This window comes from Periophthalmus magnuspinnatus, chromosome 19 (genome assembly GCF_009829125.3).
Source record: "Periophthalmus magnuspinnatus isolate fPerMag1 chromosome 19, fPerMag1.2.pri, whole genome shotgun sequence".
Taxonomy (NCBI): Eukaryota; Metazoa; Chordata; class Actinopteri; order Gobiiformes; family Gobiidae; genus Periophthalmus; species Periophthalmus magnuspinnatus.
In genome coordinates, this window is record NC_047144.1 from 26,298,757 (window position 1) to 26,442,935 (window position 144,179).

Below are 144,179 nucleotides of genomic sequence, written 5' to 3' on the forward strand. Positions count from 1 at the left end.
GTGGGTGTCTGGTGTATGACCCATCACTTCAGACTCCATGTACACAAACACAGAGCACACGAGACTATGCACACGCTAAAGCTATTTTAGTGGAAGGTGCTGCCAGGCAGTCAGCTCACAGGTATTTTGAGACCATGACACATACATTATACAATAAGAATATTTTGGGTCATGAAAAAGAATAATGCAGAAGTTATTCAAGTTAGTTGTCAAGTATCAGGTACCTAATAGTAAAATCATGTTTTGTGCATAAAAGGTATAATAACTACACCTCACTTAGCCTTAAAGGTCCTACATTATGCAAAATTGACTCATGTGAGCATCAAGCCATGTTATAATGCTGTTACCTCATCAAAAACAGACATGGAGTTGTGTTTTGTTTCATTTACACATGTTTGAGTAACACTTAGTAACACTTATTAGTTGATAATGAAACAATATTATAACAGATCAGTAAAATAGTAAAATATGGAGCCTTTAATAAGTGTGACATGACAGCGTGAACAAAGACTTAAATCGTAATCTTAATTGTTTATTAAGAATAAGTTAAGCTTAGTAAGTATTTAATTACTAAGTGAGTAGTTACTAAGCCTGAATTTGTTCAGTCTTTGTTCATGCTTTAATAAATGACACATATTATGTATTATTGTGGCTTTATTTCCCTTTTAAACATGATTTTGTTCACCTTGGGATTAGTATTTCACATCTACCTTAAAGAAAACATGCTTGAGACTGCTACGTTATACTGTAGCAATAATAGTTATAATGTATGACATCTGGGGATCATTATGTCATCATTTTGACATTTGAAAGTGCAATATTCATTTAAAATGGCATCACAGAAGTCCTCTGATTTCTGTGTTTGAAAACTGCAGTGCCCAATGGGAGCTGATGTTGTCTTAAACATGATCACAACAAAGGACTGTTGGCAACTCCTATGTATAGCTGCACATGATGCTGGCGAGCCGCAGATTTTTTTTGTGGCTACACATGACACCTATGTGTATCACCAATTAAGAAATTAACATTGGAGAATTAACTATGTACAGAGAAGTAGGGAATATAAATATGACTCAAACATGCACAAATCACTCTAAATAGGTGCTATTAGAAGTGTAGTTATGATAAAGCATTATCTTAACTTTTACTGCTTGTACATATTTAATGCTCTTAACAAGTTCATCATCTGTAGCTTTCCAACAACAGTTCAGTTTCACATTTTTGTTTTTCATGGCAACAACCACATGCCATGTTTACTTGTTATTTTAGTCTTGTCATTGTATCCCAACCACTTTTAGACAAATTAAACTTTTCATCCCCATCGCCAGTCTCAGTAATTATAATTTACTTTAAAACGGGTGACTACACGTGATGCACTGAACCAAAATAGATGCAACACCTACTGTACATGGAAGACTGCACATATGAAAAGGCTTGATAATTAGAATGCATGCTACTTTTAGGTCATTATTTTTACAGTAACTAAAATAAGTGGTTTGGTTAAAAAAAAATAAAAAAAATCTCTCTCTCTCTCTCTCTCTCTCTCTCTCTCTATATATATATATATATATATATATATATATATATATATATATATATATATATATATATATATATATATATATATATATATATTTATATATATATTTATATATATTTATATATTAAAGGCCCTGTACCTAATTTTTCCCTATGTGTCTGAGCAAAATGCCTCTTGTCTCAGTACAAATATATTGTATATGCAGCTCTAGAGGTCAAAGTAAGTCTGCTGCGTGCTGCATCTAATTATAAAGTGTTTCAGGAAGTATCAGGAAGTGCCTGTTAGCATGCTGGTTGTTGTTGGCATTACTGTGAAGCAAAACTCACTTATAAACTCATGGTGAATAATTAGGATGCTCAGAGTGCATACAGTAACTGAGGGACAACTTTGGATTGCTGCAAACCGTTTAAAATGAACTAGCTCTGTTTTTCATTTCACTTTTAGAACTGTCAAAATCAGGTACAGCGCCTTTAAGTGAGCTACTTCTTTTTAATTGTTCAAGTGTGTAAGGTAATCACAGGCAGTGTAAGCAATCAACAATAATAATACCATATTTTCCGCACTATAAGTCACACCAGCGAAAAAATTTGTGACTGAAGGAAATAACATATATAAGTTGCACTGGACTATAAGTAGCACTTTTTAGGGAAATTTATTTTACAATATCTGAGACCAAGAACAGACATTTTATCTTTAAAGGCAAGTTATAATAATAACAACAATAAAATAGCGAACAACAGGCTGAATATCAGTACAGCACGCTAACGTAACACATTTATATTTATTCAGCTACATGAAGCATAGACAGAACTGAACATGTGTCTGGTTTGTTAACTTAAGATAATAACAGTTAATCAGATAAATAAAGCATAAAAAACAAGCAACAAGTTTACTCTGGATCTCACTCCAAATCACTAATTCTCTAAGAATGCTTTTATATTATTGTTGTTTGGAGGGCCTCCTGCTGCTTGTTTCCATAGAAATGCTTTTGACTATAATGGAGCTCAACAGTGACTGTCCGCTCCAATCTCGGAAGTTCATTTTCGATTCATTTTTTTCATAGACTTTTCAAAAATCCAGAGTCCAGAATTCAAAGACATGGCAGAGATTAACTAGCCATGTGGTAACTAATGTCCATAACATTTTTTTTTTAAGTCCGAAAAGCACATTTACAACACAAGATTCTGCAAAATGTTTTAATAACTTAGCAGTTCACAACATTTCAAAAGCAGATTTTAAATAAAATTATAGAGGTTGTGGTCATTGCCCATTGCTCTGTATCAAATTTGTTCTTTAATTTAATTTTTTAAATCAATGATATGCATAGGATTCTACAGCATCGTGTAGTCATTTTGGTACAAATAAAAAAAATCCCCTGCTCACCACCGTGATCTGCAGATATCCATAGGGGGCGGTGACAGCTACACGACTCTCTGTTGTGAAGTTTACAGTGATGTCAGCTCCCAATGGAAACCACAGTTTTCTTATGTGTGAAGGACGTAAACGTCATTGCTCATAATATTAAAGATTAGACTAAAAGGAGGTTTAGGACTTTCATGCAACACTGCACAAAACACACTCCATTCTTGCCCTATCGCATAGAAAAGAACGTACTGTGACATCTGTGGCCGTCATCTCTCATTCCAGTCTAATTCTCAGCCCCAAACCCAACTATACATACCTCTCCTTTGAAAGCCTCACACTCTCCATTACGTGCCCCAATTGGAAAAACCAGAAAGCTGTTATATTTATAATAATTTATCGACCTCCTGGTCCATATGCTGACTTCCTGACAGAGTTTTCTGATTTCATTTCAAGTTTAGTCTTGAATTGGGAAAGGATTGTTATAGTTGGAGATTTTAACATACATGTAGATAACGGCAGTGATTGCCTCAGTAATGCTTTTGGCGCGCTCCTGGATGGGATCGGTTTCACCCAGAGTGTGAATAAGCTGACTCACTGTCACAATCACACTCTAGATCTCGTTCTAACCTACGGTATTGAGATTAATGATCTAATTGTCCTTCCTCAAAACCCTATACTCTCTGACCATTTCTTAATTACCTTTCAATTTACACTAAAAGACTATCCCTGTTCTAAAGTAGCCTGTGTTGTTCCACAAGGATCTGTGCTTGGTCCAATCCTATTTACTCTGTATATGTTGCCATTCGGTAACATTATCAGAAAACATGGCATTAATTTTCACTGCTATGCTGATGACACTCAGCTGTACTTATCAATGAAACCAAATCAGACTGATCAAATAGATAAACTCAGTGCCTGTGTGAAGGACATCAAAACCTGGATGACCTTGAATTACCTGCTCTTAAATCCTGAAAAAACAGAGGTTATTGTCGTTGGTCCCAAAGGTCAAAGAGATTCTCTGTCGGACCAGATAATCTCACTTGACAATGTAAGTATAGCTTCTAGCTCTACTGTAAAAAATCCCTATTTGATCAAAATCTCTCATTCACAGCCCATATAAACATGGCTTGTAAAACCGCATACTTTCACCTGCGAAATATAACTAAAATTAGAAATATTTTACCTAAAAACGATGCTGAAAAACTCATCCATGCATTTGTTACTTCCAGACTTGATTACTGTAATTCTCTGCTCGCCGCCTGTCCCAAAAGTACTATAAGGAGCCTCCAGTTGGTCCAAAATGCAGCGGCCAGAGTCCTAACAGGAACTAAAAGAAGAGACCACGGCCGTGTCCCAATTCGCCAAATGCACCTTTTGAAGGGTCCCTTCGAAGTACTGTTCAAAGTGTAGTTTGAAGGTTCCGGTCGAGAATCTGCCCTCCTCAGTGTAGCCGCCATCTTGCTGAAGTGGGACAGGCCTACACCATGGACCGCACTTCCACCGCTGTCTTTGAGCGTACGATACATACATTACGTACGTTATTTTTAATGATTTATTATTTAATAGAAGAAAGGTCAAGATGTCGTCGTCACAGCCGTTTCTTTCTGTTTAGATTGAATATCAATAGGCAAATATAACGTTTGAGGTGATTTTTTTACTCAATTGTAGCTACTTCATAACTTTAACAAAATATACCTTGTGAAAACGTAGTAACAGAGATAGAGGTAACAATATAATTTTTACATTCATAGTCTATAAACCAGAGAACACTGATTATTTGTACATATAGTGGGATATTGCAGTTTAATGGTTCGGTATTTTGGCCAGTGGCTACACCACTTTAATAACAGTAGAGGGCACTGTTTCCCTTCTATGCCGTGCCAGTTCTTTTCATCTGATTATTATAAGGTATTTTCTAGCAGTGCAGCACTACATCAAGCTAGTATCTTGATTTACTAACACGAAGGTAAATAACACGTGCCCACTAGGGGGTGCAGACCTATGGAATGTACGGAACTCATAAAGATTTTGTGCACGTGTCAGGACTCTCTTCTGTCCTTTCCTCAGAGTCCGTTGCTTCATTGTTCACATTACCTGTGTAGAACTCATTAAACCCTTCTGACTTTACGTTTCAGTCTCTTGGTCTTTGATGCTTACAATAGAAATGAGCATTCTTACATTATTCTTATTGCAATAATAATTTCTCATGATAATAATATCTCTTATTGTCTAGCAATAACTGCACATTCTTTTATTCCATGTAACTCTCCTCCTTTTTAATCATCAAACACACGGCCTGTACTTATCTTTATTCAGATTTAAAAGTTTCATGTCACACTGTTGTAGATGAGGTAAACCAGTACGAACATTTGAACGTGTATTGCGCAGTGGACTCCATTTTCTTCTCTTTTTTGCGCAGCCGCGGTTGATGATGGGATATAGAAGTGCGTGAAGTGTGCATGGATGCACGCTTTGGTTACGTCCGATCTCCATAGAAACGGTGCAAAGGGAAGGGCAGGTTTTCGACCGCATTCAGTAGGGTGGGTTGAAATGGGACAGCCCTTGTCGCACCGGAAATTACGTAACTGCCCTTCGAATCGCCCTTCCAATGGTGATATCTGCACTGGCTTCCTGTCGAGCTTAGAATCAAATTTAAAGTCCTCCTCCTGAAATACAAAACCCTAAATGGTATGGCCCCATCCTATCTGCAAGATGCTATTGTCCCGTACCAGCCAAACAGAGCACTCCGCTCTCAGAATGCAGGACTATTAGTGGTTCCTAGAGTGTCCAAAAGTACAGTGGGAGGGAGAGCATTCAGTTACCAAGCTCCTGTGCTATGGAATCAACTCCCTGCTGATGTTAAACAGGCCCCCACAGTCTCTGTATTTAAGACCAGGCTTTAAACCTTCCTCTTCGGTGTAGCGTATGACCAGGGTTAGGGACATTAAAACCCGGGATAAGATAGGCTGCAGTAGGAGATAACTAGCTAGGGGAAGTATGGCAACCTGAGCACTATCCTCTGCTTTGTCCTATTTTCTCATCAGCAATGCTATTCATATGTTGTCCCTTGTCCCACTCCCCCTGTGGAGTGTAACTCTTTCAGATGCCCCAATGACAGCTGGACCCTCTCCTCCTCCCCGCCTGGCCCTCCTCCTCGCCTGGCTCTCATCCTCCTCGCCCAGCTCTCCTCCTCCTCGTCTGGTCTTCCTCCTCCTCGCCCCTACGATTTTTCTTGTTTTGTCTGATTTTTCCTGTTGTTTTGTTTTTGTGTGTAGGCAGCACGGTGGCTGAGTGGCAACACTCATGCCTCACAGCAAGAGGTTTTGGTTTGATCCCCGGGTCACCCAGGCCTTTCTGTGTGGAGTTTTTCATGTTTCTCCCCGTGTCTGGATGGGTTTCCTCCAGGTACTCTGGTTTCCCCCATCAACCAAAACATGAACGCCCTTCGAGACAACTGTTGTTGTGATTTTGGGCGTTACAAAAATAAATGAATTGAATTGACAATAGATAGATTGTGTAGCATGTCCTCCCAGATCAAGCTGTTACAGATAACGCTGCACCAGTGGGGCGCCTGGAGGGTAGAGGAGTGCCAGAAGGAAGAAGAAGATGTCCACACCCAGCTACTGAATATTCATGATTTATGTTTAAATGTGGCGTTCAGGGTCAGGCACTCAGATCAAAACGGGACCGCCCCTGAGATCTCCGTGCACGTACTAGGGACAGCATCACGCCTGACTTGTATTAGATTGGATGTATAGGGAACAATAAAACTCGAGTGATTCTACTCTCTGGTCTCCAGTGGTTCTTCTGATCGGATAAAAGGAACATGCTTACATGTGGAAGTCAGCAGACTTGTTTCTTTTATTAAGTTGTTTTAGATTAATATTGTGATTTAAAATGTCCAAATTATAACACGATCCACAGGTGTCATAGGTTATAACTATATAAAAGACACAAGCACAGTAGGCCTTCTTTAAAGCCAAAGTATTGTCATCGGTAACGGAACTGAAAAACCTGGATCGGTGCATCCCTGAAAAAAGGGAAACCACTAGCCCAAGCTCAAAGGTCAAACATTATGGCATATTATCTAATTAGCCGTACGGTACAAAAAGTCCACACCTAACCAGCCTATTGTATACATGCACAGACTTAATGAAATTATAAAATAACGTCTTTTAGTGTGAATACAGCAGTCTATGACGCATCTCTGTGCTGCTCTCAAGGTATAAGATATGGTACACAATTCATGGCTTATGATACCAGCAATAACTCAATGTTACAAAAGGCTAAAGACACTGTACCGATTTGTCTTAAAATGTGAAAAACAGGACTAGTTCATTTTAAAAGGTAGTTCAGAACATAAAGTAACCTTATGTATTCCAAACTATTACTGACAGCAAATTATATTATTATATACACTGCCAAAAAAAGGCTCCAGCTGGATTTAACTAAGCAAACAGATCCGAGCCTGCTGCAGTTGGTCAGTTCTATGTTCAGCAACAGTCTGTGCTCAAAGAATGAGGTCAGCAGACTACTTGAATATACTGAATGACCATCAGGTTATTCCATCAATGGATTTTTTCTTCCCTGATGGCAGGGGCATATTCCAAGATGACAATGCCAGGATTCATCAGGCTCAAATTGTGACAGAGTGGTTCAGGAGCATGAGACATCATTTTCACACATGAATTGTCCACCACAGAGTCCAGACTTTAACCCCATTGAGAATCTTTGGGATGTGGTGGAGAAGGCTTTGTGCAGCGGTCAGACTCGACCATCATCAATGCAAGATAGTGGTGAAAAATTAATGCAACACTGAATGGAAATAAATCTTGTGACATTGCACAAACGAAATCAAAACAATGCCACAGCAAATGTGTGCTGTAATCAACGCTAAAGGCGGAACAACCAAATATTAGAGTGTGTTATTTTTATTGTTGGCGACTTTTTTTTGGCCAGGCAGTGTATCTGTACTGAGGCAAGACAAACTTTGATCAAGTACATGGAAAAGCAATTGGGTAGGCCCCTTTAAATACAGTTGTTTTAATACAACTGCATTTAACACAAACTGCATTAAATCAATTATAAACAAAAGTAAAATAAATCCACCTCAATAAGTAAAATAAGTTGGCAAAACTCCACACTGGCCTCTGAAAGTTGTGAAAAGATTATAAACTGCGGTGAATAATAAGGATGCTTGCCAGGCAAAGAAATATCCTCCAGCTTGCATCTATTGCACAGCTGGCTGTGTTGTGGTACAGAGCAACCCTGACAGCCACATGGCTCTGGGGCAGTCAGATGGTCTGTCAGCGAAACAGCTTATGTCTGCAGACTGAGGACGGCACTGTGGATGTATTTATGGGAAATGTCTCCTCTGTATATATAGATGGATATATACCCGCTACCTACAAATACAACGTGAACATGGCTGTGACTTGGCTCAATTGCTCTCCATGATCCTAGTGTTTTTATTTCACTATTTCATCTGTAAATCAAGATATGAACACTAATAGCAGATTAATTAGGTACCTTCTTTGCCCAAGGTCGCACCCACTTTAGCAACAGATTTGATTGACAGTGTCGCTAAACCAGCAGTCCAGGCGAAAAGGGGCGTGTACCTTCAACAACCTCACTCCTGACTGGTTGTTGAAGGTACACGCTCCTCAACCAAATTTTCAAATACAGAACTTGGCTCCAAACTGGCAGCTATAACTGCCTCGACTGCCTTGATTTGGCTGGAGTCGAATGCTACGGGTGATGTCACACACTCTCAGTATACCTATATTATACCTATATATAAATCTAGACAGTTGTGGTGCTGAAGAGGATGAGACAGAGAGGGTGAGGAGGGTATTGTTTCTGTTGCTGTGGCTGTACAGATGGCGCAGAGGCAGGCTGCGGTTGAAACTGAAAAATGAGCGGGAAAGAAGGCAGGAAATGCAGTCATCCTGGTTCAATTTACACTTCAAATCACTGAAATGGAATAACACCTGCTATGTCTATCTACCGTACTCTCTGATTAGATGGTTCATTTCACCATTTATAGCGACACAGTGAATATTAGTTTTGACACACTAGCTTAACTTATCATACCTGTGTGCCAGTCAAGGGAGGGACTTACAGTCATTTCTATTGTCGGCAAGAGCACTGATTCAAAGCAAAAACATCTTTAAAGGGACAAGCAGGTTGCACGCGCTCGTTCAGAAGAGTTACACAGTACACCATTAAATGCTAATAATAAAATAATATTTTATGCCAATTAGTTTTGTCACAATAATTGTAAAAAAACATTATTGTGACAGAACTAAACACATTCAACCAGTCACCATAGCCACTATCACTCGAAAAGGGAAAGATTTTCAACAAAACTGACACACTTCAAGTAACAGCCACTCAAATCAAAACTATTTACATACAATCTTGTATTAGTGTTTTTCATTTTGTCTACACACTGCATTCATCAAAAATGAATTACACAATTTCTAAGAATTTTAAAATCATATGAGAATTTTTATTTTCTAATATAGTCTTCAGTCTTATGTGTCCTAACTATATAATAATACATTATACTATGCTATGCTATACTATACTATACTATGCTATACTATACTATACTATGCTATGCTATGCTATGCTATGCTATGCTATGCTATGCTATGCAATGCTATGCTATACTATACTATACTATACTATATTACACTACACTACACTACACTACGCTATATTACACTACACTACACTACACTACACTGCACTACACTACACTATACTATACTACACTATACTATATAATTAAATATATAATAATAATAATATACTATAATTTGCTAATACAAACTTTTCACAATGATTAAATTACTCCATCAAGTACCAGATATATTTGCCCAACATTTTTGTATTGCATATTCATCAACACAGAATCAAAATATATGTATACACTACAAAAGTTTGGACATGCTTTTTAATGTAATTTTTTTTCTCATGACTTTTTTCTCATGACTACATTGCAAATTCTCATTGAAGGCATCAAAATTATGAATGAGCACATGTGGACTCTAGTAAAGAAAACAGTGAAATACCTCAAAACATGTTTTATAGTTTAGATTCTTCAACACAGTCAACTTTTGTTTTGATCACTGTTTCAAACACACTTAGCATTCTAGTAATGAACCCTGATGAGGCACTGCAGTGAAGTGAAAATCATTTCAGAAGACTAAAGATCATTGAGAGAAGTGCAAGGCTTTGCGACACTGTCCACAAAGCAAAGAGTGGCTACTTTGAGGATTCAAATTTGAACATGTTTAGTTGTTTAAAAATGCACTATGTAACTTTTGAGGTGCAGGGGCAGCTATCTGCTTGATCTTGCTTGATCTGACCTGTAATTTGGTCTGACAGTGTCACTGGCTTTTTTCATAGAGATTTGTAAAGTAGTAAAGTAAACATACAAAAACATATCTATCTTGGACAATTTCTAGGTTTAGGTTTAAGCTTTCCTTTAAAATATTATAATAATATTAAGCTTTTCTTTAAAATATATGTAATATGTCTTTTCCTATGCTGTGTTGCCTCTACTACTTCACGCACAGTCTTATACTTCCCTCTTATGGTCAAAAAATGTACGACAGCTATTCCTTGCCATGTCTACTACTTCACGCACAGTCTTATACTTCCCTCTTATGGTCAAAAAATGTACGACAGCTATTCCTTGCCATGCGCCTCACTCCATCTAGACTCATCTACTCAGAGAATGCCTTGGACTTTCTATTGTGCAGAAGTTGTCTCGCCATGAGCAGCAGTGTTTTAGTAGCACAGACTGTAGTAGCACACCTGCCTTATATCTGTGTACACTGTACCAGGACTCTGGAATTGCCTCCCTGTCCAGCTGAGAGCCATACAGAGCCTGGACTTTTTAAAAGCTAATCTAAAGACCTTTTTTTTTTTTATTTATTTATTTAGAAAAGCATATTGTTGATGTTTTTTGTGCATTTAGCAATTTGAACTGGTTTAAAGTTCTTGGTTTATTGTAGCACTCTGAGATTCTATGAAATGTGCACTATAAATAAAATGTATTATTATTATTATTATTATTATTATTATTATTATTATTATTATTATTATTATTATTATTATTATTATTATTATTAGGTAAGTGTTGTGTGATGAGTGAAATTCAATATTGCATTATTTTATTGTATTTTATGTGTCTTTGCTGTGCTAAGTGTTAGCTCTGGCCTACTTTTACATTGACCCTCACATTACATTTACAGTGTTAAGTTCGTACCATGTCTTGTTTACCATGTCTTGTTTTTGTGCAAGTTACACACTGCGTGCATCTTAATTAGGCCGAGCCTGGGACTCCGTCCCGGCGAGGGACTCATTAAAACCGCGTCCGGAGCGTGGAAAATGGCAAAAATCAAGTAGTAAACACGCCCCGACATGGCAGTGAGTGGTGTCAAAAATTAGAACTCGACGAGCTCTAATTGTCACAAAAGACCCCGAGAAAAAATAACGAAAGACGACTCGGTAGCGCCACCTCAAACTTTGATTTTCATGGGGCCAATGGGAGCCCGACTCGGAAAAAAGTCGACGTAAAAATCCGAAACTCACATCAAAAAATAGAACATGTCGGGACATGACAAAAATGATATTATGGCCCCGCCCTAAAATGTACAGGACGTCGGCCATATTGGATCAAACCCGGGAACGACAAAAGTGCACACCCTCACATTCAGGACATTTTCTCGCACAGTTTTCATCACAAACACTTCAAATTTGGCCAAATCCCACTAAACCCATGTGTGATTAAAGATTATCAATTACATTTTGATTATGACTTTGGGTGTGGTCAGGGTGAATTTTCAACAAAATCGCAAATTTTGGAATATTTCAAAAAAATATTTCTCTTTCACACATTTTTTGTTGGGAAAACGCTAATACAGCGTTTATGCACATTTGTGAGCTGAACGCAATGATATGCAAATCAAGGCACTCTCTCACAAAATGGCTCTCTAGCGCCCTCTTCAAATTTCATTTTCAAAAATTCGTAAAAGACAAACACTTTGACGTGGACGTGTGAAAAAAATCACACGGGCCTTATTTGTGATGGGGCACAATGTGAGAAAGTCACATGACTGTAGCTGTTATGGTTTAGGAGAAAAATAATGGGTGGAAAATGCGTTTCCATTATTATTATTATTATTAAAAAAATTTATTATGAGCCCACCCTAAACCCTACAGGAAGTCGGCCATTATGCCGTGGATTTTCATTCAAGAAACTTGCAAAATGGTCACAATTTACTAGACCCATGTGGGATTATAGGGAACTCTTTTGGAATTTTCTAAATTATAAAATGTGGGTGTTGCCAGCCTGCAAAGAAAAAAGGCATTTTTTGAAGTTTTAAATGTCCCGTAGCTCAAACATGCAGTTTCCTATTTTCCGGCATTAACATACATTTTGTTCAAAATCTTCATCTGAGTGCATAGATATGCAATTTACACATATCAAATATTACATTGCTCCACAGCGCCCCCTTGAAATTTTTAAATAGCACGTAAAAAAAATTACTTTGTCACAAACATTTGAAATTTGGCATGGACATTCCTATTCCGATACTGAACAAAAAAGTCAATGGCATCATACCTCTTTTTTTAAAGGTGTTGCCATGCCAACGTCTGACATTTCTCATTGAAATACATAGGTTTTGGTCTACAAGGATGAAAAATATTTACTGTGTCATAGACTATTGAAATTTGGTACACATATTCCTCTCATCATAATGAACAAAAAAGCCAATGAAAACATAATAATAATAATAATAATAATACATTTTATTTGTTAGGCGCCTTTCAAGGCTCTCAAGGTCGCCATACACATATACACACATACACAATACAAATAGAACAATGTAAAATGATTAAAAATACATTTAAAAACAAATATAGATTAAAAGACAGAGCATTTATGGTCAGAGTGGTCAGGATGAGAAGGCCTTTCTAAACAGATAAATTAACATGATAACATGCCTCTATTTCCAACCGTTCAGGCGTGACAATGTCATAAATGGTCTCATTGGAATGAAAAAAATTTTTTTTACCTCTCACCTTTGAATTTTTTACGCCTCGAATTTTCATTTGAGAAACATGAAAATTGGTCAAAATTAACTACACCCATGTGGGATTATAAGCAACTCTTTTGGAATTTTTTAAGTTATAAAATGTGGGCGTGGCCAGCCTGCAAAGAAAAAAGACGTTTTTTACAGGTTTTAAATGCGTGTAACTCACAGTTAGTGTCCTATGTCCCGGCAGGAATATACTTTTTTATTCAAACTGTTGATCTGAACACATAGATATACAATTTACACAGGTCAGACAATAAGTTGCTCCACAGCGCCCCCTTGAACGTTTGAATTGGACCAAAAAAATTACTTTGACATAAACATTTGAAATTTGGCATGGACATCCCTATTGCTATACTAAACAAAAAAGTCAAAGACACCATACCTCTATTTTCAAAGGTGTTGCCATGGCAACGTCTGATATTTCTCATTGAAATACATGGGTTTTGGATAACTGGGATGAAAAATTCTTACTTTGTCGTAGACCATTGAAATTTGGTACACATATTCCTCTCATCATACTGAACAAAAAAGCCTATGAGAACATACCTCTATTTTCAACTATGTTACCGTGGTAACATAATAAATGTGTCATTGAGATGAATGGGGTTCAGAGTACTGGACTTTGTTGTAGACTAAATAGATGCTCTACACTCATCAAACTATGGCCTGAAATTTAAGATTAGCAAAAAAGTTTGTATTTTGATGTTCAAAAAAATTAACGTATCAAAATGACTCAATAGCGCCACCTCAAAATTTGAAATACATTGCGGCAATGAGAGACCTTTTTTATCGTAGGCAAATGACATTTGGTACAAACATAGAACATGTCAAGACAAATAAAAAAATTATATTATGACCCCACCCTAAACCCTACTACAGGAAGTCGGCCATTTTGGGCGGAACCTCATTTTTTCAAAATTTTACCTCTCACATTTGGATTTTTTGCGCCGTGGATTTTCATTTAAGAAACTTGCAAATTGGTCAAAATGAACTGGCCCCAGTTGGGATTATAGGGAGCTGTCTTTGATTTTTCTACATCATAAAATGTGGGTGTGGCCAGCAATCAAAGAAAAAAAACATTTTTTGAAGTGTTAAAATGCGCATAACTCACACATGCAGTGTCCTATTTCCCGGCATTAATATACATTTTGTTTAAATTCGTGATCTACACGAAATGACATACAATTTACACGTGTCAGAATTTTTTCCGCTCCACAGCGCCCCCTTGAACTTTTGAATTGGACCAAAAAAATTACTTTCACATAAACATTTGAAATTCGGCATGGACATGTGGCTTGGCAAACTGAACAAAAAAGCCAATAAGAACATACCTCTGTCTGCAACTATGTTGCCGTGGTAACATCATAAATGTGTCATTGAAATGAATGGGGTTCAGAGTACTTTGTTGTAGACTAAATAGATGCTCTACACTCACCAAACTATGGTCTAAAATTCAAGATTGGCAAAAAAAAATGTGTATTTTGATGTTCAAAAAAATTACCGTATCAAAATGACACAATAGCGCCACCTCAAAATTTGAAATACATTACGGCAATGAGAGACCTTTTTCATCGTAGACAAATGAAATTTGGTACAAACATAGAACATGTCAAGACAAGTAAAAAATTATATTATGACCCCACCCTAAACCCTACAGGAAGTCGGCCATTGTGGGCAGAACTCCATTTTTCCAAAATTTTACCTCTCACATTTGAATTTTTCGTGCCTTGGATTTTCTTCCAAGAAACTTACAAATTGGTAAAAATAAACTAGACCCATGTGGGATTATAGGGAACTCTCTTATATTTTCCTAAATCATAAAATGTGGGTGTGGCCAGCATGCAAAGAAAAAATATGTTTTTTGAAGTTTTAAATGGCCCGTAACTCAAACATGCAGTGTCCTAATTCCCGGCATTAATATACGTTTTGTTCAAAATTTTCATCTGAGTGCATAGACATGCAATTCACATATGTCAAATATTACATTGCTCCACAGCGCCCCCTTGGAATTTTAAATGGTACACAAAAAATATTACTTTGTCACAAACATTTGAAATTTGGCATGGACATCCCTATTCTGATACTGAACAAAAAAGTCAATGACACTATATCTCTATTTTTAAAGGTGTTGCCATGGCAACGTCTGACATTTCTCATTGAAATACATGGGTTTTGGTTAAATAGGATGAAAAATATTTACTGTGTCATAGACCATTGAAATTTGGTACACATATTCCTCTCATAATACTGAAAAAAAAAGCCAATGAAGCCAAACTTCTCTTTCCAACCGTTCAAGCGTGACAATGTGATAAATGGTCTCATTGGAATGAATGGAGTAGTATTACTCAGTCGCTGATTTTGGGGGGAGGAGCGATGTAAGCGGGAATGAAAGGCGGGATCTCCGCGGTGGCGTGTACCCCGCGGTCGCAAGGGGTGGCGAGGGCCTTTATCACTGCTTGCAGTTTTAATTGGTTGTAGGCCCCACAGCACATCACGTGGCTCAAGGGCTCCAGCGGCCTTTGTTATTACTGTTTGTGGCCAAGAGAGGGAGCCATTTATGTAATTATTTTCACAACCACCAGATGGCGCTATTTCATATGAACGGCCTGCCTTTGGGCAAAAGCTGACATTACCAAATATAGAGGCTTTTATTTAATTTGATTGAATGTCAGTTTTACCAGTTTGTTACCGTTTAATCATAGTTTATCATTGTGAATTATTTCTTGTAATCATACTGTGTGTTATTTGTACGTTTACATGTATTCATTACCTCCTGAGACCCGGGCTTTTGTCTGGTGTGCATTTTATATTTCTTATTGCTATTTTGGATAAGTAGGACCTAATAAATATAATACCTAAAGTGCGATTTTGTACAGGAAGTAGTTTTTGCAAAAAAAACATGTCCTTGTATGAGGACAGTGGGTCTATCATAACCTTTAGAAACATTCTTTGCTCTTTGAGACCAGAAGGTCCTAATTAGTTTAAATTCAAAATTTCAGCTTAATACTATATGTAGTTCTCTCAAAAAGGAATGTCCTCATACGAGTACAGTGGGTCGACCTTACTATATGACACAAATAAACTCCATTGGTCAAAAAAGTATACAACAGTTTATTTGAAAAAGTAAACATCACATGTATACATAAAATGTAAACAGCTCTTTTTTACAAGCCTGAAACATGGCTTTACAGAAATTAAATTGCAAAGTACTGTGTAAACAGTTTATTTCAAGCCCTAAACATGGCTGAATAAATTAATAAATAACAGAGCAAATAATGCCAAATATTATTTGTGTTTGTTTGTTTTTTGTAACGGTAACAGTCCAAAAACAATAGATTTCCTTTGAACTATGGCTAGCTCCTCTCTCTGTCTGTCTGCCTGTTTGGAAAAGACCTATTGGCCAGTGTGAAATGCTTCAAAGCAGTTGCGTTCACTTTGCAAGCACAGGTAAACATTGCATGTCATGCATCGCACACAGGATTTTCCAGTGCAGTCTTGTGCTCTGCAACGCATGGGGCTTTTCAAGGCTACCATCTCCGGGAGATGAGCAGTGCTGAAACGGACTGAGAGGTGGGGGATTGGAACAACCCGAGATTTTTTGCCTGGTGGTGGAAGGTGCCTGTTTTCATTCTCTTCTTCTGCGACATGAGCTTGTTCACGAAGAACATCACATTTGCTGAGGAAAACCTGAGCCACTACCATGCGAAACTCAAGAAACTTCATGATGGGTTTCTTTGGGGTGCCATTTTCCTGGTTATCTCTGCGATACAACAGCCAGCTGTTTACAAGAGCAAGATCTGTGAAGTGCATCATCATGCGAATAGTCCACTTCTTCGTCCGCACACACATTCGGTAGTAGCTCATCATCCTATCTGACATGTCAACTCCTCCCATCTTTGAGTTGTACTCATGCACAATGTTTGGTCGTGTGATGGTCACATACTTTTTTTCCTTCTTGGACCACCGCTCACAAGTGTCTTCTGGCTGCTGTGAGTGAACAGTGGAGAGTATCACAACTGGCTTGTTGTCATACCACTTGACCACACATAGTTTCCCATCTGCCCTGGTTACTGTGGCGAAGGCACCTCTTCCTTGGTGTTTCAGGGTTTTGTCATCAGGTAACCTTTTCATTGCCTGTTTGACTCTACCCTTCATCACTGTACCAGTAAGATATATCTCATCCTTCAGCATATGGTCAACAGCAGATATGGTGGTAAAGAAGCGATCACAATACACTTTTGTGCCAGCAGTGAGGGTTTCAGACAGACGTTTGATGACCAGTGTTCCTAGACCCAATCCATCTGAGTTCTGAACCTTCGAAGCCAGTGTCTTTGAACCTTGATAGACTTCAAAGTTTAGCACAAGTCCATCCACGGATGCCAGTACAAAGTTCTTCATTCCCACTGGATTTGGCTTTAGTGGCACATATTGTCTGAATGGACAGGCCCCAGTAAAAGGGATCATCTGCTCGTCTATTGAGACGCATTCTGGATGAGCCTGAAGGCAGCAGCCGGTAAGTATGCGGTCCATATAAGGCCTCACCTTCCAAAATTTGTCGATTTTCCTCTCGTCTTCTGAAACATCATCATCAATGACTACTTTCAGATGGCTCCGCAGTTTGAAGAAGCGATCACGTGACATTGTGTCACTAATGGCAGGGATTCGTAGGCCATTGGCCCAGTACATCCTTGTTTGTGGATAAGGTATGCAAGACATCAAGATTGCTGCTCCAAAAAAGTGATAAATCTGACTGAAGTTTTGAGAGATCTCCCACTGTTAGCCAGGGACATGGCATTTGTACAGTCAGCAATGAGTTTCATCAGCTTCAAGTCAATGTATTGCTCCACATAATCCATTGGCTGCCAACTTGATCGCTCATCTTTCAGGTCATCATCATTTCCAACCTGAAACTGGACTAAGTTTGGGCTAAATGGAACAGACCTCCATCGCTCTCCACGTCCAGCATTCCTGGGTTCTGGTCTGGGCTCTCCATGTCCTTGCTTATCCTCATCCAGCTCTAAAAATAAAACCATAATAGATTTTATTGTAATGCACTCAACATTTTGAAACCAACAGAGCTAGAGTAAAAAACAGACTTAGGTGGTGAGACAGGGAGAGTGTGGGAGCAGAAGCTGACTGACAGGTATGAGATGGTGATACACTTTTATAAAACCAGAATAATACATATTTTTATTTCTGTAAGAGTCTATGATGAGAAACACTGGTACTGGCTCACCATCATTCTCAACACGATGTTGCTTACGTCCACGTCTGTGCACTTGTGGATGATGTGGCTGACTCTCATTCTCAGAGTCGCTATCTTCAGCTGCATCAGGTGGTGTGTATTCTTCATCTAAATCATCTCCTGATGAATCAGGTGGTGAAGAATCAGGTTGCTCATCCATGAGATCAACATTTTGTGGAATGACTTGAACCAAAGTAGGATGATAATCTTCCTCATCTGAAAAGTCATCTACCTCAGAGTTGTCTGCAATTGCCATGAGCAATTGTTCTGCTCTGCTCAATGAAAGTTTCCCTGCAATGTGAAAAAATAACATCAAAATCTACAGTATATCAAAGACACATGGCTATCATAGAGGCTAGCTGTATCATTTATGACTGAGCAAATATACAACTTAGTATTTTAGTATGCTATTTACAACTGTAAACCACATGACTAAGCAAATATATGATTGAATATATGATATGATATGAAAATAGCTCATCTAAATCTTCCAAAGTTTAGCTAACCACATGGTAGAATCAATAGCGGTACATTGTCCCAGTGTCCTCAAATGAGTGCTTCACTTTTACTGATGTCCTAGTCTGCTACTACTACTAAAATGTGTCAAATTTTAAACTCCATATGAAGCTAGAGACATTATTGTACATAAATACATTGGTTTCTTTCATAAAATTTGCATAGAATTTTTACCTGGGTCATTTTTCTTCCAAGAACGCATTTTGCATTTTGAAGTCTTTTGCTGAAATTCCCGCAATTGTTTTCCTACTGACATTGGTGTAATTCTGTAATATCACCACAAGATGGCGGGGGCAGCTCCTCTAAATGTGGCCAACAGGTCAAAGATTTAAAAACTTTAGTATCATTGTGCCAAGAGGCAAACAAGTAATGTCCTCGTATGAGGTCGCAGGGGCTCAGGAGGTTAAATCTTTCTTGTTGTTTCAGAACCACACACATACACTCAATCAGACAGCCTGTATGGTTCTTAATAAACATTATTCAATCAAGTAAAGCATCACAGTGATTCTGACCGATCACCTACTGTGGGTTCCACCTTAGTGATCCAGTATATTAATATAGCAAGGAAAGCCATCCTTCCTCACAGATATAATGATAATATCATTATATCTGTGAGGAAGGATGGCAATTGGAGGGTGTCTTTGGTGTCATTTTCGTTTACTGTCCAGAATGGCTCTCTAGTCATCATCCCAGGAGAGGAAATGTCTCTGTGGACTGTGAGACAGGAGGAAAGGGGAAGAACTCGGCCATCTGGTGAACAGGGAATACTGGGTGAAGAACTTGTCCAACCGTGAGCTCACCCAGACAGAGAAAGAGGTACTTTACAAAGGACTGAGCTTCTCTGTAACATCTAACCAGATGCCCACAGCGAACTACATTGCAGCAGCAGAAACTGCCATTAGAAAACAATAAGCTTACAGAAACAAAAGCTGGAGACCTTACACTGAAAGTAACAGCTGTACTGAGCAGCGCCAAACCTCCTCCCTCCAACATAACATCAGAGAAAAGGAAGGCTCTCACTGCTCTAGAAAAGGACCACAGCATCAACATTTTGCCAGCTGACACAGGGAGATGCACTGTGATCCTGAACTCAGCCAATTACGAGCCTAAAGTGAACAGCCTCCTCAGTGACACCACCACCTATGAACTGCTGAAACGAGACCCTACTGGTGGGAACAAGAAGAAAATCAGGGACTGCTTACAGAAGCTGGAGAAGGAAGAAGTCATTGATAGACAGCTGTATTACAGACTCTACCCTGGAGACTCCATTCCTTGCATCTATGGTTTCCCAAAAATCCAAAAAGAAGGAGTACACCTCAGACCTACTGATCGACCACATACAATGAGGCCAAACATCTGAAGACCATCCTGGCTCCTCTGGTGGGCAACATGGAGCACCATATTGAGAACACAGCAGAATTTGTGAGCAAAGTCAAGTATCTCCAATTTGTTTCAGATGAGACCATGGTTTCATTCGAACACACTTTAAAATCCTCATAATAACAGTGTGTCGTGTCTGTTGCACACTTTAAAGTCGCCATAATAACAGTGTGTTGTGTCCGTTGCACACTTTAAAGTCACCATAATAACAGTGTGTCGTGTCCGTTGCACACTTTAAAGTCCCCATAATAACAGTGTGTTGTGTCTGTTGCACACATTAAAGTCGCCATAATAACAGTGTGTTGTGTCCATTGCACACTTTAAAGTCCTCATAATAACAGTGGATAAAACTTGTGGATAAACCTGAGAACTGTGACATTACTATTCAACTGTACTTTTAAGAGTACTTTCTCACTCATGTCTCATACTTTCAACTAAGTACAGTCTTGGTTACTCTCTATGCACTTGCAGTACTGTTAGCTGCTCCGTAATACAAACCAATGGAAGAGGATCAAAGTGTCTAAGTTTAAAGTAGCACTATGTAACTTTTTTGGAGAAATCTGTCACCTGCTTATCTCCATGGAGATGTTATTGCTTTGCCTGAAAGGTTCCACGGTATGGCATATAACCTATCTAGCTTGCATTCATTCAGTTACATGTGTTTTATTGCTAACAATGTACTGAAAAGGCTTGCATTCTTACTGTGAGTGGGCTTGCCTCTCAACAGATCTGACCTGTAACTTGACATAAGTATTTCTAATGATTGTGTCAGATCTGCTGAAAAGGCTGAGGGTTTATTTTTAACACGTTCATAATTTGAACAAACAAAAATATACAAATAATTCAGCTCAAATCTTTATAAAAATCACCAGCTTTATTAGATCTGAAAATCTGAAACAAATACTTTTTGCTCTTTAAGTACATTTTTTAAATGAGCACTTTAATGCTTTTACATAAGTAGATTTATTCATGTGATATACTACTACTTTTACTACTATTACTACTACTACTACATGACTTGTGTTTCCAGTTTGTCTTTGAGAGGAAATAAAACATTATAAAATAAATCTTTTGTCAAATGAAGTCAAAATAAAATCAACATTTACAAAGTGATTTTTCTACAGATTTGACTGTTGTGTTTTACACAGAGGAGGGTGAGTCTGTCGGAGCACACAGAGACACTGAGGAGCCAGAATAGAGCCTAAACCCAGGGAGCAGAGTCTAAGTGAATGTGGTGTTGAAGGTGTGGAGGTGGGTCAGTTGGTCAGAGGAGACTGTGTAGAAGGACAGAGAGCCAGCAGGACAGTCCACAAACACTGCAACTCTCCCAGAAGAGGAGACCAAGGGCTGACGGAGGCTGGTGTGTTTGTTATTATGCCAAACAGCGAAACCACCTTTAGAACAGACCAGACTGATCATTGGCTCCAAACTCAGTGTCATCACTGTCTTCAAATGTCATGAGTATATAACCGTCTTCTTTCCTCCCGATTCCACAGTAACACACTGATATCTCAACCCCTTCACTCCACTGGACCTCCCAGTAACAGCAACCAGTCAGAGTAGTGGTACACAGAATCTGAGGGATGTAGTCAAATCTGTCCTGATGATCTGGATAAGGCTGTTTCTTTCTCACATGTGTCACCTTCTTGTTGTTGTCAGACAGTTTGAGATAACTCTGAGCTGTGTTTGGATCCAGAGTGAGATCACAGAAATCTGATGGAGAGAAGACACAACACAGCAGCAGTTAGTCCCATGTGGAGACACAGAGTTAATTATAGTTTAATATGGGTCAATCTATTCATGAAAGATGGATTTAAAGGCTTTCAATTATTTATGATCTATATCTATCTATTTTTATTATTATGTTTTTATTTCTGAATCATTGCAGTCTTATATTTGGCTAATGTTTCTTTTGCATCAGCTCCACATTCCCTTTAGTTTCAGAGCCTCACACATATCTATTTCAGATTATTTTCAGTGTAAAACTTGAGATTGTTGCTACATTGATGAAGTGCAGCTCCAGTCTCTGATGTCTCTGACGTCACTCCACACATTCCTACACTCCTCTGTGCTGTGCTCCATGACACAGACTTTCTACTTTAAAATGTCTCTATATGAATCCACAGTCACTTGTGCTTATGTGTAGACAGTCCAACAGCTGTGCCTGTGTCAGTGTGGCTCCACGGCTCCTCCTTTGCTCCTCCTTTCCTCCTCCTTTGCTCCAGACATGTGGCTCTGTGTTTCAGGAGCTTGTTCACAGCTTCTGTTCTTTTGCCAGTGTTTGTGTGATATCTGTTGTTCTAGTGATGAGGAGGACTGGCAGCACAGGCACAGCTTAGAGGAGAACAGGGGATTGGTTTAAATCCACTGTCTCCAGAAGTAGAATGAAGATCATTGTTGTAAATGTTTGAGCTGAAACATGAGCGCAGTTACACAACTTCAGACTGGACTCTTCAGGAAGAACTCTGGATTCAGTCATGGACACAGCTGTGGACCTCACAGTGTGAGGTTTCTCACACAACAATATATATTCTGTGAGGGCTCCTTGGACCATTCAATTCAATTTCAATTCATTTATTTTTGTAACGCCCAAAATCACAACAACAGTTGTCTCGAAGGGCGTTCATGTTTTGGTTGATGGGGAAACCGGAGTACCCGGAGGAAACCCATCCAGACACGGGGAGAAACATGCAAAACTCCACACAGAAAGGCCTGGGCGACCCGGGGATCGAACCAAACCCTCTTGCTGTGAGGCATGAGTGTTGCCACTCAGCCACCGTGCTGCCACGCTGCCATTGTATCCATGTAAATAAGTGTCTGGTTCAAATGAAGTTATCTAAACACTTACACTTTCTGAGTCCTGGTGTTAATCACTCAGCTCCATCATACTCCAGTCTGAAACACGTGACATCAGACTGAAACACATGATATCACACACACACACATTAGTCTCTCTCTCTCAAGGTTTACAATGTTTATTTACACTAAGTGATAAATTGAACAATAATGAAGGCAGATCTGGCGATGAGCGGTGGGCGAGGTGAAGGCCAGGGTCCCAGGGCGGAACGTGGAGTGGGAAGGAGACGACGATGCGGGCAGTACAGGAGCAGGGAGCAGAGTGCGAGCCAGGGTCCAGGTTCGTGGAGTGCAGTACTTACTACTACTACTTCCTATACACACTACTTACTATACAAAATGTTGACAAGTCGAAGAGAAGGATTTGTTGATATTTAACTCTAAGCCTGGTTCATTGTTGTTTTAACATTAGCAACAAAAATGTGCCAAAATTTGAATTTTTACATACTTTTTTAGATTTTTCTTACTAAATAAGTTAACGAAAATTGAACTTGTAAATTGTTTTTGGATCTTTGTCAACAAAATGCAGGAAGAATTTTAAACCTGGCTCCTAAATCTATCCATTTTACAGATTCAAATGTCCCAAATTTGTGATTTTTTTCCAGTTTTTACACATAAAAGGACTTATTTATAATTCAACTACAGAAGAAGTTTCCATAATGGTAGTTGGCCTGCAGTGTCTCGTCCTAATAGTGTTGATCTATTTATCTATCAGTCCATGTTATGTTCATGTCATATCTTTCTTCCTCCCTTAGGCCTCCTGAAGTCATTCCGCCCTTTCAGTGAGGCTGTGGATGTGTGGACCTGGGGACCATGACGGCCAGATTACTGTTAGGGTTCCCCTTATTCCCTGACATCTTTGCATATGGAACCGTAAGTCACTAGGGCCAAATGTAGACATACAGGTGGGCCATATTAACAAAAATGAATACCTTGATTTTTATTTTTATTTTTTTTGCATTATGTCGATCACAATGTTCAGAAAATATTTTAACAATAGATCGGGATGGTGGTAAAATGTGCCTGTAAATGTCTTGGTTGAGATATATAATATTTTATGAAGATGTGACTCTGGTCACAGGTGAATCTTCCTGTTTTCAAATGGGAGTGATTGACAGGTGGATTAGCCAATCAGGGGATATGCATGACATGTCCGTATTGGAAAAGATAAAGAAAACATTTTTATAGGGGGCTGAAAAACATGGTGGACTTCAGCAGAATCAATGAACGAAGCACTAAACTCTGTTCATCTGAGGTGATTTTATTTGCAAAGCATGTAACCAGTGAGCTCCTTCATTTCACATGTGTCACTAAACAAAACAAAACAAATCTGATTAAATGATCACGTTTGACTGGGCTTGAGACGCCACAGAGGACATGGGGACCAGACTGATACCACTCTCTATTTATACCCTTGTTTGGGAGAGTACACTACACGTTTTTGTCTCTTTTTGGGGTCATTTTTAATACTTTAAATCATAAATGATACATATTGTAACTTTGCATATCTCCAAAGCAAAAGTTTTGATATGACTTATTTTTGGAAATATCTCCCACCTCTATGCCGACAGTAAATTATGTAATATTAATGTTTATAAGCCTAACATGTCTCTTTCTCTTATAAAGATGAAAATCATTATCAAACTCCTCAGCAGACCTTGAGCTGGGGATGAAGACCAGCCAGTATTTTAGTTACGCTGGACATTCTTGGACATAAAAGTAACTAACATTTCTTCTTGTTAGACCTAAAAATAGAATCACATCATCACATGTAAAACAATATCTTTTGACATAACTTAACTTTCAAAATCTTTTTAGACTGATGAACAAGTAAACGGATCCGAGTCAGAGGAGTACATCACTGAGTGGTTTTCTTCACTTCATGAGATTGTGAAGGTATGTCATAAAATGTAACCTGCAAATGAACCTGTAAATATCAACACTAATCTATTGATGACTTGTTTCTAGACCCACTATAAGTTGTGTGATGAGGAGGACAAAGAGTTACACGCAGCCACATTTCTCCTTCAGATGCTGGAACCTACTACACACAGAAGAATTACTCCAGCCGAAATCCTCCAAGATCCATTTTTCTGTGGCCAAAGGTGAGTTCATAAAGTCAAAGGAAACACCTTCAAATAACTACATCTTAAGAGCACAGGCAAGGCAAGTTTATTTGTACAGCACAATTCATACACAAAGTAATTCAAATAGCTTTACAGAATAAGAAATACATTACAATCACAATAAAAGCAAATGAAAATATAAATAATGAACATAAAATGAACATTAAAAGAGAAAGAGGCAGAATAAAACGCTTTCAGTCATATGCAGCCAAACAGAACCGTTTGAGCCTGGATTTAAACATTGTCAAAGTAGAGGCCTGTTTCACATCGCTGGCTAGCACACTGTGTCTCAGAGCTAAGTTTTACTCACTTTCACTTTTATTAAACAGAAAACATTAAATAAATAACCTATTAAATTCTCCTATACTCCTAATTCTCCTAATCCTATTCAAATTAATTAAAAAAGACTACCCAATTTTTTTTATTTTTTATTATTTATCAAATACTTCAGATTGTGGTGTTGTTTTAATATTTATGATGCATCAAAATTAGCATTAGCGTTAGCATTGAGACACAAATATGTCTTTTTCTAAACACAGAAGTGTCTCTGGTGAAGTATTCATTTTATTTGTGTAGTGTTTAACATGTTATCAGTGAAATCCACCTGCAGCTCCCTGTCCACTGTCTGACCCTAACCCCCCTAACCTCTGACCTCTGACCCAAAACCCACCTGCAGCTCCCTGTCCACTGTCTGACCCTAACCCCTGAACCTCTGACCCCTAACCCACCTGCAGTTCCCTTCCACTGTCTGACCCTAACCCTGTTAACCTCTGACCCCTCACCCCTAACCCACCTGCAGCTCCCTGTCCACTGTCTGACTCTAACCCCCTAACCCCTGACCCACCTGCAGCTCCCTGTCCACTGTTTGACCCTAACCCCCTAACCTCTGACTACTGACCCCTGACCCACCTGTAGGTCCCTGTCCACTGTCTGACCCTAACCCTCCTAACCTCTGACCCCTGACCCCTAACCCACCTGCAGCTCCCTGTCCACTGTCTGACCCGAAACCCACGAACCTCTGACCCCTAACCCACCTGCAGCTTCCTGTCCACTGTCTGACTCTAACCCCTAACCTCTGACCCCTGACCCACCTGCAGCTCCCTGTCCTCTGTCTGACCCTAACCCCCCTAACCCACCTGCAGCTCCCTGTCCACTGTCTGACTCTAACCCCCTAACCTCTGACCCACTTGCAGCTCCCTGTCCACTGTCTGACCCTAAGCCCCTAACCTCTGACTACTGACCCCTGACCCACCTGCAGCTCCCTGTCCACTGTCTGACCCTAACCCTCCTAACCTTTGACCCCTAACCCACCTGCAGCTCCCTGTCCACTGTCTGACCCTAACCCTGCGAACCGCTGACCCCTAACCCACCTGCAGCTCCCTGTCAACTGTCTGACCTTAACCCCCTAACCTCTGACCCCTAACCCCTAACCCACCTGCAGCTTTCTGTCCACTGTCTGACCCTAACCCCCTAACCTCTGACCCCTGACCCCTAACCCACCTTCAGCTCCCTGTCTACTATCTGACTCTAACCCCCTAACCTCTGACCCCTAACCCACCTGCAGCTCCCTATCCACTGTCTGACCCTAACCCCCTAACCTCTGACCACTAACCCACCTGCAGCTCCCTGTCACTGCCTCATCTTTAAATAGAAATTAAAAAAATATCTGACAGGAAGTAGTGACGCTCACAGTGAGGTTGCTGAGAGTTAATTAGCCTTAATATAGCATGAACAGAGACTTAATTCATAATGAACAAATTGTTTATTAAGACTGATGCAAGTTTAGTAACTACTTAATTAAAGGAATAAACATAGTATACCAAAATACAGTGCAAAGAAAACCATATGTAACTGTATATTTTTGTTCTTTGCAGTATGGAGAGTGAAACGAGACGACCAGTGCAGGAGGAAGAGTTTCAAAGTTTTAGTTTTATGCAGCTAAAACCTGAAACAGTCTTCCTGAAGATGTGAGACAGGCCTCTACTTTGACAATGTTTAAATCCAGGCTCAAAACAGTTCTCTTTATCTGTGCATACGACTGAAAGGTTTTTATTCTGCACTCTTCTGTTTTAATGTTAGTTTTATAATGATTATTTGTGATTATTTATGTTTTGATTTGTGTGATTTTAATGTCTTTCTTATTCTGTAAAGCACTTTGAATTACTTTGTGTACTAATTATGCTATACAAATAAACTTGCCTTTCCTATTTAAACTATACACATTTTGTAACCAACTGATTGAACCGTTTGATACTGAATAATTAAAATAAAACATTTAATTAAATAAATATCAAATTAATAAATTAAAACTAAATGACTACTTAATTGGAATCCCAATTATTAGCACTTGTGCTAACAGGTTTCTCTAATTAAGGTGTTAATTAAGTAGTTACTAAGTCTGAATCATTCTTAATAAATTATTTGATCACTATGACTCAAATCTTTGTTCATCTTTGAATAAAAATTATTTCCTCAAAAATATCTGTGTTGTTGTTAATGTAACTGCTTTTGTTTTTGATTCTTGGATGCTACACCGATGCTCCTCCTGAGTCCTGAAGACAGTTGCGACTACAGAGCTGTAGTCAGGCCATCACCCTGGTGAACAGCTCTGGCCAATGACATTGAAGGACAGGTTCATCGTACCTATCATCACAAATTTGATGGAGTGTATAATGGACCTTGATACACTATAAGACCCAAGTAAAAATCCAACCTGACCCCAAAATTTTGAAACCTGACCTGACCCTAAGCCCATGCACATTAAAGTAAGGTGTTATAATCAGGCTTTGTTTTACCCTCAGAAGCACCATTTAGGACTCATTAGAAATTGCTTGCGTACTCACAGGATATGATGGCGATAGAAGGTTTTGGTACTACAGCACCTGGGTCATACAGGAGCCTATTTGATGCAGCATGAACGTGCTCTGGATGTGTCTATCCAGGTGAGAAGCTTTGTCTTTGCACCTGTATGATCCATGACTTGCTGTAGCATCATGTAGTTTCTAAGCGTAGCTGTCACTATGTTGAAAATGTGTCTGCTTCATCCAAACAAACACCACAGGTAAAGACATGCAAATACACAAGTCCTGTGTCCTTGTTTGTTCATCAGAGCTTCCTTTAGTTGAGGTCTCCTCACTTTGACCAGGGGGAGGCATTGGAAATGGTGAGAGCGATCTGGGGTAGACACAGCACTGACACTGGAGATGCACCACCCATCCAGATGAGACCACACAGCTGCAAATGTCTTAATAAAGGACTTGTCATTTTTCTACACAAGAGTCCCTTGGATTTTTTTTGTTTCACTTCTGTTCACATCCACGTCAGTATGTATTAAGATAAATCTCTGTTATTTCATGATCAGTGGCCTTATCCTTGAAGAACACCTGTGTCTTACATCCTTCTATCCAACTCACTAGAGCCCCTCCAAAGCACTCACCTTAGCTCCTTTTTTACTGTTTAATCGTGACCACCAGGACCATAGTTGCTGTGAGTTGCTCCGTTCTACCTTGAACATTTTTGGGCCTGATCATGTCACAGCCAACAATACGTTTTTTCACACCATTAAATGGTTCGTATTATTGTAAAGGATTCTTTGTTCATGGATAACTCCAGTACCTCTGCACTTTTCACATTTTTAACTCAAAAAAAAAAAAAATATATATATATCACACTGTTCAACTATTGGTGGTAAGGTGTCAATCCCATGAGGACTCCGTATAAACAAATTCCTATCTTTTGGAAGAGACAATCTAGTGTTCAAACAAAAATGGTAATCCATCTTAAATAAATACTTTGATCTGATGCTATGTCTGATAGATGAAGCTTAAGGTCAGCGAGAGGAACAACTTTAGCAGATACCAGAAGCAAAACAAAAACTATCACAAGCTTAAAGCTAATGCAACCCCAGAACATCTGGAATGAGAGGAAACAGCTGAATAGAAGTTGAACGAGGGCCTCCTAGAGCTGATTAAAACATTAACACGGACGAAAGTTGTCAAATTCCAACAGGACAACCAAGATTATAGTGAAGGAACTGATTATCAGTTTACCCTCGAGGCCCACCGGGACAGTCTCATTTAGCCTACCCAGCAGTGACACAACCAGTGAGGATGAAGAAGTTGCTGTTTAAGGCCAGACCATACCTTCCTTCAAACCGTCCCTCAGCCACATCCACATAAGAGACGAGGCAGACGGAGGGGGGAGGCGCCCCCCGCCATACTTGATCATTCGTACTAAGTACATGGTACATTTAGTCAAGTACTATGTGTACAACAGTCTACACTGCAGGACACTTGGCCTTTGGCTTCCACACAAACCTCAATGCTGCACTGTGACACCCAATTAACCTTAAAGTGAAGCACGCCAAGATTGAGTCTTGTGAGTTTGTGAACTCACAAATATAACAAGACTCCATTTTGCTGTGCAAGGTTACACAAGAGTCAGTTTTGCCTAATATGGGGCCATTTCTTGCATAGATATGATTTAGTTTGTGTAATTTGTGTGTCTATCCTTTGAAAATATCAGAGAATGTGCTTTATTTAATTTTATGTTCTTCCACTTATAGTAACTTCAAATTATACAAAAGAAGTCCTGGCAGTTACTCTTTAAGCTACTCTTACTTGAGTAGTAGTTTTCCCAAGTACATGGGGGTTTTTTTACCATTTTTTTTTTTTTTTTTTTTTTTTTGTAATTTATTGGACCACTACTTTGTACTTCTACTTAAGTAATATTATTTTGAAGTAACATACTCTTACTTGAGTGCAGCTTTTTGGATACTTTATCCATCTCTGTGAATGTGCAGTATTTAGTTTTTTGCATTCAAAAAATATGACAATGATGACGACAATGACTCTGAATCAATGGTGTCCATGTTTACTGCTGTCCCTTTGATACAATAAAACATACAGGAGAAAAAATGTGTTTTGTAATTATAATATAAATTGTAATGGAAATCATTGTATGACTTAGGTCAAACAGGAAATAAATGTCTCATTTAAATTTTTCAGTCACGCCATATGTTGTCACTAGAGGGAGACAGGACACCAAGTAGACTGAACTTTATCAATCAAACAAAATGACTTTTGTTCACCCCAAGAGTAAAATATGTGATTACATTTAAAATTTCCCAAAAAATCTGGTCTAGTTCTGTGTAGTTTTAGAATTTTGGTGAAGTTTATAATTTTACTCCCTGGTTGGACAAGGGCAGCAGATATGAGATGAGAGCCTTTATTTGTCCCACAATGGGGAAATTCCAATGTTGCAATACATAGTTTAAAAAGAACAAGAGAATATAAATGGGTTCTCAAAAATCAAGATAAATAAATATTAGCAAATAAATGTAAACATAACACTGTACAGTTATAATTATATGAAATCAAATAAAGGGCTACAGTACTATAATGTAAAACAATACCATAATGTAAACAAATACACTGGTTACAAGGTTAAAACTGTTTGAAAAATATTCATCACAGGTACTATCCCTCCAAAGAAAGTTATAATTAGAAAAACATGAAAACCTGTCATATGGACTTTAACTCAAACAAGGTTTAATGAAAATAAATAAATAAATAATAATTTTTACTGGAGCTAGGGGCACCTCTCCCCAAATCTGACCTCTAATTTGCTTGTCACCTTCTTGCAGCTGTTGTGATAAAATAATGGCATTCTGTGGAATATTTTAGGCAGAGCATTGACATCTCCTTAGTAAAAAGTGACACAACTCAAATCTATGTTGAGGTGATGTGTGTGTGACGGAGAGCAGGTCAGAGCGTGACGTCAGACTGATCACAGAGAAGGTCACTACGCCACAGAAGCAAAAAATGTGATTAAAGAGGACTATTTATGACAACGTGTTCTGTCCGATCTCTTGTCTGCGCCTACACTGTGTAATATAGAGCTGACATTTAGTCCTTTAGCAGAGGTGGGTAGTACTGAGTTACATTTACTTGAGAAACTAAAAAAAACACAAAAAACTTTTCAGAGTACTTTTCCAGCAGCATACTCACTCCTGCATTATAATTTTATTTTAACAGTTGTCTTATTTGAGTAAAAGTTGTGATTCTTCTTCACTGTGAGTAAATCTACAAGTGACAAAAGCTTTAGGTTGACGATATGAAACAGTTTGAACGTTTATGTTTCTTGCACCGCTTCATAAATTTCTTTTTACTCTTTCTTGGACACTGCTTTGCACTTGTACTTGAGTAATATTATTTTGAAGTAGCATACAATTGTAAATTGTACCTTTACTTGAGTACACTTTTTGGCTAGTTTAATCACCTCTGTTCTTTAGATACATTCAAATATCAAATATTTTTAGGCAGTCCTGAAGAGATATTGAAAATGTGTTGCACAAGAAAAAGTACAGTTACTAATAGTAAGTATTGTACTGTATTGCATTGTATTGTAAAGTATTGGATTTATATGGAACCTTGCTTTAGATACTATAGTAGTCACAGCTGTCATGGGCCAGACTGACAGAAGTGAGTCTGCCAATCTGTGCCATTGACACTTCCAACCACCACCAACATTCACACCACATTTACACTAGGCATTTTGAGTGTGAAGTCTTTTATACAAAACGTGATCAATTAAACAATTTAAAGAAGACCTATTGTACTTGAGTCTGCTGTACAATCTCTGAAACCATGGATCATTATGTTATAATTTAGACATTTTAAATCGCAACTTTCATCTAAAACAACTTAATAAAATAACAAACCTTGAAAATTAAATGAAAATGACTATGAAATCTGCATTCGAAAATTGCGGTGCCAAATGGGATCTGACATCACCATAAACTTCATCACTACAAAACTGTTGGCCCTTCCTATGGACAGCTGCTCATCACACTAGAGAGCAGCAGATTTTTAAAAAACTTGTACCATAATGACACTATGACACTCCCAAATATAAAATTGGAAAACAAAGTAAGTAGAGAACAGTGGGCGAGTCTACAAATGGCAGAAGCTTTATTTTGACAATATAAAATGATTTGAGCATTTGTGTTTCTTGCACCGCTCCTTCAGATCTGATTTGTTTCACAAATTTTTGCATCAGTCCTGTGAAAATACCACATTTTGCATTTTATTTAATATGTTCTTCTCTTCAGATGCTACGTCCCAACATTTACTCTTTAAGCTACTCTTACTTGACTAGTACAAATAGTTTTTTACACTTACTTGAACAATATTTCTTGAACCACTCCTTTGTACTTGAGTAATATTATCTTGAAGTAACATTACTCTTACTTGAGTGCAGTATTCTACCAACCTCTGCATGTCCTCTCCAAAATGTATATATCTCTGACATGTTAATAAACCTATTTGACCCCTTTGTCTTCACAGGCATGAGGTGCAGCTGTGTGATGTCTGACAGCTTCTAGTCTGAAATGATAAATGTTGTAGGTGTGTGTTGGGGGAGTGGTTTATGCTGTCATAGCTCCACCCATATCCCTATAACCCCGCCTATCACACGTCCATCAGAAAGCTCATTTCCAAAATGGGCCTTCAGTAGATCTAAGAGAACTAAAAAACATGACAACAGAGAATCAGAACTCAGAAGAAGAGGTGCAACTATTCCATGCACAGCGGGTGTCTGAAAAACTTCAGAGGATTTTCAGACAGCATGAAATTCTGATTTATTTCAAACCCAAAAACACTTTAAGACAGAAACTGAGTAATGTGGTCTACTCCATTCAGTGTAGTGAAGACTAGAGTGAGCATTATATTGGATAAACATCTCTATAAAAGAATATGCCAACAAGAGCACCTCGGGACACCAGTCAGCCATATATTTCAAACACTAACCACTCCTTTGAAGAAAGTGAGCAACAAATCTTAGCCAAAGAATAGAAATGGTTTGGGAGAGGAGGTAATAGAATTTTTAACTTTGTCTTTTGCTTTGGATCAGACGACTGAGGGATTACACAGACAGTTTTTGTTAGGAAAGACAATCTATCTTTGAACAGGAATGGGGGCCTTAGACATTATCTATCCTCCATTCATAACTCCATCCTCAGACCTAATTAAAACAAAGAAAACAATAGGGCTAGCCAGTATGCTAATAGGTGTGAGAGTACCCATTAGGGGCCTGAATGATTATGCAATATATGACTCAAGTACAGTTCACACTTAGCATAGTTCAAAAGACCTAGCTAATAAACAGAAATTGTAAACATGTTAGTTTCAGTGTAGTTAGCCCCTCCCTTCAAACAGATATGAGGCAGTGTCCAGCAGTAATCTGACCAGAACTGAAGAAACCGCTGGGATGAGCAGCTAACATATGCTATTTTCTGATCTGTGTTCATAAAAAAGATACTTGGAGTTGTGTTTTGTTTCATTCACACAGGTAGACCTCAGTATGTCAGGCTGTGAACTGTGTCTCAGAGACAGTTGTTAGTAGCACAGGGGCTCCTCAAAGTACTGTTCTTGTCCATTCCTCTTCACGTTATACACTACTGATTTTAATTATACCTCTGAGTCCTGCCACATGTAAAAATACTCTGATGACACAGCGATAGTGGCTTGAATTTAAAATGGACAAGGAGAGGAATACAGGAGTCTTTTATAAGAGAGAACTTTTATAGATGGAGCCAACAAAAAAAAAACCCAAAAAATTGTCTCATTCTAAACACCTTCAAAACGAAAGAGATGGTCATTGACTTTAGGTATGACACACCCCCAAGATACCTAGATATGAAGATACCTACTCTATTCATTTTACATAACACTCACACCTCACAGCAACAAGTTTCCTGATTTGACTTCTGGGCTGCCTTGACCTTTCAGTGTGGAGTTTGCATGTTCTCTCTGTGTCTGGATTTCCCCTATCAACCTAAAACATCCACAATAGGTCAAATTCTCCAGCTGAAGTAGTCCTGCCTAAGACTAGCTCAAGATCTGGAGATGGGTCCAATGCACCTGACAGGTTGCCCCAGCACAGTGACAATGAACAATGTGTCAAATGCAGAGGAGGGATCTGCCACATATTAGTAGAGACATATTACCTACGCCCCAACCCTCTCCACTCCTGGCCCCTCCCCTTTGACCATGACCATGAGCCCACTGTACTATAGAGGGTTGTGAGGAGAGAGAGTGTAATCTAGACTGGGGTGGATGTGGCTTACAGTCATATAACCACACCCCTTTATCAACGCCCCGCCCCTCTCCGGTCCAGGCCCATCCCACACATACCTTTGCAGCTCTGGAGCCTACTGCACTGTAGACATGGGGCCGTGAGGATGGACAAGAGGGTATGTGTGATCCAAACCAACTTTCACCAGTACAGAGGGAGGCTGCGCACTTCAGCACACTTGGTAAGAACGTTAATGCTAATATGCTAATAATGTTAATATTTACCATTTGCACAAACATATCTGATAATAAATGCTATTCTGCTTATAAATTAATCAGCTCTGCTATTTCACAACCACTGCATTGTTGTCTCCATGGAGATGTTATCGGCAGTATGGTATTAAAGGTGCATTGTGTAACTTTTCTACTGGGGTTTCTACAACCTACTTGTCTCCATGGCGGTATTCTTGCTTTGCCTGGAAATTCCACAGTATGACATCAAAGTTATGTATCTTGTATTTATTGAACTAGATGCTTTTGCTTGAATTATTATGGACTTTTGCTGCTGATGTCATCAATATTCCCAGGGGCCCTGATGCTAACTGAAAGCACTCTCTGTCTGAGGCTTTGTTCAGAGCTTTATTTTAACACAACCTAACCAGAAAGAGCTGACTTAGCTGGAACTACAGCAGGTGAGCTGATTTTTATCAGCTCACCAGAACCCCGACTTAGGACCACATCACCCCATCCGTTGTCAACTCCACTGGCTTCTTATGAAAAGCCCTTCACACTGTTGCACCGTCTTACATATCCAAACCGCCCCACTATTACACTCTCTCACACTTATCTTCTGCCAACTTCATGTCTGCCTCTCCTCCACGTCCTCTATCGGGGCCATCTGTAACATACACTCCCTCTTCAAACCGGCCTGTGAGACCTGAATCACCTGGACCCATCCACTGGCTGTCTGAAGGAGTGCTGCAAAAAACACAATCGCTCAAATCATTTCAGATTGTCAACATAAAGCTTTTGTCACTTGCAGAATTACTCACAGTGGGAAGAGTCACCAAAACTTTTCAAGTTAAGTAAGAGAACTGTTACTTCAATCAAAATATTACTCAATCACGAGTAAAAGCATGCTGCTAGAAAAGTACTCTGAAACGTAACATTTCTTTAAAAAACACAATGGTACAGTGACGTGTATGATTCAGATAATGGTTTATAGGATAGATCTGTTTATTTGACCTTCTCACAGCAGATGGAACTCATATCTCTTGATTTGACATAGGAATGTAAACGTAGACACACTCCACTGAGAACTTCATACGTGACCAAGTAAAATATACTGTTGGTCTGCAGCTATAACATATAGAGTAAGTTATTGGGTTGGTACTGATCCTATATTGCACAAAATTGACTTTGTGAGTTTTAAGCCATGTTATACTGTTGTTCTCTCCTAAAAAACAGACCTGGAGTTGTATTGTGTTTCATTCACACATGTCTGAGTAACCCTGCGTTATTAGTCTATCTACATCTCCAAAGCTCAAAATGCTCTGTTCCACCTTGTGATGTCAAGAAGTTGCAGTTTTCAAGTTACAACCACTGTTAACCTTTTGGACAGTAAACATGGGAAATTCCAGAGCATAAATTATCTAAATGATTCTAGTGAAGGTGTATGGACTTTAAAACCACAGTGGAGCAGTTCATGTTTTACCACATGATGACATCACAAGGTGGAATAGCCTAAATATGCATTAAACATGCATGAATGAAAGAAAACACAACATCATGTTCCATTTTTGATAAGGAAAGAATATTAATAACATAGATCAGAAAGTAGCACAATATGGGGCCTTTCAAAGTGCACTATGTAACACTATGGCATAAGATACATTTAATGCCACACTATGGCATTAAATGTATCTTTATTTATGGAGACAGAAAGTGACAACACCAGGCCAAGTCACAGGTCAGATCTGTGGAGAGGCATAGCCACGTGCTTATGGTTTACTTTAGCGATAAAACAGCTGTGACTGAATATACAATAACAAGAACCTCTTCATGGGAATAGAAAAGTTACATAGAGCACCTTTAAATAATTCAGAAACATTGTCTATACAGGTCCTCAGGTTTTGAAGTGAGAATATTGCAATTATAGCAGCATTTACACAAAGTAGAGATAGTTAATCACATGTTTTTGTTTTGGTTCTCAAGCCGAGTATCCAATCAGAAACATGAATGAGCTCCTTACTTTGAGCTGCCAGATTCAACTGAAACTACCACTGATGGAAAGAGTATTGCATATTTGTATTTAAGGAAATGTGGAGGTAGCTAAAATGTACTCAGATACAAGTACAAGTATAACTTCCAAAAGTATATGTAAGTAAAAATAAAAAGTACACTAGTTACTTCTTACTTTTTAACAGATTTTAGCAGCATTTTAAATCAGTATTTATTTAATACAAATTTAATACAAATTGAACAGAGCAGGTGATACTGTGCTGTTTGTGCTGTACTCAGTGCTCATATGATTTTAAATGTAACTAACTACAATTACATGGCTAGAATTTTTTTTTTATTATTATTATATAATTATTATTATTAATGTGAGTAATCCCTGAAAACTATTTTGTGATAAACCCAATTGTGCCCTGTATGAAATGAGTGTGGATTGTGTATAGAGTATAAAGTTGATAAAAGCAATGCCCAGATACTAAACCAAACTAAGCAATAATAAGAAAAACGTATAAACCAGCCAATGCACTTTTAATACATTTTTCTTGTTTTTCCACATCCATTGATATCTGTTATTTAGTACTTCCCATATGTCGTACGTTCTGAACACCTGAATGGTTCAAGAAGTGATTGTCTACCCTCTGATCTTGTGTACGTGTATGGGTTGAGCTGCACGGTGTAGAATGTCGGCAGAGATTGGCTGATAACTCCATATCTTGGCTGTCCCGGTCACCACCATCACGGCTCTGTAATCTCATCCTGGTTAATTGTCCTGCTGTTTCCCAAATATGCCAAGTATTCCAGTGTTAGGCCAGGGCAGTCGTGTTTCTGCTGTGGGCAAACAATAGACCTTAGATATGAATGGTAGTATTATTGTACACACCCAAGCCAAGAACTTCCACAAGTTCACGTTTTAAAATGTGAGTTTTTCGGGTGGTCCTAGAGTTGTTGTTAGTTTGCACTTACTTTGCAATTGCTTGTCTGCATTTAGATGGTATTGTTATGACTGTAATGTTCCAATGTTCGCAATGGCAATAAACCTTTCTATTTCTATGGAAATGACATCAGTGTGACACCAAAAGGCTAAGTTACCAATCATATCTGTGTAGAAGCAACCCCGCTCACAGGAAAAAATCTTTTTGAGCATTAATAACACTGGAAATTAAATTAGTGCTAGACAGATAAATTGAATGCTTTCCAAGCAAAGCAATAGCATCTCCATGCACACAAGCAAGTTACATAGTGCACCTTTGTTGTTATTCTATTATATTTCAGTAATCTTTTTTTGTATGTATTTATTTTTTTTTTTACCTAATTAACTCATAGTTTAACTGTATGTACATTTAATTGTTTTGTGTGAGGCCTAATAAAAGTGCACTACGTAACTTGGAGAGACTACCACCTGCTTGTTTCCATAGAGATGTGATTACTTTGCCTGGAATGTTTCATAGTATGGCATGACTCCTCATTTAGACTGCACCTGGTCCAGCAGCGACTCTTCTTTTGGATCTTGATTTTGTTGTGGCGTGACTCTCACACTCAGTCCTCTGCTCTGTGTTGTGTCTTTGAAGCTGCACGTGCCAGATCATGTGTTCACACTATAACTATCCTTTTATGAAGAGAAAAGTCTTCACACCATAACCAACCAGAAAGACCTGAGGTCTGGAGAACTACAGCACCTCCACCTGCACCACCGGACTACAGAGGTCTGAGCTCTTCTTGTCATTTTGAATTATTTGAAATTTTTGAGGGCCCTGTACAGCACCTGCACCGTGTGCAGTCTGAGTCTGGGGTTCAACTTCTTCGTCTTCCATTTATTCTGCAGAAATTACAACAAAATGTGTCTGTAGCACATCGCTCATGTCCGAAACAGCAGCACAACTTTCTTCTGCTAAACTCAGACAAGACTGAAGTCATCATCTTTGGCCCACAGAAACATAGAGAATATGTCAGCAGTCACCTCCAGTCTCTCTCTCTAAAACCTTCAAATCAGGCTAGAAATCTAGGGGTAATAATGGACACAAACTTGAACTTTAACAGCCACAAATCAATAACATCTGCAGCTTTTTACCACCTAAAAAACATTGCAAAAATCAAAGGTTTACTGTCAAAACCAGACTTAGAGAGACTTATCCATGCATTTGTCTCCAGTAGGTTCGACTACTGTAACGGCCTGCTCACTGGCCTCTCCAAACGAGCCTTAACACAGCTGCAGTACATCCAGAACGCTGCTGCTCGGGTCCTGACTAGAACCAGGAAGTACGAGCACATAAGTCCTGTGCTCAGGTCTGTGCACTGGCTTCCTGTAGCTCAAAGAATAGACTTTAAAGCAGCTCTGCTTGTGTATAAGTCTCTCCATGGCCTAGGTCCAAAGTATATCTCCGACATGTTAGTGCCATATGAACCATCTCGCAATTTGAGGACTTCAGGGACCGGTCTCCTGCTGGTGCCCAGAGTCAGGACTAAACATGGGGAATCAGCGTTTCAGTTTTATGCAGCTAAAACTTGGGACAGTCTTCCTGAAGGTGTGAGACAGGCCTCTACTTTGACAATATTTAAATCCAGGCTCAAAACGGTTCTGTTTAGCTGTGCATACGACTGAAAGGTTTTTATTCTGCACTCTTCTCCTTTAATGGTAATTTTATGATGACAAAAAAAAAAACATGGACTGATAGACTTTTATTAGACATAGTAAAGTGACAGGAAAGTATTTGAGAAGTGACAGGAAAGTTTTTTGTAAAGTAATGGGAAAGTTCTTAAACTGAGCAAGACAGTGTTTAAGAGAGTGTGAGAGAGAGTTTTTAAAGGGTGCAAACGAATGGGTGAGAGAGTTGCAGATTGGGTGATTATTTATGTTTTGATTTGTGTGATTTTAATGTCTTTCTTATTCTGTAAAGCACTTTGAATTACCTTGTGTACGAATTGTGCTATACAAATAAACTTGCCTTGCCTTGCCTTGCCACTAATAAATAGTGACCTAAGTGCATTTTCACACATCCATAAGAGCACATAAGTGTCTTGTGAAATACTCTGTGCAGACATGTGTTAAATGAGTGCAGACAGCAGGACAGACAGTACATGGTGTCGGATCATGGAAGTCTGCTCCTGTGCTCACAGTCCGGGAATGTCAGGAATTAGGATCAAATCTGGGTTCCTGGGGTTTTAAACAAAGACATATTTATAGTTACTATCTAATATTTACTAATATTTACAAAGCATTCCATATTAAAGTAATGTCTGAGTGAACGAATGAATGTACTTCATCTGATTGTTCATTAAAAAAAAAAAATAATAATAATAAAAATTAAAAAAAAGGAAATTTACTCCCTGCATTGACCTTTCAGGTCAAGAATAGCGAGCAACCACAGTATAGCTTAAAAGTCCTGTACCTGATTTTCACAGAGTTGAAAACGTGAAAAACAGAACAGTTTGCAAGGATTATCTCTCACTTACCTTATGCATTCAGAGCATCCTAATTATTCACCACAATGAGCTTATAAGTGCTTTTCATACCTTTCAGAGACAAGTGAAAAGTTTTGTTATGATGGCAAAGCTAACACAATCACAAAAGATCACAATCACAAAACTAAAACCCTACGTACCTGTGCCAAGCCACCATAGTCTCCAGAGTTTCTGCCCACTGCAGGGCGTTCACAGGCACACAACATTTCAGCACAGAACTATAAGCACACCTGGTTACATAGTTATAGTCTATGACAACAATGGATCATTATCACATATTTTGCTATTTTAACTCAGAATACTGATCACAAATGATTTAATAAAAGAAATAAGTCCACTGACTTCTGCATTAGAAAAGGCACTGTAAATGCCATTACAACAAAAGAGCCCTGAAGTTGCCTGCACCTCTAATTCACATCACGCTGCTGATTTCCTACATGTATCACCAATTTAAAAAAAAAATAATAATAATAGTAATTTTTCCAAGCAAACATGCATGACTCAAATACAACTTCAGAGGGTAAATGAGAAGGGGAAAAGCGATACCATGGGTGAAACCTTTGAAAAGTCTATTTTGCGGAATAGGTCTGCTTTAAGGCACATGTCCAGACCTGAATCACAAAGGAAATCACTTGTTAGTTCTGGATCCAGTGTCTTCATGTCAGAACGTGCGCAAACTGTCTTTGTATGTTTCCTTGCTGGAGGATATACTGTATGTCCTTCTATAGAGCAGCACTATTTGATAAGTGCTTGCCCTCTGACCGGTGTAGTGACACTGGTTCCACTTTCATCTGAGGCACACGTGGTTGTTGTGTTGCTGAGTAAAGAAAAGGCATCTGGCCAAATCGCAGTGACTAAAAAATTTAACAGAAACATAGAGCAGGTTCAATTTAATAGGTGTTACAATCACAACTGAACCTGTGTTGCCAGTGGCTTAACTTGCAGATAAAGGATACATAAAAGCTTTTCTCATTTTTAGTATATAGACAGACCATGCCTCATGTGAAAGCTCAGAACCTCCAGAATTCACTCACTGAGCTGCAGAGGCCGCACTAGCACTGATTCATGATTGGCTGCAAGTTCTGGGGTTTAGGACGTGATCAGAGAAAGTAATTTTAGGTTTAAACCAACTGGATTTCAGCATTGAAACTGGCAAGTCAAATAGGAGACTCATTTGAGGCTCATTCTGCTTTCTGATTGGATAATCGTCTTGAGAACCAAAACACCAAATTACAACAACGATTATAATGACTTGTCCATCATGTCCAATGTTTTTGTAACAAAGAATAAATCAGCATTACAGTTGTTACCAGTAATAGCTATTATATTTGAACATGTCTACCTCGTATCTGAGAACACAGTTGGGTCATGTTTATGAAACTGAAAATCAAAATCTAACATACATGGCCTGGATCAGTGCAAGGACATCTTTAATAGAGATTATGCATGGATCACTCTAAATACATCTTTGAGAGAGTAAATGAGAAGGGAAACAATTATAGCATGGCTCTCAAAAGTCAGTTTTGCATAATAGGCCTGCTTTAAGACCACACGCACTCCCCCAGATTATCCATGCTAACTTTCCCTGCTGGAGGGACTGTCAGGAACTATAAGCTCCTGTGTGATTTATTGGTGCTGGTACAGTTCCAATCAGAGCTCAGGTTCAGAGCTGAGAAGTATAGTGGTGTGTCCCATTGGGCTTCACGTAGTTCCCTTGCAGACATGTTAAGAGCTCCATCTGACAGTCTGAAACTGAAAGGATTTAGTGCTGATAGACACAGGAAATTCAGGTGTGCTGGCTGATATTCTAAACACAACAACCCAATTATCCTGCCAATGTATACTTCCAACTTGTCACATCTTTATCTAGTGTTTAATAGCTGCTTATTTTAGTTTTGTTGGCTGTGACTCTTTGTGGAATCTGTTGAAGCCTTTGTCTGGAAAGAGATAAAGACTTTTGAAAACATTTTTGGAAAGTGGGTTCACTGCATTTGACCCAACTCAAGAGCAGTGGGTGACCAAGGTGAAGCACCCCCATACCTTTAATCAAGATTTAGTCAGGAGTACCCAGCTGGACGTTTAGCTTATTGTGCATTCTAAGTTGATGTGGGACCCAGAGTACCAAAAAGAACCCATGTGGACACTAGGGAATGTGTCTGAGAACACGGTTAAGAAATTTGACATTTGTTTACATGACATGTAAACAAAAAAATCATCTGACTTATTTCTGATCATGGTCCCTATGGGTACTCACATCATATTTTGCTGTTTACATATCATACATATTTATGTCATCTTAAAGGTACAGAAATCCACTGGTCATTATTACAACAAATTGTTCGTTTCGTTACTAATCCACAGTTACCATAATTTACATAGTAACTATAGATTTATGATCTATAAGTTGTGATAACCTGCTTACGATGAACACACAACAGCTGATTGTGCAGTCGCAGGGATATCACGTGAAATTAAATCGCACAGTGAGAGTTTGACAATAATTTGAAATATTTTAAAATAGTAGAAAATCCCACAGGGTAAGCCCTGTTTAACGGATGCCATAGCATTTGGCTCCAACCATTTGAAGCCAATCAAGGGTAGCAGTTAAAGCAGCTAATTTCCATATTTGGAAATTTTGAGTTTTGAGCATTTTCTTGGCAGCCAAAGAGCCAATCAGAAGTGAAGATGTTGAAGGTGCAGATCCCTTGTGGATCGCACTGCTGCTTTGGCAGGGAGGCGGATGCTTAGCCAAGGTGTGCTATCTGTCAACCAAACTGGTTGCTAACCATATTTTGGTTAATTTTCTACCTACTTTGAATGCCCACTGGTGTTTTTTTTAGAAGAACAAAGACTTTACATTAGAAATGGTTGAAAGTATAAATTTAGTCATGATAACTATACCTGGATACAAAAATGGAGCATAAATGAGCCTGAAAACGTTTTGGTCACCATCTAGAAACAATCAGTACTGAAGCAACTGCTGACAAATCCATAGTACAATGGATGTATTAAGTTGATCAATCAGTTCATCAGCTAAAACAAATATCGAAATTGGCAAAAAAAAAAAAGTCGAAGTTGAACCCTGCTCCTCAGAAACTACAGTTACTACAGGGTTAATTTTCCATATCTACTCGTGCAATATTTCCACATGGACAGGTACTTCAGTACAGGTGGTTTCACTGGCTCTTCTCCTGGAGCAGTGTGTGAAAGTGAAGAGACTGTAAACTGTTCAGACGCAGCACTAATGACAGATGTGACACTTTAAGACCTCCTAAATGGAAAACGCGGACAGCTGTTTCCTCAGTTTTGTCTGTACAATAAAACCAACCAGACCTGTGCAGTCATGTTAGCTCACAGCTCCAACGGCCACTCTAAGTCACTACTCTCTGGGTTAATGCCAATAGAAACTGTATGTCAAAACTTTTTTTTTTTTTTTTTTTTTTTTTTTTTTTTTTTTTTTTTTACAAAAGAGTAATTTTTTTCAAGAACAGAAAACTGGTGTGGATTTAAACATTAATCCCTTTTTATGGTCTAGACGTTGATCTATACTGCTAGTGGCTAAGGTCTTCAGCTGGTCATACCATGGCTTAGGTGTCCTGCACTCCTACTCTCTGCATCCTACTCTTTTTATCCTGCTCTCTGAATCCTGCTATCCAAAACCTGCTCTCGGTATTATTCTCTCTGAAAAATGCTGTCGGAATACTGCTATTGGTATCCTCCTCTCTCAATCCTACTGTCCTTATCCTGCCTTCTAAATCCTGCTCTCTGATTCCTACTCCCCTTATCCTACTATGCAAATCATTTTTTCTGAATCCTGCTCTCTGAATCCTACTCCCCTTACGCTCGTCTCGATATACTGCTCTCTGAGTGTTGCTCTCCTTATTCTGCTCTCGGAATCCTGTTCTCTGAATCCTAATCCTCTTATCCTCCTCTTGGTATACTGCTCTCTAAACCCTGCTTTGTTTATCCTACTCTCTGAGGCTTGTTTTCCTTATCATGATGTCTGAATCCTGCTTTCTGCATCCTGCCTAATACTGCCCTCTGTTTCATCAGTCTCAATCCTGCTCTCTGAATCCTACTCTCCTTATCCTCCTCTCAGTTTGATGCTCTTAATCTTTCTCTGAATGCTACTCTTGGAATCCTGTTTTCCTTATGCTCTGCTCTGAATTCTACTCTTTTCATCCTGCATCCTTCTACTTTTGGTAACCTACTCAGCTTATCCTGCTCGCCGGATCCAACTGTTCTCAGTATCCATCTCTTGATGTCCTGCTTTTGATATCCTGATCTCGATACTCTTCAGTACAACACACTTAATATATTTGACCATTTCATCCTAGTTGTTGTAGCATTGTCCTTGTAAGGAAATATTGTTTTAATTCTATTCATTTCAACTATATTTTGGACTTTTGCTTCCTACTTGACAAACAAGAAATTACACTGTAGTCAATTGGACTTATTGGAATATTTACAATATACTGAAATGTAGGGGCGCTTTACTGACTAATGTAGCATACAGAAAAAACAGATATATTTTCCTGTATCCCCTTCTCTGGAATGCAGACAGATTTTTTCCTCTCTCATGGGTGTCTCTGGTGTTTGTCTTTGTGTGGCTTTGTGACTGCAGCACTCTGATTTACTGACTGAGCACTGAACGCACCACAACCTGCCTGTTACCATAACAACCCCAGCAGCTGACCCTTAAAATTATTTGAATGACTTTGTTTAGGAATTATCTGAAACAGACAGAGCATTGTTTACCAGTGGGAAAGAAAGAGAAAGTGTATTTATTCAAGTAACTTTTAAAATAAATTGTACTTCTATAAGTAGTTTTCAGACACCATACTTTTACTCTTACTTGAGTCACATACTGACTTAGTTTGAAGTGACGCGACTCTTACTTGACTAAAAATGTTTTTCACTGTGAGTCTACAAGCGACAAAATCTTTTTTTTTTTTTACAATATGAAATGTTTTGAACATTTGTGTTTCTCCTTCAGATATGATTTTTTTTCCCCAAAAAAAATACTAGATTTTGGGAAATGTTTATTGTACTGTCTTTCATTAGAGGGGACATATCATTTCTATGGAGTATTAACTGCTAACACATTACATATTTAGAACACCATGTTACCTTTTATTGTTATGAAAATGATATGTTCACTGAAAACAACACACAACAGGATTATGAAGTTATAGTGTATATTTATGAAAAGGGGAATTTTAAACCATGGTAGAAAGCTCAAAAGATATTTTTTTTCATAAATGCATAATTGAGTTCATATTATTAATTAGAGTAGTAGTTTCTCCAATACTTAAAAAATAAAATTCTTTACTTGAGCAAAAGACGGTGAGATTACTGCTGGGCACTGCCTTATTTCAGGCAGAATCCAGGGTCCCAGAACCAGACCTGGTCCAAACCAGTCCCACAGCTGGAGGGAGATAATGCAGAGCAGAACAACAGTGCAAGCTGGATTTAAGGTACAATTTTAACTTGAAACTTTTTTTTTAACAGTCTATTGTCTATTGTATGTATGTATGTATATATATATGGCTATTGTAAATATTCCAATAAGTCCATATATATATATATATATATATATATATATATATATATATATATATATATATATATATATATATATATACTTCTAGACTTTCTTCTGGTATAATTGGGGTAAAGATTAGTAAATAGATTCTGTAATTTCTCTGCATTTATGTTGCTTTGATGGTGGCAAAGTAACTGAGTGATAAGTGCTCTTTCGTCACAAGAAGAATGTCCTGGATAGAAGAATGTCCTGGATTAAATTCTCAGTTTGGAGTTTGCATGTTCTCCTAACTCCAACAACACAACCTTCTTAAACAGAGCATAAGCAGTGCAATATTACACTGCCTATGCTCTATTTGGAATCCCCTGTTTTGACTGGAGGTCTGGGCACAGAGATAGAACACAACACAACACAGACAATCCCGTAGTGTAGTTAAAACTGAATTTTGTTTAACGAGTCATTTGCTGCTGAAATGGTGTATGGTGTATTTTCCTGGTGATGAATTTACATTAGCACAGCTTGTATTTAGTGAGAGTAAAGTCATTGGAGGGCCCCCTGTGGTGTGTGGGCCCCCGGGGGCTTGTGTGATGGACAGGTTTACAGCACTCAAACATGTTCTGCAGTCACAGATGTTATCAGGCTTTATGGAGACACAGCACAGTGACAGCAGACAATATTCCACTGATAAGGACTTCATATCACTACAGGACTATTGTGTCTTCCACTAATTGTATGTTGGCTGTGGTTCACGTGTGTAAAGCGTTCACCTAGAAAGCATAAAAGTGCCAGTAAGATTCCAGTGCCTGAACGTGTATACTGTCAAACTCCAACCAAGACACTACATCCACCTGGCCCATGGACAGGTATTTGTCACATTGTGGAGACTAAAATCTGTGTACACACTCTCATCGTGGGGACGTGCCTAAGTGGGGTTTGGGGACCTGTGGAGGTTATGTTGGTGACATGAGATAACATTGTAATATCATTACTTGAATACACAATTTCTTACAGTGTGCAATCCCAAACATATTATGATTTTGACGCAAAGAACGACACCAATAAAATAAGGACTATGAGAGTCATCTTTCATACAAAGTTGATTAGAAACATTTGTAAAGTTTTGTCAAAGCGTGTGTTCTGGCCACAGTACAAACAGCCTGGCAACCCAAAGTAGTTCATTTTGCTTTTTGATTAGATAAAACACAAAATGCAAACAGGACAGATTCATTGCTGTGTCTCGTGACACACAAACTTTATTGGCCCCTCGCCACTCACGAAGTGATGGCGAGGGGCATTGTTCTTCCTGGGTTTCTTTTTCTTATTATTATTTTTTTTCCGCCAAAAGGATCGCAATTTTCACCCCCTGAACGTCGACGAAAAGTCCCACATATAGGTATAGAATCGACCGGCTCGGCAAAAAATTTCATAAAATAATAGGGAGGCCCGACTCAGATTTTGACGAAATTCGTACCAGTGATAGAGCTCATAAAGAGAAGCCAAAAATATAATTATAGCGCTGCTCTATAACAGACAGGAAGTCGGCCATTTTGGATCAAAAATTCCCCACATCATTCGCAGCGTGTTTTCAAAACGCTACTAGTCTCAGGGTTTGGTCCAAATGAGCTCAGATTTCACATGCCACATCCAGACACATAGGTTTTCATAAAATATCCACGTTTTCTCCGAATTCCACACGGTTCGCCCGTACGCCGCCCCGCCAAAAAACGCCTTTGTTTCCTGTTTTTTCAATGTCCTCTCGCGAACACAGGCATTGCCCTACAGACCTCACATTCACATCACATATGCGTGATTGGGGCATGAATGGAATGCAATATTAATTTTTATCAAAATGAACACTATAGCGCCCCCTACCATAGGGGTGAAATGCAAACATTATCGGATTGCTACAAAATTTGGGGAATAAATTGGGGGCATGACGTGGACCAAAAAATAATATTAGGGGCATAGGTTATTTTTCACACTTGGCCAACAGGGGTGCAAACACTCCTAATAAAATCATTGAAAAATGTCTGACACGCACATGCATTGGTCTACACAGCTCAAATTCACATCACACGTGTGATATGAGGGTATTAATAAAATGAATTATTAATTGTAATAAAAATGAACACTATAGCACCCCCTACCATAGGGGTGAAATGCCAACATTATCGGATTCCTACGAAATTCGGGAAATAAATCAGTGGCATCAGAAGAAACAAAAAATTACATTATGGCCATGAGTCATTTTCCACGGTTGGCCACCAGGGGCGCAAATAGTAAAAAAAAAAAATCATTAAAAAATGTCTTACACGCACATACATGGTTCTAGACAGCTGAAATTCTCATCACACATGTGATATCAGGGTATTAATAGAATGCACTATTAATTGTTATCTAAATGAACACTATAGCGCCCCCTACAGTATTGGTAAAATACTCAACTTTGTCCGATTGGCATGAAACTTGGGGAGATAATTGTGGGCATTAAAAGGGGCAAAAAAGTCAATTACACCATACCTGTATTATGTACGTGGTTGCCGGTGCAAAGCCACGGACCCCTCTCATATGGAGTCAGGGCCACACAGCCCAGGGCCACACTGTGTATTAACATTGTTCTTCGTTTTTCCGCCAAAACAATCGCATTTTTCACCCCCTGAACATTCACGAAAAGTCTCACATGGGGGTATAGAATCGACCGGCTCGGTGAAACATTTCATAAAATTGGTGTCGGGAAAATGTCCCATGCCCCCTGACTCGACGGCGCCACCTAAAATTTCACCCCTATGGGAGAGGAGCCTGGTTTATTTTGGAAAACACACACAAAAATCAGAACAGTGATAGAGAATGGGTGGATAAGCATAAATATGAATTGAAGCACTGCTCTATGACAGACAGGCCATTCGCAGCGTGTTTTCAAAACACTACTAGTCTCAGGTTTTTGGTCCAAATGAGCTCAGATTTCACATGCAACATCTAGACACATGGGTTTTCATAAAATATCCACGTTTTCTCCGAATTCCACACGGTTTGCCCGTACGCCGCCGCCGAAAATGCCTTTGTTTCCTGTTTTTTCGATGTCCTCTCACGACCACAGGCATTGCCCTACAGAGCTTCACATCACATATGCGTGATTGGGGCATGAATGGAATGCAATATTAATTTTAATCAAAATGAACACTATAGCGCCCCCTACCATAGAGGTGAAACGCCAACATTATCCAATTCCTCTGAAATTTGGGGAATCAATTCATGGTCTCAGAAGAAACAAAAAATTACATTATGGCCATGGGTTATTTTCCAAATTGGCACTTGGCACTTTGACTTGCATGTCTATGAATTATATCTACTCCTAGGTTTTTCATCCGAATTACATCAAACTCCACATACAGCGTGTACATATGTCGATTGTCAATAATCATCCACATTTTGGGGATATTCTTTATGGTTCTTTATGGTGAGGGTAGGATGCCCTCAAAATATGACTTCATCATTGGATTTAAATTCCTACACGACTTTTCCTTAGTGCAAATGAAACCTATCTAGTCCTAGGTTTTTCATCCAAATTACCTCAAACTCCACATACAGCATGTACACATGATTATTGTCAATAATCATCCACGCTTTGGGGATATTCTTTCTGGTTTATGCACAGCACACAGTCAAAATATGACTGCTTTCCTGCATATTTGATTCCCTCTCACAGACACATGGATCAGCCTAAAAAGCTCAAATTCTAATCACTGATGCGGATTAAAACTGTGAATAGAGAACCATAATAAACATGTGGCTAGTGACCTCCATAGCGCCCCCTACTGTACAGGTAAAAAACACAACTTTGTCCGATTGGCATGAAAGTTGGTGAGATCATTGTGGACCTCAAAAGAGGCAAAAAAGTCCATTACACCATACCTGTATTGTGCGAGTGTGAGGTTGCCGGTTCAACGCCGTGGACCTCCATTATAATGTGTTGGTCACACATATTTATATAGAAACTGAGTGAAGGGGGGTGGATTGCGGGCGTGGGGTGGCCAGACGGGGAAAATGGTGCGTGGGGGCGGTCGCGCGGGGGGCGAGGGCCATCATCGCCACTTGCGGCTTTAATTTTATTTAGTACTGCAGTAAGCAGTTAACATAAACCAGAACAAAACCAGGTCTGCAATAGGATTTAACCAAAACTGATTTAGGATGACCCCACCTTGAGAATGCCTGAGGTTATCAGCTCTCTGATTCCGAAGCTAAGTAGGGTTAGGGCTGGTTCATACTTGGATGGAACACTGCTGGAATTACCAGACATTACCATTACCCACATTGGGGCAGCAGTGGATAAGCTGTTAGACCACTTGCCTAGCAACCTATGAAGGTTAGCTGAGTGATTGGTGGTGGTCTGAGGGGCCATGGCACAGACTGGCAGACTCACTTCTGAGGCATTAAAGAAGACAAATTGTGCTTGTGTCTGCTATATAGTAATAATCTAGGACACTTATGATCATTATAGTGATCATTACAGTATTACAGTATCGTTACAGTATTACAGTATCATTACAAACGTCATCACAACAAAGAGTCGTGCATCTGTCGGCATGTCTGATGGATAGCTGCAGATCAAGCTAACGAGTAGCGGATATTTTTTCATTTGTACCAAAATGACTCTGCATTGCTGCGGAATTGTATGCGTATAACCGTTTAAGACAATAATATAATAATAAATGAGTAATTTGCTAATTGTGAATAAAGTCTTTGTTCATGCGTTATTAAGGTTAATTTATTATATCTTAACATCATATCCTTCATTTCAGATTTTTCCTTTACCCTCCAAACTTGAAATGTAAATTATTACCTTTCTCAAAACTGTATTATTGGTTGCTGTAATTGGTGTTTTTCAGATTTCAGAATGTGATGATGTCATAGGGGAAAAGCCAGATTTCCCTGTTGATTACATTGTACTTTGCTCCGAAATGAAGTGCCAGTAAGATTCCAGTGCCTGAAAAGGTAAATGTACAAATATTGAACCTGATCATTTCTATTACTGACTAGATCCAAACCGATAGAATGTGTCCTTATCTTTTGTTGCTGCTTGATGATCCTCAAACCACCCTCTTTCCCTAGCTTGACAAATTAACCACTGCCTTTGGGTAACTTGAAAGATGCTATATATACCAAGGCTTTATTAAAAAGGTCTTGCACCACCACATTTATACCTAAAGAGTTCTTGCACCCCAGTTTGAGAACTCAGTTGTGATGACATTGGCATGTTGGAGTGGGCAGCAGTCAGGTTTGGTGAAACTTCCATGAGCAAAGTTGGGTCCAACCTCAGACCACACAATCCAGACGAAGCCATGTGGATACGGGAGGCCCAGATCTTGTGGTAGTTTTTTGGGCCATTTTGAGAAATAGAGGAATTCAGTGTGATTCTTATTGGGTTTGGAGCAGATGTTATGTTTTATTCATAGCCACTTCTCATGCACTGATATGAATAGCATTTTGACTTTTCTCAACTGACTAAATATTCACTATATTTCATCCGGAGAGGTGCTTACTACTCATTTTATCAGTAAAATTGTACTTGTGGTTTTCAGACACCATACTTTATGACAAATTAGAAAAGCTTTATGCTGACCATATATTTAATTATTCTAATATTTGTGTGTCTTGCACTGTTCCTTCAAACATGATTTACTTAAATTTAGTCTAATTTTTGTGGTCTATTGTTCTATATTAGATTTTGTACCTTGTTTAATGGTCTGTCCTTGAAATTACATTGCATGCTGTACACTTAGAACTAGCCTACACTTACTTGAGTAGAAATATTCACAAATACTTTGGTAGACTGCTATTGCGTTCTACTTTCACTTGGCTGGAGTAATATTATTTTTAAGTAACTTCTGTTCCTTGAATACAGTTTTTATCTACTCTACCCTCCTCAGCGTTTAGTTATTCTTGAATGGGACATTACATTTAAAGTCCTTGTACATGATTTTTTCCCCCATATATATGAGCAAAATGTGTCTTGAGTATATGCAGCTCTTAAGGTCGAAGTAACTCAGCTATGTACTGTCTGCATGTAAATAATAACTTTATTATTTACATAGCCTTGGTATCAAGGCTATGTAAATAATAAAGTGCTTTATTGTCTGATAAGCAGGAAGTGTGGGGTTTGCATGCTAGTTGTTATTAAATTTACCATGATGGCAAAATGCTCCTCTGAAAGTTGTGAAAAATGCTTATAAATCCATTGCAGTGAATAATTAGGATGGTCAGAATGTATAAGGTAAGTGAGGCATAACTTTGGATCACTGCAAACAGTTTAAGCTAGTTCTGTTTTTTGAGTTTTTGCCCTAGTGGTGTAGTAAACTCAAACATATTCTGAACTGATGAACTTTGACAATTCTTGCTGTAAAATCATCTGTCAACTCTACTGACATTAGCTTGTGATAAATGCTAATCTGACCTTTGCTAGTTTCCATGGCTTCATTCAGGAAAAACTCCAAGTGTCCAAAACACAATTCGACTCTTGTTCTTAGACAGGCCCATTCCGCTGCGGTGCGGGCGTACAAGACATTTATGGTGATTACAACTCTCTGGACAGAAAAATGAAACTTCTGAAAGACCGCATTTGCTTTTTCTGCAATGGTACGTTAACAGCTATTCTTTTGAGGAGTTGAGATCAACCTGTTTTTAAAACAACAGAGGCAAGAATCTTTGGCTGTGAGAAGAATTTGCTTGAAGTTGAGTAGCATGTGTGAGCATATTGTTTTATCCTATGTACAACAAATGGAGATTTTATGACACTAAATACAAGTCTTACATTATATAATTGTGAATGTATTTACCAGTAGTGACCAGCTTATGAGGCTGTTCCATGGCTCTGTTATTTTTTTAAATTGTTTTGGCAGTGCATATTGGATGTTTCGTTGCTAATGTGTTTTCTTTTTTTGCTTGAAATTGCCAAGTTCCATAAGACAGTAGTTATTGAATAGAATTCAATGTGAATATAAAGGTTTACATATTGACAAACGTAAGAGATTGTGTGGATAGGCTTATCTTGTTTTAGCATTACGTAGTTACTGCTAATGCCATCGAAGCAGAACTGGATATTTATTATAAAAATGCTGAAAGAGGATTGTAGCTAACGTTAGCACTAACAGTGACTGAATGACTATAGTTACTGTGCTTGAACCCACCTGGCAAACAGCTGCACATAGATTGAAGACACGTGAGGGAGAAGAGGAGCCATTAGCGACGCAGTTGAGCAGGTGAAAAGAGGAGATGAACAGGATTAACATGACTTCTGTAAAATGGAATCAAAAGAAACCATCATGCCGTGATGGAGAATCTGAAGAAGCTAACATAAAGCAGGCTAATTGTGAACCTGAGGCTGAGGAGCTGGACTGGGACGGATACAGCGCCACACTGCAGCAGAGGGTTGCCACTGTGGGTAACTCTCTATAATCAATATTTACATTTGAGTTTCTTATACATTAACTATGCTAACATGAGCGATATGCGAACCTGATTAACTGATGGGATAAAAAGCATGATGTTGGCAAAAGGAATACAATTTCGGTGAGCTGAGTAGGGAAAAAAAAAATTTATTTAGATATATCAGTGTGAAATGTTTTCTATCTACTTACATAAATGTAAGAATAACTGTATTACAAGTTTTTTTTTGTTATGTATTCATTAAAAATAAGGCATTTTAAGTGTAAAAAAGCCTGATTTTTGGTACATATGGATCTCAAAGACAGATCGATCCATGTTTAAATGTATTGCTTCTTTTTGTTGATATACAGTAATAGCTACTAAAAAAAATTTACAGATTCTGATATTAGGCAGTGTGACTCTCTAGAGCACAAACTCTGTTGTAATTAGATCCTCTGTGTTTTGTAGTATACAGTTGTTGTAACGGTGCGGGTCAGGACCAAAGTATGCGGACTCAGAGCAGGTTGACAGTGTTTATTTACAAGGCTGTGAATCAAAGTCTTAAATAGTTCAAATGACACACACGAGGAACCAGGAAGCAGGAGGCAGGCAGGACAGATGGAGAGCGGGTCGGGAACGGGAAGCCGGGGCTGGAGTGAAGACGGGAGTGGGGACGAGACCAGGACAGACAGGGCCGGTGTAGTCCAAGGAGTGGGACCCAGGGTAAGAAGCAGGCGGGACGCCGGAGACCAAGACAGGCAATGCGGAGTGAGATGACTGTACCGGAGGGTAGAGGCAGGAGCAGGAGTGGGCGAGGGCAGGAGTCTGGAAAGGTGGCAAATCCAAAACGAGAACAAGCAGGCGGGTAACAGGAATGCAAAAACAGAGCTGGAACATTCACGTTTTACACGCGGACGGTCTGGCTCTGAGTGTAGTCTGCTGAGTCTTCTTATACGCCACCACAGGTGAGGGTGATTGCTCTAATGCGCTCCAGGTGCGTGCAGCAGGAGTCAGAGACTCCGCCCAGCTCCAGACAGACAGGTGAGGGAAGGGGAGAGAGGGTACAGGAGGACAGCAACAAACAGGCATCATGACAACAGTGGTCCCTTGTTTATGGTGGGGGTTACATAAAAAAAAAAATAACCTGTAATAGGGAAATCCATGAAGTAGTCAGTTATTTATTACAATTATGATATATATTTTAAGGCTGTAAAACCCCTCACCACACATTTTATACACTTTTCTCAGACAGACATTAACATTTTTTTCACATTTCTCTCTTGTTTAATTAATTAATAGGGACTCACGTGTATTTCACAGTTCCTCTGACCATGCCTCTTCATCCTGGTGCTGCTCTGCTGTAGTGTTGATCCAGCATTTATGCAAATTTGGCTGAACGCATTCTGTACTGTGCGGGAGATGGTGGTCTGCAGTCCCTTGGTCTGTCGGGATGCAGAACACAATGCACGTTCATACACTGTAAAAAGCATGTAGAATTGCACTGGAAAAATCCGCAAAACAGCAAGACCGCAAAGGGTGAGGCACAACTGTATAGCATATAGTATATAGGAGGTTTCAATGTGGTTTATAGATACACATTGGTATTGGTATTGGAATGGCATCACACCTTGTAGTACTTTGCATCCGATCGGAACAAACATCGCTAGTGCCAATGGACTGCTCTCCAAACTATCAGAACTCGGTCATAAGTACCCAGCAGAGGGTTAGTTTGATCAGATAAACCAAAAGAATTCCCCTCACTGACTCTGGGAGATCATGCAAACTGCACACAGAATTGAACTTAGCAAAACAAAATTCCTCTGCGATGTCCCTCATGCCACCCGCTACTTCCATCTTTCTTTGTGAGGTAATGGCAAAAGAAGTTGTCAGTGCGAGGATGGGCAGTTCCACGCCTGCAGGTCTTCTCTGTTCTGTAAACATGGTCACATTTTGGTCACATTTTTCTATAGCACTTTTCTACCTTCAAGGCACTCAAAGCGCTTTACAACAAGGAACCACTCACCCATTCACACACACATTCACACACCAGTGTATGCAGTGTACACTGAGGGCAAGGTGGGTTAAGTGTCTTGCTCAAGGACACAACGACAGCATTCATCTGTGTGAGTTAGTTATCGCACCGCCAACCTTCGGATCAGTGGACAAACACTCTACCAACTGAGCTACTGTCGCCCCCGACATGCTGCGTTCTCAAACCTTTGTCTCCTATTCTGCTGTATTAAAGGATTTAGATGCTATCAATGCTCTGGAATGCCACAAGAATGCACTGCCCTCACATCACTGTAAAAACCTGACTGCTGAAAGTGGAGAGATTCATTGGAGAAATTATCTACCAGACGTGAAACTCCTAACATTCTGAGACACGCCATACTTATTCGATAAAGTTCCTGAGTAATAGTTAGGCTAATATGTCCAGAAAGGAGGAGGCAGCAAGACGAAACATGCCTGGAAGTTCTGTTGACTTAAGGATTTGACAGAGAAAGGAGTAGGGTACTTCTTTTGTCTCAAAGATTAGCGGGAAATGCTTGCTTTGTAAATGGAGAAGGATTCAAGATTCTTGACAAATTTCTTAAAAAAGACTTGACCTCATATGACCCTTATGATTGGTTTAACATTTTTGTACAAAGCATACATGGTAACAAACATTCAAAAGTATTTTAAACAGTGGTGATATTTACTACTAGAACTACTGGAGACAAATGTTGTCACTATATAAACATTTCACACTCGATTTTGATACTAAGGAACATACTTGATACGCAGTATCGACTCCGATACCATGATGACATAAAAAAAATAAAATAAAACACCCTTTCATTAGACAATACATTTAAACATTAAATCATAATACTTTTCTTTATATATAGTGTATGTGTCTTATACTTGTTCTGATACAGCTCAAGATCATTCTAAAACTATTCAGGAAAGGTTTTTGTCTGTCTTTATTTAGTATTGATACTTGCTCAAATGAGTTTCGATACAAGCTTTAGATATCAATTAGTATCTGACAGAGGTGGGACCAAGTCCCTGTTGTGCAAGTCTCAAGTAAGTCTCAAGTCCCTGGCCTCAAGTCCAAGTCAAGTCTCAAGTTAAAGACAAGCAAGTCCGGGCCAAATCCGAGTCAGTGGCTCACAAATCCAAGTTGAGTCTGAGCCCTCGACTTAAAGTTTTTAAACCAAAGTACTGAGTACAGATAGTATTTTTGTAATTTATATGATCAAGCGTATTGTAAGGGCCTGCTGAGAGCCTTCTGTCAGAGGGGCCTTCAACTCACACCTTCGGGAGAACTTCTCCCTGATCCCAAGGGAGGTTGGAGACATGGACTCCGAGTGGGCCATGTTCTCCAACTCTATTGTCAATGCGGCCGCTCGTAGCTGTGGTCGTAAGGTCTGCGGTCCTTGTCGCGGCGGCAATTGCCAAACCCGGTGGTGGACACCGGAAATAAGGGATGCCGTCAAGCCGAAGAAGGAGTCCTATTGAGCCTTGCTGGCTCGTGGGACTCCTGAGGCAGCCGATGAGTACAGGCAGGCCAAGCGTCCTGCGGCTCGTGCGGTTGCAGAGGCAAAAACTCGGGGTTGGGAGGAGTTCGGGGAGGCCATGGAGGAGGACTATCGGTCGTGGAACACTGGACCAGCTCCATACTCTCCATCGGGTCCTCGAGGGTTCATGGGAGTATGCCCAACCAGTCCACGTGTGTTTTGTGGATCTGGAGAAGGCATTCGACCATGTCCCTCGTGGTGTCCTTTGGGGGGGTGCTCCGGGAGTATGGGATCCGGGGCCGTTTGCTAAGGGCTATCCGGTCCCTGTATGACCGGAGCAGGAGCTGTGTTCACATTGCCGGCAGTAAGTCAGACCTGTTCCCGGTGCATGTTGGACTCCGCCAGGGCTGCCCTTTGTCACTGGTTCTGTTCATTATATTTATGGACAGAATTTCTAGGCACAGCCAGGGGCCGGAGGGGGTCTGGTTCGGGATCCACAGGATTTCATCTCTCCTATTTGTCCTGATGGCTTCATCAAGCCAGGACCTGCAGCAGGCACTGGGGCGGTTTGCAGCCGAGTGTGAAGCGGCTGGGATGAGAATCAGCTCCTCCAAATCCGAGGCCATGGTTCTCGACTGGAAAAAGGTGGTTTGCCCTTTCCGGGTGGGTGGTGAGTCTCTGCCCCAAATGGAGGAGTTCAAGTATCTCGGGGTCTTGTTCACGAGTGAGGGAAGGATGGAGCGTGAGATTGACAGGCGGATCGGTGCAGCATCTGCAGTGATGCGGTCGCTGTATCGGTCCGTTGTGGTGAAGAAGGAGCTGAGCCGGAAGGTGAAGCTCTCGATTTACCGGTCAATCTACGTTCCTACCCTCACCTATGGTCATGAGCTCTGGGTAATGACCGAAAGGACAAGATCGCGGATACAAGCGGCCAAAATGGGTTTCCTCCGCAGAGTGGCTGGGCGCACCCTTAGGGATAGGGTGAGGAGCTCAGTCACACGGGAGGAGCTCGGAGTAGAGCCGCTGCTCCTACACGTTGAGAGGAACCAGTTGAGGTGGCTCGGGCATCTGCTCAGCATGCCTCCTGGATGCCTCCCTAGGGAGGTGATCTGGACATGTCCCACCGGGAGGAGGCCCTGGGGAAGACCCAGGACACGCTGGAGGGACTATGTCTCTCAGCTGGCCTTGGAACGCCTTGGGATCCCACCGGAGGAGCTGGAGGACATGTCTGGGGTGAGGGAAGTTTGGGAGTCCCTGCTTAGACTGCTGCCCCCGCGACCCGGCCCCGGATAAGCGGAAGAAAATGGATGGATGGATGATTTTTCAACAAAATTGTACTACTGAAAACATCATGATGTAATAATATTCAAATCTCATGGTACGACATTATTGCAATATTTTGGAGGCTGGAGAGGAAAATAAAATTGTAGATATGCTACTTTTTCCTTTTTAAATGCTTCCACAAGAACTTAGTGCAAATCATTACTGTCATAATCCAAAGAATTCAAATTTAAATATATTTTTTAGCTATTTCTGCAACAAAGTAAATTGTTCAAGCAATGCAGCTTGTAATCCAATTTATTGTGACAACCCCCAGTGTTATTGTATGACATTTGACAATATGACATTGCAGCAATTCAGTTATTGTCACATCTCTTGTACCAAACAGAGAAAATTAAGCACAGAATGTATTAAAAATATTTTCTAAAAACATTATTATTATTATTATTATTTTTTTTTTTTTTTTTGAGGAGCATCAAGTCAACGAGCCAAGCCCCGAGTCATTGGCTTTCAAGTCCAAGTTGAGTCCTAAGTCTCAAGTCCTTAAAATTGTAACTCAAATCTGACTTGAGTCCAAGTCACGACTTGCAAGTCCCCACCTCCGGTATTTAATTTTCAATACTTTTGACAACCTTAGCACAGACTGTAGTGCAGACTTTTCTTTTATAATGAAAGCAAATGGTGCTTTGAAGTGTATTGACTGCTCTGGATCTGTCATACATGTGTCATTCAGATATTTCTACTATACAGTGAAACAGACCCAATGGCGTGTGTGAACATCACATCTATTTTATGTTTATTTCAGACGAACGAGAGTGAGGTGCGGCAGCTGTTGCAGACATTGGATTACAGAGAAGAGGAACTGAGGAAGCTTCAAGAGGAGCGAGAACATCTGCTAGAACTCAGCCAGGTTTGAACTCTTACACTCTGCTCACAGGGACATCAACAAGGGCAGCACAACAGATCTAAGGACCGTGGTGTGGAAGTGTGAACCAAGGGGACTATATTTGGTCTACTAGTGGGGGTGGAGATTTGTAAAGGGTAACTACAGCTACTTTGACTCAGTTTTATAATTATGTTCAGGAGACAATGTCAGTTTGTCCTCTTAAAAGTGGTTGAGCCAAATTAGTTCATACTCCAGTGCAGATATATTGTACTGTAAGCAAAGCTCTTAAGGTAGAAATGAGACTGCTGTATCTGCATATAATTATTAAATGTTTATTCATCTGAAAATCAGGAAGTGCACTGTTAGCATGCTAGTTGTTTCTGGCATTACCAGACCCTGATGTTTTTGATTTAGTACCAAGTGGGAGACACCCCACTATTGCTAACACTACTTTAGAGGGGTCCCTACTACCCCTTACACAGCACCCCTGCTGATCATGAATAATTATCAATAAACAATTCCATAGTACATCCATAGTACTGACACTTAATATCCTGCTACTTTTTCATTGTACCTCTTAAAAAGTCTAAAAGCACTATCACGGTAATTAAGAATGATGTCAATTGTAGTTCTAACTGTGCGGGTAACACTTAGCCCGATGGAGTAGAAATATCAGCCCCTAAACAGAAGCACATGTGATGAATGAGCTCCTGACAGCTAGCACCATGTGCTAATGAACAGCACCTGCTTCTAATGTTAACAAGTGGTAACCTCCAAACAGGTTAACTTAGCACACACTTAGTATTAGTCACCATTACCATATTTCTGATGCCCCACTTTGAGACAGATTTGAATTTGCATCAAAATTTGATGTGACAACACGCACAGATAAACTACCGGTACATCTAATATGCTATGAACTTGTTTTACTCTTTAAGCATATTTATTTGATGTTAAAAATGTGCCCAATGTTTGCAAAAACATAATATCTAACTGCTAATAAACTTAAGACACTCTTGACTTTAAACGTGTGTAAGTGTGTTTAAAATGTTTTGTGATTACTGCAAGTTTCCAATAAAGGTTTTGAAATTGTCTTTGCAAACTCTAGCTAACTTAAATGAATTGCAAAAAAAGGTTTCTGGTGAGTAAAATGTTGAAAATATAGTCAAGCTAACAACTAGCATGATTGATGCAAATATGGTAAATAACTAAAATTGAGGATTGACAAGGCTAAGCCTGATAGAAATACTTAGCATTAGCACCCATTACAGAGGATAGTTTGATGACAGTTCAACAGCAAAATGGAAGACAATTTGGTAAAGAAGCTTGGTGCTTGGTAAATACTTAATGGAGATTAGGGGTGTCCAATTAATGTTTAAATTAACATTTATTTAATTCAAATAATTACTAATCACCGTGGGTCTGGGACCTCAGCCTACTGTACATCTCCATCTCAAAGACACTAACCACTCCTTTGAAGATAGTGAGGTTTAGATCTGAGCCAGAGAAAAGAAATGGTTTGAAAGGGGAGTTAAAGAAGCTATTTTTGTTAGGAAAGACAATCCTTCCTTGAATAGGAATGAGGGCCTCAGACATCATCTATCCCTCATTTATAACTCCATCCTCAGACCCAGACCAAAGACAACAATAGAGCTAGCTAGATGTTAATAGGTGTGAAATCACTCAATAGGGGCTTGAATAACTATGCTAAGTAGAACTCACAGTGCACACTTAGGGTAGCACAGTAGACCTAGCCTACAAACAGAAACTATAAACAATAGGTGTTTTGAGGTTCAGTGTAGTTAGCTCCTCCCCTCAGAAAGATATAAGGCAGTGTCCAGCAATAATCTGACCAGAACTGAAGAATGACAAAACTGGATGACAAAACCTCTTCACTTCTACAACAATTTGTTTTAGAGCACAGTTCAATTGGAACAAAATTGCATTAATACAATTTTCTCATTAATTAAATTGCACTGATTAAAAAGTCTGTCCTGCTTATATTAATGAGATTAAAATAAATATTATATACTAATTATTATACTGATTCATGACTGGCTAAAGGTGCTGGGGTTTAGGCAGTGACCATTCAGATCAGAGAGAGAGTCTTTTTAGGCCTTTTGGACTTTTATTTAATTTAAACATGTCAACATCATACCTGGGGACACAGGTAGGCCTGTCACGATAACAAAGTTTGAAGTACGATATAGTGCTGCAGAAAAATATCCCAATAAACAATAATATTGAAACTATTTATAAAACTGCCACAATGATCATAAAGTAGCATTATCCCAGTCTTTAAAGTGTTATAGTGTCAACAACAAAAAAATAAGAAAAAAAAAAATCTCTAGCGCAAAGAAAAAGCCTGAAAACATATTGTTCTTTCTATATTGAAGGATAAGTCAATATAATAGTTATCATGACAGGCCTGCACACAGGCCAAATTTATGAAATTAAAAATCTAAATCTTACATACAGTTTGTTAAAATAACATTCATACAGTAGAATACATATATTTTTTATCAGTGCCATATGACAGATGATTGATGTTTTGGGAGTGACCAAAACTGTTGCAACTTTAATGCACAACAGTCATGACAGCCTGTTCAAATGATTGATCATGAGATGGACATGTGGTCTCCAGCCGTGGTCTCATGAGCTGTTCCTCCACCAGCAGGCCATTGAGGACCTCCAGAGTGAGGAGGAGAAGGTAGAGACTCTCACCAAACAAAGGAGCCAGCTGCAGATGCACGCTCAAGACGTGAGTATACACCTGACATACTGACACTCTACTGTTGACCTTCATTTTGGAGGTTATTCACACCCATTTACATGTACTCTTGTTGTATAGATGCACTATGTAACTTTTCTGGTGGGGAGTTTGCCATGGATATGTTATTGTCTGTAATGTTTCATAGTCACATAAATGTTTTGCATTTATTCAGTTGCATGTGTTTATATTGCTAAAAAAAAAAAAAAAAAAAAAAACACCATGAAAAACATGTACCCATAAATTGAGTGGGCTGTGGAGACAGATAAGTTGTTTACTATTAAGTGCAACTTTAAAGAAGACCTGTTGTGCTTGTGTCTGCTATAGTTATAATCCATGACACCCGTGGATAATTATGTTGTAATTTGGACAGTTTAAATCGCAATATTGGGGTGCCTAATGGTGTACAAAAACTGTAGACAACACAAAGCTGATGCAATGTGCAGTATTTTCTCTAGCAGGATACATTGTGCTGTGATAGAGCTCTGAAGGGGGGGTGACTTAATGTCGAGAGCAAAGGGAGGGGAGACTCAAAACTAAAGTGAAACAAGTTAACATGGTGATCTAAATATGTCATGGTAATATTTTACATAGAAGTAAAATACCCCTTCTTTAAGACCATGGATAAGCTACTTCCTCATTTCATAGTTTTAAAATCTACTCCTCTCTTTAGTAGTCCATAGGCAGCCGAGAGCAGCAATAAGCATTATTACAGTTTTACACAAATCACCATAGCTGTACAATCCATAATATCTAAAACAAATTCAGTAACAGCTATAATTATTGAATAGGTAATTTCACATAACATGGCTACAAAAATCTACTATTAGATTTAGCATAATACCCTTTTTAAAATGCTGTGAATACCAGACCTATTCTATACAGTAAAAGGAGCTCCCTGGTTCATTTCCTTCATTGTAATTCTCTACTCTATAGGCCTTGTACATTGCTCTGTTTGAAGTCCTGCGCCTCATAAATGTCTAAGAATGATTGATCACCAGCGCAACTCTAGCACTTGGCTTTTGTAGCCTGGAGTGTGCCTTTTCTTTTATGACCAGATGTTTTATGATTTCTTAGTTTTTTGTTTTTGTTGTTGTTGTAGTTGGAGTACCAGTTGGATGAAGAGCGTCAGCTGCGTTTGGAGCTGGAGAAGAACTATAGACCTCAGACTAAGAACGGACCAGGAACCATGGAGCAGAGGAACGGGCTGGAGGAGCACTTCAAATGGTCGTCTAACGTGCAACCTCACACAAATTTGTAGACCAATATTTAGAACCAGACCTGTGGCCAATGCAAAGGACAGGTAGTAGGAAGTAGTAATTGGATGATCGTAGCCATATCACACCCATCCAATGTTGACTATTTGACAGAATGGCATTCCACAAGCTAGTACTGTTCCATACTTTAGCTCCAGTGCATTTTCAATAGGAGAGTTAGCCTCCAAACATCACAAACTATGGAAAACAAGTGCTGTTTTTGCAACTGACAATGATTCGACCACACATGAGTAACACCGGAACCGACAGAAACCGCAGGTACCACTGTTTTATGGACATTAGCATTAACGATTAGCACTGAAATTACGACCACATTATAAACATTTCTTAATACGCATACATTAGTTGAGCTAGAAGTTTGATATTGACTAATATTGCTTGTTGGCATATGTAACATATCAACAACCATTTGTCTGCACTATCTACAAACATCAAAATTGATGGGGTTTTTTTTATGTTTTCTTTTTTTTTTCTATTAAAATGGATGGGATAGTACCAGGAGCATCACTCCTGTAATGTTCTAAAGGTGCAGCAACTGACCATACTATTCACTCATCCATCATACTGCATTTACCATTTACTTACTGTCATATGATTGGACCTTCATTGTCACTGCTATTGAGATGTACGTTTTATGTAATCGGTGCACAAACCCATTGCCATACATTGACTGCTGGTATTCTGAATATAAACACAATATATTTTTTTCACATTCATCTGGTAGTTTATTACAGGAGTCCATGGTCTGTGTGATCACTATGTCAACACACAAAGCCTGATCTCACCTGATCCCAGAACTTGAGCAGGGTTGAGTCTAGTTAATACTTGGATGGGAGACCCTTGTCGATACCAGGTGCAACAGTGGAGCACCAGCAGTGGCTTTAGTGGAGACTGTTGTTGCTCTTCGACAAAATAGTTCAACCAGCTTGTGTAGTGTGGTAATGTGGTGTGCAAGTGAGTGATTGCTCACCAATACAAGCACCAATACACCAATACAAAACAATATACACTTCCTGGCCAAAGAAAAAAAATATCGCCACCTGGATTTAACTAAGCAAATAGATACGAGCCTCCTGCAGTTGGTCAGGTCTAGGTTCAGCAACAGTCTGTGCTCAAAGAATGATGTCAGCTGATGACCTGAATATACTGAATGATCAGGTTATTCCATCAATGGATTTATTCTTCCCTGATGGCACGGCCATATTCCAAGATGACAATGCCAGGATTCATCGGGCTCAAATTGTGGAAGAGTGGTTCAGGGAGCATGAGACATCATTTTCGCACATGGATTGTCCACCACAGAGTCCAGACCTTAACCCCCATTGAGATGTGCTGGAGAAGTCTTTGTGCAGTGGTCAGACTCTACCATCATCAATGCAAGATCTTGCTGAAAGATTAATGCAACACTGGATGGAAATAAATCTTGTTTTGTCTCCCAGGCCTGCCTTCATCCTGAACACTGCTCCGTCCTTCTTTAAACAATTTAGCCCACTTGTAGACATTTTTTTGGCTGAAACATGTGGCACCATTCACAATTGACATTCTCCTATGAATTCCTATGGTGTTTGTACCCTTCAGCAACCAAAAACCTTATAACTGACTGCTGTTCAATCCTGGAGCATGCTTCTTGGTTGGCCATCTTTGTTAATCGCCAAAACTCTTCGCCAAAGTTTTTTTTTTTTTTTTTTATCTGCAAAAGAAATGAAATCCATGTGAAAAACAAGTAAAAAAAAAAAAAAAGAAGTAAGCTTCTAACTGTATTAAAAGTCCTTATACCGAAAAATTCACCTTATTTATTGAATGACCCTCGTACATCTCATTATGAGCTAAGAGCTAAGACTCCAGATGTGTCTTGTACAGATGTGAGCATTATGCTCAATTTGTCAACCGCATGTCAGCTCTTTCTTTTCTGAACCCAACTTCAAATGTTAAACAAAATCATGTAATCCCCCGCCCGGGAAAAAACAAAAACGCACACGCACTATATGAGAATTCTGAGTCAAATATGATGCGTTCCATAAAGTCAATCATAAATGTTACAGCTTACACAGAGGGTGAAAAGTTACACATTTTTCACAAACCATGATATAGAACTTGAAACGGCGCTGACAGTTGGACATAATACCTCTGTCCCAGGGCATGTGAATCTGGAGATCTAGAGGTTATAACACTCCTCCGCATTATTGTTCCCGAGCTTTGAAGTTTGTTCCTGCAGGCTGTCATACCAACATGTCTCTGCATTTATTGTAACTTGAGGAGGTCTTTGGTGCAGAAGGGTTGTGAACATGGCACAGATGAGGTTCAGGCATGTTACTTTTGGCAGGTACATTAGTTACATTGACAGCAATAAATCAAATGTGCGCGCTTGGATGCACTGCTGATGGACTAGGGCAATGAGTGAAATTAGACAAATGTCTGTCAGAGCAGGTCAAGTCAGGGGCACTTTACAAACAGAATGTAGCTGGATTTTGTGCATATTCAGTTTATTTCAATACTTTTTGTGTTTTTCAAGTATCACAAGTTAAAAATCAATGTTTTTTTTCTACTTATTACTTGATAGGTAGGATAATACTAGTGGTGGAAACAAATGCAAATATGTACTCCTTCTAAAACTGTACGTAAGTTAAAGTGGCATTTTTGATCAGTATTTTATATAAATTGAACAGTTTAAAGCCAAATTTAGTCATTTTAAAGCACAATCTGCATTTTCTCTGAACTCTGCCTGAGTCACAGCAGATGATGCTGTTATGTGTTTGTAATTATAGAATGGAGCTGATACACACAGCCATGTCCATCCAAAATGCAAAGACAATTTAAGTGCAAGGAACACATTTTTTCTGACAGTTTAAACATGAATTTAACAAAATATAGGTGTGGTTGTGTATTTTTTTGTAATTTGTTTAGAGTATGGTTACTAGGTAACACTTCTATCACTACGTCTAATTTGCTGTCCAATGTCCGTCCAACCAACTACAATTATAAAGTTTACCAAAATGAAAATAAAAATCTTGCATGTTATCAATGTTTTTATCAAATAAGTGGTGTAACATGCTCAGGTGAAATTATCTTATCTCTGTGCTGTGTTTTTACAGGAGGGAACAGGAGATCAACAGCACCAGCTCTAGACTGCAGGCTGAGGAGGCCTTGAACCACGACCTGCAGAGGAAGAGCCAGGAACAGCAGGTAAGCACCCATCACAATCATGACAAAACAGTAATATTACAGTGACATCATAGTGACATCACAATGACATCACAATGCATCACAATGACATCACAATGCATCACAGTGACATTACAATGCATCATAGTGATATCACAATAAGATTAGTTCTACCCTCTGGGCTAGAATTAAAACACTGAGGGCATCAGGGTAAGCCCCAAAGATAAGACCTCTGGTGCCTCTGGTTTAGGTCAATGATTTGATTGGCTTTTGTAGTGACCCGATTCTGCTGATCAACAATTGTTTTAGAACTGACAATGCTGTTTAACCTATTGTTTCTTTCACAAAAAGCACAGATAAATTGTCTGCTGTGACAGAGATTTTCCAGTGATTTTGGTGTTAACATCAAACCTAAGTTTAGCATCAAACATGGGACCCAAAATGTATATTGCTCAACAGTCTGAACCTGCTCAGCATGAATGATGCTCGGAGTGTGGTCACTTTTTCTTTGCCAAGAGACATTTAGGTCTAAATCAAAGCAACACGACATCACAACAACATCATAATGACAGTGACATCACAATTACATCATAATGACATCACAATGACATCACAGCAACATCATGACGATGATATCATAATGGCATCATAATGACATCACAGCAACATCATAATGATAATGACATCACAGCAACATCATAATGACAATGACATCACAATGAAATAATAATGGCATCACAGTGACATCACAAAAACATCATGATAACATCACAGTGGCATCATGATGACATCATGATAACATCACAGTGGTTCTTTTCTTTCACTGAGAGACAATCAAAGCACAAGATAAAAGAGAAAGTGAGCAGAGACTCAATATAGGAGCAGTAGCAAACGCTGAGGATCACACAATGACATCATAATGACATCACAGGGAAGTCATAATGACACCACAATGACATCAAAATGACATAATGGCACAATGTCACAATGATATCATAATAGAATAGAATAGAATAGAATAGAATAGAATAGAATAGAATAGAATAGAATAGAATAGATCTTTATTGTCATTGCAACATGCCACATGTACAACGAAATTTAAAAGTGTCGAGCAGTTTAAGGTGCTTAGGAAACAAAACCCCCTCACACATACATCATACATACATCCCACCCATTTCACAATCACATACAAATAATAAATATATAAAAAATATACATATATTTAGTAAGCGCGGGAATGTTTATTTAGTATAGTTATGATTGTAGAATAAAAACTATTCTTCAGCCTATTTGTCCTTGCTCTGATTAATAATGATTAATCTGATAATCACACCACAGTGACATCACAATAACATTACAATGAAATCCTACATAAAATGTATTTATAATGGACTACTTGATTGTTCAATGTTGAACATTGATGGCCAAATGTTTAGCACAAGATTTTATCTCATGAGTGTCTACGTCTAAAACCTGTCCACACCAGAAATGAAATGGGGGAAAAAACAAAAAACTTTTGCTTCTCAAAAATTGAATATATTTCAATGACATGCAAAGCTGGATATGTTGGTGCCACATAAGCAATTTAATAATCTGGTTATAAACGTTTATAATCACACCTGCACCGTTTTTTCATGTTTTAAATTAACTTGTGGACTTATTTGGTTTGTTTATTTTATGTTTGTATTTTTCTTTATTTTAAACATAGCGTCCACGAAAGGAAAGTCTGATTGCTCTCACTGGGCTCTCCCTATATAAAAGATAAAGATTAAAAAAATAAATAAATAAATAAATAAAAAACAACCTCAGTGACATCATAATGACATCACAATGAAATGTATTCCGAGGTTCCTATGATACTTAACATTAAACTGAATAGCATATAGTGGTTTGAGAAGCACCTGGATGCTACAGGCAGTACAGTGTTAGCATATATACTAGAGCATACTGCAGCCTGTGTTTGCATATACAGGAGCATACTATAGCAGCCTATGAATATATATATATATCCAGTATATATACTAACACTGAATACAGTGTTAGCATATATACTGGAGCATACTGCAGCCTATGTGAATCACTACTGAGGCACATCTGTCTGCAACCTGCAATTAAGAACTAGAACCTGACTTTCCTCTCAAACAGATGTGCCTTATGTACCAAATATGAGACACATTTCAACAATAATGCAAGATGGTAGTCCGTTTTTGACAGTATGAAGTGGGCTAGCGTATTGAAGCACTTCACAGCTATAAGTGGTGTAGACAGAAATTTAAAACCACTGTACCTGATTTTTCCTAGGTATCTGAGTAAAATTTGTCTTGCCCCAATACAGATATACTGTGTAAGCATCTTTAGACCTTTGCAAACTAACTAAGTCACTAGAAATAGTTCTGTTGAGTAAAGGCATGGTGTCAAAAAGTTACTCCAGTAAATGTATTGTGGAGATGTTTTATTCAATGTTTTATTCTGATGGGCACCCATAAGGAGAGCCTTTCATTAGGACCTGACACGAGCATTCCAGTCTGTCGTCGGTGCTGCTGGGATGCGCCGTGTGATTGGAGCAGACAGACGCAGACATACCACCTACATAATCATAACCATAGGCCTGTAACCATACATCCATACAATACATCAATATAAACCCTGTGTATATATATAGACATGGCCTTGAAAGGTGAGGAAGTGCAGATGACAGGTTTTCCTGTTTTTTGTAATCATGACTTGGTTTGATGAGATAGTACCTGTCGTACATATTTATCATAGTTTTACATCAGTCAAGTGGCAAGTGAGAAAAAGTTGAGACGGAAAGTACAAAAATACAGGAAGTAGTCTAAAACAGAACACCTCTACCTATGTCATCAACATGGAGAATTCACACCAAAATGAAAACCACTATTTATGCTTAAGGAAGGCATTGTTCTGACAGTTTAACATGAATTAAACAAATGAAGATGCTTATAATTATTTTTACCAGTAAAATCATTATGGCATAATTTAATTTTGGCCCTTGTTAATATTATGGTTGCTATGGCTTGCAAATATGTGGTCCATGTCCAACCACCATAAAAAAATAAAAATAAAATAAAAAAGTAAAAATAAGTATTCTGACCTGTCATATACACTTTAAAGTGGAACTACACACCTAAACTCCTCCCACAACCACATTTCAAGTAGAGCGGCTAAACTGGGGGACTAAAGAAGAGAGTGAGGGGCAAGAGAAGCATGGTCTGGACATGTGAGGAATAATGTGATTGATCTAACAGGTAACCACACTTCAAATTCCTCTCTGTAATTAGGGCAGTCTTTTGTGATGTCATCAAATACCTGAAACTGCAGTGGGCATTAGAGCCAGAAGACTTGTACTCACTTTTTAACACAAAGCTGCAGATATACAGTTTGCTCTGAAACTGGCAAAAATGGACTAGGAAGAGTAAACAATGCTATTAAAATAGCATATGTAGTTTAGTAGGAGGGGAAAAAAGAGTTGATTTAGTGTTTCACTTTAATATCATGGAATCACTCTTGACAATTATTTTCAAAAAACAGTGGTATCAGCCAGAAGCCAAAGATTTTGATTTCCAAAATAAATACATAAAATGGTTCAAGGACATTATACTCATCAAAACACTTCATATTGCAGTTGCCTGTGTACTGTAATGTCTGCCTCTGAGCAAAGGAGTTTTTAAGGAATCTGAATGTTCCCAGGACTGCGTCATAGGTAGAAATCCTGTGCAGTCCAGAAATCTTCGCCTTTTCAAAGCATTTCTGTCATCAAATGATGTTCCTTACAACATTACATTAAAGTTAGATAAGATGTTGTACTTTGTAATAATTAGAGATTAAATAATAAATAAATAAATAAATGTAATATAGATATTATGACCTATCCTTAACCTAAACTATAGTCAGTCTTGAACACTTAACATAACTTCTATCCAAATGCAGTAGTAGCAACAAACCCTATTTAAACCTTATTTAGGGAGATTGAGGAGGGGTCTAACTCACACCACTCCTGGGTGCAGAACTGGTGCTGGGGTGGTGATACGTAGCTGAGGTGTGACTTCTCAACCTGGAGCTTCTGGGGAGGGAGCAGAGACACACACAGAGAGAGAGAGAGAGACAGATAAAGAAAGAGGTAGAAGGAGAGAGGGAAAGGGGCATTGAATGCAAGTTTGTTCACCATGGCTGTTCTGTCTGCAGACGCTCTCAAATGGCATGTGAGTCTCATACATTTTATCATGTTATGTAAGATGGTTTGGAATAGTTTATGCTATAGCCAATAATCAAACACATTAGATATTACCTGAGATTCAGACTTGAGTGTGACTGACAGGTGGATGAGCCAGGGACACACATGGTCCATCTATATCAAAAGAAATATGGCTGCTGTTGAGGAAAAAAAATAAAGTATCACAGGGGATTGAGAAACTTTACAGATTTGTACAGAATCAATAAGCTCTAAACTCAAATCTGGAGACACTGGCTACGTTCATATTCTCACCAAAATCTGATTATTATCTGATTTATGGCCTTTTAAGATTACATAAATGACATACAAACCGCAAAATCCGATATGAGCAATCAGAAGGACCATGATCAGAAAGAAATCAGATGACTTTGCTCGTTACATGGCATTTTAATAGCCTTGTAAAAATAATAATAATAATAAAAAAATCTCATAACAGTCAGATTTAGAGTGTACATGTAACAGCTGCCGGAGAGGGACGCAGAGGGAGAGATGGTGAGAGAGATGGAGAGTCAGAGAGGGAGAAAGAGAAAGAGATGTATAGATATAAGGAAGGAGGCAGAGAGGTGATTTATGGCCTCACATCGTTCTAGCTGAAACCAAAACTCAAAGTGCTTCACACAGACATAGATCTAAACACGATGTGGCCCATTACAGGCCTCATTTATGACTCTTTTACAGTGTGCATGTTTACAGTTTTATATGAGCAACTACATTTTATGACTTTAGCTTTATTAGCGCCAACACATGTCCAACTCACACACAGGGATGAGCATGTTTATGGGCTCTAGAGAGACATCCACTGGTGGAGGAGCGCATTACAACTGAACAGTCTTGTGAATGGACAACCTTAAAGGACTTTTTAGGGAATTTTTTTTGTTTGCAATTATGAAAAGAACCAAAAAAAACAACATTCCCTCAACTGCATTGCCACTTTTTATTTCTGCAAAATTTGACAACAAGAAAATGGTTAAAGGTTAAAGTATTGTAATGTTTACGTCTGCTCCCATTGGTCACCACAGTTGTTTTAGTTTTATTGCGAATGTACAAATTATAACATAATGATCCACAGGTGCTATAGATTATAACTATAGCAGACACAAGCACAACAGGTCTGCTTTTAAAAATCTGTTTACATTTTGTGTTTTTGTTCTAAAGCTGAGTATCCAGTCAGAAAGCAGAATGACCACCACATGTATGTTGCCATATCCTAAAACGAGTTTGCAGTGTTTCCTCAGATAATGCAATGCCAGGTTAAAGGTGCACGGTGTAACTTTTCTGGTGGAGGATATGCCACGTTGCTGACATATCTATCGCCATGGAGACAAGCACTTACAGGAAAATGTACACAGTGCATCTTTACAGCGTGATTGTAATGCTCATTTTAAACCAGTAGGAGCACATGGTACAGCCCCTTGTTTGACTAAAGCTGCATGAATGGATGTGTCACAGGCACGGATCGAGGAGCTGGAGGAGGAGCTGGAGGCCGAACGCTCCATGAGAGCAAAAGTGAGTTCAAGTGCACCCCCAACACAAGAACACAGTCGAAAAAACAGATGTGCTTGTTTAGTGCTTCAACCAAATCTAATAGCAAAATAAATTCTGTCACTGGACAAAAGTTATAGAGTGAAGTCCTTTTGCTGCTCATCCAAACGGCTTGTTCAGTTCTGGTCAGGATACTGGTGAAACCCTGCCTCATGAACTTAGCTCCTGTCTTCAGACACATATAAGGGCACTTTTGTCCAATTGACTAAGTTGAATTTTCTTTTGCTATGGAACCTACCTGGACAAAGGGCTTACACAGACACCCAGATCTAGTGTTGTTGTGTCCTTTAGCAAGTTGCTTTCCTTTCCTCCAGCGTACAATAAGGTATATTTGATGAAACAAAGATTAATTGATGCAAAACACAAACTGTTGTGTGAAGACTGAAAAGTGGAAAAGCATCTCACAACCTGCCTGTCTCCATGGAGCCTGGAATGTTCCACATAATCGCTTTAAACATATCCATCTAGTTCTTATTTAATTCATTTATTTATTTATTTATTTATTTATTTTAATTACACACTGAAAAACATTCTCATACTGTAAGAATAGAGGTACCTTGACAGTCTAATGCCATAATTTGGAACATTCTAGGCGAATCATGTCAATGGAGACATGCATGTAGTGCACCTTTATGGGTAGTGTATGTTTAAATGCTTTTCAATATTTTGTAAACATGACACTATAAGTCAATGCTCAAATAAAATAATTATTTTACTGAAAACAACCGCAGTTTAAAGCCACAGTAAGTAACCGTTTTATCAAAAAGCAAACCAAGATAAAAACATGTGTTTTTTTCCCCATTTGGTTTGTTTATTATACTGAATAACATGCGTCCTTAATATGATCGGGCTTGCATCTCCACAAACTTGACTGTTATTTAACCTGGAGAAGAACCTCCTCCTGCTTGCTTCCATGGAAATGTTGCTCCTTTGGCTATAGCATTTCACCGTATGGCATAAAACATATCTGTCTCCATGGAGCATGTTCGAAAATATGGTTTTAACTTTCTGTTTCGACTGAGGGATTACACAAAATTAGACTGTCCAATCAGACTGCCGAATTATCTTTTTTGCTTTGTTGTCATTATGGTTCGTGATTTTTAGGGGAGACACTGCAGGTGAAAGAATGACATCACCTGTAAATTACCGACAGAAATATTTATCTTCACTTTTTGTTTTTCCACCTGAAATCCTCTTCAGATCCACTTCAGGGCCACTTGTCAGGGCTCTGTGATGTGAAGGTGCATACTTTCCTCTGTGACATTTGGCTCAGGGCTGTTTTCACTGCTCCTCTCTCCTCTCTCTGGGTGGTATCCAGACCTCCACCCCTACCCCCACGTGCCTCACCTTTTCCCCCAGCTCTGGCCCCCCTCCTCGTGTTGTGTCCGAACACGCCTGGGCCTGTATGGTTATATCTGCAGCAGAGGTCCAACAGGGGTCCATTGTTCCACGGAGTAGATAGTATCAGGCCTCATTGACAGACACGGATCTTCTCCCGAGAGGAATGTGGCACTGTGTAGAGCTGTACCGTCATTATACCAACTTTTACTCCAGTTATGACTTATTTACTGTAAACAGAGAAGCAGGAAAAAATAATCATAATTCTACTTAGGTAAATACATTAGAGGCACACTATGTAACTTTCCTGAAATGTTCCACAGTATAGCATTAATTTTGTCTACAAGCTAGTGACATCAACAGTCCAAGTTACAGGTCAGATAAGTGGAGATGCAAGTAAGAAAGTGTGTTTTTCAAGTTTTTTCTTTTTTTCTCAATAAAAAACAAACGTAATAGATGTGAGATACATTTAGGCAAGGCAAGGCAAGTTTATTTGTATGGCACAATTCATACACAAAGTAATACAAAATGCGTTACAGAATAAAAAAGAAATTAAAATCACACAGATCAAAGCATAAATAATCACACAGATCAAAGCATAAATAATCACCATAAAATTAGCATTAAAACAGAAGAGTGCAGAATAAAAACCTTTCAGTCGTATGCAACAGAGCCTGGATTTAAACATTGTCAAAGTAGAGGCCTGTCTCACATCTTCAGGAAGACTGTTTTAAGTTTTAACTGCACAAAACTGAAACACTGATTCTCCATGTTTAGTCCTGACTCTGGGACAGGCAGGAGGCCGGTCCCTTAAGTCCTCAGAGTGTGAGATGGTTCATGTGGCTCTAACATGTGAGAGATGTACTTTGGTGCTGGTCCATGGAGAGACTTGTTCACAAGCAGAGCTGTTTTAAAAACTGTACCCACGTGCACAATCAGCTGTTTAACTCCTTGGTGTGTTAACAAAACTTTTGGCAGGAGTTTTGTAATCTCAGAAACAGTGTAACTGGGATAGGAGCAAGTTTGGATTCCTTTGTGGCTCACATCTCTGATAGCACTGTCTCCTAACAGCAGCGTATCTCTCACCTTGATGTTTGGCACAGATCGCATGTCTGCCGCCGCTTTTTTTCCAATTTTATTGCTCTTGTTTTGTGACAAAAATCCATTTTCTGTTTGTATGTTAACATCAACATTCGTCTGTGACAGTGGTAAAAAAAAATTGTTGTTGATAGCATTCATAGAAAGATTTCTTTCTTCCCTGGACATGTCACTGGCTCAACAGAAATTTAGTAAAAAATTGTAAAAATGGTTTAAAAGTCTTGGTGTACTTGAAAGAAAACCATAACTAAACAAATTTTCCAGCACTGGAGGAGGTAAAATGATTAAAAAGCAAAGTCAAGAAGGAAACAGCCGGAGCAAGCAAGGTTTGCGTCAGCACGCTTCAGAAGCAGGAAGGTCCATTTTGCACTTTTTTCTGATCTATGTTATAATGTTGGTTCCTCATCACAAACATCCTTGGAGTTTTGTTTTGTTTCATTCACACATGTTTAACACACAAACCCTGTATATTTAGGATGAAAAACTCACTGTGATGTCATGTGATAGTAAAAGAAAACAAAAAAAGGGATCATTTTAGCCCTGGAATTTTTAATGTCTACTGAACTAAAGGTAAAAATAGCTGACAGCATGAAAACTTGAACAGAGCATTTTGAGGTTTGGAGATGTAGACTAATAATAAAGAGTTACTCAAACATGTGTGAATGAAACAAGCACAACTCAAGTTCTGTTTTTGAGGAGGTAGCAACATTCTAACATGGAGTAAAGCTCACAGGAGTCAATTTTGTGTAATATAGGACCTTTAAATCCATATTGCTGAACATTACGGCAAAGTAACAACATCTATGTGGAAACAAGCATGTTGTAGATCCCCCACCAGAATAGTTGAATAATGCAGCTTTAAAGAACTACTTTAGAAATGCAATAATAATAATAATAATAATAATAATAATAATAATAATAATAATAATAGGGGCGGGTGCGGAGAGATCCGGGTAGCAGTCGAAGGCGGGGACCTCGACGACCGGATCTCCGGACATGGAGACTAGCTCTGGGGACATGGAATGTCACCTCGCTGGGGGGGAAGGAGCCTGAGCTTGTGCGGGAGGTTGAGCGTTACCGGCTAGATATAGTCGGCCTCACCTCCACGCACAGCTTGGGCTCTGGAACCCATCTTCTTGAGAGGGGTTGGACTCTCCATTTCTCTGGCATTGCCCGCGGGGAGCGGCGGCGAGCTGGTGTGGGCTTGCTCATTGCCCCACAGCTCAGCCGCTGCGTGTTGGGGTTCACTCCGGTGAACGAGAGGGTCGCGTCCCTGCGCCTTCGGGTCGGGGACAGGTCTCTCACTGTTGTGTCGGCCTACGGGCCAAACAGCAGTGCAGAGTACCCGGCCTTCTTGGAGTCCCTGGGAGGGGTACTAGACAGTGCACCAACCGGGGACTCCGTTGTTCTCCTGGGGGACTTCAACGCCCATGTGGGTAACGACAGTGACACTTGGAGGGGCGTGATTGGGAGGAACGGCCTCCCCGATCTGAACCCGAGCGGTGTTTTGTTATTGGACTTCTGTGCTAGTCACAGCTTGTCCATAACAAACACCATGTTCGAGCACAAGGGTGTCCATCGGTGCACGTGGCACCAGGACACTCTAGGTCGGAGGTCGATGATCGACTTTGTTGTCGTGTCATCTGACCTCCGACCGCGTGTCTTGGACACTCGGGTGAAGAGAGGGGCTGAGCTGTCAACTGATCACCACCTGGTGGTGAGTTGGATCCGCTGGCGGAGGAGGAAGCCGGACAGACCTGGCAGGCCCAAGCGTATTGTGAGGGTCTGCTGGGAACCTCTGGCGGAGCCCTCCGTCAGGGGGGTCTTCAACTCCCACCTCCGGGAGAGCTTCTCCCTGATCCCGGGGGAGGTTGGAGACATGGACTCCGAGTGGGCCATGTTCTCCACCTCTATTGTTGATGCGGCTGCTCGTAGCTGTGGTCGTAAGGTCTGTGGTGCTTGTCGCGGCGGCAATCCCCGAACCCGGTGGTGGACACCGGAAGTAAGGGATGCCGTCAAGCTGAAGAAGGAGTCCTATCGAGCCTTGTTGGCTCGTGGGACTCCTGAGGCAGCTGATGAGTACCGGCAGGCCAAGCGTGCCGCGGCTCGGGCAGTCACAGAGGCAAAAACTCGGGGTTGGGAGGAGTTCGGGGAGGCCATGGAGGAGGACTATCGGACGGCCTCAAAGAGATTCTGGCAAACCGTCCGACGCCTCAGGAGGGGAAAGCAGTGCTTCACCAACACTGTTTACAGTGCGGGTGGAGAGCTGCTGACCTCGACTGGGGATGTTGTCGGGCGGTGGAAGGAATACTTTGAGGATCTCCTCAATCCCACTGTCACGTCTTCGGAGGAAGCAGAAACTGGGGACCCAGAGGCGGACTCGTCCATCACCCTGGCTGAAGTCACTGAGGTGGTTGGCAAGCTCCTCGGTGGCAAGGCTCCGGGGGTGGATGAGATCCGTCCTGAGTACCTCAAGTCTCTGGATGTTGTGGGACTGTCTTGGCTGACACGTCTCTGCAACATCGCGTGGCGGTCGGGGACAGTACCTGTGGAATGGCAGACCGGGGTGGTGGTCCCTCTGTATAAGAAGGGGGACCGGAGGGTGTGTTCCAATTACAGGGGAATCACACTCCTCAGCCTTCCCGGTAAGGTCTATTCCAGGGTACTGGAGAGGAGAATCCGACCGATAGTCGAACCTCGGATTCAGGAGGAGCAGTGTGGTTTTCGTCCTGGTCGTGGAACACTGGACCAGCTCTATACTCTCCATCGGGTCCTCGAGGGCTCATGGGAGTATGCCCAACCAGTCCACATGTGTTTTGTGGATCTGGAGAAGGCATTCGACCGTGTCCCTCGTGGTGTCCTTTGGGGGGTGCTCTGGGAGTATGGGGTCCGGGGCTCTTTGCTAAGGGCTGTCCGGTCCCTGTATGACCGGAGCAGGAGCTGTGTTCGCATTGCCGGCAGTAAGTCAGACCTGTTCCCAGTGCATGTTGGACTCCGCCAGGGCTGCCCTTTGTCACCGGTTCTGTTCATTATATTTATGGACAGAATTTCTAGGCGCAGCCAGGGGCCGGAGGGGGCCTGGTTTGGGAACCACAGGATTTCATCTCTGCTGTTTGCAGATGATGTTGTCCTGATGGCTTCTTCAAGCCAGGACCTGCAGCAGGCACTGGGGCGGTTTGCAGCCGAGTGTGAAGCGGCTGGGATGAGAATCAGCTCCTCCAAATCCGAGGCCATGGTTCTCGACCGGAAAAAGGTGGTTTGCTCTCTCCGGGTGGGTGGTGAGTCTCTGCCCCAAGTGGAGGAGTTCAAGTATCTCGGGGTCTTGTTCACGAGTGAGGGAAGGATGGAGCGTGAGATTGACAGGCGGATCGGTGCAGCGTCTGCAGTGATGCGGTCGCTGTATCGGTCCGTTGTGGTAAAGAAGGAGCTGAGCCGGAAGGCGAAGCTCTCGATTTACCGGTCAATCTACGTTCCTACCCTCACCTATGGTCATGAGCTTTGGGTAATGACCGAAAGGACAAGATCGCGGATACAAGCGGCTGAAATGGGCTTCCTCCGCAGAGTGGCCGGGCGCACCCTTAGGGATAGGGTGAGGAGCTCGGTCACACGGGAGGAGCTCGGAGTAGAGCCGCTGCTCCTACACGTTGAGAGGAACCAGCTGAGGTGGCTCGGGCATCTGCTCAGGATGCCTCCTGGACGCCTCCCTAGGGAGGTGTTCTGGGCATGTCCCACCGGGAGGAGGCCCCGGGGAAGACCCAGGACACGCTGGAGGGACTATGTCTCTCGGCTGGCCTGGGAACGCCTTGGGGTCCCACCGGAGGAGCTGGAGGACGTGTCCGGGGTGAGGGAAGTCTGGGAGTCCCTGCTTAGACTGCTGCCCCCGCGACCCGGCCCCGGATAAGCGGAAGAAAATGGATGGATGGATGGAATAATAATAATAATTCTTCACACATCCAATTTTACACTTAAAAAATGCATGCTTGAAAAACCTAAACTTTTTCTGTAAGCAGGCACACCTCTCCACAGATGTGACCTGCAACCTAATACGGACATTTTAAGACCAAAATGAGGAGCAGTTGCAGCAGTTACACAGAGAGGCGACACAGTTTTTCCAATGTAAAGTGAATTTGGAGCCAGAGTCGGTGTAGCCGAAAACACGCCCATGCTCACTTCCTGTTTGGAACATGGCGGGTAGAAGGTTAGATATGTCCATTTATATAAACAGTCTATGGTCTCCGGTCGACCAGTGGGTGGCGCTAACAAGAACCTCTCCTGATGGACTCTCATGAGTTTAACAAATATTGTGAGAATTCATCTTGCTGTGCAGGGTTATGTAAATTGCAAGTTGGCTTAAAATTTGTATATGTTTATTCAAAGAATAATTAATATTAATATTAATATTTAATTTCATTTACTGGTTTATTAGGACAGTGTACAATTACATCAAGTACAGTGGCAGATATGTTTGCACCAGATTGTAGCTCATAGCTAATTTCCATCTGTAGTTCTAGGAAGGGGAGACAACACACACACAAAACAACTTTACAATATACAAATATACAATAAAATGAATATTTATAAGTTAAAAGTGCAATGTGTAATGTAATGTAATGTAGTGTAATATAATGTAATGTAGTGTAATGTAATGTAATGTAATGTACATCTGATGGCTAAATACCCGTCAAAGTTAAAAGTGCAATATGCAATGTGCAATGTAATGTTGTAACAGTATTGGTCTGGTAATCTGGGGGCCATCAGGTGATACCCACAAGGGTAACATCTGTTGGCAAAATACCCGTATGGTATTGTTAGTGTGAGCATGTTTGGTGCTCTAGAATCCAATTTTTGATGGCCCGTGAAAAGCTATAAAAATCAGTCATGTTCTTTAGATTGTCTGGAAGCCCATTCCATTCCTTGATGGCTTTACAGGAAAAGGCTGATTGAGAGAAGGCAGACTTTCTTTTAGGAACATTGCAGTCGCCTCTAGACACAGACCATAACACTCTACTTGTAAGCTGTGAGCGAGGCTGGATTTAGGTCTTAAGAGGAGGTGGGGCAGCGTCATGTAAAACTGTATGGACCAGACAGATATCAGAGTACCCGATCAAGTTGTCGAAACTTAGTATTTTATATTTTTCCAAAACATGGCAATGATGGTAATGCCTTGGCTTTTTATTGAGAATTTTCAGGGCCTGATTATGTAAAGATCTAAGAGATTTTAGAGCTGTTAGGTTAGCCTGAGACCATGATGATATGCAATACAAAATACGAGATGTGATCATGGCATCAAAGTAAGACTTCGCAGCTTCTAGTGATAACATGTTCCTAATGTCGAAAGTTTGCAATCTTAAACTTGTCAATTAATTTTAATTCTTATTAATTTGTGATCTTGATTGAGGTTACTTTTTGGATATTGCGAGCAGTTGATTTAATAGAAGAGTAGACCTAATTATTTTGTCTGTTTTGCAGGTGGAGAAGCAAAGGGCTGAGCTGAGCAGAGAGCTGGAGGAGCTGACTGACAGATTGGAGGAGGCTGGAGGAGTCACTGTCTCACAAGTATCACTCACTATATCATTCATGCTATTAGTACTAAAACTGTACAAAAAGCTTTATGTTGACAATTTGAAATGATTTGAACATTTGTGGTTCATGCAGTCCTCCTTCAGATATGGTTTAGTTTGTCTTATTTTTGTGTCCATCCTTTGAAAATACCAGATTTTGTGCTTTATTTAATGTTTTTGTCATTGCAATTAAATCAACTTCAAACTGATCTTTTTGATTCTCTACTATCATCACAGTGGATAGATTAGGTTTCAAATCTAGCTCTGACAATATTATGCTCCCTGTTCTGAGACTGCTCTCTTTGGTTCACCCTTCAATGCACCGCTTGTTATTTATTTCAACCTGTTTTAGAAACTAAACATTACTAGTTTAGTTACTAATATTACTAGTATGTTTTAAAATCTGTTTATCCAAATGTAAAAAATAAGCATAGTGGAACTGTGAGTGCCCTCTGCTGGTAGAAAAGTGTAGTTTATTTTATATATTCTAAAAGGCCAAAAGTCAGAAGAGCTCAATACTAGGGCTTCAGCTAGTGGCAGCACGTGGTTATGAAGGATTTGTCTTAATGTCGATCAATTATTTACACACCCACCCACAGAGCACAGACTGATGGTGAACCTAGACCTGACCAACTTACAGGAGGCTGGTACCTATTTGCTTAGTTAAATCTAGGTGGTGACTTTTTTTGGCCAGTGTACTAACTGAGTAAATAAAGTACTACCCATGTCTGAAGCTAATGAGGAAATATGGTTATCACTTGATTTAAAGCATTTTTGTGGCCACACCTGCACCAACAACGGCTGATCAACTTGTTTGTGACAGATGGAGGTGAACAAGAAGTGGGAGGCGGAGCTAGTGCGTGCGAGGCGGGACTTGGAAGAGTGCACGGTCCAGTCGGAGGCGATGCTGGTGGCGGTGAGAAAGCGCCACAGTGAGACGCTGTCTGAACTAACCGAGCAGTGTGCGGCCCTCCAGAGGACCAGGGCCCGGCTGGAAAAGGACAAGCTGAGCCTGAGGGATGAGCTAGAGGAGCTGGGAGTGTCTCTGGACACGTTGCACAAGGCCAAGGTACAATAAAGCATACAGTACATACAATAAAACAGAAAGAGCCCAGATAACACTGTTTTCTGATCTACAATACCAGTAACAAGTTTGGACAAGCTTTTCTTCTTTATTTCCATGATTATTTACACTGTATATTCTCACTGAAGGCATCAAAACTATGAAATACAAAAAAAATAATAAAGTAAAATAATAATAATAATTAAAACTGCAAGCAGTGATAAAGGCCCTCGCCACCCCTTGCGACCGCGGGGTACACGCCACCGCGGAGATCCTGCCTTTCGTTTCCGCTTACATCGCCCCTCCCCCCAAAATCAGCGACTGAGTAATACTACTACATTCATTCCAATGAGAGCATTTATGACATTGTCACGCCTGAACGGTTGGAAATAAAGGTATGTCTTCATTGGCTTTTTTATTCAGTATTATGAGAGGAATATGTGTACCAAATTTCAATGATCTATGACACAGTAAATATTTTTCATCCCAGTTAACCAAAACCCATGTATTTCAATGAGAAATGTCAGACAATGCCATGGCAACACCTTTGAAATTAGAGGTATGTTCTTATTGACTTTTTTGTTCAGGTTGCGAAGCCAAATGTCCATGCCCAATTTCAAATGTTTACGTCAAATTAATTTTTTTGGTCCAATTCAAAAGTTCAAGGGGGCGCTGTGGAGTACAAAAAATTCTGACATATGTAAATTGTATATCATTTCATGTAGATCAAGATTTTAAACAAAATGTATATGCCGGGAAATAGGACACTGCATGTGTGAGTTATGCGCACTTTAACACTTCAAAATATTGCTTGTTTTTTGCAGGCTGGCCACACCCACATTTTATGATGTAGAAAAACCCAAGACAGTTCCCTATAATCCCACATGGGTCTAGTTCATTTTGACCAATTTGCAATTTTTTTGAATGAAAATCTGAGGCGCAAAAAATCCAAATGTGAGAGGTAAAATTTTGAAAAAATGGGGTTCCGCCCACAATGGCCGACTTCCTGTAGGGTTTAGGGTGGGGTCATAATATAATTTTTTACTTGTCTTGACATCTTCTATGTTTGTACCAAATTTCATTTGTCTACGATGAAAAAGGTCTCTCATTGACGTAATGCATTTCAAATCTTGAGGTGGCGCTATTGAGTCATTTTCATATGTTGATTTTTTTTAACATCAAAATAAAATTTTTTTCGCCAACCTTGAATTTTGGGTCCAAAAAAATTGACTTTTCCTTAACGTTCAGGGGGTCAAAAGTGGATTCAAAGTCGCGACCAAAATAAGAATAATAATAATAATGGAAACGCATTTTCCACCTATTATTTTTCTCCTAAACCATAACAGCTACAGCCATGTGACTTTCTCACATTGTGCCCCATCACAAATAAGGCCCCTGTGAATTTTTTCACACGTCCACGACAAATCGCTTGTCTTCTACGAATTTTTGAAAATGAAATTTGAAGAGGGCGCTAGAGAGCCATTTTGTGAGAGAGTGCCTTGATTTGCATACCATTGCGTTCAGCTCACAAATGTGCATAAACGCTGTATTAGCATTTTCCCAACAAAAAATGTGTGAAAAATAAATATTTTATTGAAATATTGCAAAAATTGCGATTTTGTTGAAAATTCACCCTGACCACACCCAAAGTCATAATCAAAATGTAATTGTTAATCTTTAATCACACATGTGTTTAGAGGGATTTGGCCAAATTTGAAGTGTTTCTGATGAAAACTGTGCGAGAAAATGTCCTGAATGCGAGGGTGTGCACTTTTGTCGTTCCCGGGTTTGATCCAATATGGCCGACTTCCTGTACATTTTAGGGCGGGGCCATAATATCATTTTTGTCATGTCCCGACATGTACTATTTTTTGATGTGAGTTTCGGATTTTTACGTCGACTTTTTTCCGAGTCGGGCTCCCATTGGCCCCATGAAAATCAAAGTTTGAGGAGGCGCTACCGAGTCGTCTTTCGTTATTTTTTCTCGGGGTCTTTTGTGACAATTAGAGCTCGTCAAGTTCTAAATTTTGACACCACTCACTGCCATGTCGGGGCGTGTTTACTACTTGATTTTTGCCATTTTCCGGGTTTCGGACGCGGTTTTAATGAGTCCCTCGCCGGGACGGAGTTCCAGGCTCGGGCCTAATAATGGAAACGCATTTTCCACCCATTATTTTTCTCCTAAACCATAACAGCTACAGTCATGTGACTTTCTCACATTGTGCCCCATCACAAATAAGGCCCCTGTGAATTTTTCCACTAGTCCACAACAAAGCGATTGTCTTCGACGAATTTTTGAATATAAAATTTGAAGAGGGCGCTAGAGAGCCATTTTGTTAGAGAGTGTCTTGATTTGGATATCATTGCGTTCAGCTCACAAATGTGCATAAACGCTGTATTAGCGTTTTCCCAACAAAAAATGTGTGAAAGAGAAATATTTTTTTGAAATATTCATAAATTTGCAATTTTGTTGAAAATTCACCCTGACCACACCCAAAGTCATAATCAAAGTAAAATTGATAATCTTTAATCACACATGGGTTTAGTGGGATTTGGCCAAATTTGAAGTGTTTGTGATGAAAACTGTGTGAGAAAATATCCTGAATGTGAGGGTGCGCACCTTTGTCGTTCCCGGGTTTGATCCAATATGGCCGACTTCCTGTACATTTTAGGGCGGGGCCATAATATCATTTTTGTCATGTCCCAATATGTTCTATTTTTTGATGTGAGTTTCAGATTTTTAAGTTGACTTTTTTCCGAGTCGGGCTCCCATTGGCCCCATAAAATCAAAGTTTGAGGGGGCGCTGTGGAGAAATATAAAGTCTGACCTGTGTAAATTGTATATCTATGTGTTCAGATCAACATTTTGAATAAAAAAGTATATTCATGCCGGGACGTAGGACACTAACTGTGTGAGTTACATGCAATGAAAAACTTTTAAAAATGGCTTTTTTCTTTGCAGGCTGGCCACACCCACATTTTATTACTTAGAAAATTCCAAAAGAGTTGCTTATAATCCCACATGGGTCTAGTTCATTTTGACCAATTTGCAAGTTTGTTGAATGAAAATCCAAGGCGCAAAAAATCCAAATGTGAGAGGTAAAATTTTGAAAAAATGAGGTTCCGCCCACAATGGCCGACTTCCTGTAGGGTTTAGGGTGGGGTCATAATATAATTTTTTACTTGTCTTGACATGTTCTATGTTTGTACCAAATTTCATTTGTCTACGATGAAAAAGGTCTCTCATTGCCGCAATGTATTTCAAATTTTGAGGTGGCGCTATTGAGTCATTTTGATACATTAATTTTTTTGAACATCAAAATAATAAATTTTTCACCAACCTTGAATTTTGGGTCCAATAAAATTGACTTTTCGTTGACGTTCAGGGGGTCAAAAGTGGATTCAAAGTCGCGACCAAAATAATAATAAGAAGAAGAAGAATGGAAACGCATTTTCCACCCATTATTTTTCTCCTAAACCATAACAGCTACAGCCATGTGACTTTCTCACATTGTGCCCCATCACAAATAAGGCCCATGTGAATTTTTTCTGAAGTCTACGACAAATCGATTGTCTTCTACGAATTTTTGAAAATGAAATTTGAAGAGGGCACTAGAGAGCCATTTTGTGAGAGAGTGCCTTGATTTGCATATGATTGCGTTCAGCTCACAAATGTGCATAAACGCTGTATTAGCATTTTCCCAACAAAAAATGTGTGAAAGAGAAATATATATTTTTTTAAATATTCCAAAATTTGCGATTTTGTTGAAAATTCACCCTGACCACACCCAAAGTCATAATCAAAATGTAATTGATAATCTTGAATCACACATGGGTTTAGAGGGATTTGGCCAAATTTGAAGTGTTTGTGATTAAAACTGTGCGAGAAAATGTCCTGAATGCGAGTGTGTACACAATTAGAGCTCGTCGAGTTCTAATTTTTGACACCACTCACTGGCATGTCGGGGCGTGTTTACTACTTGATTTTTGCCATTTTCCATGCTCCGGACGCGGTTTTAATGAGTCCCTCGCCGGGACGGAGTCCCAGGCTCGGGCCGAATAATAATAATAGCAATAATAATAATAATAATAATAATAATAATTATAATTATTATTATTATTATTATTATTATTATTATTATTATTGGACAAGTGAGTGGTGTCAAAAATTAGAACTCGACGAGCTTTAATTGTCACAAAAGACCCCGAGAAAAAATAATGAAAGACGACTCGGTAGAGCCACCTCAAACTTTGATTTTCATGGGGCCAATGGGAGCCCGACTCGGAAAAAAGTCAACGTAAAAATCTGACACTAACATGAAAAAATAGTACATGTCGGGACATGACAAAAATGATATTATGGCCCCGCCCTAAATTGCACAGGAAGTTGGCCATATTGGATCAAACCGGGAATGACAAAAGTGCATACCCTCACATTCAGGACATTTCCTCGCACAGTTTTAATCACAAACACCTCAAATTTGGCCAAATCCCTCTAAACCCATGTGTGATTAAAGATTATCAATTACATTTTGATTATGACTTTGGGTGTGGTCAGGGGGAATTTTCAACAAAATCGCAAATTTTGGAATATTAAAAAAAAAAAAATCTGCTGAATGCAATGATATGCAAATCAAGGCACTCTCTCACAAAATGGCTCTCTAGCGCCCTCTTCAAATTTCATTTTCAAAAATTCATAGAAGACAATCGATTTGTCGTGGACTAGTGAAAAAATTCCCAGGGGCCTTATTTGTGATGGAGCACAATGTGAGAAAGTCACATGATTGTAGCTGTTATGGTTTAGGAGAAAAAAAATGGGTGGAAAATGCGTTTCCATTATTAGGCCCGAGCCTGGGACTCCGTCCCGGCGAGGGACTCATTAAAACCGCGTCCGAAACCCGGAAAATGGCAAAAATCAAGTAGTAAACACGCCCCGACATGGCAGTGAGTGGTGTCAAAAATTAGAACTCGACGAGCTCTAATTGTCACAAAAGGCCCCGAGAAAAAATAACGAAAGACGACTCGGTAGCGCCACCTCAAACTTTGATTTTCATGGGGCCAATGGGAGCCCGACTCAGACAAAAGTCAACATAACAATCTGAAACTCACATTAAAAAATAGTACATGTCGGGACATGACAAAAATGATATTATGGCCCCGCCCTAAAATGTACAGGAAGTCGGCCATATTGGATCAAACCCGGGAACGACAAAAGTGCACACCCTCGCATTCAGGACATTTTCTCGCACAGTTTTCATCACAAACACTTCAAATTTGGCCAAATCCCACTAAACCCATGTGTGATTAAAGATTAACAATTACATTTTGATTATGACTTTGGGTGTGGTCAGGGTGAATTTTCAACAAAATCGCAATTTTTGCAATATTTCAATAAAATATCTTTCACACATTTTTTGTTGGGAAAACGCTAATACAGCGTTTATGTACATTTGTGAGCTGAACGCAATGATATGCAAATCAAGGCACTCTCTCACAAAATGGCTCTCTAGCGCCCTCTTCAAATTTAATTTTCAAATATTCGTAGAAGACAAACGCTTTGATGTGGACGTGTGAAAAAAATCACAGGGGCCTTATTTGTGATGGGGCACAATGTGAGAAAGTCACATGACTGTAGCTTTTACAGTTTAGGAGAAAAATAATGGGTGGAAAATGCGTTTCCATTCTTCTTCTTCTTCTTTTTCTTCTTCTTATTTTGGTCGCGACTTTGAATCCACTTTTGACCCCCTGAACGTTAACGAAAAGTCAATTTTATTGGACCCAAAATTCAAGATTGGTGAAAAATTAATTATTTTGATGTTCAAAAAAATGTATGTATCAAAATGACTCAATAGCGCCACCTCAAAATTTGAAATACATTGCGGCAATGAGAGACCTTTTTCATCGTAGACAAATGAAATTTGGTACAAACATAGAACATGTCAAGACAAGTAAAAAATTATATTATGACCCCACCCTAAACCCTACAGGAAGTCGGCCATTGTGGGCGGAACCTCATTTTTTCAAAATTTTACCTCTCACATTTGGATTTTTTGCGCCTTGGATTTTCATTAAACAGACTTGCAAATTTGTCAAAATGAACTAGACCCATGTGGGATTATAAGCAACTCTTTTGGAATTTTCTAAGTAATAAAATGTGGGTGTGGCCAGCCTGCAAAGAAAAAAGCCATTTTTTAAAGTTTTTAATTGCATGTAACTCACACAGTTAGTGTCCTACGTCCCGGCATGAATATACTTTTTTATTCAAAATGTTGATCTGAACACATAGATATACAATTTACACAGGTCAGATTTTATATTGCTCCACAGCGTCCCCTCAAACTTTGATTTTATGGGGCCAATGGGAGCCCGACTCGGAAAATAGTCAACTTAAAAATCTGAAACTCACATCAAAAAATAGAACATATTGGGACATGATAAAAATTATATTATGGCCCCGCCCTAAAATGTACAGGAAGTCGGCCATATTGGATCAAACCCGGGAACGACAAAAGTACGCACCCTCACATTCAGGATATTTTCTCGCACAGTTTTCATCACAAACACTTCGAATTTGGCCAAATCCCACTAAACCCATGTGTGATTAAAGATTATCAATTTTACTTTGATTATGACTTTGGGTGTGGTCAGGGTGAATTTTCAACAAAATCGCAAATTTATGAATATTTCAAAAAAATATTTCTCTTTCACACATTTTTTGTTGGGAAAACGCTAATACAGCGTTTATGCACATTTGTGAGCTGAAGGCAATGATATGCAAATCAAGACACTCTCTGACAAAATGGCTCTCTAGCGCCCTCTTCAAATTTTATATTCAAAAATTCGTCGAAGACAATCGCTTTGTTGTGGACTTGTGGAAAAATTCACAGGGGCCTTATTTGTGATGGGGCACAATGTGAGAAAGTCACATGACTGTAGCTGTTATGGTTTAGGAGAAAAATAATGGGTGGAAAATGCGTTTCCATTATTAGGCCCGAGCCTGGGACTCCGTCCCGGCGAGGGACTCATTAAAACCGCGTCCGAAACCCGGAAAATGGCAAAAATCAAGTAGTAAACACGCCCCGACATGGCAGTGAGTGGTGTCACAAATTAGAACTCGACGAGCTCTAATTGTCACAAAAGACCCTGACAAAAAACAACGAAAGATGACTCGGTAGCGCCACCTCAAACTTTGATTTTCATGGGGCCAATGGGAGCCCGACTCGGAAAAAAGTCGACGTAAAAATCCAAAACTCACATAAAAAAATAGTACATGTCGGGACATGACAAAAATGATATTATGGCCCCGCCCTAAAATGTACAGGAAGTCGGCCATATTGGATCAAACCCGGGAACGACAAAAGTGCACACCCTCACATTCAGGACATTTTCTCGCCCAGTTTTCATCACAAACACTTCAAATTTGGCCAAATCCCTCTAAACCCATGTGTGATTAAAGATTATCAATTACATTTTGATTATGACTTTGGGTGTGGTCAGGGTGAATTTTCAACAAAATCGCAATTTCTGCAATATTTCAATAAAATATTTCTCTTTCACACATTTTTTGTTGTGAGAATGCTAATACAGGGTTTATGCACATTTGTGAGCTGAACGCAATGGTATGCAAATCAAGGCACTCTCTCACAAAATGGCTCTCTAGCGCCCTCTTCAAATTTAATTTTCAAAAATTCGTAGAAGACAAGCAATTTGTCGTGGACGTGTGAAAAAAATTCACAGGGGCCTTATTTGTGATGGGGCACAATGTGAGAAAGTCACATGACTGTAGCTGTTATGGTTTAGGAGAAAAATAATGGGTGGAAAATGCGTTTCCATTATTCTTCTTCTTCTTCTTATTTTGGTCGCGACTTTGAATCCACTTTTGATCCCCTGAACGTCAACGAAAAGTCAATTTTATTGGACCCAAAATTCAAGGTTAGTGAAAAATTTATTATTTTGATGTTCAAAAAAATTAATGTATGAAAATGACTCAATAGCGCCACCTCAAAATTTGAAATACATTGCGGCAATGAGAGACCTTTTTCATCGTAGACAAATGAAATTTGGTACAAACATAGAACATGTCAAGACAAGTAAAAAAATATATTATGACCCCACCCTAAACCCTACAGGAAGTCGGCCATTGTGGGCGGAACCTCATTTTTTCAAAATTTTACCTCACACATTTGAATTTTTTGCACATTTGATTTTCATTCAAGAAACTTGCGAATTGGTCAAAATAAATTAGACTCATGTAGGATTATAGGCTACTCTCCTAAATTTTTTTAAGTTATAAAACGTGGGTGTGGCCAGCCTTCAAAGAAAAAAGAATTTTTTTGAAATACTAAATGATCCGTAACTTGAACATGCAGTGTCCTATTTTCCGGCATTAATATACATTTTGTTCAAACTCTTGATCTGAGTGAATAGATATGCAATTTACACATATCAAATATTACATTTCTCCACAGCGCCCCCTTGAAATTTTTAAATGGCACGTAAAAAAATTACTTTGTCACAAACATTTGAAATTTGGCATGGACATCCCAATTCCGATACTGAACAAAAAAGTCAAAGACACCATACCTCTGTTTTCAAAGGTGTTGCCATGGCAACGTCTGACATTTCTCATTGAAATACATGGGTTTTGGTCAAATAGGGTAAAAATTAATTACTTTGTCATAGACCATTGAAATTTGGTACACATATTCCTCTCATCATACTGAACAAAAAAGCCATAGAAGACATACCTCTATTTCCAACCATTCAGGCGTGACAATATCATAAATGGTCTCATTGGAATGAATGCAGTAGTATTACTCAGTCGCTGATTTTGGGGGGAAGAGCGATGTTAGCGGGAACGAAAGGCAGGATCTCCGCGGTGGCGTGTACCCCGCGGTCGCAAGGGGTGGCGAGGGCCTTTATCACTGCTTGCAGTTTTAATTATTATTATTATACTTACCAATTTGAAGTCATTTTTGACCCCCTGAACGTTAACGAAAAGTCAATTTTATTGGACCCAAAATTCAAGGTTGGTGAAAAATTTATTATTTTAATGTCCAAAAAATTTAATGTTTCAAAATGACTCAATAGCGCCACCTCAAAATTTGAAACACATTACGGCAATGAGAGACCTTTTCCATCGTAGGTACAAACATAGAACGTGTCAAGACAAGTAAAAAATTATACTATGACCCCACCCTAAACCCTACAAAAAGTCGGCCATTGTGGGCGGAACCCCATTTTTTCAAAATTTTTACTCTAACATTTGGATTTTTTATGCCGTGGATTTTCATTCAAGAAACTTGCAAATTGGTCACAATTTACCAAACCCATGTGGGATTATAGGAAATCTTTTGGAATTTTCAAAGTTATAAAATGTGGGGGTGGCCAGCCTGCAAAGAAAAAAAAAAAAAAGTTTTTTGAAGTTTTAAATGGCCCGTAGCTCAAACATGCAGTTTCCTATTTTCCGGCATTAATATACATTTTGTTCAAAATCTTCATCTGAGTGCATAGATATGCAATTTACACATATCAAATATTACATTGCTCCACAGCGCCCCCTTGAAATTTTTAAATGGCACGCAAAAAAATTACTTTGTCACAAACTTTTGAAATTTGGCATGGACATCCCTATTCCGACACTTAACAAAAAAGTCAATGACACCATACCTCTATTTTTAAAGGTGTTGCCATGGCAACGTCTGACATTTCTCATTGAAATACTTGGGTTTTGGTCAACAAGGATGAAAAATAATTACTGTGTCATAGACCATTGAAATTTGGTACACATATTCCTCTCATCATACTGAACAAAAAAGCCAAGGAAGACATACCTCTATTTCCAACCGTGCAGGCGTGACAATGTGATAAATGGTCTCATTGGAATGAATGGAATAGTATTACTCAGTCGCTGATTTTGGGGGGAGGGGCGATGTAAGCGGGAACGAAAGGCAGGATGTCCAGGGTGACATGTTCCCCGGCGGTCGCAAGGGGTGGCGAGGGCCTTTATCACTGCTTGCAGTTTTTATTATTATTATTATTATTATTATTATTATTATTATTATTATTATTATTATTATTATTATTCAAAGCTTGTTTTAGATTAAATAAATAAATAGGCAGTTTTTGCTTTGATAACTACTTTTAATTTTTTTTTTTTTTTTTTCTCTTTCCCACACAATTCCATACATGTTGCTTCCTATATTTGAGGTTTCTAAAATGTAAAAAGTAGTTAACATCAAGAAAAAATTTTAAATAAAAAAAAAGAGAAGACGAATCTAAACTTTTGACTGGTAGTGTATGTTGTATGTTGTTTCCTCATCACAAACAGACCTGGAGTTGTGTTTCGTTTCATTCACACATGTTTAACACACAAAGCCTGCATATTTAGACTGAGTTCTTCTCAAACTGAAAATGCTCTGTTCCACCTTCTGATGTCATCAGAACTGTGTGTTTTAAATACACCTTCACTAAAATCATCTGGACAATTTCAGTCTTGGAACTGCCAATCTCTACTAAGCTAAAGGTAAAAGGAGCTGTTCACATGAAAACTACCACTTAATGACATCACAAGCTGGAACAGAGGATTTTGAGCTTTGGAGATATAGACAGACTAATAATAAAATGTTACTCAAACATGTCTGAATGAAACAGAACACCGGGTATGTTTTTGACGAGGATGTTTAGAACAACATTCTAACATGGCTTGAAGCTTGAGTGAGTTTTGCCTCATATAGCCTTTAAACTGGAACTAAACACTAAATTCCTTTTTTTTTTTTTTTGCTATCTAATGGGCCTCAAGGTGTGGTAATAGCACTGTGGCAATTTGAGTTCAAGCTAGGTAAGTGAGTATGTGCTGCCTCTAATCATCGCTGTAATTTCAAGTGATATCACAAAAGACGGTCCTGATTACAGCCAGGTGTTTCTGGTTACAAACACAGCTTTTCAGAACAAGTTTGTAGAGGTATAAACTACAGACATAATAAGATAAGATAATGCCACTATTCATATTGCATTTTCTCTGTCCAGTTATGATCCGTCTGCATTTATATGATTAAAATGATTTATCTTAAATGCTTTTTATCTCAGATGTTGTCGGACTCTCAGCTGAAGAAGATGGAGGAGCAGCTAGCGGAGGCCAACAGAAGAGGAGAGGACCTGCAGAGGGCGCTGTCCGAGCTCACCTCAGCCAAGAACAGGCTCACAGGCACGGCTAATTAGGTCCCCCATAACCCACTCCCCCAAAACCCACTCCCCCATGACCCACTCCCCCATGACCCATTCTTCCATAACCCTCCACTCTCCCATAACTCACTCCCCCACACCTGCGCCATAACTGTGAACTGGACTCTTGATGGGAGGGCATCTGACACACATGTATTTATTTATTTATTTATTTTACTTTTTGCACATGCAGCTGATAATGCAGACATGAGCCGGAGGATGGAGGAGGCGAAGGGTCAAACCAATCAGATGAGCCGAAACAAAGGTTTGCTCCAATCACAGCTGGAGGAGCTCAAGAAGCAGCTGGACGAGGAAGTGAAGGTAAACCTCACAGCAGCTCTCCTTTTGTGATCTAACTCTGAAGAATTACATAAGGAAATAATAGACATGGCCATAGTCACGTAAATTTGAGGGACAAATATAGTTTGTAAGTAAAGAAACAGTATGTAGTCTTTTATAGTTTTAAAAACTACAATCACAACTGTACATTTGCCTTAACCTACAGCTTTTTTTCATTCTCTGTATATGGACAGACCGTGCCTCATATAAAAGCTCAGAATCTCCAGAGTTCACTCACTGAGCTGCAGAGGCTGCACTAGCACTGATTCATGATTGGATGCAGGTGCTGGGGTTTAGGTAGTGATGATTCAGATCAGAGAGAGTCCTGTAGTTGTAAGACAATTGCATTTCAGCATTGAAACTGGCAACCCAAATGAGAAACTCATGTGAGACTCTTTTGCTTTCTGATTGACTAATCGTCTTGAACCAAAATACCAAAATTATAACATAAACAACCTGTCCATCAAGCCCAAGAATAAATAACAACAACAAAAAAATAAAATAAAAATCACAATCTTCAGAAACCAGAAAAGAGTTTCGGCATCATGGTAAAGCTTATTCTTAATGCTTATTCTTATTTCATGATATCATGATAACTTATTCTTAAAAAATCTTGAAAAATCCCTTGTAAGTCATGTACACTCTGACCCTGTGCGGTGCTTGTGACCAGAACAAGGGTGTGCTGAGCAGTGCTCTGGCCCAGGCTCGGCAGCAGAGCGTGGGGCTGAGGGAGCAGCTGGAGGAGGAGCAGGAGAGCAGACAGGAGCTACAGAGGCTGGTGTCCAAACTCAACACAGAGGTCACACTGTGGAGGAGCAGGCAAGAGTCAGATGCCCTACAGCATGCTGACGAAATACAGGAGACCAGGTACTTCTCTGGACAGCGCCTTTTTTAACGAGATGCTGATTAAATGTGTAACAGCTGAAAATGCAATATTACTCACTTTGTAACAATATGTTTACAGAATTTTACTCATATTTTTAGTCATATTCTGGTCACTACAACTGCAACTTTGAGAGGGTAAATGAGAAGGAGAAAAACTATAACATGGTTAAAAAGTTGATTTTGCAGAATAGCTCTGTAAGTAACTGCTGCAATATTTCACAATTTAGCAGTTTACTTTTTTCTATCACCATGGGGACAAGCGCTAAGTGCACTTTGAAAGGTACAATATGTAATTCTGAAGGTGACATGTCAACTGCCTGATTCCATGGAAACAGAAATTTAAAACCTTACTTCGAAACATGGACATAAATATGTTTTATGTCATACTGTGGAACATTATAGCCCAAGAAAAGACAACTCCACTCTTAGTCAGGACATAGTAAAATAAAAACAGCCAGCTAAAATGTTACATACAGTGGCTTTAAATGTCTACACTTTAGGCTATTTTACATTCATTACACAAATGTTAGAAAAGCAAACCAAATATGAACATATTCTACAATATAAAGTACATTCTGCTGAAAATATCCAAATGGCTTTGACAGTCCTCTGCTGTTTTGTGTGGTTAGGAAGAAGCTGGCATTGCGTCTTCAGGAGGCAGAGGAGGCGGTGGAGGCGACCCAGGCCAAATGCTCCTCTCTGGAGAAGACCAAGCAGAGACTGCAGGGGGAGCTGGAGGATCTGTGTGAGGAGCTTGACAAGGTACAGGGACATGTCCACTGCGTTTAACCCTTCCTCCAAGTGAGCGCTGCCATGTAACCTAAAGCATATAAAACATTAAAGGTCCTATATTAACACAGGAGTAAAACTGACTCCTGTGAGCTTTTAGTCACATTATACTGTTACCTTATCAAAAACATGCCTGATGTGTTGTTTCAATCACACTTTTCAGTAACCTTCCATTATTAGTCTACATCTTCCAAGCTCAAAATGCTCTGTTCCACCTTGTGATGTCACTTAGAGGTAGTTTTAATGTTAACTGCATTTTTTTTTTTTTTTTTTTTTGCCTCAATTGAACTGATTTACTCTGCAATACAATAGATTAACCTGAAATTGTTGCTTTAAAATAATTTTAGTTTTATCTTAACTAAAATATATTTTAAAGCCCCACAAAATCTACAATATCCTCTGGTGCACCAAGGAGCAAAGATGAAACAATATGTACTTTCGTTTGGCAATATCAGGGCTGCAAATTATTCCTTATGACTGTAATTTCATCACTTAAAATACACTGCCTGAACAAAAAAAGAGTCACCACCTGGATTTTACTAAGCAAATAGGTACGAGTTGCTGCAGTTGGTCAGGTCTAGGTTCAGCAGCAGTCTGTGCTCAAAGAATGAGGTCAGTTGACTACCTGAATATACTGAATGACCAGGTTATTCCATCAGTGGATTTTTTCTTCCCTGATGGCACGGGCATATTCCAAGATGACAATGCCAGGATTCATCGGGCTCAAATTGTTAAAGAGTGGTTCAGGGAGCATGAGACATCATTTTCACACAGGGATTGGCCACCATTGACCAGGCAGTGTAATTGTATTGTTCACTTGACATTTTTTTCTTCCTGATCTTGTGTCCCAGGCAAATGGCTGTGGTCAGGCTCTGGACAAGAAACAGCGCCTCCTGGAGAAGCAGCTGGGCGACTACAGGCACAAGTGCGAGGAGCTGCTGTGTGAGGTTGAGAGCTGTCAGAAGGAGAACCGCCAACATGCCACCGAGCTGTTCAAACTTAAGAGCATCTACGAGGAGAGCCTGGAACAGATGGAGGTGCTCAGGAAGGAGAACAAGGCCTATCAGGGTACCACTGCACACTGTCACATACATGCTCACTGAAGACTTAAGAGTCTGAACAGCTGCAGGGTTAGAGGAACAGGGCCTAGGGTACTACTTCTCAAAACTGGAACATATTCACCATAAAAATCGATACACCAACCATAATAATAGAAAGACAAGATGATTATATAAACAATATGGAACTTTATCCCGTCATCTTTTTTTGTAGACATAGAAATATGAACAGCTGCATGGTTTAAGAATGAACAATTATATACCAGGGTAGTTATATACCAGGGTATACCACTGTCCCATACACAGTAACTAAAGGCACAACTGCTACAGGAACAGGAAGCTAAATCCCTTTTCAGACCAAGTATTATTCAATACTTTTAAGGGGCAATGTGAAGTAAACTAGTAAACAGTAGAAACACTATTATCAGCTCTGAACTTTTCTGTGAATGCTATTGACAGGCCAGTAAAATGGGGAGGCTTCATTTTGCATGCTTGCCTTTGTTCCAGAGGAAGTAGCTGAGCTGTCGGACCAGCTCTCAGATGGAGGGAGGAGCGTCCATGAGTTGCAGAAGGCCAAGAAGAAGATGGAGATGGAGAAGGAGGAGCTGCAGGCATCTCTGGAGGAGTCTGAGGCTGCTCTCGAGGTACTATACCTAACCAGCAACAACAAAACAGTCACTGCCTCCTGCCTCACTGAACTCCAATTTATGTGTATTTACCTGACAGGGTGGATATTTAGTGTATATGTTTTTCATCTGAAATGTCTTAACTAATGTTTAAGACTGTTATGATGTTGGTTTCTCATCAAAAATATGCCTGAAGAGGTTTCACATGTCATCAATGCAAGTCTGAGTATTTTAGAGATCTCTTCCTATACTCTACCATCATCAATGCAAGATCTTGGTGGAAAAATGTATGCGACATTGCAGAAGCTTATCAAAACAATGCCACAGTGAATGGAATGTGTGCTGTAATCAAAGATAAAGGTGGTTCAACCAAATATTAGAGTGTGTGACCTTTTTTTTTTTTATGTTAACTTTTTTTTTTGGCCAGGCAGAGCATGTTAGGTGTTCACAGTCAATACCCCATAATACCCTCACACAATGTAAACACCACAAACACATGCACAATATGATTAACATTTCATCAAACTGTACAGTTTGTATATTTGTATACAAATAAAATGCATATAAAAATAGAATTGTAAAATCAAGTACAAGGTCAGACATCTTTTTTCTCAGACTCAATGTTCCTCTCCATAAGCTTATACTACCAAAAGATACATACCTTTGTTTTACTGAAGTCGACTGTTGCTTCGCAATCTCTGTTTAGTCTACTGCATTGTTTTTGCTGTGTTATTGCAGATAAAACATGTCATATACACTACCAGTGAAAAGTTATATCCATGATTATTTACATATTGTAGGTTCTACAAGTGGACACGCATGGAATGCTGCAAACAAAAGATAAACAAAAATAACAGCCACCCTTTGCTTGAATCACTGCTTTGACTCTGGGCATTCCTGGACACACATAGCACAGCTGTGAAGTGAAAACAATTTCAGGAGACATAATGAAACTCTTTGAAAGAAGACTAAGGGTTTGCCTTCTTTATATATATATATATATATATATATATATATATATATATATATATATATATATATATATATATATATATATATATATATATATATATATATATAAAAAAAGGCCTGGAAGGTGAAGGTATCAGTGGTGCCCGTGGTCATCGGAGCACTCGGGGCAGCGATCCCCAAACTGGAGGAGTGACTACCGCAGATTCCCCGAAAAACATCAGACATCTCAGTCCAGTATTAGGAACAGCAAAGATAATGTGCAGAACCCTCAAGCTCCCAGGCCTCTGGTAGAGGACCCGAGCGTGGAAAAATAGGGGATGAGACCACCCGCTGAGGGTGAGGAGGAGATTTTTTTTTTTTAAATACTGTATATATAGAGATATACAGTTGAGTTATTTCACTTTTTTCCCTACATAATTCCAGATATCTTGTTTCAGAAATTTGATCTTCTGTATATGCAATGCAGAAAGTAGTAAACACTGTAATCATGGTAATATAATCAAGCATAAATAAGTATGTGTGTGCAGGTAGAGGAGAGCAAAGTACTGCGTCTGCAGATGGAGCTGTCTCAGATCAAAGCTGATCTGGAGAGGAGACTGAAGGAGAAGGATGAGGAGATGGAGGTGGCCAGGTAACAGCAGCCTGTGATGTGGTCTGGCCTTTACTGTTATAGGAACAATAGTGGCAGCTGGACAGTTTTGATAGGCATCCACAATAAACACTAAACTGTGCACATGCACAGATTATAATCTGATTTCGGCATCTTTAAATTTATTTAAATGCCAAACAGCAAAATCTGATAATAATCAAAGGGACCATGATCAGAAAAGAAATGTGATGATCAATCTTTATTTACAGAGCCCTTTACAACACGCAAGGTGGCCAAAGTGCTTTCCAATAAAATCAACACAATATAAAAACTTGCAAAACATTAAACAGTGAAATATTATAACTCCAAAAATCTGCAGATTCTGAGTGCACATGTAACTGCAGTCATTGAAAATTAATATCACTAAAATGAGAAAAACTAAATCATATCTGAAAGAGCGGTGCAAGAAGCACAAATGTTCAAATCATATTGTCAACATAAAGCTTGTAGCTTGTCACCTGTAGACTTGGGTCCGTGGGAAGAGTAACCAAAGCTAACAGAGTACTGTTAGACTGTCAAATATATTACTCGAGTACGAGTGAAAGTATGGAAAACTACTCAGAGGAGAACAATTCTATTAAAAGCTTACTCAAGTAACCGAGTACACATCTCTGCTAGAATATTATTATATTATTCCTGTAAACTGTTTCTGTCCTTACATGTAACAACCCCACTGTTGTGACAGAAAGAGCCAGCAGAGGGCGTTGGAGTCCCTACAGGCCAGTCTGGATGCTGAGGTGAAAGGTCGTGTGGAGGGGCAGAGGCTGAAAAAGAAGCTGGACTCTGAGCTGTCCGAGCTGGAGCTACAGAACCAACTCCTCACCACAACCAACGCAGAGCTCAGCAAGAGCAGCAAGAAAGGCCAGCAGCAGATCAAGGTGAGCCACCACAGCTGTCCACTGGCATAACTGTGGCACAGGCAGAATAAGCAACTGCTTATAGTGGTGCCCACAATGATGTATCTGAATGTGCTGATCATTAACAGTGTATAGCGCAAACTCTATTGTCGATGCGGCTGCTCGTAGTTGTGGTCATAAGGTCTGCGGTGCTTGTCGCGGCGGCAATCCCCAAACCCGGTGGTGGACACCGGAAGTAAGTGATGCCGTCAAGCTGAAGAAGGAGTCCTATCGAGCCTTGTTGGCTCGTGGGACTCCTGAGGCAGCTGATGAGTACCGGCGGGTCAAGCGTGCCGCAGCTCGTGCAGTCACAGAGGCAAAAACTCGGGGTTGGGAGGAGTTCGAGGAGGCCATGGAGGAGGACTATCGGACGGCCTCAAAGAAATTCTGGCAAACTGTCCAACGCCTCAGGAGGGGGAAGCAGTGCTTCACCAACACTGTGAGGATCTCCTCAATCCCCCCGTCACATCTTCCGAGGAGGAAGCAGAAACTGGGGACCCGGAGGCGGACTTGTCCATCACCCTGGCTGAAGTCACTGAGGTGGTTGGCAAGCTCCTTGGTGGCAAGGCTCCGGGGGTGGATGAGATCCGTCCTGAGTACCTCAAGTCTCTGAATGTTGTTGTCTCTGCAACATCGCATGGCGGTCGGGGACAGTACCTGTGGAATGGCAGACCGGGGTGGTGGTCCCTCTGTAAAAGAAGGGGGACCGGAGGGTGTGTTCCAATTACAGGGGAATCACACTCCTCAACCTTCCCGGTAAGGTCTATTCCAGGGTACTGGAGAGGAGAATCCGACCGATAGTCGAACCTCGGATTCAGGAGGAGCAGTGTGGTTTTCGTCCTGGTCGCGGAACACTGGACCAGCTCTATACTCTCCATCGGGTCCTTGAGGGTTCATGTGGGTCCACATGTGTTTTGTGGATCTGGAGAAGGCATTTGACCGTGTCCCTCATGGTGTCCTTTGGGGGGTGCTCCCGGAGTATGGGGTCCGGGACCCTTTGCTAAGGGCTGTCCGGTCCCTGTATGACCGGAGCAGGAGCTGTGTTCGCATTGCCGGCAGTAAGTCAGACCTGTTCCCGGTGCATGTTGGACTCCGCCAGGGCTGCCCTTTGTCACTGGTTCTGTTCATTATATTTATGGACAGAATTTCTAGGCGCAGCCAGGGGCTGGAGGGGGTCTGGTTTGGGAACCACAGGATTTCATCTGTGCTGTTTGCAGATGATGTTGTCCTGATGGCTTCTTCGAGCCAGCACCTGCAGCAGGCACTGGGGCGGTTTGCAACCAAGTGTGAAGCGGCTGGGATGAGAATCAGCTCCTCCAAATCCGAGGCCATGGTTCTCGACCGGAAAAAGGTGGTTTGTCCACTCAGGGTGGGTGGTGAGTCTCTGCCTCAAGTGGAGGAGTTCAAATATCTCAGGGTCTTGTTCACGAGTGAGGGAAGGATGGAGCGTGAGATTGACAGGCAGATTGGTGCAGCGTCTGCAGTGATGCGGTCGCTGTATCGGTCCGTTGTGGTAAAGAAGGAGCTGAGCCCAAAGGCAAAGCTCTCGATTTACCGGTCAATCTACGTTCCTACCCTCACCTATGGTCATGAGCTCTGGGTAATGACCGAAAGGACAAGGTCACGGATACAAGCGGCTGAAATGGGTTTCTTCCGCAGGGTGGCCGGGCGCACCCTTAGGGATAGGGTGAGGAGCTCGGTCACACAGGAGGAGCTCGGAGTAGAGCCGCTGCTCCTACATGTCGAGAGGAACCAGTTGAGGTGGCTTGGGCATCTGCTCAGGATGCCTCCTGGACGCCTCCCTAGGGAGGTGTTCTGGGCATGTCCCACCGGGAGGAGGCCCCGGGGAAGACCCAGGACACGCTGGAGGGACTATGTCTCTTGGCTGGCCTGGGAACGCCTTGGGGTCCCACCGGAGGAGCTGGAGGACATGTCCGGGGTGAGGGAAGTCTGGGAGTCCCTGCTTAGACTGCTGCCCCCGCGACCCGGCCCTGGATAAGCGGAAGAAAATGGATGGATGGATGGATGGATATATATATATATATATATATATATATATATATATATATATATATATATATATATATATATATATATATATATATATATATATATATATATATACAAGACCCAGACAGTAATCAGATACCCAGCAGGAAAAGCTCCTGACCATGCATGACAGGTTCCATCCCAAATCCAGCACTCTGAGACCGTACACAAGCTGTACGGAAGGAGGCCGAGCTCTAGTGAGTGTGAGAGGCACAGTCCAGGATGAAACATCCAAGATCCATAAGTACATCAAGGACAAAGCCCCAACAGATGACATGCTCAGGGAATGTCTCAGACAGTGGAGCACAGAGAAAGAGGTGCTGGAGGAACCATCATGGAAGGACAAGCCCCTCACGGGATGTACCACCGGAACATAACTGAAGTGGCTGATATCAAGAAATCCTACCAATGGCTTGAAAAAGCTGGTCTGAAGGACAGCACAGAGGCTCATCCTGGCTGCACAGGCCTTGAGCACCAGAGTGGCCCAGATCTACCACACCAGACAAGACCCAAGGTGTAGGTTGACAATCCAGCACATAACTGCAGGGTGTAAGATGCTGGCAGGGAAAGCAAACATGGACCGGCATAATCAAGTATAGTGTACAGAAACATCTGTGCAGAGTACGGACTCGAAACCCCAAGATCAAGGTGGGAAACACCTCCAAAGATAGTGGAGAATGATCGAGCCAAGATCCTGTGGGACTTCCAGATACAGACTGACAGAATGGTGATGGCGAACCAACCGGACATTGTGGTGGTGGATAAGCAACAGAGCAAAGCCATTGTAGTGGACATCACAGTACCTCATATCTTAGGACACTCACAAATCATGTTTATGAAATTTGAGTTAAAAAAATCCATATACTCTACGTATAAATATACATGATTGTGATTGTGCTCCAGACTTGTGTGTGTGTCTTCAGTTATGCTAATAATAGTACTTATCACTTCAGCCGTAATTGTAGGTACATTTTTAACCAATACTCATACCAACATGTAAACAAACGTCAATAGTAATCATATGTTTTCAGGACCTACAGGCCCAGCTGGAGGAGGAGGTGCGGGCTCACGAGCAGCAGCAGGAGGAGCAGGCAGCGCAAGAGAGACGGGTCACAGTGCTGCTGGGTGAGGCAGAGGAGGTGCGCACAGCCTTGGACAGTTCGGAGAGAGCCCGCAAAACTCTGGAGAACCAAGTCCAAGAGGCCAACGACAAGTGCAGCCACCTCAGCACCCAGGTCAGAGTCCCCAGTGCAGCATTCAGGTCAAAACCACTTCAGTACCCAGATCAGAACTCCTAGTGGAGCCACTTCAGCACCCAGATCAGAGCTCCCAGTGCAGCTACTTCAGCACCCAGGTCAGAGACCCCCTAGTGCAGCCACTTCAGCACCCAGGTCAGAGCTCCTAGCGCAGCATTTTCCTTAGTTAGGACAGTTTACTTTCTGCATGTTTTTCAAAAAACGTATTTCCACTAAAAATAGATCAAAGAACATACATCCGTGTCACCATTTTTGCGTTGGTGTGTTTTGGCGATTTGCTTTTGGTACTGGCAATGTGAAATTGCATTAGCCGAGTTTGTTTTATATAAACCTTGACATACTGTTTACCCATGCAGCTCCAGAGTGCCTTGAGTGGGCGGAGGAAAGCGGAGGTGGATGTGCAGACTCTGCAGCAGGAGCATGAGGAGATCCAGGCTGAGCTCCGGGGGTCAGCGGAGAAGGCCAAGAAGGCGCACGCCGAGGTATAGACACAACAACCACAACCAGGACCCAGTTTCATCACGTCACTAAACAGCCACACAGAACCATTCGACAGAACCATTAAATTCCATAAATAGGCCTAACCGTGTCCCCAGATACGAGGTAAACATGTTCAAATCAAATATAGATTTTACTGATAATAGTTATAATGTTGCTTTGTTCTTAGATGCAAAAACACTAGACACCATGGCCAAGTTTTATGTTATAAATATAAATATATATCCAATGACAAATTAAAATGAGCCTCACATGAGTCTCCCATTTGGGTTGCCCCTTCCAGTGCAGCATCTGCAGTTTATTAAGTGAATTCTGGAGGTTCTAATCTTTCACATGAGGCCTGGCCTGTCCATGTACTGAGGATGAGAAAAAAAAAAGTATCATCTATGTGCAGGTTAAGGCTGTGATTCTAATACCTTTTTAAAACTGTAAAAGTGCAGGCTACATACTTTTCCTTTAAGTGCAATTATGTGCAGTTTTAAATATGAAAAATAAAATGATTTATCTCTGTTGCCCCCAGCTGTCCAGAGTGAGTGAGGAGCTGCGCGTGGAGCAGGAGCACTCTCTACATCAGGAGAGGGTGAAGAAGAGTTTGGAGGTTCAGCTCAAAGACCTGAGCATGCGGCTGGATGAGGCTGAGCAGAGCGCTATCAAAGGGGGCAAGAAGCTCACCCACAAACTGGAGGCCAAGGTAGTACCCGCTACAGATTACAGACAGAATTTAAATACAAAATGAAACATTGAGTATAAAGTCTCGTACTACTCATGTGCAAATTCTTGCACTACTCATGTGTAAAGTCTCGTACTACTCGTGTGTAGTGTTGTACTACTCGTGTGTAAAGTCTCACACTACTCATGTGCAAAGTCTCATACTACTCGTGTGCAAAGTCTCATACTATTTGTGTGCAGAGTCCCATACCACTCGTGTGTAAAGTCTTGTTCTACTCATGTGCAAAGTCTCGTACTACTCGTGTGTAAAGTCTTGTACTACTCGTGTGTAAAGTCTCGTACTACTCGTGTGTAAAATCTTGTGCTACTTGTGTTCCCGTGTGTGCAGATAAAGGAGCTAGAGGCAGAACTGGAGGCAGAGCAGGCACGGCACTCGGACACGGTGAAGAGCCTGAGGAAGAACGAAAGACGCCTCAAAGAGCTGCTGTTCCAAAGCGAAGAGGACCACAAGAACCAGGCTCGGCTCCAGGAACTGGTGGAGAGGCTGCAGAGCAAGATGAAAGCCTACAAGAGACAAGTGGAGGAGGCCGTACGTACTCACGAGGAACAGGGCCAGACACAATGTAGAGATTATTTTAAAGCAGACCTAGTACGCAAAATTTACTTTTCAACCTTTTTCAGAGAGAGAGAGAGTGAGAGAGAAAATAAATAAATGAATATATTAATTGTCTATAATCCTATTGGTCAGATTCCATTATGTGCTAAGTGAATGACAGGTGGATATAACCAATCACAATGAAGAGTAAAAACTGTTTAAGAGTTACTAAGATCAGACTATTATTATCAATATTATCACTATTATTACGCCTTCCCCTTTACTTTAAACTAAACTAAACTGCTAAACTAACTAACTAAACTTGAATCATGATCAAAACAAAATCATGATCTGGGTCTAAGAAAATCATGGTGTACATTTTTTTTGCCCACAACATGACCAAATACTCAATGCCTATAGAAGCCCAGATCAGGTCAATACTAAGTTTAAGCTCACTTGTCATCTATGTTTTCAATCTGCTTTTGTGCAGGAGGAACAGGCCAACATGAACTTGACTAAGTATCGGAAGATGGTGCACGAGCTGGACAATGCAGAGGAGCGAGCCGACATCGCAGAGTCCACTCTCACCAAGATCAGGACCAAGCGCCGAGGCAGCTTCAGCAAAGGATACTCATCTGTAAGTCCCACTGCATACCAACGCTCGCAGACCTGTAGTACCTCAAATATCCACCTGGCGTCTCTGTTCAACTATGAAGAAGTGATATTTATGATTTAAAGGTCATATGAGAGGTTTTCATTTTTTTTTTTTTCTAATTCTAGTTGTTTTTGTGGGATAGTACCTGATGACTAATGTAAAAATATTTATCATATTTTTACACCAGTCATCATCGTTAAAAAAAAAAAAAAAAAAAGTTGAGAAGAAAAGTACAAAATATAATGCCTCTCAAAATTCAGTTACAAAAGTATAATTTGTGGTAAAGTTTGTAATACATTTCTAGATGAAAATGATGATGATGATGATGATAGTGATGAATAAAATGTTTCTGTGGGTCTATAATGTTGAGGTGTTGTGCTGCGCAGGGCTACAGCACGCCTTACCCCGGCCTGGTCCACTCCAACAGCTCCGTGTGCTCAGAGGGACATGAAGACAAGATTCTGAACGATGACAACGAATCTGTCAGCTCTCTCATCCCTGCCTATCTCAACTCTCTGCAGAAACTCATGATCGACTAAAGACACCTGGCCTATCTCCACTCTCTGTAAAGCACAAAATGTCTTACCCCAGGACAGATATATTGTATAAACATCTCTTGAGGTCAAAAAATGTCCATTGTGTACTATCTGCATCTAATTGTGAAGCGTTTTATTGTCTGAGAATGAGGAAGTGCCTGTTATTACCAACAATTGCAGCATTACTGTGGCAGTTGAGAAAAGCGTCTATACACTCATCACAGTGAAAAATGTGCATGCTCATAATGTTGAACTGATATTGATATATCCCCCATTCCTATTCTATCGGCCCACATTGATATTTGATGGCGATATTCAGTACCAATAATTTTTCCGCTGCCCAATTCTCTGTGCACCCTTTTTGACTAGACTAATGAATCAAAACAGAAGTGGAAGAGCGTTATATGACAATATGTTACACAAACATAACAAATAATTTTATATCCCAAACAAACACATTTGATTATTTTTTTTACAAAAGTAAAAGTTAATTTGTGGGCCTTGATAATGATTTTAAAAGCTAAATATGTGTACTGGCAAATATCAGTTATTGGCCACAGCAGCAAGACAAAATATTGGTCCATCCCGAGCTCAGAATGCATAAGGGAAGTGAAGGATAACATTGGACCACTGCAAACTGTTTAAAATGAAGTAGTTTTTCACTTTTTTAAGACAGTAAAATCACGTACAGCAACAACTCACTGACAAACCCCGCCTATCTCTACTCACTGTAATTTCTATTAAATATTCTTTTTAGACCACCCCGCTTTAATACCACTTTGTGCTCTAATACCACTTAATGCTCTGTTTGTTAAATGAAATGTACCTGTATCTGTTTCTCTTTCAAGCAGCTAATCCATACTCGCGTGTTTTTATAGGATTTGTTTCTTTATTTTAAGTTCAGGAGAGTGAATGAATGCATTTCCTTTATGTCAGATATTAAATTTGTATCAAAACAACAGATCACAGTTACATGTTACTGCATTATAATAGGGTTGTAAAAAGTAAATAAAAGTATCAATACTAAAAAAAGTCACATTCACAGGACAAAAATGAACGTTTCATGAATAGTTTTCAAATGATCTTGAGCTGTATCAGAGCAAGTATAAGACACAAACTAGTATACACCCATGGACCACTATGAACCTACCTGGATCACTGAGGGGTTACACAGATATAAGACCACATGGGAATATAAAAGACATTACAGTACTGAGTCTATTCTTTAGAATCGAAACTGAGCTTGAAATTTTAGTATCGTGACAACATTAATGATATATAAAGGTGCAATATGTAACTTTCACATGGAGGATCAGCATCTGCTTATCTTCACGGAGATGATATAACTTTGAATGCCTGGAATGTTCCACTGTATGACATTAAATCGGTCAATCTTAGATTTTGGCTATCACAGGTGGGTTTATTTCTCAAAAATACCTTGAAAAACAGACATTCTTACTGTGTGTGAGATCACCACTCCATAGATCTAATATTTGACCAGAAATTGTACTCTAATAAGAGTAACATTACTTCAGAATAATATTATTGTATGTAATGTAGAATTACAAAGTAGCGGTCCAAGAAATTACTCAAGTAAGAGTAATTGCAAACTTGACTGTTCGGAAGTAACATTTGATTTATAATTTCTTGAGTGCATTCTGGAGCTGAAGGTGATAATGGTGATTCTTCTCTTCTCTAAAACCACAATTCATAAAAAAATAAAATAATGCAAATTTGCATAATTACAATTTTGTTGGAGATTTTTGACACATTTCTACTGAAAACTGACATTTGCATAAGAGATAAAAAATAAAAAAAATAAAACAAAGCATATAAGGCACTGTGAAACACCAAATTAAATAAATAGAATAAAGGGAAAAGAGATGTGGAAGAGAAATAAGACATGTGTAGACCACTCTCCTGGGCTGAAAATGCATTGGTCCATTCTGTGACACAAAACACAATGTTGCAACATTCATCCAGTAACAGTAGCAACACACAAGAAGACACATGTGTGAATACTAGATATAATGTATGTTACGACCCAAAAGGATCAAACATATTTGTGGAAGGACACAGGAAGCAAGGTTAAGGGTTCAAACATATATTTATTGTTAGATTGTTTCAATTCGGAGTCAAAGTGGAAAGACTGATAAAAACCCTTGCCCAAAACCCCGTGCCCAACCCAAAAGGAACCAAATTAACAAAAGAAAAGGGACCATGGTGAGCCGGCCAACGTAAAATAAGGACTGCTGTCCCTACCCTATCAAAACACAACCCCCTAAACTTTCCCTACGGAAAATAAACAACGAAAACAGAACGTCCGGACCTACCAGGCCAAACAAAAGCTAAGCTAACCAAAAGCTATACGACCAGGCATGGAGGCGTCAGCAGGGAGCAGCCGAACCCAGAGCGCGGGGAGTGCGTGCGCGCTCTGGCTCAGGGGAGCGGAGACCGGCGGCGAGCGGAGTGGAGAGCAGAGAGCGAGCACGCCGGGCTCACTCTCTTTAAAGCCTCTGGGGCGGGAAAATGACGCCCAGACCTGGAAAACACAAAAATCTATACCAAAAATAATATCTCAAAATGATCTGATTAAAGATTCTCATTAACTTAAACCAACAAAAATATACAGGAAAAACTTAGGAACACTTCTTAGGAATTAAACACAAAACTAGATAATGGAGGGCCACAGGGCAAAAGTGCCCAAACCTGACATGTAACACAACAACCGGCTTGTTTATCTAAAGATAGAATTTGGATTGAAAACAAAAAAGTAATAGTAAAGTCACACACTAAAATTTACACACTGATCTTACCAAAGCCCAAAAGTGAATGTGAGTGAATTGTTTGATATTTGCTGAATGTAAATAGGTAAAAATTAGCGGGAAATGTGAGTTGTCTTATTATTTTTGAACGTATCACAGTTTATTTTCTGTGCACAAGCTGTCCACTTGGCTTCACCGTGACTCCGGTGGGACACGAGGACAGACCGGTGTCTGCTGTGGCAGCGGACAGTATGAAGCCAAATAAGTTAAGGCGCCACCTCATTACACCTCACTTACGCTAAGACAAGACGCTGGAGTTTTTTCAGCATAAAAGTGTCAAATATTGACAACAATCATCCCACTTTGTGAATGTCACTTAAACCAGTGAGCACTGTTAGCATCATGTAAGGTGGCGTACCAAATTGCTAAATTACTTGTTTTAATTTGATATTTATTTAATTTTAATGTATTATTTTGATATTTTATTTAAATTTATTCATTTGATGTTTAATTTATATATATACATTTTATATTTAATTAAATTTCATGATATTAGATTTTATTTTTTGAGTATCAAACGGTTCAATCAGTTGTTCCAAAAATATGTATAGTTCAAATAAGGATAAAAGGGGGGGCATGATAGAAAATAATTGAGAAGCACTGGTATAAAAGGTTACGTCGCCCGGACTGGCATTGCCGGGGCCCCACCCTGGAGCTAGGCCTGGGGTGGGTGCTCGGCAGCGAGCGCCTGGTGGCCGGGCCTTTCCCCACGGGGCCCGGTCGGGCTCAGCCCGAAGGAACGACGTGGGGCCGTCCTCCCGTGGACCCACCACCTGCGGGAGGAGCCATGAGGGGCGGGTGCGGAGAGATCCGGGCGGCAGTCGAAGGTGGAGACCTCGACGACCGGATCTCCGGACATGGAGACTAGCTCTGGGGACGTGGAATGTCACCTCGCTGGGGGGGAAGGAGCCTGAGCTTGTGCGGGAGGTTGAGCGTTACCGGCTAGATATAGTCGGCCTCACCTCCATGCACAGCTTGGGCTCTGGAACCCAACTTCTTGAGAGGGGTTGGACTCTCCATTTCTCTGGCGTTGCCCGCGGGGAGCGGCGCCGAGCTGGTGTGGGCTTGCTCATTGCCCCACAGCTCAGCCGCTGGGGTTCACTCCGGTGAACGAGAGGGTCGCGTCCCTGCGCCTTCGGGTTGGGGACAGGTCTCTCACTGTTGTGTCGGCCTACGGGCCAAACAGCAGTGCAGAGTACCCGGCCTTCTTGGAGCCCCTGGGAGGGGTACTAGACAGTGCACCAACCGGGGACTCCGTTGTTCTCCTGGGGGACTTCAACGCCCATGTGGGTAACGACAGTGACACTTGGAGGGGCGTGATTGGGAGGAACGGCCTCCCCGATCTGGGAACGTCTGGCGGAGCCCTCTGTCAGGGGGGTCTTCAACTCCCACCTCCAGGAGGGCTTCTCCCTGATCCCGGGGGAGGTTGGAGACATGGACTCCGAGTGGGCCATGTTCTCCACCTCTATTGTCGATGCGGCTGCTCGTAGCTGTGGTCGTAAGGTCTGTGGTGCTTGTCGCGGCGGCAATCCCCGAACCCGGTGGTGGACACCGGAAGTAAGGGATGCCGTCAAGCTGAAGAAGGAGTCCTATCAAGCCTTGTTGGCTCGTGGGACTCCTGAGGCAGCTGATGAGTACCGGCGGGCCAAGCGTGCCGCGGCTCGGGCAGTCACAGAGGCAAAAACTCAGGGTTGGGAGGAGTTCGGGGAGGCCATGGAGGAGGAATATCGGACGGCCTCAAAGAGATTCTGGCAAACCGTCCGACGCCTCAGGAGGGGGAAGCAGTGCTTCACCAACACTGTTTACAGTGCGGGTGGAGGGCTGCTGACTTCGACTGGGGATGTTGTCGGGCGGTGGAAGGAATACTTTGAGGATCTCCTCAATCCCACTGTCACGTCTTCCGAGGAGGAAGCAGAAACTGGGGACCCAGAGGCAGACTCGTCCATCACCCTGGCTGAAGTCACTGAGGTGGTTGGCAAGCTCCTCGGTGGCAAGGCTCCGGGGGTGGACGAGATCCGTCCTGAGTACCTCAAGTCTCTGGATGTTGTGGGGCTGTCTTGGCTGACACGTCTCTGCAACATCGCGTGGCGGTCGGGGACAGTACCTGTGGAATGGCAGACCGGGGTGGTGGTCCCTCTTTATAAGAAGGGGGACCGGAGGGTGTGTTCCAATTACAGGGGAATCACACTCCTCAGCCTTCCCGGTAAGGTCTATTCCAGGGTACTGGAGAGGAGAATCCGACCGATAGTCGAACCTCGGATTCAGGAGGAGCAGTGTGGTTTTCGTCCTGGTCGTGGAACACTGGACCAGCTCTATACTCTCCATCGGGTCCTCGAGGGCTCATGGGAGTATGCCCAACCAGTCCACATGTGTTTTGTGGATCTGGAGAAGGCATTCGACCGTGTCCCTCGTGGTGTCCTTTGGGGGGTGCTCTGGGAGTATGGGGTCCGGGGCTCTTTGCTAAGGGTTGTCCGGTCCCTGTATGACCGGAGCAGGAGCTGTGTTCGCATTGCCGGCAGTAAGTCAGACCTGTTCCCAGTGCATGTTGGACTCCGCCAGGGCTGCCCTTTGTCACCGGTTCTGTTCATTATATTTATGGACAGAATTTCTAGGCGCAGCCAGGGGCCGGAGGGGGCCTGGTTTGGGAACCACAGGATTTCATCTCTACTGTTTGCAGATGATGTTGTCCTGATGGCTTCTTCGAGCCAGGACCTGCAGCAGGCACTGGGGCGGTTTGCAGCCGAGTGTGAAGCGGCTGGGATGAGAATCAGCTCCTCCAAATCCGAGGCCATGGTTCTCGACTGGAAAAAGGTGGTTTGCTCTCTCCGGGTGGGTGGTGAGTCTCTGCCCCAAGTGGAGGAGTTCAAGTATCTCGGGGTCTTGTTCACGAGTGAGGGAAGGATGGAGCGTGAGATTGACAGGCGGATCGGTGCAGCGTCTGCAGTGATGCGGTCGCTGTATCGGTCCGTTGTGGTAAAGAAGGAGCTGAGCCGGAAGGCGAAGCTCTCGATTTACCGGTCAATCTACGTTCCTACCCTCACCTATGGTCATGAGCTCTGGGTAATGACCGAAAGGACAAGATCGCGGATACAAGCGGCTGAAATGGGCTTCCTCCGCAGAGTGGCCGGGCGCACCCTTAGGGATAGGGTGAGGAGCTCAGTCACACGGGAGGAGCTCAGAGTAGAGCCGCTGCTCCTACACGTTGAGAGGAACCAGCTGAGGTGGCTCGGGCATCAGCTCAGGATGCCTCCTGGACGCCTCCCTAGGGAGGTGTTCTGGGCATGTCCCACCGGGAGGAGGCCCCGGGGAAGACCCAGGACACGCTGGAGGGACTATGTCTCTCGGCTGGCCTGGGAACGCCTTGGGGTCCCACCGGAGGAGCTGGAGGACGTGTCCGGGGTGAGGGAAGTCTGGGAGTCCCTGCTTAGACTGCTGCCCCCGCGACCCGGCCCCGGATAAGCGGAAGAAGATGGATGGATGGATGGTATAAAAGGTTTTGAGGAGTACAGTGGGGGGAGGGTTAGTTTCCTTTGCCCCTTTCCCTCATAAAATCACTAAAGACAGCCCGACCCCCTGCTGCGGGGAGCGGGGTGCGAGCCAGGGTCCGGGAACGCGTCGCGGAGAGCCGGAACAGGAACAGGGAGCAGCCAGGACCAGGACCAGGACAAGGACGGGACCGGGAACGGAGCCAGAGAGAGCCGAGCATGGGTAGTCCGAGGAGCGGGAGCCGGGGCGGGAGACGTGGAGCAAGCCGGAGCCCAAGATGAGACAAGGAGGTGAAGACAAGGGGTTGACTGTACTGGAGCTGGAGCGCAGAGTCAGGAGCATGAGCAGGAGCAGGACCAGGGACAAGAGACCAGGAGCAGGGACGAGCGCGAGAGCAGGAATGTGGACACACGGACGATCTGGCCCCGAGTGTCTGGTCCTAGGCAGCCCTGGGAGCAGGGGGAAGACAAACAGACGATCTAGCCCCGAATGTCTTGAGCTGGTCCATCTTATACCCAGCAGCAGGTGGAGGTAATTGCGCTGATGGGCTGCAGGTGCGCACGGGAGGAGCCAGGGGCTCCGCCCAGCTCCACGCTCAGACAGGTGGGGGAGGGGAAAGCACACAGGGAGACAACACAGGAGGCAGATAATGCGTGCATCATGACATAATACATAATAGGCTGACAATCTCAGTGCAACAATATAGAATATGTGCTCTACAGCATCCCCACGAACTTTTGAGTTAGGTAAAAAAGATTCAGACATTTGAAATTTGGCATGGACATCCTCTTTGACATACTAAACAAAGAAGCCAACGAGGACCTACTTCTATTCAACCCAGTTACCATGGCAACATGAAAATTGTGCCATTGAAATGTACTGGTTTTTGTTCTGAAGAGGAAATAATATCAGAGACAATTGAAATTTGGCACGGGGATCCTTTTAGCCATATTGAACAAAAGAGAGGCAGGATCTTTGCTGTGGTGTGTGCCCAGGAGGGGAGGGCAGCGGCCTCTATCACTGCGTGTGACTTCAATTATTATTATTAGGCCCGAGCCCCTACAGGGCGAAGCCCATTGACTCGATGTTGACGCTGACATGCGTTAACAGGAGTCAATAGGAGGAGTCGTCCCCCATCGCCCCCTGCACAGACTCCTGTGTCCTAGCAACCCATGCCATAGGCATGGGACATGCATATTTGTTCTTGCTAGCATGTCAGCGTCAACATTGAGTCAATGGGCGTCATCCCAATCAATAAAGTCAATCAGACCCATGTGTTTTTTTGCACCATGTTGCCATGGCAATGCGCCAAAGTGCCAATGTTATCCTAATGGGAAACCTTCCAATTTTTCCCATTCATGGGAAAAATATTAGTTTGATGGAATAATGTGAAATTTGGCACCATGACTCTTCATGTCATCCTGATCAAAAAAGTCAATCAGACCCAAGTCATATTTTTCACTGGGTTGCCATGGTGATGCGCGAAAGCGCCCATGTTATCCTAATGGGGAAATTTCCAAATTTTCGTACATTTCAAAGTCTTATAACGACTTATTACCGTCAACGACGAACATAAAATTTGGCACAGTGATTCTTCAGGTCGCCCCCGACAAAAAAGTCCAAGGAGCCAAGTTTGTATTTTGCACGGTGTTGCCATGGCGATGCCTGGAAAACCCATGTTTTTGCATTTTGTGCATCAGCACTTCCAATGTGTTTTGACTTGTTTGTTGACAAGTGCAGCCCAAAGCCGCAATAAAAAAGAGACAAGTGGCGCCACCCACAGGGAGTGCGGGGTCGGCCGAGTGCGAAGCACGGCCCGCGAGGGCCGTTCGATGCCGCTTGCGGCTTTAATTTTTAGGCCCGAGCCCCTACAGGGCGTAGGGCCTATTGCTTCCGCAACGATGAGTGCGAAGCACTCATCGTTGCAGACTGTCTTCACCGCAGCACCGCGACCTTGCACAGACTCCTGTGTCCTAGCAACCCATGCCGTAGGCATGGGTTTGCATATTTGTTGTTGCTAGCATGTCAGCGTCAACATCGAGTCAATGGGCTTCGCCCATTGACTCGATGTTGCGTCAACAGGAGTGAATAGCAGGAGTCGTCCCCCCCTGCACAGACTCCTGTATCCCAGCAACCCATGCCGTAGGCATGGGACATGCATATTTGTTCTTGCTAGCATGTCAGCGTCAACATTGAGTCAATGGGCTTCGCCCATTGACTCAATGTTGACGCTGACGCAGCGCGAAGCGCTAATGTCCCCAAACACACTCCTGGCATCGAGCCCTATCCAAGCCCCCATGCCGCAGGCATGGGCCATACTTGTTACTGCTAAAATGAATGGAAGTCAATGGGAGGTCAATGGCGGACCCCGACGTCATGGCGAATGACGAGCGTGTTAGCGCTCGTCATTCGCCATTGACCCCACGGTGACGTGGGGAAGGTCCAGAGCTTTCAAAAAACGTATAATATGTGTTTCTAATGTTATCGGATATATTGTTTTTGCTAAAAAATATTATTATTAGGCCCGAGCCCCTACAGGGCGTAGGGCCTATTGCTTCCGCAACGATGAGTGCGAAGCACTCATCGTTGCAGACTGTCTTCACGAAGTTGCGCGCGAAGCGCGCAACTTCGTGGCAGCACCGCAACCTTGCACAGACTCCTGTGTCCTAGCAACCCATGCCGTAGGCATGGGACATGCATATTTGTTCTTGCTAGCATGTCAGCGTCAACATTGAGTCAATGGGCGAAGCCCATTGACTCAATGTTGACGCTGACGCAGCGCGAAGCGCTCATGTTCCCAAACACACTCCTGGCATCGAGCCCTATCCAAGCCCCCATGCCGCAGGCATGGGCCATACTTGTTACTGCTAAAATGAATGGAAGTCAATGGGAGGTCAATGGCGGACCCCGACGTCATGGCGAATGACGAGCGCGTTAGCGCTCGTCATTCGCCATTGACCCCACGGTGACGTGGGGAAAGTTGAGAGCTTTCAAAAAACGCATAATATGTCATTCTAATGTTTTCGGATATATTGTTTTTGCTAAAAATATTATTAGGCCCGAGCCCCTACAGGGCGTAGGGCCTATTGCTTCCGCAACGATGAGTGCGAAGCACTCATCGTTGCAGACTGTCTTCACGAAGTTGCGCGCGAAGCGCGCAACTTCGTGGCAGCACCGCGACCTTGCACAGACTCCTGTGTCCTAGCAACCCATGCCGTAGGCATGGGACATGCATATTTGTTCTTGCTAGCATGTCAGCGTCAACATTGAGTCAATGGGCGAAGCCCATTGACTCAATGTTGACGCTGACGCAGCGCGAAGCGCTCATGTCCCCAAACACACTCCTGGCATCGAGCCCTATCCAAGCCCCCATGCCGCAGGCATGGGCCATACTTATAACTGCTAAAATGAATGGAAGTCAATGGGAGGTCAATGGCGGACCCCGACGTCATGGCGAATGACGAGCGCGTTAGCGCTCGTCATTCGCCATTGACCCCACGGTGACGTGGGGAAAGTTGAGAGCTTTCAAAAAACGTATAATATGCCATTGTAATGTTTTCGGATATATTGTTTTTGCTAAAAATATTATTATTATTTTTTTTTTTATTCTTCTGCTCTTTGAGCAGTAATTTGACCCCCTGAACATTTTCAAAAACTCACCAAATTTTGCCCAAAATTCAGGTCTGGCGAAAAATTTATTTTTTTATGTGGTGCATCATTGGGCATAAAAAAATGGCGCGACAGCGCCCCCTGCAAAAGTCAAAATACATTGCGTCAATGGGAGACGTCCCGACGTCAACTTTGCCATAGAGCCACGAAATTCGGTACACGCATTCTTCAAGTGATGCCAAACAAAAAAGATTATTATGGCCACGCCCTCGGACGCACCGGAAGTCGGCCATCTTGGATTGAAAATTCCGAAATGGCGAGTCAGCGTTTTCGCTGACCTCGCATTTTCGTCAACTCCTCTGAAGGCGCTTCACCTGCAGGGCTGAAATTCACTGTACATCATCTAGACAAGTGGGGCATCAAAAGTTATCCAATTTATGATGATCCCTTTTACGGTTTCCGTGCGGCGAAGCCGCAAAATTCCATCGGAATTTTTGCAATTTTCAAAAGTCTAAATTTGCTCCCGTTTGCACATGCAAAGTCCGATTTGGCTCAAATTCGAATCAGTTGTAAAACTTTCGGGCCTAAACTACTCATTATCACAGAAACTAAATTGGCGCGATAGCGCCCCCTACAGAACATCTAATACATTTGTATGGAGGACCGAAAATTTAGTTTTCCCAAATGTTACCAAAGTTGACACAAAATTCCATTGGGTCATCCCAATCAATAAAGTCAATCAGACCTATGTCGTCTTTTGCACCGTGTTGCCATGGCGATGCGCCAAACTGCCAATGTTATCCTAATGGGAAACCTCCCAATTTTTCCCATTCATGGGAAAAATATTAGTTTCATGGAATAATGTGAAATTTGGCACCATGACTCTTCATGTCATCCTGATCAAAAAAGTCAATCAGACCCATGTCGTATTTTTCACTGGGTTGCCATGGTGATGCGCGAGAGCGCCCATGTTATCCTAATGGGAAAAATTTCAAAATTTCATGCATTTCAAAGTCTTATAACGACTTATTACCGTCAACGATGAACATAAAATTTGGCACAGTGATTCTTCAGGTCGTCCCCGACAAAAAAGTCCGAGGGGCCAAGTTTGTATTTTGCACGGTGTTGCCATGGCGATGCCTGGAAAACCCATGTTGTTGCATTTTGTGCATCAGCACAAATTTACTTGTTTGGTGACAAGTGCAGCCCAAAGCCGCAATACAAAAGGGACAAGTGGCGCGTCAGCGCCACCCACAGGGAGTGCCAGGTCGGCCGAGTGCGAAGCACGGCCCGCGAGGGCCGTTCGATGCCGCTTGCGGCTTTAATTTTTATTATTATTATTATTTTTTTTTTTATTTCTTCTTTCTTCTGCTCTTTGAGCAGTAATTTGACCCCCTGAACATATTCCAAAACTCACCAAATTTTGCCCATAATTCAGGTTTGGTGAAAAATTTATTTTTTTATGTGGTGCATCATTGGGCATAAAAAAATGGCGCGACAGCGCCCCCTGCAAAAGTCAAATTTTTGACGTCAATGGGAGACGTCAACGTCAACTTTTTCATACTGCCACGAAATTCGGTACATGCATTCTTCAAGAGATGCCAAACAAAAAATATTATTGTGGCCACGCCCTCTGACACACCGGAAGTCAGCCATCTTGGATTGAAAATTCCAAAATGCCGACTCAGCGTTTTCGCTGACGTCGCATTTTCATCAACTCCTCTGAAGTCACTTCACCGGCTGGGCTGAAATTCACTGTACATCATCTAGACAAGAGGGGCATCAAAACTTATCCAATTTATGATGATGCCTATTATGGTTTCCGTGCGGCGAAGCCGCAAAATTCCATCGGAATTTTTGCAATTTTCAAATTTCTAAATTTGCTCCCGTTTGCGCAAGCAAAGTCCGATTTGGCTCAAATTCGAATCAGTTGTAAAACTCTTGGGCCTAATTCTAATGTTTGTGAAAGAAATAAATTTGGCGCAATAGCGCCCCCTACAGAACATCTAATAAATTTGTATGGAAGGCCGAAAATTTAGTTTTCCCAAATGTTACCAAATTTGACACAAAATTCCTTTGGGTCATCCCAATCAATAAAGTCAATCAGACCTATGTCGTCTTTTGCACCGTGTTGCCATAGCGATGCGCCAAACTGCCAATGTTATCCTAATGGGAAACCTCCCAATTTTTCCCATTCATGGGAAAAATATTAGTTTCATGGAATACTGTGAAATTTGGCACCATGACTCTTCATGTCATCCTGATCAAAAAAGCCAATCAGACCCATGTCGTATTTTTCACTGGGTTGCCATGGCGATGCGCGAAAGCGCCCATGTTATCCTAATGGGAAAATTTCAACATTTTCGTACATTTCAAAGTCTTATAACGACTTATTTTCGTCAACGACGAACATAAAATTTGGCACAGTGATTCTTCAGGTCGTCCCCGTCAAAAAAGTCCAGGGGGCCAATTTTGTATTTTGCACGGTGTTGCCATGGCGATGCCTGGAAAACCCATGTTTTTGCATTTTGTGCATCAGCACTTCACATGTGTTTTGACTTGTTTGGTGACAAGTGCAGCCCAAAGCCGCAACAAAAAAGGGACAAGTGGCGCGTTAGCGCCACCCACAGGGAGTGCCGGGTCGGCCGAGTGCGAAGCACGGCCCGCGAGGGCCGTTCGATGCCGCTTGCGGCTTTAATTTTTTCTTCTTTCTTCTGCACTTTGAGCAGGAATTTGACCCCCTGAACATATTCAAAAACTCACCAAATTTTGGCCATAATTCAGGTCTGGCGAAAAATTTATTTTTTTATGTAGTGCATCATTGGGCATTAAAAAATGGCGCGACAGCACCCCCTGCAAAAGTCACTTTTTTGACGTCAATGGGAGACGTCGACGTCAACTTTTTCATACAGCCACGAAATTCGGTACACGCATTCTTCAAGTGATGCTAAACAAAAAATATTATTATGGCCACGCCCTCTGACACACCGGAAGTCGGCCATCTTGGATTGAAAATTCCAAAATGCAAAGTCAGCGTTTTCGCTGACGTTTCATTTTCTTCAACTCCTCTGAAGGCGCTTCACCTGCAGGGCTGAAATTCACTGTACATCATCTAGACAAGTGGGGCATCAAACGTTATCCAATTTATGATGATCCCTATTACGGTTTCCGTGCGGCGAAGCCGCAAATTTCCATCGGAATTTTTGCAATTTTCAAAAGTCAAAATTTGCTCCCGTTTGCGCATGCAAAGTCCGATTTGGCTCAAATTCGAATCAGTTGTAAAACTTTTGGGCCTAAAGCTACTCATTATGATAGAAACTAAATTGGCGCGATAGCGCCCCCTACAGAACATCTAATATATTTGTATGGAAGGCCGAAAATTTAGTTTTCCCAAATGTTACCAAATTTGACACAAAATTCCATTGGGTCATCCCAATCAATAAAGTCAATCAGACCTATGTCGTCTTTTGCACCGTGTTGCCATGGCAATGCGCCAAACTGCCAATGTTATCCTAATGGGAATCCTCTCAATTTTTCCCATTCATGGGAAAAATATTAGTTTCATGGAATAATGTGAAATTTGGCACCATGACTCTTCATGTCATCCTGATCAAAAAAGTCAATCAGACCCATGTCATAGTTTTCACTGGGTTGCCATGGCGATGCGGGAAAGCGCCCATGTTATCCTAATGGGAAAATTTCCAAATTTTCGTACATTTCAAAGTCTTATAACGACTTATTACCGTCAACGACGGACATAAAATTTGGCACAGTGATACTTCAGGTTGTCCCCGTCAAAAATGTCCAGGGGGCCAAGTTTGTATTTTGCACGGTGTTGCCATGGCGATGCCTGGAAAAAGCCAAATTTTGCCATTTTGTGCATCAGCACTTCCGATGTCTTTTCACTTGTTTGGTGCCAAACGGAGTCCAAAGCCGCAATAAAACAGAGGCAAGTGGCGCGTCAGCGCCACCCACAGGGAGTGCCGGGTCGGCCGAGTGCCAAGCACGGCCCGCGAGGGCCATTCGATGCCGCTTGCGGCTTTAATTATTATTAATGTTTATTGCTGAGTTTCAAATGACATCACTCCATACCATATTCTATATGTTAGGGTGTAGGATTTATGGTGTTAGGTTTAGAATGTAGAGGTTTAAGATGTAGATGTTTAGGGTGTATTGTGAAGGGTTTAGGGCAGGGGTGTCAAACATATTTTCACCGGGGACCACATTAGCAAAATAGCTGCCTTCAAAGGGCCGGATGTAAAATAAATCTAACTACTTTTTTAACTTGTTAATTAACAGTTTCTGTATTTATTACTTGATCAAGTTAAAAATATTGCATATGCATTAGCATAGCATAACAGTCTACCATAAAAATAACAGTGATAGGCCTACATAGGGCCAGTGGAAGTCAGAGCTCCTCCCCTTGTCTGAGTGCGGCCGCTGATTGGTGCGCTCCCGCTCATAAAAACCGTTGCGCTCCGTCTCCAGACATTCATTTTCTCGTCACTGAATCTATTGGACGTAACCGAAGCATGCATCCATGCACACTTCACGCAGTTCTATATCCCATCATGCACTGCGACTACGCAAGAAACAGAAGAAAGTGGAGTCCGCTGCGCAATTTAGGTTCAAATGTTCGTACTGGTTTACCTCATCTACAACAGTGCGACATGAAACTGTTAAATCTGAATAAAGATCTGTACTGTGTGTTTGAGGATTAAAAAGGAGGGGAGTTACATGGAATAAAGGAATGTGCAGTTATTGCTACACAATAAGAAGACTTTATTATCATTAGAAATTATTATTGCAATAAGAATAATGTAAGAATGTTCATTTCTATTGTAAGCGTCAAAGACCAAGAGACTGAAAAATAAAATGAGAAGAGTTGTTCCACGCAGGTAATGTGAACAATGAAGCAACGGATGGAAAGAATAGAAGAGTCCTGAGACGTGCACAAAATTTTCATGAGTTCCGTACATTCCATAGGTCTGCATCCCCTGGTGGCACGTGTCATTTACTTTCGTGTTAGTAAATGAAGATACTAGTTTGATGTAGCGCTGCACTGCTAGAAAATACTCCACAATAATAAGATTGAAAGAACTGGCACGGCATAGAAGGTAAACATCGCCCTCTACTGTTATTAAAGTGGTGTAGCCACTGGACAAAATACTGAATCGTTAAACTGCAATATCCCACTATATGTACCACTAATCAGTGTTCTCTGATTTATAGACTATGAATGTAAAAATGATACTGTTACCTCTGTCTCTGTTATTACGTTTTCACAAGGTATATTTTGATAAAGTTATGAAGTAGCTACAAATGAGAAAAAAAATCACCTTGAACGTTATATTTGCCTATTGATATTCAATCTAAAAAAAAACGGCTGTGGCGACGACATCTTGGCTTTTCTTCTATTAAAGAATAAATAATAAAAAATAACGTACGTAATGTACGTATCGTACGCTCAAAGACAGCGGTGGAAGTACGGTCCATGGTGTGGGCCTGTCCCACTTCAGCAAGATGGCGGCTACACTGAGGAGGGCAGATTCTCGTCCGGAACCTTGGCGAACCTTGGGATCTTGCGGTTGTGAATATACTAGTTCATGTGTCTGAGGCTTGAGTACTCCCCACCTCTGGACAGGAAAGCCCCATGAAGTGTGCTGCGGAGAGGGAGAATCATCGGAGTTATACTACTATCTATTGGTAATGCTGCACAATAACACCTCATGTTCAAAGCGTCAACATCTGAAGATCACCGTGACCAGAACGAGCTGTCCTCACTCCTGTGGGACTGATGAAGTAGTACAACATGGGGGACGAGTTATTTTTCTGGTACAGGGTTGCACGTGGTGTCTTCTCTCCACACAAGTGCTTTTGCTTCACCGGTGATGTGCCTCAGTATGGCACTACACTTTTCTGTGTAGAAAAGCAAGCCCCAAACATGCATGCAGATAGAGGCCAAATTCCACTCTGTCATTTTTAAGACATGCCCTGAGACCAGTTTTACGACCAATGTACAAATTACTGACTGGTCAGGTTACCTGGAAATATCCAGAGGCAGGTAGAACGTTTTTTTGAAAGAAATTCTACTTGTCAGAGTATTTTTCAGCAGCATCCTACTTGAATATTTTAATTGAAGTAGCAGTACTCTTGAGTAAAAGATGTGATTACTGTTCCCATAGTCATTAAGTCGACAATATAAACACAAATGTTAAAAGCTTTCTGTTTACAAATGACTAAGTCATTTCATGATGGTGCTCCTTCAGATATGATTTAGATTTTCTCATTTTTGTGTCCATCCTTATCAAATAATGGTCAAAATTGGGTATTTTTAGTTTTGTCCTTCCAATTACATTAACTTTGAAATAGAAATCAGACAGTTCCTTTTACTTGAGTGAAGTCATCTAGTAGTTTTCCCAGATCACTGGACTTCATGTCAGGGCCACAGGCCTGTAGTCATTAAGACTTTTGATTGGTTAGTCTTGTCCTGTCTCAAGCCCATCACCTGCCCCCTCCTGGACCCCCTGCAGTCCGCCTACAGAGCCAACACATCTGTAGAAGATGCTGGAAAATCTGGCCATACACATTCATCCTGCAGCACCTGGGCTCCCAGGGATATTACACCAGGATCATATTTGTTGCTAGTGCATGCAGCTGTGGAAGAATGTCTGGGACAGTTGGCCCTATAGAGATCCGAGATCAGATTTACTGATACACCATGTACAGGGAAGAGCAGGGGCAGAAGTACACAAACTGCTACACCTCCAGGTCCCACTCCATAAAGCTGATCTCAGTGTTTGAGGTGACACCTCATCAGGCTCATCTCAAACTTGGAGTCTGGTGCAGGAGTGTGGATCAGCTGGAGACCAGCTGGAGATCTGGTGGAGTGGCAACTACCTGGAGCTTAATGTCAGAAGACAGTGGAGATGACTGGATTTCACCAAAGTCATAGCGATCCTTTCAATTAGAATTATTGTACCAACCCAGAACACATTTGACTGTCACATCTTAGCCTCCCTTATAGTGGAACCTAGCACTGGGCAAGTAATCAAAATGCAGAACAAGCTCCCCGAAAAGATCTTTTTCCCATATTGCTAAGCCCTAGTTTAATCTGAACAGAGATTTAGTTTTAAATTTGCGTTTCAATGTACAGTACAACTCAGCACTCTTAACCTGAACTGCCTTACTGCTAGCATATACATTTGTTCATGCAGTAGTTAACCAACAGTCTTGAAGGTGTGATTTCAACAGTAGTACCTTGGATTACCTCCAGGTGGTAATGGCACAGTGTTCCTTTTCATCTCAATGTACATACAGTATCAGTCAAAATTTTGGGCACACTTAAGAGGCCTTCAGTGAGAATCTACAATGGAAATTATGGAAATAAAGCATTATGTGCACATATGGAATGTAGTAAACAAAAATAACTCAAATGGCAAAGCAATGGGTACAGGCCATGTTGAAGAATCTAAAATTTTAAACACTTGATAACCACTTTTCACTCTTTGCCTTCACCTATGCCCTGTCAGATTTCATGGAACTCATTGAGAAGGCCAGGCATTTGTAGCACTGCAATACATAATTACACATATTTTACCCTATATTTCAAGTCTTCTGTATGTAGCTAAAATATAGAAAGTAGTGAGGTGGTGCCCAAACTTGACGGGTATTTTTTCCCCATTTTATCAGAATATATGACCTTAATCCTTAATAATCACACTTGCTTAATATGGAATTTTATTGGAAAGTTTCACCCTTAACAAATGAATATAATTGAGATGATCTAGAGTCAAAGGAGATGGAATGTTTCTAGAGGGAATACGTGCCATCAGCGCGGCTCCAACATGCAGGAGACCAGAGCCTGCACGGAAGAGTGAAGGAACCGTTGCTTAGGCTACAGCGGGCATGAGGGAATGTGAGGCCAGTGTGCGGTGCTTCCTGGGAGAGGGCTCATTCATACAGCCAGTTGAAGGCACAGCTCTTGTAGCTGACAAGCTCCGATGGTTGGAACCACAAGGAGATCTCTTGCTCGGCACTTTCCACTGAGTCGCTGCCGTGAATGACGTTCCTGAAAAAAGGACAGTGAGATGCTTTTTACAGTTTCAGTGTCAGTTTCTGGCTCATCTACTCTATACTTCACAAAGAGAACAAGTTGCAAACCTAAAATCCAGTCAGATTACATCAATATCAAAACTGCAAAATATAACTAATCATGTGCAATACATCTTTAAAAATCTTTTATTTTGGACAATTATTACACCGTTTATTAAACCAGTGGTTCTAAACCTCACAACTCACAATCTAGTCATGTTAAAATGGATGCAGTGCTGCTGTACAGTGTATCTTACAGAAGTTCTCACACAGCCCACTTATCTTTTGACTAGTCCTGTGGCCATTTCTGTGGTTCCATTGGCAATAAAACGTATGCCACACAGAAGGGGATACCTGCTGCAAGCACTACATGTACTTTAACATTATTTCACTACCACTGACCTCACATCATTGTATAACTGCATATTCTACAATAATGTAGACTACAAATCATATGTTAAAATGAAAAATTTGTATAGCACAATTCTCACACAAAGTAAATCAAAGTGCTTTACAGAATAAGACATTTAAATCACAATACAACAATCATAAATAATCATAAAATGTACTTAAAAAGAGAAAGCAGAATAAAAACCTTTCAGTCATATGCACAGCTAAACAGAAATGTTTTGAGCCTGGATTTATACATTGTCAAAGTAGAGGCCTGTCTCACATCTTCAGGAAGACCGTTCCAGGTTTGAGCTGCACAAAACTGAAACACTGATTCCCCATGTTTAGTCCTGGCTCTGAGGACTTCAGAGCCAGGACTAAACATGTTGGTACCCAGATGGTTCATATGACACCAACGCGCACAAGTCTCTCCATGCCCTAGCACCGAAAGAGCCGCTTTAAAGTTTGCACTTTAACGGCCTGAGCACAGGACTTATGAGCTCGTACTTCCCGGTTCTAGTCAGGACCCGAGCAGCAGCACTCTGGAAGTACTACAGCGGTCTTGATGCTCGTTTGGAGGCCAGTGAGCAGACAGTTACAGTAGTCAAACCTACTGGAGACAAATGCATGGATAAGTCTCTCCAAGTCTGGTTTTATCAATATACTTTTAATTTTTGAAAAAAAAATTTTTTTAGATGGCAAAACGCTGCAAATGTTATTGATTTGATGTGACTGTTAAGCCCATTATTACTGACCCTAGATTTCTAGCATGATTTGAAGGTTTTAGAGAGACCGGAGGTGACTGGCCCACAGAAACAAAGTGTCAGCAAAGACTGATTTCAGTGTGTGGATGCAAAACAACCTTCTCCAGCTAAACAGACAAGATTGATAACACAGACCAGTAGAGTCACTCTGCCACATCATCCAACAGATCATTTAGGCATCTCCTGCAACATCTGCAAGCCTACCTTATTGGTTATCAGAGCGCATCTAGTGGTTTAGTGAAATGACTAAGAAGTTCAAATGTTTCAATAAACAAGCCCTGCATCTGGTTAACACTTCTGCATAGGAAGCAGTGTCTTAAAACAGATGCCACAGTAGGGCAAATGTGTAAACACTGTTCTCAAAGTGTTAATCTACACATCACCCATAATTTATACACCATTCCATTCATATTTTCCATAGTTATGCAGATTTGCTACATGTGAAAACAAATTAAACCAAACCTCATCTAAAATCTAAAACATCTAAATGGGAAATTCATTAACACTTTGAGAATGTCCTCCACCATCCCAAAAGAAAGGCCTAGCAGAGGAAGCTGAATTTGAACAAACATACTGGGAAAGGGAAGACCAATAGCGGGCTACTCACTTGCCGACATGGATGCAGTAGTCCCCTCTGATGGTCCCGGGGGCAGAATCTGCAGGGTTTGTGGCACCAAGCATCACCCGGCCAGTCTTCACCACTCCCTTGCCTTCCCACACCTGTATATTCACAACACACGTCAAGTTATAAGTTATTTGACAACTTCATTGGCACAGGATCCAGATGGACCTTCTCTGCTCTATTCTACTGGCCACATTTGACAGGAATTGTAGCTTTATACCTCTTCTCTGTTGCAGCTCATACATTTTAATGTATGCCCCTGACACAGTATACACAACACACCGGAAATATCATATGCATTTTAACAATGGCACAGGACAAGTTACAATTGTCCAATTTTGACAGCATTTGGTGATAATTCCTGGTGTAAAATTTTGTAAATTGCTGCTTGATTGTTGAAAATTACACAATTTTTATATTTACAGCACATTTTTCAACTTTACAAAGTAGAGTTCTAAAAATAGGGTATCACACCGGGAAGAATTCTATCCAAAGGTTAATTTACATGCAAGAAAGATTTGATACTTTTAACATGAAATAAAAGGTGTTTTACATTTTTATTAGTCAAATTTGTGTTGGCTACATTAGAGTGTAGCCCCAGTGTACTACATTAACATAAGCAGCTCTTGATAACAATTAGATGCAGATACAACACAGCAGACTCATTTTTAAGTCTCTCATTGTCTGTACTGCATCGTAGACTCCGCTTGTCTTGCATCATCCTAATTCAAGTGTAAAATTGACTAGTACAGTTGTTTTTTAAGACTAAAAATGGACTTTCCCTCAATTTCCCTCCCAACCTTGGAACATAATCTTGGCATTTTTGGGGAATGTGTATGCAGTATGTCTCACCATAGCAACCACTGGTCCAGAGCTCATGTAGGCGATGAGGGAGGGGAAGAAGCCCTTGGTGGACAGGTCGGCGTAGTGATTGTGAAGCAGCTCCTGGGAGGCCTGGGCACCACAAAGTGCACACAATAAGTAGGGATCAATCATTTGAGAGATTGAACAGTATCCCATCAAGAGATCAAATTTCACATTTGAACTGACAATTTATGTGTTTAAAAAGGCATATTTCGATTATTACACATATTACAAGAATCACATTTCAGAAGACGCTGAAATGTTTTTCTACATATCCCATCTTATTCTGCATAAAAACTGCCAACCCTGTAGTCTAGATTTTTACTATGCCAAGACAGGAAATACCATACTTTCCACCACAAAACAACAATGTCAATTGCTGCAAATTTAGTAATCTTGCAGCTCTACAAGCAAGTTTTTTATTAAACACTGAGTGTACATCCTCATTTCATCCTTCATAGAGTGAAAGAGTCGATCATTATTGTACACCATGTTACAGTGTAGAAAAGCCATTTTAAATATTCTATACAACTTGACTGAGCTCATTGCTAGAAATAAAAGCTGCATATACAAAATCTGCAGGTGGTAGTGATGGTGAATTTTTAATCAGAAGCAATTTGGTAATGCATTCTTAGTCTAGACCTTGAATAGACCATGCGGATACCAACTGTATTTTGACTTTGTTATTGCAAATAGACCAGGGAGAGCCATTCATCGTTTTATCCATTAAAATGACTCATCAATAAGTTTAACTTTACAAAGCTTTTCAATTTTGGCTGATTTTAAAGGCAATATTCACAGCACTAAAGTAACCATTTGGTCAATTTAAAGCTCAGAAAATGTAACATAAGTCAAAGTAATAAACAGTTCAAGTTTGTATCAATCAAACATGGCATTATAAAATTGTATGGCCTTTCCAAATGCTCGATCAGCCTTTAATGGGCCGTAAATATGTGGTGTTCGAGTTCATGCTAAACTGAAACTTCTCCCAACTCTCGTCAAATCTTAAAATAAGTAGTTTTAGACCATTTTCCCCAAAACAATCTTGCCTAGTTTATATTCGCAAAGTTTATACTTTTACTTGTTGAATGTTTAAATTATGGATGCTTGGAAAACTATGGAATTACCTCTACACATGTCACAATGGCCAAAACTTACCATAAATATTGAGGCTGTATTTCTGTACTTCAACTTCTTTCCACAAAGTGATTAATGAAAAACCTAATTCTGACAGTTTGGCAAGGTAGTACATGTGCTCAGTATTTTTCTGACTTAAAGTGCATTTAGCAGGCAGGCCGATACTTTCCTTAACACTTCAGGACACCAGAGGCTGTGCCAAGTCACCCTCCTCCCAATACTTCCACCCCTTGTGGACTCACCTGCCCTATCCAACGCTAATCCACATGAGCCGTGAGCTTAATGCTGTTATTTGCCAGTTGCACACATTTAAAGTGTCCTTTTTTAATCTTGAGTTGATATTGAAAATGCATTTCAATGAGTTTTAAATGTGCTTTTGTTTTTAATAGTGCTGTGGTTTCCTTTCAGTTGGGGGGAATTTACTATAATTAAAATATCAAATAGCCTGAACTAGACAAACTAGGGAAATGTGGTCCATCCCTCAGTGTTTGAAAAACCTTTTGAGGACCCATTATTTTACAATGAATTGCTGTGTTCCGTGACATCACAACATTCTATAGACCAACATCATTTAATACAGATGGGGGGGGGGCAGCTAAAATACATTGTTCAAATAGATTTTTGTTGCAATAGTGAGTTCTTGAATCTACTAAACAAAACCATCAGGTTCAACATTTGTGAATTTAATGAAAAAAAAAAAATCTGATACGCATGAGTGTTCAGGTCACTTAATATACATTTTAGTATTTGTTGTTTTATTGGCCAAGTACTTTTAAAATATGTAAAAAATATATATATAGACCGCACTTTTTGCATATACAATTTTGAGGCAAGAAATTTACCGTAGATGTACAATCTCATGTCTACTCTGAAGATTCAAAATTGTAGCTCATTTTGTTATCAAATCAAAACTCTAAGTGGATTTGCAGAAAAAAAAAAAAAAAGTTTAGGTAAAAATATGGACAGTCTGGGGGTCAACTATATAGCCTTGTACGGGTAGCAAGTGTCCACCATGTTCTTCTAAAGAGAACGCAGACTCAAGACTGCAAAAAGTCGATTTGAGAAGCTTTAACTTTATACATTGAGCAGATATGCCGTGCAAAACAAGGCTAATGCACTAGCATCTGCAGCTGGTTTGACAGCTTTTTTCCCCATTAGTTTTTACCACATCTCACAGCACCACAAACTTTGAATAATTAAATGTCGTTTTTGAATTACTGAGATTGAATTATACTTGCAAGCACAAATATGATTTAGATTTTATTCATTATGAAAACATTTGCAATGTTTGCGACGTCTGTCTCATGGAGCAGAGCGATACCCCTGCAGCCGGAGCCGTGCCCGGAGCATTGAAATGAAACACTGAGGAAGCCATTCCAACGCAGCTCCAAACAAATTGTGCCAGTGGAAAAGAGGCCCAAGTCAGTAAATCTTTAAGCATTTGCAATATCTGTCTAGACAATATACTGAATGTTCAAATGGATGATTTGTGCAAATGCAAGTGGTTTGTAAAAAAATTGTCCCATTATGTTGAATAATTTTAACAGTCAGGTGACCCACTTTGAAACAGTCTGACAAATTAATATCCCAAATCGAGTGAGTGGAAATGCTAAATTAGTGAAATGAAATTGATAATAAATAAAGCTTGTCATTTCTAAAAGGCAGTGATACGACTGGATGTAACCACAGAGATTTGGGGAAAAAGAACGACCATGTCAGTAAAAGCATGGAGTTTGGAGCAGAGACTCATTTAGGCATGAACACCTTTTAATATTTGGAGGAAGAAATTTGACTTCATTTTAGGTTTTATTAAATGTCTGATATTTTAAATTTGAGATAGAATGAGTTGTCCCATTGTGATCTTTTCCCCTAGCAGCCCCTGCAGTGAGCCTAGAGGTCAAATAGCACAGTCCTCCGCTTCCTGATCTAAAAAAAGACCTCAGCTCCCACGAATAGAGCAGATAAGGAGCTCACTGGAGTTGCTTAACATGCTCTCATGAAAACACTTTAAAAAGTCCATACTATAAGCCATAGAGCACAGGCTTTCATTTTACATTTAAAAAGATATTAAGGAGGACGCCAAAACGACTTTAATGATTTGTGGTAAAAGGGCAAAAGATTTAGTAAATTTATACAAACTGTTAAACTGTATTAAGGTCAACTGTTACCGTGTACCACTTATGTCCACTGTAATGCATAAATGTGGAAAAGGGGATAACCCATCAAAAGTACTTCTGCTTCCACCTTCTGAGCATTGTACAATATTGTCAGACAATTCCATCCTAAACTGACTTCTCTACAAACAGCATGAATATAAACTTATTCACACCAATGCCATAAGGAGGGTCCATATAGGAATGCACATGATAGAATGTAAAAAACTTTAGCATCACAATCAGGTTTTTTTTTTTTTAATTAATTGAAAAATGTCAGCATTTGAAAGTTGGCAACTGCATCTCTTCCAAATGACAATCTCTCCATCTAGTTCTGTATCCAGTTCACACCTATTCAAACATTCTTGTTACCACTCCATATTTCAGTCATTTCAGGAGCCAACCACATCCGGGAGTCATTATAACATGGTAGAAAGCTTTTGCATAGCATTGCTCCCTCATCAAAAACATACTTGAAGGTGCTTTAGATGCCATTCATGCATGTTTCGGTAATCTAGCAATCTGTCCTGGGCCATTTTCAAACCCTCCTTATAGTTAGCAGTAAGATTATGTCCAATGCTCAACCCACAGGCCTGCATCATCTGCATCATCCATGCTCCCACGACAATTCTCCATAAATATACAAAAAAAATAAAATAAAAATCCAAAACTTCAAAAGAGCAGATACATTTTTAGAAAAGATAGTTGATGATCAGTTTGTGTTTAATGTCATGAAGATGAAACTGGTGACAGTTGATTGCAGATTCTCACCTGGAGCATTTTCATCCCGACCAGCTTGAATCCCTTTTGCTCAAACCTCTTGATGACTTCCCCAATCAGGCCCCTCTGCACACCATCAGGCTTGATGGCGATGAAGGTGCGCTCCTCAAGGTCAGACATGATTCTAGAACCAAAAAAAAAAAAAAAAAGTACAATTAACTAAAAAACAACGGACTGGTTGGCTAGGCAGGTGCACAAGACTCACTTTACATTGGTAATAGTGGGGCCAGCTGCCGAGGGAGCCGACCCCATGACACAGGGAGGGCAACAGGCATAGAGTGGCCAGCTTGACCCGCCTCCATGCACTACAGAGGTAAGCCCCTTGTCTACCTACCTAGTCGCAAATTGCCCTCCCCACCAAGAACTGCACTTAGTCCACTTAATCCATATACTCCAGATGAACGCTATGGGTCAGTCCTTTATACAGTCAAATGAAGCTCAGTGAGGCTAGCGGTTATAGGGGCAAGTTTGGAGCAGAGTTTCACATTTGGTTAATTATGGCAATAGTTATCAGAATTCCAAAGATCCAATCCAGAACGAGGCTGTGGAGGACAATGCCCCTTCCTGCCTCCACCACTGTTGCAAACGGCTGCGGGAGCGACCTCGGGAAAAGGTGGCACCGGATTTCATAATTTTGTCCGTAAATCAAGATATGTTCATTTTGACCTGCTCTACATGATCCTGGGGTTTTTACGACCAAAAAAAACAAAAAACAACAAGACGACAGTTTTTCTATATAAAGTGAATTGGTGCCATGCTCACTTCCCATTTGTAATGTGATGGCTACAGGTTAATCATGTGGCTGTCTCAAGTTGTTTCTGTACATGGAAAGTTATTTTGGGTTTATAGTACAATTAGAATTTAGAAAAATATTAATCTGTTAAATGCACTTAAATTCCAAAGGTCAAGTAGGCCTGAGGGTTAAAGTCAGTGAGAACTACTGAGGAAAATATTTTGAGACCAGTTGGGCTGCCATGTAACTTTAGTACAGTCTCTGGAACCTAAGCACAACTACATGAAACCTTGCAGTGTATAAGTATGCCTCGGGAAGGTCAGTGGGACTGAAATATTGTGTTAGTAAGCCAAGTGTGAGAAAGTCTGGATTTGCAGGCACAACTGCAGTTGAATGCACCCTTACCTTTAAGCTAAATGATTGAAATGTAAACACCAAAATCTGATTTACGATCATCTTTGTGAGCTTTAACCACAGCCAATAATGGACTGCTAATGTTACAATGGTTAGGAAGTGATTGAAATCTCATGTAACTTCCAAATTCCTAACACAAGTTCTATTTTTGTAAGAGATTTCAGTTGATAACCATGTAGAAGGCTATACTTGACCCAATCTTGGAAACTAATGAATTATGAAATGCATCTGTACAAGTCTATTCAGATTTTGAGCCAATATTTTAAACCACTCTTTTTGCAGTGACGTGGGACATCGTTTACACGCGCTGTATAGAAAAGAACCATGCCTCTTGTGCCCATCAATTGCATGATGTCAGCTTTCAAGAGTCCACTACCGCAAAACTGGGCGGCACTTGTCCAGCTCTGCACCTCAGTGCACTTTGTCTTCCCGCTGACGCGAGCGAAGCCGGCTCTTACATGTGATAAGCCCTTGACAGCTCTCAGCTCGCATCCAGCCATTCAACACACAGCCAACCACCCAAAAAAACATCAAACTGCACGTCCATTTTACCAGTCTGCGGACGCGCAGTACCTTCAGCCGATGTGACCGGACACTTTGAGTCGAGTTTGAACGAGCCTCGGGCGGGCTACGGCCTACAAGAGCACATGGTCTTTTGTTCACGTTCTTCTCCAAGTATTGCAGCAGATATCCAGAAATGTATAGATAAGAAAGTCTCAGTACGATCTTTCACACGACGTTTTAAATTTTGTAACTTTGCTTTACACATCTGATCATCAACTTTTATGGCGTGAGACAGTATTGACAAAATATACAGCAAACATCGTATTTAAGAGCACACGCGGATGTTACGTGTAAATGTTAAAGGGCTTAGCTATAAAAAATTGCGATGATAACCTTATAATTTTCCGGGTTTGTACCTCTGAGATGGATCTCCGTGTAGAGGACAAGCAGCAACACTCAGGCTTAACGCGTAAGAAGAGCGACCAGGCATGCGCAGTGGGATTTTATACCCAAGGTACGGTAAGCACAAGAGGCCAAAATTATAGTTTTTTAATTGTTTTTTTTCCACATACTGTAAATCAGTGCGTCGTAACAGATCCAAAATTTATATTCATATTTCTCTCTCTCTCTCTCTCTCTCTCTCTCATATATATATATATATATATATATATATATATATATATATATATATATATATATATATATATATATATATATATATATATATATATATATATATATATATATATATATATATATATATATAAGCAGCGAAACATCTTCACTCTTACAACGATTTGTCCAGGTGACAGATTTAAACTTCATCTTTTGCTATGTTACTTTAACTTAATAATACCTACTGGTATATAGTATTTTCAAAACAATAAAAAGGGTAACATATTGATGTAAATATCTTACGTATTAGCAGTTAACACAACATAGAAGTGTAATACTTGCTCTTTAAGGACTGCAAATGGACATTAGCTATAGCTTGAATCTGGTCTCTGTCCTGGTAGCCTGCTGCACAGATATAAACTCCTTCATGTGTCATGGATTTGTGCATATGATCCAAAGAGGATAGAATATTAATGATAATCTGTAGGGGATTATGCATGCATATGCATCGTCTAGTGTATATTCATAAAACGTTTCTGGTGTGTTATAGGGCTAACATTGCAGGAATTTGTTTATTTTATCCCAACTCCAACAGTGCATGCTCTTGCTGTGTCTGTGGGCAAGACATGTTGCTTGTGTCTGAACATGTGAGTGAGTGATTGATGGTGTGGTGGTTGGAGAAGTGCAGATTGGCAGCTTTGCTTCTGTCCCAGTTTATGCATTTTGTTATCACTATAAGACTATTACCTAACCAGCCAGTCCCTCCTATGTTCTGTTTGAATCCAGAAGGGTCACGTGATCACATGTTTCTCAGATGTGAAAGACATCTCTTCTCAAAAATTATTGTATGATTCAGAGCATGGGGTGGCAGTAGCTCAGTTGTGCTCGTCCACTGACCCAAAGGTCATTACATTAATGCTAGAGCAGTCAGATCTGACCCACAGGTTGGCAGTGTGATTTCAGCTTCCACAAATGAATACTTGGGCAAGACAACCCCCCTCGCCTCCAGTGTCTGCTTACACTGGTGAATGTGTGTGTGAATGGGTCAATGGTTCCTCAGCCCTTGAAGGTAGAAAAGTGCTATATAAAGTGACAAATTTGGTTTCAAGAGTGCTTTGATTGTTGATTTCTCTGATTAGTTCTAATCTACAGTCAACTCAAATTGTGAGGACATGATTGTCCCAGACCCACTCATCTTTGTAAACATCTTTGGCTGGACAGGCAAATTAGACTTCTGCATGGGCCTATCATGAGGACTAGCGAGGCATATTGCCAAATGTAAGTTAGACTGTGAGTCTGATCAGAGCTCCACCTGGCAGAAGCAGGAGCAGAAACTGGAGCAGGAGCTGGCATGCCTATGTCCTGACAGAGAGTTAATGGACTGTTAATCCAGAGGCCTAATCTTTACGGCCGTACTCCCACTGCTATTCCTGCGCTGGTTTAGAAGTGGGATTAACCACTGCTTTTACTCACACACTGTGTTTAGACATCATCATTTATCCATCTATTCTCTATCCATTAACCATTCTCTATCTATCCATCTATCCTTATCATATTGCTAACCGTAAGGAGGGTTCGCATAGTGTCCGGAACTAGATTACTCAAGCATGCATGAGTGACATAACTCCTCTTCAGGCATGTTTGTGCTGAGGAAACATTATAACATGGTTGAGAGCTCCAATAAGTAATTTTGGCATAATAAATGTAAACTGAAAGCCATTTGTATTATTTATTTATTTATTTTATTTAATAAAACTCAGTGACATTGACGGATGGGTCAAATGCAGAGGACAATTTACCCTATGGACAATAAAGTATACCTTAATCTTTAATGACATGACAAGATTGCATGCAGACCAATTACGATGGATGATATGTGAATGAAACAAAACACAACTTCATGTATGTTTTTGAAAAAGATGAATAAGATGATTTAGTGTGACGTACAAGTCTGAAATGTCTCCTGGTTGAGCTCATGATGCACTTTAAATCCATCAGGCATGCTCAGTGGTGTCAAAGAAGGAGGTCATGTCTTTATGCAAGTGAATGGACCTATACATGCAAAAATGGCCACTCTACACAGGCACAGGGGCAAAGGGATTCACTGTGAGGACTTTTATATGGGCAGTGGTGGAAAGAGTATGTACTGAAAATTTGTACTCAAGTAAAAATACAGTTATAACATACATAGATAATTATTTCATATTTTGTTAAATTTGGTACTGTAATGTTAATTTCCTGTTAAAGATGCAGAAGTGATAATGCCTAACAAACTGCATTTTTATCTTTTTATTGCTACACAACATTTTTTCAACCTTTTGCATGACCCTTTTGTTTTTTTTAATAAAGCAAGTTAGCATAAGGAAATGGGCCGGTATAGGGGCAAGTGAAAACAAACATTTTCTGAACACTCAAATGCAGGACAATGGAGCTCAACAGTGACACCCCCTACAATTACAGAAGTACATTTTGCATACATTTTCCCCATACACTTTTCCATAAGGTCAAAGGCACTAATATCCATAAGTTTGCTGTTTTAAGTCCAAAAACACGATTTAAAACACAAAATTTGGTGGAATGTTTTAATAACTTAGCGGTTTCCTCTGTTTAGCCGAGGCCAGGTCACACAGGTAGCAATCTCTGCAGGGACTCCCAGACTTCCCAACCCCAGACACTTCCTCGGACTTCCCCAGTGGGGCTCCACATGGAGGAGCAGCGTCTCTACTCTGAGCTCCTTGTGTGTGACTGAGCTGCTCACCCTATCTCTAAGGGCCAGCCACTCTACAGAAGAAACTCATTTCGGCTGCTTGTATCCGTGATCTTGTCTTTTCATAACCCAAAGCTCATGACCATAGGTGACGATAGAAACGTAGATTCACCGGTAAATCAAGAGTGGTGCCTTTCGACGTAGCTCCTTTTTTACCAATCCAGTATAGTGACCGCATCACTGCAGACGTTGCACCGATCTGCCTGTCTCATGCTCCATCCTTTCCTCACTCGTGTACAAGATCCAGAGATACTTGAACTCCTCCACTTGAGGCAAAGACTCACCACCCACCGGCAGAGGGCAAGCCACCTTTTACTCGAATTTGGAGGAGTTGATTCTCATCTCAGCCGCTTCACACTCGGCTGCAAACCACCCTAGTGCCTGCTGCAGGTCCTGGCTTGAAGAAGCCATCAGGACAACATCATCTGCAAACAGCAAAGATGAGATCCTGTGGTCCCCAAACCAGACCCCCTCGGGCCCTGACTGCATCTAGAAATTCTGTCCATAAATATAATGAACAGGACCAGTGACAGACGGAAGCCCTGGAGGAGTCCAACATGCACTGGGAACAGGTCTGACTTATTGTGAACACAGCTCCTGCTCTGGTCATACAGCCCTTAGCAAAGGGTCCTGGACCCCATACTCCTAGAGCACCCCCTAAAGGACACCACGAGGGACATGGTTGAATGCCTTCTCCAGATCCACAAAGCACATGTGGACTGGTTGAGCAAACTCTCATGAACCCTCGAGCACCCAATGGAGAGTATAGAGCTGGTCCAGTGTTCCACAACCGGGACAAAAACCACATTGCTCCTCCTGAGTCCGAAGTTTGACTATTGGATGGATTCTCCCCGCCAGTACTCTGGAATAGACCTTACCTGGAAGGCTGAGAAGTGTGATTCCCCTGTAATTGGAACACATCCTCTGGTCTCCCTTCTTAAACAGAGGGACCACCACCCCAGTCTGCCAGTCCAGCGGTACTGTCCCCGACCGCCACGTGATTTTGCAGAGACATGTCAGCCAAGACAGCTCCATAACATCCAGAGACTTAAGGTACTCGGGACAGATCTCATCCATTCCTGGAGCCCTGCCACGAAGAAACGTGCCAACCACCTCAGTGACTTCAACTTGACTAATGGATGAGTCCGCCTTACAGTCCTCAGCCTCTGCTCTTCTCAGAAGATGTAACAGTGGGATCAAGGAGATTCTCAAGCTATTCCTTCCACCATCCGACAACATCCCCAGTCGAGGTCAGTAGCTCTATGCCTGCACTGTAAACAGTGTTGGTGAAGCACTATCTCCCCCTCCGTCAAACGGTTTGCCAGAATTTTTTTGAGACTGAATGATAGTCCTTTCTCCATGGCCTCCCCGAACTCCTCCCCACCCTGAGCCAGAATCTAGTGTTCACACATTACCAAGAGGCTTATTCTCTGCTGCTGGAAGGCGTCCAAAACCCTTTAAGGAATAAAAACCTGACTTTTCGCTCCATAAGTCTTTATAGAATGCCTCAACAACTGGGAGTGGAATTCTGCAGGCATCAGATTCTCCATTTAATATCATATCCGCTGCCGTTTTCACATTAGCCCTCCAAACTTTTTGCAACAGGGCACAGTCATTTCTTTTGTGTCTGCTTATAAGCTTCCTAGAGGCCACATGTCTCTTTCTTAGGGTGTCCATGAGACCCATCTTCCTCCGAATCTTTCAAACAAGGCGCTTAGCCATCAAATTTATGTCCTTAATTGTGGGAAGCGTCACGATATCGCACGTTTCCATAAAGTCCGCTAGGCCAGAGGAAGCCTTTATCATACAGGTCCCTCATTTTCATAATAAGGTCCTGATCATTCAAGTTGTTCCCATTTTCATTCTCTGGCCCTCATAGTTCCAACCGTGACATGCTCATATACATTTGCAAGTGTGCTCACCTTTTGAAGGGTCCCTTCGAAGTACTCTTCAAAGTGTAGTTTGAAGGTTCCGGTCGAGAATTTGCCCTCCTCAGTGTAGCCGCCATCTTGCTGAAGTGGGACAGGTCTACACCACAGACCGCCCTTCCACCGCTGTCTTTGAGCATATGATACGTACGTTATTTTTAATTTATTATTTAATAGAAGAAAAGTCAAGATGTCGTCGTCACAGCCGTTTCATTTTTTTTTTTTAGATAGAATATCAATTGGCAAATATAACGTTAAAGGTGATTTTTTTTTTATTTTTTTTTTTCAATTGTAGCTACTTCATAACTTTAACAAACTATACCTTGTGAAAACGTAATAACAGAGACAGAGGTAACAATATCATTTTCACATTCATAGTCTATAAACCAGAGAACACTGATTAGTGGTACATAAAGTGGGATTTTGCAGTTTAACAATTCGGTATTTTGGCCAGTGGCTACACCACTTTAATAACAGTAGAGGGCACTGTTTCCCTTCTATGCCGTGCCAGTTCTTTCCATCTTATTTTTGTGAGGTATTTTCTAGAAGCGCAGCGCTACATCAAACTAGGATCTTGATTTACTAACACGAAGGTAAATGACACGTGCCACCAGATCGGCGCAGAACTATGGAATGTACCGGACCACATGAAGATTTTGTGCACGTCTCAGGACTCTATTCTGTCCTTTCCTGAGAGTCCGTTGCGTCATTGTTGACAATTATCTGTGTGAAACTCATTAAACTCTTCTGACTTTATGTTTCTCTTGGTCTTTGACGCTTACAATAGAAACGAACATTCTTACATTATTCTTATTGCAGTAATAATTTCTAATGATAATAATGTCTTCATATTGTCTAGCAATAACTGCACATTCCTTTATTCCATATAACTCCCCTCCTTTTTAATCATCAAACACACTGTACAGATCTTCATTCAGATTTAACAGTTTCATGTTGCACTGTTGTAGGTGAGGTAAACCAGTATGAACATTTGAACGTATATTGCGCAGTGGACTCCATTTTCTTCTGTTTCTTGCGTAGTCGCGGTGCATGATGGGATATATAAGTGCGCGAAGTGTGCACGGACGAACGCTTTGGTTACGTCCGATCTCCATGGAAACGGTGAAAAGGGAAGGGCAGGTTTGTCGGGCGCATTCAGTAGGGTGCGTTGAAATGGGACAGCCCTTGTCGCGTGTAATTACGTAACTGCCCTTCAATGCACACTTCCAATGGTGATTCTAAGGCCAGTTTGGCGAATTGGGACACAGCCAACGGGCTTTTTTCACGACACCGGTGAAAATATGTAAACTTATTTTTCTTTAACATTACATAATTGATAACTTTATGAAACATGGTGCAATGTATATTATTTGTTTTGTTAAAAGGGTTTGTCAGTGGATAGTGAAAATGGGACACTTTTCCTATGAGATGTAGTGATGTAAGTGATCATCAGGAAATTTAACAATTACTGAGATTAGTAAAGTGTCGTAACAGTGCGGGTCAGGACCAAAGTATGCGGACTCAGAGCGGGTTGACAGTGTTTATTTACAAGTCTCGTGAATCAAAGTCTTAAACAGTTCAAATAACACACACGAGGATCCAGGAAGCAGGAGGCAGGCAGGACGGACGGAGAGCGGGTCGGGAACGGGAAGCCGGGGCTGGAGTGAAGACGGGAGCGGGGATGAGACCAGGACAGACAGGGTAAGCGTAGTCCAAGGAGCGGGACCCAGGGTAAGAGGCAGGTGGAACGCCAGAGACCAAGACAGGCGGTGCAGAGTGAGATGACTGTACCGGAGTGTAGAGGCAGGAGCAGGAGCGGGCGAAGGCAGGAGTCTGGAAAGGTGGCAAAAATCCAAAATGAGAACAAGCAGGCGGGTAACAGGAATGCAAAAACAGAGCTGGAACATTCACGTTTTACACGCGGACGGTCTGACTCCGAGTGTAGTCTGCCGAGTCTTCTTATGCGCCACCACAGGTGAGGGTGATTGCGCTAATGCGCTCCAGGTGTGAGCAGAAGGAGTCAGAGACTCCGCCCAGCTCCAGACAGACAGGTGAGGGAGGGGGAGAGAGAGTACAGGAGGGCAGCAACAAACAGACATCATGACATAAAGTTAAAGTGCTGAATATTGATATCTGTTTCCCCCTTGCTCATTGTTGATAATTATTTTGAGAAATCATTAACGTGATCAGTGTCTTGCAACGTGATCAGTGTGTTCACATAGATGATTATCATTTATCATTATTAATAATGTATAACTAAAGGCAAACTGAGCAAATTTGTTATTTCAGAAGAGCGTCTCAAACTGGTAGCCCTTCGTATGACTCAGTGCCCATGAAGTAGCTCTCAGGTTAAAAAAGGTTGGTGACCCCTGGGTTAGGGTTAGTGGTTAGGGTTATGGTTAGAGTTTAGGGTTAGGGTGGGGTTAGGGGTTAGGGTTTAGGGTTAGAGTTAGCGTTGGGTTAGGGGTTAGGGGTAGGGATTAGGGTCAGACGATTAGGGTTGGGTTCGGGTTAGGGGTTAGGATTATGGTAAGGGTTAAGGTAGCATTATGATTAGGGTGAAGGTTAGGGGTACCAACCAATATTTTTAGTTCAGCTATTGTATAAAATGTGTTTGAGGCACTGCTTGATCAACTGGCTGAATATTTCACTTTGATGCGGGAACTTTTAATACAAAATTTCATGATTGTCTGTACCTAAAATCTGCACTAGAAATGACATGAGGGTAAAAGCTTTTGGTTATTTTGCTCCCAAAAAATAGAATACATTTCAAGGATATACAAAACTGGTGTTGTAATGCTGGTGCAGGTGGGACCAAAAAGTGCAGAACTCGGAGCAAGTTTACAGTGTTTATTTACAGTATGTGAAAAGGTTAGACCGGCGAGGGGCGAGGTGCCGGATGCAAGCCAGAATCCGGGAATGCGGCACGGAGAGCAGGGACAGGAACAGGGAGCAACCAGTACCGGAGCGGGCACAGAACCAGGGGCAACGGAGGCAGGGTGCGGGAACCAGAGTGGGAGGTGGGGTGCAAGCCGGGGTGCAGGACAAGACAAGGTGGTGGAGACAAGACAGACAATACGGGAGCAAGAACACGGGGTCAGGAGCAGAGCCAGAAGCAGAGGAGCTGGGACGGTTCAGGGAGCAGGAATCTGAGGGCAGCAAAAATCCAATCAGCATCAAAAAGGTAACAAGAGAATACAAAAGACGAGCAGGAATAGTCACGTCATGTGTTTATGAGGCACTGCTCGATCAACTGGCTGAATATTTCACTTTGATGCGGGAACTTTTAATACAAAATTTCATGATTGTCTGTATCTAAAATCTGCGCTAGAAATGACATGAGGTTAAAAGCTTTTGGTTATTTTACTAACAAAAAATGGAATACATTTCAAAGATATACAAAACTGGATACTTTGGTTCCCTTTAGCACATTAATAAAAATGGAGATAAACATTTATACTCACACCTGCTCACACCTGCTCCCGTTTTTCATATTGTAAATGGATCAATGAAGTTATTTGTTTGGTTTGTTTTTGTTTGTATTCTTTGTATTTTAACAGGGTGCTCATGAAAAAGTCTGGTACTCTCATCGGGTTCTCCCTATATGAATAAAGACAAATGAAAGTAAAATGTCTATAAATAGGCGTACACAGTCTAATGGTGGATATGAAGGATTCTGTGTTTGCACTGCCATCTGCTGCCCAAAAGCCCATTCTGCCACACACTTGTGTCAAAATTATATCTAAAACAGATTATATTTAAAAATCATGTGAGTTAGGGTTAGGGTTAGGGTTAGGGGTAGGGTTAGAGTTAAGGGTTAGGGGTTAGGGGTTAGGATTAGGGGTACTGTTAGGGGTTAGGGGTAGGGTTGGGTTAGTAGTAGGGTTAGGGTTAAGGTTAGGGTAGGGTTAAGGTTAGGGTTAAGGTTAGGGTAGGGTTAGAGTTAGGGTTTGCTTAGGGGTAGTGTTATGGTGGGTTCAGGGGTTAGGTTTAGGGGTAAGGTTAGGGTTATGGACTTATGGGCAGGGTTTAGGTTTAGGGTTTAGGGTTAGAGTTGGGTTAGGGGTAAGGGGTTAGGATTTAGGGTTAGGTTTAGGGTTAGCATTGGGTTAAGGGTCAGGTTAGGGTAGGGTTAGGCTTAGGGGTTAGGGTTAGGGTTAGGGTTAAGGTTAAGGTTAGGGTTAGGATTAGGGTAAGGGGTAGGGTTTAGGGTTATGGGTAGGGTTAGGGATAGAGTTACCAACCAATATTGATTGAATTCAGCTATCGTATAAAATGTGTTCATGAGGGACTGCTCGATCAACTGGCTAAACATTTCACTTTGATACGGGAACTTTTAAAACAAAAATTCATGACTGTCTGCATCTAAAATCTGCACTAGAAATGACATGAGAGTAAAAGCTTTTGGTTATTTTGCTTCTCAAAAAATGGAATACATTTCAAAAATACACAATAATTGATAATTTGGTGCCCTTTAGCACTTTAATAATGTTGAGAAAAAGATTTATTCTCACACCTGCTTCTGTTTTTTATGTTGTAAATGGATCAATGCAGTTATTTGTTTGGTTTGTTTGTATTCTTTTGTATTTTAACAGGGTAGTCATGAAAAAGAGTCTGGTACTCTCATCAGGTTCTCTGTATAAATAAAGACAAATGAAATTAAAATGTCTATAAATAGGCTTATACAGTCTAATGGAGGATATGAAGGATTCTCATTGTTTGCACTGCCACCTGCTGCCCAAAACCCCATTCTGCCACACATTTGCATCAAAATTAAATCTAAAACAGATTATATTTAAAAATCATGTGAGTTAGAGTTAGGGTTAGGGGTAAGGTTGGGTTAGGGGTAGGGTTAGAGTTAGGGGTTATGGTTAGGGGTTAGGATTAGGGGTACTTTTAGGGGTTAGGGGTAGGGTTGGGTTAGTGGTAGGGTTAGGGTTAGGGTAGGGTTAAGGGTAGGGTTAGAGTTTGTTTAGGGTTAGTGTTATGGTAGGTTTAGGGGTAAGGTTAGGGTTATGGACAGGGTTTAGGTTTAGGGTTTAGGGTCAGAGTTGCGTTAGAGGTTAGGGGTAAGGGGTTAGGATTTAGGGTTAGGTTTAGGTTTAGGTTTAGGGTTAGCGTTGGGTTAAGGGTCAGGTTAGGGTAGGGTTAGGCTTAGGGGTTAGGGGTAGGGGTAGGGTTAAGGTTAGGGTTAGGATTAGGGGTAGGGTTTAGGGTTATGGGTGGGGTTAGGGATCAAGTTACCAACCAATATGTATTGAATTCAGCTATTGTATAAAATGTGTTAATGAGGGACTGCTCGATCAACTGGCTGAATATTTCACTTTGATACGGGAACTTTTAAAACAAAAATTCATGCCTGTCTGCATCTAAAATCTGCACTAGAAATGACATGAGAGTAAAAGCTTTTGGTTATTTTGCTTCCCAAAAAATGCAATACATTTAAAAAAATACACAAAAATTGATACTTTGGTGCCCTTAAGCACTTTAGTAATGTGGAGAAAAACATTTATACTCCCACCTGATTCTGTTTTTTATGTTGTAAAGGTATCAATGAAGTTATTTGTTTGGTTTCTTTTTGTTTGTTTTCTTTTGTATTTTAACAGGGTGCTCATGAAAAAGTGTCTGGTACTCTCATCGGGTTCTCTCTGTAAAAATAAAGACAAATGAAATTAAAATGTCTACAAATAGGCTTATACAGTCTAATGGTGGATATGAAGGATTCTCATTGTTTGCACTGCCACCTGCTGCCCAAAACCCCATTCTGCCACACATTTGCATCCAAATTATATCTAAAACAGATTATATTTAAAAATCATGTGAGTTAGGGTTAGGGTTAGGGGTAAGGTTGGGTTAGGGTTAGGGGTAGGAGTAGGGTTAAGGTTAGAGTTAGGGGTTAGGGGTTACGGATTAGGGGTACTGTTAGGAGTTAGGGGTAGGGTTGGGTTAGTGGTAGTGTTACGGTAGGGTTAGGGTTAAGGTTAGAGTAGGGTTAGAGTTAGGGTTTGCTTAGGGTTAGTGTTATGGTAGGTTTAAGGGTTAGGTTTAGGGGTAAGGTTAGGGTTATGGACAGGGTTTAGGTTTAGGGTTAGAGTTGGGTTAGGGGTTAGGCGTAAGGGGTTAGGATTTAGGGTTAGGTTTAGGGTTAGCGTTGGGTTAAAGGTCAGGTTAGGGTAGGATTAGGCTTAGGGGTTGGGGTTAGGGGTAGGGTTAAGGTTAGGGTTAGGATTAGGGTTATGGGTAGGGTTAGGGATAGAGTTACCAACCAATATTTATTGAATTCAGCTATTGTATAAAATGTGTTAGTGAGGGACTGCTCGATCAACTGGCTGAACATTTCACTTTGATACGGGAACTTTTAAAACAAAAATTCATGCCTGTCTGCATCTAAAATCTGCACTAGAAATGACATGAGAGTAAAAGCTTTTGGTTATTTTGCTTCCCAAAAAATTGAATACATTTCAAAAATACACAAAAAATGATAATTTGGTGCCCTTTAGCACTTTAGTAATGTGGAGAAAAACATTTATACTCCCACCTGATTCTGTTTTTTTATGTTGTAAAGGGATCAATGAAGTTATTTGTTTGGTTTCTTTTTGTTTGTTTTCTTTTGCGTCAAAATTATATCTAAAACAGATTATATTTAAAAATCATGTGAGTTAGACTTAATAGTACAATTTAACAAAACAAAAAAACAAAAACAAGAAAGCAATATAGATCAACTTAGAACAAAAAATACTTTAATAAATATCACATTAAAACATTAAAATTTAATAAAATAAATAAATAATAATAAATTAATTGATCTTTTTTTTTCTTCTTCATCAAAATGAAGAAGTCGGGATTAATGACTGCAATGAGCTCGTTTTGCAAGGCACGGCTTTTCGACGTGGGGTTTGAAGCCTGATACTGCAACTCTCAGCTCCTGCTCAATGTTTAGATGGACCTTACTTTTCGAGTGACTTTCGTGCGTCTCAATACCTTCGTCTATCTCTGCCTTTCTTTTCATCCCCGTTTAAATTTTTTCTATAGTGTCTCTTTAGCAAAAGTGTCTCTTGTTCACTGTCCTGTGTCACGATCTGTTCGCTCTCTCCTGCTCTTTGCTGTGTGCGCGCTGCCCTAGGGTTTGTGCGCGTACACGGCATAGTATTAGCTCTATGGTATAGGGCCTGCGCACACTCTGACGATGAGAGTGCAACTACCACCTACAGTAGTGGAGGTGCAATTACACTTTATTCTAGTACGGCAAAAGAAAAGCATGTTCCCGGAGTCATACGCACCCCCCCTGGCGTCACACTGGGGGGGGGGGGGGGGGGGTTAGCGGGTTAAGGTTACTATGTCAGAAACTAGGGTTAGGGTTTCTGTGTCAGAGACTAGGGTTAGGGTTAGAGCAGTGGTTCTCAACCTTGTTGGAGGTACTGAACCCCACCAGTTTCATATGCACATTCACCGAACCCTTCTTTATTGAAAAATATATATTTTTTTTTTTTTCAATTTCAAGCCATATGTACGTTTTACTGTTGCACAAAATAAACCGTGCATTAACATCACTGTGTTCAAAGAATAAAACCAGTACAATGCATGAACTCACAACAAATTACATATATACCTTTTTACAAAGACATGACCTTTTTGAATTCTACCACAGTGAAATTATTTTGATTTTGTATTGTATTATGTATTCCAATAATGAACTTATTCTATTTATGCTATTTATTATTTTTAACATTTTAACACACACCCATCACCTAATTTCCATCACACTAGAATAATAATGAATATTTACTGCAAATCAGTGTGACTTCTACTGTTGCCTTTGAGAGACCAGTTCAGAAATGCATGGCTTCACCTTGAGAAGTGCCACTCTCATGTCGTTTTCACAGCAAAGTCTGTTCCTTTTCTTCGTTTTTATGTCGTTTTATGTTTTTATGCCGTTCGAAGTGACAGTATTCGAAATGACAGTATTCAATGACCAATACACACTGACAGGAATCTGTGTCTGCACACCCAGCTGCTCTACTACTATACATTTACATAACATATCAAAACACAATATATATAATGTGTATTTGTAAATAAAATATATTCAAAACAAGTGGTATAGGTCAAAATAAATATATATTTCCAAACCACACACTGCAAGCAGTGAACAAACACACTGGAAAAAATACACTGTACTTGTGAC

The 144,179-nt window shown here is 40.8% G+C and overlaps 2 protein-coding genes and 1 pseudogene across 5 annotated transcripts; 2 read left to right on the forward strand and 1 right to left on the reverse strand.

Annotated features, from left to right (window-relative positions):
* Nucleotides 1-19,068: 19,068 nt before the first annotated feature.
* Nucleotides 19,069-20,284, forward strand: LOC129457158 (uncharacterized; annotated as a pseudogene).
* Nucleotides 20,285-34,373: 14,089 nt separating this feature from the next.
* Nucleotides 34,374-105,068, forward strand: LOC117386944 (myosin-16). Of its 3 annotated transcripts, none has more exons than XM_055229788.1 (22): nucleotides 34,374-34,462; nucleotides 58,471-58,575; nucleotides 61,226-61,312; nucleotides 62,424-62,548; nucleotides 65,691-65,781; nucleotides 71,462-71,518; nucleotides 79,460-79,546; nucleotides 80,375-80,620; nucleotides 91,703-91,820; nucleotides 92,031-92,158; nucleotides 92,847-93,043; nucleotides 93,691-93,823; nucleotides 94,702-94,918; nucleotides 95,416-95,552; nucleotides 97,034-97,137; nucleotides 97,841-98,033; nucleotides 101,132-101,335; nucleotides 101,713-101,838; nucleotides 102,375-102,545; nucleotides 102,912-103,112; nucleotides 103,609-103,755; nucleotides 104,160-105,068. In XM_055229788.1, exons 1-22 carry the CDS (start codon nucleotides 34,388-34,390, stop codon nucleotides 104,310-104,312), a joined length of 3,102 nt encoding a protein of 1,033 aa, XP_055085763.1. In that variant the 5' UTR covers nucleotides 34,374-34,387; the 3' UTR covers nucleotides 104,313-105,068. The 3 variants fall into 3 exon arrangements, with proteins under 3 accessions (XP_055085763.1, XP_055085764.1, XP_055085762.1); XM_055229789.1 differs by lacking the exon at nucleotides 34,374-34,462 and adding an exon at nucleotides 52,125-52,204 and having other exon boundaries at nucleotides 104,160-104,381; XM_055229787.1 differs by lacking the exon at nucleotides 34,374-34,462 and adding an exon at nucleotides 52,705-52,896 and having other exon boundaries at nucleotides 104,160-104,383.
* Nucleotides 105,069-121,956: 16,888 nt separating this feature from the next.
* Nucleotides 121,957-131,152, reverse strand: LOC117387541 (nucleoside diphosphate kinase B-like). 2 transcript variants are annotated; one of them, XM_033985063.2, is made up of 5 exons: nucleotides 131,101-131,152; nucleotides 129,025-129,157; nucleotides 124,952-125,053; nucleotides 124,085-124,197; nucleotides 121,957-122,300 (listed from the first exon to the last, which is right to left on the reverse strand). In XM_033985063.2, the coding sequence occupies exons 2-5, from the start codon at nucleotides 129,151-129,153 to the stop codon at nucleotides 122,183-122,185; spliced, it is 462 nt and encodes a 153-aa protein (XP_033840954.1). In that variant the 5' UTR covers nucleotides 129,154-129,157; nucleotides 131,101-131,152; the 3' UTR covers nucleotides 121,957-122,182. The 2 variants fall into 2 exon arrangements, with proteins under 2 accessions (XP_033840954.1, XP_055085766.1); XM_055229791.1 differs by lacking the exon at nucleotides 131,101-131,152 and adding an exon at nucleotides 131,078-131,100.
* Nucleotides 131,153-144,179: the final 13,027 nt, after the last annotated feature.

What these genes read in the sequence shown, in the direction of transcription:
- LOC117386944 (XM_055229787.1), top strand. Translation starts at nt 52,732, where the DNA reads ATGAACAGGATTAACATGACTTCTGTAAAATGGAATCAAAAGAAACCA. An exon ending in GACGAAATACAGGAGACCAG is followed by an intron (nt 93,044 to 93,690) that starts GTACTTCTCTGG and finishes TTGTGTGGTTAG; the next exon opens with GAAGAAGCTGGCATTGCGTC. An exon ending in CCAAGAAGGCGCACGCCGAG is followed by an intron (nt 101,839 to 102,374) that starts GTATAGACACAA and finishes TGTTGCCCCCAG; the next exon opens with CTGTCCAGAGTGAGTGAGGA.
- LOC117387541 (XM_033985063.2), bottom strand. Translation starts at nt 129,153, where the DNA reads ATGTCTGACCTTGAGGAGCGCACCTTCATCGCCATCAAGCCTGATGGT. An exon ending in TCGGGATGAAAATGCTCCAG is followed by an intron (nt 125,054 to 129,024) that starts GTGAGAATCTGC and finishes TGTGGTGCCCAG; the next exon opens with GCCTCCCAGGAGCTGCTTCA. An exon ending in TACTGCATCCATGTCGGCAA is followed by an intron (nt 122,301 to 124,084) that starts GTGAGTAGCCCG and finishes TCCTTTTTTCAG; the next exon opens with GAACGTCATTCACGGCAGCG.